Genomic DNA, 144,179 nt, shown 5'->3' on the forward strand with positions numbered 1-144,179 from the left:
ATACTATACAACAGTTTTGTAATGAAGTTCTTAATTTTAACAATTTTAATAGAGAGAAGACTGGGCTACATGTTAGAAAGCATTAACAGGCAACATAATGTGTCACATGTGTCGTTTAAATATTGAAGTTTCATTTTGTGGTGATTTTGGCTGTCGCTGTGGTAAAAGAACGGTAGCGTTTCCTAGCACCAGAGTTCCTATAGAAAGCGTAGCATTTTACTACAGCGCGGTCAAACCGTCTCCCCAGCTCAGTCCTGGTTCTGGTTCTCCCCGTGCATCCGTTCCTACCAGCGGGCCCAGCAATTACAGCCTGGTTCTCCAGCAGCCTGGTGTCGATGTTGGCTCCCAGTGGAGCAGCCAGGTTAAGCTCTACTCCATGCTGGAGGAGGAGCCCACCGGAGCTCCAACTGCAGGTCAAAGGCGGAAGCAAAGACAGAACTCGGTTGGTTCGCTGGTCGTTGCCGGAGGCCCTGCTGGAGTCTGAGCTAAAGGAGTTTCTGGTGAATCTGCTTGATTTAGTCTGACTTTGTCACAATCCGACTTTGTGGCACCGATGACAAGCAGTATTGAGAATAAATATTTAGAAATAGTCAGTCTTCTCGCTGATGGTCTCTCTACTTATATACGTTATTTAGAGGCATCAGATTTAAATTGCAGTCAAAACTTCGGTACAGTCACTTTAAGGAATACAATTTGGCCCGAGTGGATTATAATACCGCAAAATATAAATGACTACATTCACTTTGTATTTTCTCCCTACAGTACTCACATCCAAAGATAACGTTTCATTAGCAACAAGCTGGTTACAGGATCACAAGACTAACATACTCGTCACCGCAAAAAAAATAAAAGTGAAATGAAAATCCTCCTCGGCGTCTCTCTGTCCCTCTTCTCTGTCCAGATGATTGATGACTCCACACACAGTCAGTGTTTGCCTTCTTCAGACCACTCTACACTCTGGTATGGAGAAGATATTTATGGGTTTGCTGAACACTTAAAACTGAGGAGACCCTCGTCTCTTAATGGTCCAAAAGTCCCATGATTGATGCAGACTTCTTGTATTCAAAGTTTTCAAATGAATGGCATTTAAATTCAATTTGTAACTTTACTATATTTCATAATGTTTTGTACTCACCATGGTATTGGGGAATATGTGCCATCTAATTTGTTAATCAAGGTTACAAACTGATTTATTCATGTATTTTCAGAGTTGAAAATGCAACTTAGATTTGCACAAAAGTAGTTTTTTATGAGCCAATAAAAACATTGCAGCAAGATAATACGATAAGAGATGCAGATTTTCTTCTAAATAATCAAATATCAGATCAAAACGGACCCATGATTTTTTCAAAATTTTTCTCCGGCTCCCCCTTGTCCTAATCTGGGCCATGTTCACTCATGCGGCAGTAATGGTGAAAAACTAACCCGTCTCCGGGAGCACAATGGCGGGTGCCCCCCTGCCCCTCAGACTCCCCACATAGACGGCGCTGTCTGACAAGCCCGCCTGCCAAACAACTCAATTAAGCAGAAAAGGAGGCAAGAAAGAGGAGCCCAAACACAGGAGCGAGAGAAAGGAAGGGAAGAAAGAGGACAGGGAAACGGAGGAGGGAGAGGCTCTGGTGGCTGTCAGGCTTCGTCGACACACCCAGCCGACGTTTGGCGAGAGCAGCGACAGAAAACACAAAACAAGAAGAAAAGAGAACTGATCTGTGATGTGTTAACTGGAATTCCTGCTTCCAAGGCCACCGAGGGTTCAGAGGGCAAACTGAGGGCCGGGGGTTCATTACCACAGCGACACACACACATCTAAAAAGGACCATAGCCACGTTTTCACTCATTTTCAAACTGCACAAGTTGAATATATATATATATATACCTGCCTCATAGGTTATGCTCCATGTGTTCTGACACATAATTGGATAAACTTTCCAATATCATCTGCACATCAGGTTTACAGGGTCCAAGAAAATATTTGTATTCCGTTGTGGCAGCCAATAACAAAAGAAAAGAAAAGTCCTCCTGATCTATATCACTATCTGTTATACCCTGTCTTCTTGGCATTGCATGCTGGGAAATGAGTGGATAATCAGAAGAAATAACCATTACGTCACAATGCACGCATGCATTATCAATGAGCAATAATGAAGCATACATCTGAGAAAAACAAGAGCAGGCATGATCTTTATGGGGACTTTACGGGGATCTCAGCACCAAGGGCCACAGAATAAATTCATGATTTTGTTACAGTGCTAAATATTGCCTTAAACTTCTAATATCTTTGTGAGTTGGGAGAAAATGTGATAGTGTGTAGCAGAGAGCGCTGTAACAGATTCTGTGACACATTTTGGAGTTGCAACACCAAATCGAGGGATATGTGGAGAGCATTGGGTCCTCCTGTGCAATTCCACCCTGAAAGTCCCCTAAAACGTAAGTCCGACAAAGATTTCAGCCCTGAAAAGAAAAGCAATTTCTCTTTCTGTTTGCCTAAAAATCCCAATCCTTCTCCTCCATCAATGTTTTAGAACATTTTACTTTTTTTACTTTTATTTTTTTCATACTTATATATAAAAAAATGCTTGAAAGAATACATCTAATGGAGGAGAGGGAAACCACAGCTAGATTTGTATGATTTAGGTTTGAGTGGCTGCTCAGTTTTACTGATTATTTCACCACCTGCAGTATTAACACGTGAAAACCACCTCATTCAACTTAAAATCGGCCTTAAATCACCCCTTACGCCATATCTTTTGCCAAGCCTGAGGGATAATGTCAGATTTCGTAAAGACAAAGCAACTCCTGTGACCACACACCATCTCAGCGCGTCTTTTAGCCGGCCGATTGGGGTAATGAGGGGACGGTTGATGGTGGCCTGTAAAGTTGTAATGAGGACCGCGGTGTGAATAGGACAGAGGGCAGGAATGGGTGGGAGAGAACACGATGCTTAATGAGCGGGCCGGCGGGCTCAGCGGTAACCCTGTTGTATCGGCTCGGTATGAGAAAGAAGGGGTGACAGGGGGGACCGGGAATTTCAGGGTGGGACAGCACAGGAGGGCCTGATGTTATTTAGGGAGGGAATGAATAAAAGCTGGGTTAGAAAGTAAATGGGGGTCCTGACCAGCCCCTGTGCTCCGCTCATTGTGGAGATGAAATTTATGGCTCAGGACTTCCTAAGCCAAGGACTCCCCACGTTGACTGGTTAAGTGCTATGAAACAGCACGACAAAGGCCGGAGGCAAACAACACTCTGAGATGAGAGGCTGCAGGAGACGGGACAGTGGAAGACAATGTGTACGGTCCACATTAGAGACACATGTTGGAATATAAAGGGACTGCTTGGATACACACAACAACAACTGAAATCCAAAATGGATACATAGAGATGTAACAGTTCTTTTTTCAAAGTTCGTAGGATTTCAGCTGGCAAATATGTGTTAGAACAAAGCTCCACCCAGGCTGTTTCTTTACAGTTGATGATTTACAGAAATCTGTATATGAAAGGACTTACTTTGGACAGTTCAACACATAAATGGTTTGAAAAAAGTATACAATGAAGTGTTCTGATTTTCTTTTGCCGAGTCCATTCGTTTTGAATATCAGAACACTACTGTGTGTTGTGACATGCTTCTAATGACCGGACGAGAACGTTGACATTAGATGATTCTACAAATCTGTGTTACGTTCATCAACAACGTCTTTTTTCCTTCTTCGAAACACAACAATACATTATGAGTAGGTTTAAGCAACTAAACCACAGATTGTGGTTATGTTTAATAAAAAGGCAAATATTAATATCCAATATGAACATAATTCCTTGGCAACAAGTCATCCAAATTGGGCAACAGAGCACTTCTTTTGGAGTTGCCCCCTAGGAACTTATAACCATTTACACCTTTGCTGATCTGACATTCGTCAGTTTAACGACGTGACATGGCTACTGGTCAGTGTATCCTTATGTGTGATGAAAGTTACTCCTCATTTTTCATGCGTTTACTTACGAAAGTCCAGCAACACATGTCAACTTCCGCTCGTTACATGCATACAGTCTTTTAAAAATAAACTTCCATCCTCACAGGAAACTGCTGAGTTACATTTAGGCAACAAAACTACTTGGTTAGGTTTAGGAAAACATCATTGTTTGGGTTAAAATAACCACGGAAGTGCTGTTACTGAACGTTGACTTTTAAGATCGTTGCTGTCTTCCTTTCAAAGATCTCTGTTTGTTGGACCCATCTACCTCCCCTCCCGCCTGCCTTGTGTGTGTTTCTGCAGTCTTTATACTTCCTCATTCATGATTATGTGGATAACATACGAAATGATTTTGTGGGATTTTTTGTAGGTATAGCTACAAATGCTGGATGAGACGAGCCTTGTACTGGTTAAGGTTTGGTCAGGTTTAAGCACAAAAATGACTTGGTTAGCGTTAGAAAAGCATCGTGGTTTGGGTTTGGGGACCTTCATCAGCCTGGTAAACTCATAAAACCACCTGGTTGAAGTTAAGGACTTACTGCAGTCATGGTTAAGATATATATATATACACATTTTTTTAAAACGGACGTAAAAAGGAAGCAAGCAGTGATCTCCTTAGTTAAAGTCTTGCATTTGTTGCGTTTGTTGTTGACCCATTCATCCACCCTTCCATTTCCTCCCTCCGTGGCTCTATAATAACATCACCTGACAGACAAGAGTCATAATTGGTTCAACCGATGGTTTTGTCGGATGAAAGTAAATGTTATTTTTGCAAAATTTGCTGAAATGACGGATGTTTTTCCACGGAGGACAGTCTCTTACTGGGAGGCTGGGCTTTGGCCATTTACCACAGGCAGCGGCTTGTTTGTAGCCAGTTTAATCCATTGTTATGTTAAGTTTCACTAGTAGTAGCCGGCTGAATCCTAGCAGCTATTGCGTGTACAGTTGCTATGGTAACCTGTGGTCTAGTATGCCATGCCTACTGTACAGAAGGCGCACTGATTTGAAATGCTGGTTTGACTATTGAGGTGTTCGGTTATAGCCTGCTAATCAGGTTGAATGGCCATTGCATTGCAATTCAATGCAAAGTACTTTGTCTGTCCCACAAGAGGCTATTCAAGGCAAGCAAGCCGCAAACAGAATCTATTTACACACTCATTTACACACACAATTCAGGGAAGTCCTATTACACAACTGAAATTATACATTTCCAATTTACTTTTGTGTGGTACACAGGACTCCCAACATGTACAAGCAAACAAAACATTTAATTGCAAAAATATGTTTGTGTAGATATAGCTTTAAACGCACGATGAGTACAAAAACAACTATGCATAGACTCATACAAAAATAATCCCGCTCAATCGTCCCATTCAAATTTCATTCCAGTGTCTGTATCTACCCTATACTCTGCCTGCTTTTCCTATTTTGCCTATTCGGGATGTTTCTGCAAGTCAACCTCTATAAAAATGTAGCAAACAGGTGCCGGATTGTAAGCACGCATTCAAGAGGAAGCAACAAAAATGGCACAGAACTGACAAAAAAAGATAAAATATGGGGGCGAATCGTTGAGGAATGTCATGTTTACAAACCACAACTGGCAAATCTTGCAATTTAACAACTGATTCTACTTGCCAAATTTGATGTCAATGTATGGTAGTTAACGAATCATAATTTACAACATAAGTAACAATAGGTATGAGTATAAATACGTAAAAACTAAAGATATCAAGATACATGAGCTGACTATTGGTGAAATCTGGTCAATGCTTGTAATTCATCTTGTTTACTTTAGTTTTACTCAATATTACTTTACATTGGAAAATCCTACCTGTTAGTGACTCTTGATACTGTTTTGTACAATTTGACTTGCATCTGGTTGACACGTGACACATGTGTTGGACGTGCTGTACCTTTAACGAGAGTAAGAAGCATTCAGTGCTGAGTCTGCAGTGAACAGTGTGGGTGCGTTGGTGCGTGTGTGTGTGTGTGTATTGTCTCACAAGCCCTCCTCGCCCCATTGAACAACAGTGATGAAATGGAGATGAGTTAAAGTGCCAACACAAAGACTGACCAGACCCCTGCGTCGCCGCGACAATGAAACCACCAAACTCGAGAAAGTGAGAGCCTCTTGGAGTAACCGAGAGAAAAGGGCAGAGAACGAGAGGGGGGAGAAATTAAGGAGCCAAACTCAAGCAAAAAAAGAAAAAAAAGAAGCAGAACCATCCTGAGAGCAGGAGGAAGTGGATGGTTGGGCGAAAGGTGGCCGAATGGAGAGCAACCCAGAGAAAATAGCAAGGTAGCTAATCCCTCCAGAGATAAAGCAGCTATATGTAAATGAAAGACGTGAAGTTGGGCCATCTTACTTTGATCTATGAATCAGAGTACCCCTCCCTGCCTCCCCCTCCTCTCCTCCTTCACTCCCACCCTCTTCTCCTTCCTCCTTGTTCCTTGCAAGAAAATCAAGCCTTATTTAGCTTAATCTCACTTAATGGCATCCAGCTCCTCTTTTGTCCTCCCCGATGCTAATAGATTCTCATCCTTTCACGCGCCACCATTCACATATCCACCCTCCGTAATCCTCTTATTCCGGGGTAGCAATTATTTTGAGTATTTTATCAGCATTATGATTATGATTATTCTCATTATTATTATTCATGCAGGCCGCTCTAAGGGCCAGGTTGCGGCTGAGACTATCCTCCCTCCCGCCGGCGCCTCTTATTCTCGCCTAGAATGAGGCTGCCCGCTTTCTTCCACAGGGGTGGCGAGTTTGCAGGAGCGAGCCCCCATTCAGCCAGACACATTTTCTGGGCGTTTGAACATATTGTGGAGTGAGTGTAATGAGTAGCACCGAATCACCCGTCCCAGGTCCTCACAACAGAGAAACATCAAGAATTTGAGGACGGAAGGAGAGAGAGGGGACTAATAATCAAAAGGCCTCCTTTCTGCGGAGCAGTAATTACACGGGTGGGTTTTGATCTTTTGCTTGTTGGGGTGATGAATGGGGGGAAGAGATGAGGACTGTTTCACTATTTTGGGGCGGCGCGGAGGGGTGGAAGGGGCTTTTCAGCCCAGCGTCTCGTCAGCGTCAACGGTGAAGACCCAACGAACGCGACCGTGCCCCCATTTCAATAAGTGGATCACTTTTCAAGGTGCTGTGATAGCAGCAAACATAGTACTGAGCAAATAAATTGAAGGGTCAAAGTACATTTTGTTTTACTTTATACAAATGAGGGCAGAATTTGCCAGACAGTGACAACACTCTGTCTCCAAGAAATTACTTTGCAACCAATTTGCAACAAAAACAATTTTAGGAAGAGTGTAATGGCGCCTGGATTACAATTTGTTCATTATATAGTCAGGATATTAATATATATATATTATTAGCACATTTGGCAAGTCACAAAATGTTTATATTGAACACCAGTAAAATGTTCTCTGACAAAATATGCCAGGTGCATTCACAGCACATTGCTAAGGTCAAGGTGAACACATGTTGTGTTTATTAATTATATGATCAAAACCATAATTTGTCACTGACCTTAACCAAATGACTTCTGTTTGCCTAATCACATGCAGAAGTCTAGTGTCAAAGGAATCACGTACCATAAATAAATCTTCATTAGAGCTTCATTCAATCGATACAATGTTGTCTATGAGTTTTGCATTTGAACATACAAATATTGAAAAACAAATGATCTAAGCGTCATGTCTAAGAGACAGGGTTGATGAAGAAGAGCATAATTGCAGTTCCTTGGATTCCTCTCTTATATAAAAATAAATATGTATGATGTGACGTCACTTTTTGTCTTCATAATTGATTGAGATAAAATCGTAGAATGCTTAATTACACCAAGCTCGCCAAAGAGCAAGCTGGAGTATTTTCTACAGAGAAAGGAGGAGTCTGCCTGCTGAGAGGAAGGACGTCTGACTTTTTTATAACACAATCCAGTCCACTTTAGACAAAACACCAGGAATCTTTCATGTGAAATCAACAAAACTGCTGATTATGAATCCATGTAGGACCCCAGTGCTCATAGTAAGAAAGTGAGATTGGCTTTTCACTGCATTTAAATATTATATTATACTTTTTATTTCACAAAATGTTTCGATTTTGGCCCTGTCCAGTTGTGGGCCCCTGAAATTGTGACCGTCTTTCAACCAACAACCTACAACACTGCAATCAAACGCACCACACACACACACATTACAGCTCACACTTTCAACAAGAATCGTCAAAGTAGTCTCGGATTATAAAACGAGTAATACAATGTAAGTTATCTCTGACCCAAAAAAGGGATTATTATATTTGCTTCAGAAAGAAACTGGCTTACCAAATACAAAGTAGATCCATTAGGTTTAAGAAGCTCAAAGGGTAATTGTGAGTTATTGCAGTAGAATATTATAAACAAGTTAAAAATGTTAGAAAAATAACAATTCATATAAAAAAAAGATATAACAGTCATCAAGTCTTTTCTTAAACTTCAAACGTGTCACTTTGGGAATCTCGGAGCCGGGGTGGAGTGGCTGAATCTGGGCAGTCTGCAGACTCTGCAGGGGCACAGGGGCCCTCCTGAGGCCCCTGCAGAGCCCCACTGCACAGGAGCTAGCGCGGCCTCCATGGGGCTCGGAGACAGCAGGGGACATTTGGCAGCAGACGACGATGGAGCGGAGGAAGAGGAGGAGGCTGCTGTCGTGAGGAGGGACTCCTGGGTGAGGAGGAGCTGACTGGGGCCGGATATGAGGGGCCACCCTCCGGCGAGCAACAGCCGGGGGACTGGCCCCGCGTTCACCCCCATCCCGACGCTCACCTCCCCCAGCAGTCGCCGCATCTCCTGCAGGGACGAACTCAGGAGGAGGATGTAGTTCCTGGCCAGAACCAGGGTGGAGATCTTGGAGAGCCTGCGGCCCGGAGGAGTTCCGGGCTGGTGGGACTGGGGGGGGGAGGCAGATGACGGCGAGGAGGCGTAAGGCACCATGACCTCCCTCAGGGCGTCCATGGCGATGTTCAAGTCCTGCATCCGCTTCCTCTCCCTGCTGTTGATCTTCCTCCTGAGCTCCTGCTGCTCCTCGGCGCTGAGCTCCCTCTGTGGTTTGGTTGGTCTTTGGCCACCCTGCAGGCCGAGCACGGGCGTGGGGTTTAGGCGGGAGCTCAGGTTAAACCCTGGAGGGCAGTGGGGTAAGTCCTGGACTGACCCGGGGCCACAGAGAGGTAGGGGCTGCTCCTGGGCCCTGATCACCGGGTTCGACAGCACATTCATAGTCTGTTCAGAGGTGTGCTGTCTTCAGGGTTGTAGCTCAGTGTACTTCTAAACCAGAAATGTCTTCAGAAAAAGATACAAGTTTGAAAAACTACCCCAAAACAGCCAATGCAAAAATACTTGCCTTCTGCTTTTTAAAAAAATCCACAAAGTGCAAAAAATCCAAACTTCATTCCCTCCACCTGTTGATCTCTCCTCCTCGTGCAGAAGACAGCTGCCATCCAGCACAATACAAAAGTCTCCTAGCGTTTTTTACTTTTGGCTTCAGAGGTTTCTGGCTGCCCAAGTGAGTGAATGAGAGCTTTGCTAAAGTGGCAGCTCAGTTTTATCTCATTTCCACAGCTGCGTGTGGTGAGAATGACAGCTCACACGGTGGAAAAGTGAGCTAAACGCACCCCTCGCGCCCCCCCCCCCCCAACTCAACTCAACTCCTCCCAGACTCACGATGTGCTCTTTAGAAACACACATAATATTCATGTGTGACTTTTATTATGTTAGACTCAAATGATAAAGAACAGGTAGGTGGTGACAACACCAGCCGAACTCCTTTGAAAATTGGAACGATTTAAGGCAAGATATTAGAAAACCATTTTTTTTGGTGGATTATTTAGTTAACCATTAAGATTAGTGATTTGAACTCTCGTTCAATGTTCTTTTTTTTGCAATTTTGGATTATTCTACGAGGAGCTTCACCAATAAAACCAGTTTTGTCCAGCCCAGATGGAACATGAGCCAATCAAATTACAAACTGATGAATTAACTGATATTTACTGTGTTTTTTATTATGCGATCAGCAAGCGTAAAGATCCAGTTTTACAGGGTGTACTAGAACTGCTATAATGTATATTCTCTTTTTGTTGCTGCTATCTTTGCCAGGACGGTGATGTAACAAAGAGTCTTAATCTCAGTAAAGCTCTGTCTGCGTTAAAGGGAGTTATTGAATATAAAAACACACATACAGTCAAATCCAACAAACAAGCAGAATTCCAACACATCAAATACTGCAAATACAAGAAGCATTTCAATGATCCGAGCAAAATGTTCTGAAATCTTCAAATAAAATTGTAGATTAAAATTTTTGTCCGTTTTTTGTAAATTGTAGAACAGCATTTCTTAACACTTTTACTGAAGTCAGATGGAACATTTGGATTATATACAGTTAAAACAAAATCCCATTAAAAGTAAAGAAGCACAGAAGAGGATGATCGACAGGTGGGGCAAAACTTTACCTGTGACGTCCTTTTGTACAATTTTCTATGACCAAATTCCTTCAAAACTGACGTTAGTCCCATCAGCCTCAGCTGTACTTTGTGTTCAGTTATAATTAGCAGATGTTAGCATCCTAACACACTAAAATAAGATGAACATTAATCAAGTCAAAATTTAGCAACGTTAGCTAAACTAAAAAAGTATCGAGATAAAGTAGATACAAAACATTAGAAGCATTAGCATAAATACAAAAAAAAAAAAATACACAACTGTAAATTGGACAACCGTAATTTTATATTTTAGATTAAGACTAAGTGAAAAGATGTGTTTTGAGTATACTTTTGAATGACTTGTAATTTCAGTGGTGGTCTTTCCAAATTTGGTAGGAATGCGGTTTCTACCACCTATTGTAATGTTTTATGTAATTTTGAAATAGTCAGAAACTCCTAGTAGGTATCAGCTAACAACAGCAAGTCAGCATGCTGATGATAACATTTGGACTGAAGCACCACTGTGCCTATGGAGCCACCAGCGTAGCTGCAGACTCTTGTTAGCACCTGACAACATGAGCAACGCTGCTTTTACTTTTTCTTTGTGTGGAGATAATTAAAAGCGAACACAAGAAAGCACAGCACTGTGGGCTCAATGGAACGTACCTCTACAGCCATGCAACAACTTGGAAGACATTAAACTCACTAGCACGTTGTTGTGTGGCGAAGGGCAGGTATTAGCGGCATTAGCATGGGTGTTAATCGTGTCAGAGAACTGTTTTGGCAAACAGTGAATGGCTACACCATTGTGTGCTGAGAGTTAATTGATGGTTTCGAGGTGGAGGTCATTGTTTGCTGGGTTCTGAGTGGGCCACGGTAACCAAATTGGCTGGCAGAGAGCTGGGCACGGTTCCAGACAGCCAGACAACAGGCCAATTGACTCCAACCACAGGTGAAGCTGGCTTGGGGCACCGAGCAAGGCTGGAAACCTCAAATGTGCCATTCATGAGCCACAAGAAAAGACCTCAGCATCCCTTGGTCACACAGGGAGTCTGGCCGTCCTCCTCCTTTGCAACCCCCCCCCCCCCCCTCCTCCTTCTTGTAAAAGCCCATCTGAGCGGGAGAAAAGGAAGGCAGGGGGAAGAAGGGGAAGGACCGCACCGTCACAAACAGAAAGCAAGTTGTTCACGATGAAAGCAGAAGGAGACGCAGGGGAGGAAGACCCTCTATGTTCCCCCCCAGCCGCTCCTCGCTTGTCGCTCAACAAGTGAAAGATGTGTGCGGAGGCGCTTCCCCTGCCCCGCCAGCGGCGCGGTGGCGTCCGGCTGGTGCTGTGATTGAAGCTGAATGGACGGCTGCAGACGGACAGGAAAGGGAGGGCCCCATGAAAAGAGCCAGGCGGATGACCCTCGCACCTGCAGGAGAACAGAGTGCAGGCAGCCAGGATGAATGTGTGCATGTGTGTGTGTGTGCCTGTGAGCTCAATTTGATTTCTAGTGCCTGTCTGACAATGAGGGGTAATAAACTGAGCAATGAAAGAAAACAAGCTGTGGTGGGTTTGACTGTGTTTTGGGATCTGGTTTGGGTGTAAAGGGGGGAAAAAAGGACACCTGCAAGGAGCCGCACATGCAGAAGTCAGAAAAGAGGAGAAAGAAAGAAGCTGGTGTCTACCAGAAAGCGCACCTCCCCCACTTTTTTTTTTTTTATCCCCCACTTACAAGGGAAAAGAAAAGTGAGCTTGATTTGGGGCCGCAGCCCAGCATATCCGCCTCCCAGCTTCCAGGCTCCTTTTGATGAGGCTGGACCAGGGCAGGAGCACCGGTGGCTTCAGGGCAGGGGGAAGACTAGTGTCTTTATGGTGGAAGGAGTACTATCCATCTGGGCAAGGCCCTCCAATGGCGGGTCTGCACCTGGGAGCTAAATGCCTCGTCTGTGTGGAGCCATTTCCTGCGGCTGACAGACAGGAAGACACCTCGGCCAAACTCCTGGGTCAGTCTACTCCCCAATACGGGATGAAAAATACACCCAAAGTGACACCACTGAAAATAATGGTTATGAATTCTTTGCTCTTTTTTTTGGCATTCGTCAAAAGGACTCAACACACTTTTATTCATTCATTAGTTAAGTGTATTTATTTTACTTCCTGGTGTGGTTTCTAGGTGTTGTCAATATAAATAAGGCTTATATATTTTCTTGTGGTTTTTATGTAATTTTAACTGGATAATCCCAGGATTTCTTGAACGGAGAAGATAAAAAAAAAAAAAGAAACGGAAAAAGAACTTTCATTGTATTGTCACATACATACACACAGGTTCCTATATGAAATAGACCCACAGCATTTAACCCATCTTAAGCATTAAAAGCTTTGGATGGGTCCTAAACTCCCTGCTCTGAAGCTCACAGGGAGCAACTTGGGGTTCAGTGTCTCACCCAAGGACACATTGACATTATTGACACCCCAGATGAATTCAAACTGATTTTAACCAATATTTTGCCTCTACACATTTACAATAAATTATGTTTGTTGGATTAATATTTGATTCTTGGATTTGGAATTAAATGAAGATTGGGGAAAATGAAAATGGGCTTCTGATAATTCACCAGATTCATTCTAAATGAATACATAATAAAAACAAAAAGCAAAACTAAATTGTTGAAACACAGAGTTTCTGCACTACAAATGGCATTTGTAAAATATTGACACTGAATTTATTTTTATTTTTATTTTATAAATAAAAAAAAATAAAAAAGGGAATCCTGACTTTAGACTCAGACGTTTAGAACAGACGTTTCCTCGCCGAAACACACAAAACAACCTCTACTGGCTCTTTAATTGAGTACAAATTGGCATAATTATAAACCAACCTCCCTGGATATAAAGAGACAGTCAAGCCACAGGCTGGCTGCTGACTGCTTGACTTAATGGAGTCAATTTACATCAGGTGTCTGATTGAGCTCTTTTGTGTGTCACTTGATGCTGCGTCGATGTGTTCGCTGCCTCTGCGGTTCGACTTATGTTGTTAATGTCTGAAGGACGCTCGACAAATTGGGACAATTACGCAGCTATTTTCTATGCCCTTATCTGTTTGTCACTGACTGTGTCGCTTGTTGCTCAAAAGCTCGTTATTTAAACAAAAATCAATTTGTCTGATTGGCTTGCAGTTGCTTGAGAGGACAATATAGAGCCAACAAGGCCTCGTAGCTGGTTAACACAGTCTTGCAGCACCCAGGTAAGTCTTACCTGGCTCGTTCCTGTATTGACGCATTTCATGTTTTCTTTCTTAGCAACTGTTGTTATTGACTTAGGCTCCAATACTTCGATCTTTTTAGTGGCAAAATCCAACAGAAAATAACACCACAAATTTTAAATAAAAAAACCAAGTGACAAGGCTGCACCTCAGCTGATGACAGCGTTATTTAACACACAAAACAGACGACAGTGCACAAAAACAATCCTAAATCATAATTTTGTGAACTTCGAACGGATATTCTACCAATTTTCTTTCCATATGAGCATGTTTTTTTTAGATAAAAAAAGGTTGTTTACAAATTTCCCCATTTTAATTTTAAAAACTACAATCCATGCACATAAGAGCCCAATTCAAACCTTAAAGTTAAAAAGATTCAAAATTGCACCAGACCCCCTCAGAAAGAGAAGCCGCCACAAAATCCTGTTTTTCATAAAAAAAACTGTAATCTAAACTATGCTATTTCTTTCCAAGGTTTTTGACAGAACGGTTAAAATGAGGAGGTGCACCTGCCGTGGGCTTTAGATTGAAAACTCTCTTCTGTTTACAATGTGCTGAGGGAGTCTAATGAGAAATTAACAGTTGCCAGTGACTGATTCTCTCCATGTGTCCCTGTGGGCAAACAGGTGCAGCAGCAACAATGGAAATATAACAGAGCGGGACTTTTCTTCAGAGGGGAAAAGGCTGCTTGGCTTCAAAGCAGTAACGGAGGACACACTCGTCTATTGGCCCTAACTCCTGCTCTGTGAGGCCTGGCCAAAGACATGAGAAGATTACAAGCTGTTAATAAGGTGGAACCAATCGGCTGAAGGTCTGCCTTTGTCCTTCCCAGCATGCTTTGTGAGCACTGCTCTGGGATAGTCGGCATTTGTTGCTGATCATAGTGTGGCGGGGATAATGAAGGTGGAAGGGGTGTAAGGTTTCAGCCCGCGGGCCCTTTGTGAAAGAGAGCCTAAATGCTTTACTCTCAATAGCTGCACACGCTGAGTTGGTCGCGGTTGTTTAAATACAGATGGACGTTTGCCACATTCATATTTTGAGTTGCTAACTGCTCCGCTGACACTTTCCCTGTCTTGACCTTTATTGCTGATTTGTTTGCTTGGTTTGTTGCGTCTGATGTATTTCTGCAAGCTGTAGATGTGTTGTCACTTTCAAAATAAAAGCCTGAAAATTCTCTGACTGTTACAACATTTTTTTTTTTTATTGTTTTCTAAAGTTTCACACAGATTTTTTTGCAACTGTTGAACCTATAGCGCTTTAACCTTTCATTGCAGTCATTTAGAATTACACCAAACATAATCCAACCCAATGATTGTCTATTGTCATAGCAGATGTTCCTCTCTGAAACAATGTCACTGGGGATTTGCATGGTGGCTGCTAATAGGAAAGTGTTAGTTAACCCGTCCCCCACAAAGTCTCCTTCAAACCCCCGATCCTATTTAACCGTGACAATGATAGATTCACAGACACTAAACTTCCACAGGAATCCTTGTCCCAAGTCAAACACAGAGCCTCTTCTTCTTCTCACCAAGCGATCGAGGTCAGGAACTTCCCTAGTAAAATTCGTAATGTTAAGGGGGGCGGGTTGAGACGTTTCTTTTTGGCAATTTATTGGCGGTACAAGGCCAAGGGTGGGTTTTCAGAGGTTATCCCCATCTGTATGGAGGGCGGTGCAGCAAGACCCAAGTCACTGTTAAAGTGAAAGCTGATAGCAGTATGATGGATGGGGATACACGTCCCTGAAATTGGACTTCTGAAAGTGAAACAGTTTAGCGAGGCAAAAAGGGGAACTGGCTTTGAATGTGTTACCGCCAAATGAAGAGACTACAACAACAACAAAAGGCATTGGTGGAAATGTGGGGTTCATCTTCGTGATCCATTGGCAGAAATGTACTTTTTTCAATGTTTCATCAAGCATCAACATTTTGACTCCAACAGCACCCAGCACCATCTCTACAAAGTCCGACCTTTTGCATTTTAAAGGATAGATCTGGTTTATTTCAATGTGGGTTTTGTTTTCTTAGTTTTGACTTTCATGTCTATCAGTAAAAATGATTTAAAGTTGAATGCAGTGACATCGTGAAAAAGGAGTCTGATCGAAGAAACACAAGCGATCTGATGATCAAACAGGTTGGAACTAACCTCTAAGAGAAAACTAAGGTGAACGTTAAAATTATTATTAACTGTGTGCAAATACCACAAGCAGGAATTATCATTTAAGAATATGATTGCAGTAATGAGCAGCTAAGATAACATATCGTAGTTGGGTGTCTGGACTTCCAGAGCAGGATACAGTGAGGTTCAGAGATTTGTGATGGTTGTAGTGTTTTTCTGTCTTCGCAAATGCATCTACACAATGTGGCTACATTTTAAAATGCATATTTTTCTCTGGCAGTCCATCCAAACAAAAGTAGCATTTTCATAATACATTTTGAGAACACCCTTCAGAGTTTGTGCATTTGGAATTTTGCACTGTCAAATATATTGCAAAGTTGTCCTGTTTGCCAGATTTTTTTCCAGACGTGGCCTGGTTGGGATCTTCCCCGGATGCCTCCCTTTGGACACCTTTCACGCTCGGCCAGCTGGGAGGACTCCACGAGGCAGAACCAGGATACGCTGCAGGGATCACACCTCCCAGCTGACCGGGAAGCGCTGAGGGAAAGATGCTGCTGGGAAGAAACGGTATCTCTGATGCTAATTTCTCTAATTTGATACGCCGTGAATGGGTGGACGCTAATAGAATCAATGGATAAATGAAAACTTTGAACAAGGTGGAAAACTTTGAGGTTGTGTTTTTTTTTTATGGTAAACTACATATTGTTTCTATGTATCTTTAACCTCTTAAACACCCATTTTCACCATAAATGTCACCTATCTTTTAGACAACACCCTTGTTTCCGTTCAATTGTCCAATTTTGACAGAACTTTTGAAATGTTGCAAAAAAATACATGCAAATAAGGCACATTTCCAAAATTGGTTTGGATTGAATAAATTAGGATACATTGTAGTTTTGTCAGAAGTTGATGGTGTAGGCTTTACGCATGGCTGTAATCCGACAGTGAACAGATTTAACGCATCAACTTTTTTCTTCTCAAAGGCAAAAACCACCTCAAGCGAGCATAACAAACTTTTAACGAAGTTTGCCATTTTCGTACAGCTTTATAATGCGATGCTTCAAATGGTGCATACAAATAGGTGAATGGAAACATGGCTAATGACAAATATATGTTCCCCCTAGGAAACTATGTGATGCTAAATTAAAAGGCAAGATGTTTTTATTTTTTAAAGAATTACTAAACGTATTCTGTGCTTTGTTGCACAACCAGAGTTAGCACCCTTTCAGAGTTTAAGGTTAAAGTGATCTGTTGACGTTGGGAAACCTTTTCTCCCCCTTTGTTTCGTGAATGGGGAACGTTATTTTGCATTTTAAGACATTGTTCTGATTTCATAAAACCTGGCCACGCCAGGCTGGCAGATGGATGCAAGTGGATGTAAGATGATTCTTTCAGGCGTTGATGGACACATCTGTCAGCCTATACACTCTGTATCACACACACACACAAATACACACACTCACACAACTCCCCCCTTCCTCCCCTCGAGACAGCCCAGAATTTCTACACGTTGTGCCTCCTACAGCAGCTCATTCACCTCCTACTGTGCTCGTGCTCCTCACAGCACATTAAATCCCCACTAAGACCTGAGAGATCAGACTGAAGCAGCCACCACTCTCCCTTTCTATTCAGCCTCCACTCTGATTAAACTGCAGCAGGTTTGTCACAGATGTTGTCCCAACTCGTGACAGGCCTCCCACTGAGGACCGCTGACTACCGAGAGTGTGATAACAGGTGACTGGCATATTATTTTGTTATTAATGAAATGCTTAAATACAGATGTAAAAATAATTTAAAAAGATGGAACATAATTTAGATTTACTTCTGTCCAGCTTACTTGTAAATGAGATGACAGCCATGTGGACTGTGGTGCTAATTTGATTTATGAAACGGGGGACCTCGGGGGAGGCAACAACTCAGAGAGCTGACATATGTTGCACTGCAACGTGATAGCAGGCTTCACTAACTTGACAAATTGGGGTTGTCGTCATTAAAACATCTCGTGGTGGCACGGCTGCTGCCGAGGCTGAAATAATCTCACAGGACTGGCTTAAGCACCAAAGACAACAACCCAGTCTCACTGTCAACTTGTCAAATACCTACTGTTTGTCGGTGCCTTTCGGCATCTGATACCGCTTTCAACTAACACCAATGTAATTGTCATTGGATGGTCAGAGCAACTGACGTTGTATGCACTGCAAGATAGTCCGGGCCAAGTGGGGTGGATGGGTCAAACAAACACAGGACTTTTCGCTGTTCGTGTCCCATGCAAAACTAAAACAAAGTCAACATTTTTAACAGTCATTAGTAACAGGAGTCATAAGTGACGTTAATCACGTGACTCACGTGACTTATGTGAGTCGCAAGTCACATGAGTCGTTAAGTCAGTCAAGTTATTGTCAATTACGCTCCTTTACTAAACCTAAGTGGTTTTGTTGCCTAAACCTTACTTACTTGGAACTGACTTTATAAAATGTAATTTAAAAAAACAGTTACATCAAATCTTGATTTTACCTTTAGTCTTCTTCAGATATAAATACTTCTTCTGATTACGCAACGTAAGATTGGTCTCAGATTGAATTCAAACACTTTTAACACTTCTCTCGGACACCCTGTGTGTGTAAGTGTGTGTTTCACAACATCCCTTTAGTTTCCCTGAATCCTGTCAAGTTGAATTTCTTTGACCAAATGTCCCGGCTGCTAGCTGCAGCAGTCAGAGCTGGCAGGGTCACTACCAGGTGACGAGGTAACGACACAATGGTGCAAGTCTTACAAATAGTTCAAATTGTCTCTTTCTTCTTTTGCCTGTAAAGAACATGTTAACTGTTTGAAAAAAATGCAGTTCCAAAATATAATAATCAAAATCTATGTTGCTGTTGCCTGTTATCAAATTGCCATTCATCAATGCTTTGATCACCACATAGTAAAGTATAGTCGCCCCCAATGTATTGCGATGGAAAAGGAAATCGTGGAGGCTGCTTTCTCTAAATTTCTCCAAAAGTATGCAGAAGTCTTAACATTACATCCATATGTGTTGTTAAACATATGTGTTGTTGATGTGTTGTTGTTAAAAAAAATACTTAGCAGGTGATTGGATGAAGCATCTGTCAATCAAACTGTTCGCGAAGCCATTCGGGAGAATAACATCTTTTCCACTCGAGGAAAGCCATCAGTGCTGTTCTTTGCTCTAGCCCCCCCCCCCCCCCCCCCCCGTTCTGAAATAACTGATGCCACTGCAGCATCTACACTTACCATCTTCTGGAGCCAACATTGTTTGTTTTGAACAAACAGTCGTCTCTCCGTGTTGCATCACATACACCTAAGCCACGCCAGTAGCTCCTCACACGATGCTGCTTGGTCCGTGCTCTGACACAAGCGCGTTGCTTGAAGCCTGGCAACAGGGATTTCTTGCGTGATCTTGCTGACATTGCGAGAATCCAGCTGCTGTGCGAGGTGCAGCATTGTCGAACCACTTGATTATTTCTGTCATGGCATCTCTCATTCAAGCAGCTCTCCAGACTGAAGGATGACGGTAATGAGAACTTATTTTGTGACTACATCCTATGTTTCTCAGATTGGGGGGCAGGTGCACACACCACACCATATCACTCTCCTGAAAGGCCTTTAGAAGGCCCTCATCCTGGAGTCATTCAAAGTGCTGTCCACCCATCAGACAACTGGTCCCCACTGGCCCCCAGCACACCCCTCTGAGACCTCTGTGCTTCTGCATTGGCTGATTCATGTCAGCCAAGTCCTGCACTCCTCACATTCACTTTGATGTTTAATCCCATCCTGACTGTGTCCTCCTTCAGTCCGCGGAGCCGCTCGGCCAGTCATGAATATCCAAAGGTCTGCTTACTTGACAGGATTATCCCTCTTTTCAAAGCCACTGGGGACGATTCTTCAGCCACAAAAAAACACACTCAATGGATCTTCTGCTCACTCGCTTTGTTTCTTTCGCTTTCCTTTACTCTCACTCCCTTCTGTCTATGTCCCTCTGGGCTTTTTCTTAAACACATTGATCCACCCGATCAAGGAGTTCATCTGCTGCTGTTCATAGGTTATTGAACAGACACACACACACACACACACACACCCACACAAGTATTGTTAAGTTCTTAAGTATGTAGTGTTGCAGAAATATTCAGATGAATGTATAAATGGAATAAAGTAGCACCTCCTCAGAGTTTATAACCGTGATTAAGACATCACATAGTGAAGTTGGTAGGCAGCAAAACCAAAACCAATTCTTCATTGAAATAGATTCAGAATGCCAGGAGTCTCAGCTAAAGAAATTCAGCTTCTGATGCCATTGCAAACTTTGGTTGCGAGCTGCATTGCAGATCACACCGAGGCTGCAGGTTCATGGGTCCAGCTTGCAAATCCATAACTGAGCCATTATCACCAATGATCTCTAAATCAACCCAACCCGTTAATGTCAGACCAACAGTACTGACCCAGACCTATAATCAGTCAGGATCAGAGCTGGCTGCTGTATAGAAAAAAGGATCGGCCCAGTCACCTGGAAAAAATGTTGGCATTGTATGTTTCTGCAAACCAGGGATAGGTTTTGTATTCGGTCAGAACGTAGTACAAAGTGCGACTCACACAGTAAGTATCTTCTATCGAGCGACCAGTTAACGCAAGTTACAAGGTATGAAAATAAACGAGTATAACAAGAGAGACAGTCCAGGTATATGGGAGGCGTAGTGGACTGGTCGAACAACCACACAACTTTCATACCAAAAGTAAATGTTGACTTTACATGACGTTATTTAAGAAAGTCCCTTTCAGGTGGTTGTTGTTTATTTAATGTTACATTGCTACGTGATTATGATCTTTTTTCTAAGAAACACATTTGTCAAAGAATTATGTCAATTTGTGTCTCCTCAAAATCTAGTACAAACCACTTTCAGCATACGACGAGTGAACGTTTATAATTGTTAGTTGTAAACGAATAATGTGGTGTACTACTACTTAGTACTTCATTTGCTCTATCCAGTCAGGCCAACATTAGAATGTCATGTAAGATCAAATTCACTAGCTAGCAAATGTTAGCTAACTGATACCAAGCTAACTTTAAATTAATTGGTTTCTTTTGTAAAAAAGGCCTCATGTGCGGAGGAACATAACACATTAACGTTTGCCCCTTGGAGCTATAAAGAATGAAGTCACCCCAGTCTATTGTTAACATTAAATTGGTGAACCCTAATGTCAAATGATATAACCTTAACGTTACCAGTTTGTTAACAAATTTAAAGTGAAACTCATCTTATCGTTTAAGCTAGCTGACACTTTACAAGCGGCGAATAAGCGCGTGTGAGCTGAGTTATGCGTACGAGACAGCGAGTGCAGTTAAATGTGATCGAACAGTGACGTTTATCTTCGGATGCCTTCATCTTTACAATGTAGTATAACATCAAAAGTAATGTTATAATGGTGAACTCAAGAATTCATCAGCAGTCAGGTAAAAGTCATTTGAGAATCTGTAGAGAAGTCTAGTCGTGTTTTCAGCCTTGCCAGCAGTAATGTTACCGTTACGTGGAGCTAAAAGTCGCCTTTATTTAAAGTTACAACTAGGCTTGGAGGCTCCTGTAAGGTTCAATATTGGAGTCAATTAGTATAATAATAGTTAAACAACTTTTTAGGTTATGGTTGTGCTAGCTTATCCAAAATGTCACGTTGCTATGCGTCTCCTTCTGCTGATTTTGACAGAGAATCGTTGATCAATTCAAAAAATATATTCATATTCTTCTCATGTGATGCTCTGATTTAAAAACAATAGCCTTATGTTGTTGTTACAGCAGGCTCCAATGTGGAGTTACTGGATATAACAAACGTGTGCTACCAGTACAATATATCCTCACCTATGATATCTTGAGAAAAGTTACTCCTCATATTCTGTTAAATGCATACAGTCAGTTCAAAATAAACTTCTGTCACAGGAAACGTGTCAGTTAGGTTTAGGCAACAAAACGACTCAGTTAGGTTAGGAAAAGATTGTTGTTTGGGTTAAAATAACTACATAAGTGACGTTACTGAAGTACGCAGGTTACGTGACAAATAAATCAACGTTGACTTCTCTTTTCACACGGGGAACGAACAGTTGGACTCATCCACCTCTAGTTTCTCCTGCCCTGTGTGGGCATTTGCGGTGTTCACGATTACGTGCATAATATACAAAAACACTCTGTCGGATACCTACGAATTATAGAGCTATTTTGTTCGTAGGTACGTCTCTGAATCAAACATTGAGGGAACATTGGCGAAATTGTATCGTCTAGCGATTTGTGTTGAGTACAAATTGGGGGGGAAGGTGGGCTCGGCCCTTTTACAGGGGTAGATTAAGACCCCGCTAGCCCATCCCTTCCGATGTTGCCGGTGTGTCAGGGTCCATCCCAGTGCGCAATGGTGGTTTAGGATGAGCAGATGAGACTGATCCGGAGTAAACATAAGTCCCATGGGAAAGAGTGACCTCTGAGGTCTCATATTCACCTCAGAGCTCCATCTATTCCCTTGTAAGTGTTAAATCCTGCCTTTGTCTCTGACAGCTTCTCTGTTTGTTTATCTTCTCTCTTGTATTCCTCCTTTGCTGCATCATAGACTCCGTTTCTCTTTCTGTTATTCTGCCACCTTTGATGCATCCCACCGATCTCTAATCCTTTCAGCTAACACAACACGATGCGCGGAGCTCAAAGGGTGTACATCTGTGCCGTGTTTTCAAGAAGGTTTAAGTCCAGTTTGCAACAGTGTACGACTGATGCTCCCCTTCTGTTCGAAGTTATGAATATTTAAACTGTCACAGAATCAACGCGCACTCCCAGCATCAATGGGTAAGTCAGCCTGCCACCAACAGTGGATAAGGAGCTGTTTATTCAAATCCAGTCACTGGGATGTGAAGCCCAGCTGCTATTGGCCGGAGTGTTGAGGCTGAAAGAATGCAGTTTCTTTCTTTTTTTTTACTTTAACAGTGTTTATCCGGGTTTATGATAGAAAACTCTGTCATGAGAATCGTGCTCTTGCATCAACTTAATTCCCAAATGTCTCCAACGTAAGAAGACAAAATATATTAAAAATACACTGATAATAATAAATAAGAAGGTATTTGGTGAATGTTAGCAGAAACACAACAGTTGTCAGGAGTGGGGGTGGATGGTGGGTATTAACCGATTGGCAGCAGATGTATTCAAATCTGAAACTGTCAAAGGGCTTATCGTGGGCCTTTTTCTCCAGAAGACAATAGTCGTGTTTCCATTCAAATATTTGCATACATGTTTTGAAGTAACACATCAGAAACACTGTATGGAATCTGCAAAATTTCATAAAACTTCCTCAATGGCGAATAAAAAGTTATCTTGAAGTTGTTGTTTTTTACCTTTGTCGAAACAGAGTTGATGCACGAAATGGGATATTGAAATACCTTTGCCAAATACTGCAAATGCTGACATTGAGAGCATTTAACGCACATGTCGACGTTTTCTCAGATAATCTCATTACATGCAAATGCACCTGTGGACAGCATGAAACTTGCCCAATTGAAATAATTCCTGAAGACCACTTTCACGATCCAAACAATTTGATTGACGTGCGACAAATTATCATTTATTTTTTTGGTACATTTCAAAAGTTCTTTTACAATTCGCTTGACAATTGAATGAAAAAACGACTACTGTGACATGTTACAGAACAAAAAACAGACGATAAAATGAATTGCTCTATTTTCAGGGTCCTGGTTTGGTTCGTGCTGGATCACTGTCACACTGTCATGGTTTACCAGGACACGCCAATAAGAACAGAGCCACTATAAATGTTATTAGTAACACCTTTGTGCTTTTTGTGGGTTGCCAAGTTCAAATGTCTGCTGTGAAAAAGGCCTATAGACACATCAATAAAGTCTGTGCAAACTTATACGGTGCATTTCACTTTTATTTCACCTCTTTTTTGGATTGTATTCAAATGTGTTCTCATTCAAAATCTCTAATCAGTGTTGATGATTTTTTTGGAACAGTGAAAACGGTAACGTAGACGGTTTTGATCAATTTCATTTTGTTTCTATCGAGTTTGTATGAAGTTTATTTTACAAGGTAAAATTACGGCTTTTCTCAATGGAGTCTGGTTGTTTTGAGGAGTGCATATAATGTCTGTTTCTCTTCACAGGTAACTCTGTGGTTTATTTCGACCAAAGCATAGCTGGTGATTGTTGGAACAGTGGACACACTAACTGAGTTTCATATTGTTTCTGTCGAGTTTAAACAAAGTGAGTTTTTCCACGATCAGCAACGTAAAATGGCCGTTGTCTGACTCGAGTCTTGAGGCTTTTTTTAGAGGAACATATCACTTGTTTGTTTTGTATGTTAATCATTAGAATAATTGTTCAAATCCCTGTTGTTGTTGTTTTTTTAAATATATATTCTCTTTAACACGCATCACATAGCATTGCAACGGAAATGGGGCGAAAATTAGCGCCTCCACCATGTCATGTTTCCATCACTGCTGATCGGAGTTGGAGCCGATAAATATTAGTGAATACTGCAGAGTCACGTGTTCCAGTAGTGAACGCTGATTGTGACCTTTTCTCACTGAAGACAAAAGCCAGATGTTCGTGGGTGTTAGCTCTTGTTTTGTCCAGTGGGAAAGGGGCTTCACTCTCCCATAAACTTTGTGGCAATTTTAATAGTGGGACAACTGTCACCTTTACGTTTGTATTAGTACACTGAGTTATCATAGGAACCAATTACCACACTGATGTGACAAAACACTTGAAGAGGCTCTTCAGATCCACAAAAAGGATCAATTTATTGCATATATAAACTGTGAAATAAAGGAAATGTTTATTAGACCACAGGACTATTGCTGTCATTGACACAAGCACAAACCTGTTTCACTTTGCTTCAAACTGTGCAGAGGATAAAATAGAGTTAAGTGAGCATTTAAGGCTCTTTTTTAAACCAAGATAAAAACGATATACATTTTAAAATATATCTCTTATAAATATAAGCCTCTTTGACCAAAAAAAGGTAAACGTTTTTGAATGAGTGAACTAATTAGCTGATGTGAGCCTCCATCATCACAACTGTTTAAGCATTTCTCTTCTTTCAGGCCTGGAGTCTCTAACACAACTCAGCAGCATTCCTCTGCAGGATCTCAGTCACATGTAGAAGAAATGAACAAAATAGCCACATGAATTGCTCTTTTTTTGTGGTTGTTGACCTGTTTAGTGTGTCACCATGATAAGGATCCATCTGACTCTGCAGGGGAGGAAGATGTCAGAGAGGATATTGTTTTGTGTGCTGTTCAGATGAACTCAACATGTAAAAGATGAATTTGAGGAAAGGAAGTTTCCACATGCTGAGACTTTTATCCCTATTGGTCAAAAAAGCTGTTTCTTTTTGCCATATTGCACCAAATGACCTCTCCCTCTCTGAAACGTCCTACAAGACGCTGAAGGACTTTGAATAATTCAATCCCAGTAATGAGACGAATAAACAAATGCGTGCATGAATATTCAAAGATTTAGTTCATATCGTTCCATCTTCAAAAGCCTTTGGAAAACATTGCAACAGCATGCGCAATCTGCTATGCAGCTGCTGCCTTTTTCCTACAGTGCACCGGCCTCTACTCATCACTGACGTTTTTGTGCGCGTTCTTAGCGGCTGTTTACGTGCTTTTATTTTGCAAACCTGCACGATTCCAAACGCAGTTTTAGGGGTCGTGCTCTCGTCCCACAGGTTACCAAATGGGTAAGATATTAATCTTTTGGCGCATTGCAGCAGATGCGTTCTGCAGGTGGACGTATTGTGCCTATAAGTCATTGGTTTGTGTTTGAAACGAAGCTGATCAACTTTGTTGTGATCCATCCAGAAGGAGAGACGAAGCTTGATTCATGAAATATTAAGATTATGAAAAACTATTTTAAAATAACAATGTACATTTTCCAACTCAGTTCTTTTTTTGAAAATTAAATAAATATATTTTTTTATTAAATGGACTAATAAAGAGGTTATGATTAAAGTTATTGAAAAGTCAAATTATTTTGTAAAGAACCAAACCCGTGGATATATTTTTGTCTGAATTTTTGAACTATATAAACACGGTTAGAATGAGTTTTTATGAAGATAATGAAGACAACTTTATTTATAAAGCTCAAAATCACAAAATTGTCTCAATCAGCTCAGAATCCTAAAATAAAGCTGTTTGAAATTTGATTATAGCCAATGCAAAGGATATGTCATTGCTTAACTGTTAAAGGTTTCCTTTCGCCTATATATTTTTTAATAATAAGTATAACAATAGAGTAATTAAGTACTTAAAAATTATAGTAATTATGATAAAAGGTCAATTTCAACATTGTGAATTTGTTTCTCTTTTTAATAGCCTAAATTAAATCAAATGTCTGACTCAGAAAGTACAAAAAAAGAGTTGTGTGAAGTGTCTGTATACTGTAGGTGTTGAGTGTTTCAGTGATTGTTGGCCTGTTGGATGCATCAGTACCGTTGTAAAGCTCCGTTAGACCTGTTTCTCCCTCTATTGTGTAAACGACCAATTTTTTTAAACAAACAAACAAAACATCACCAAATACTTTTTTTCACTTTTCAATTAATCGTCTTTATTTTACATTTCAAAAACTCAACACGATCAGAGATTCATTTGAAATTCCCGTCCAAAATAAGTAAATAAATATCATTTTCATTTTTTTTTCATTTTTTTTTAATAAAAAAATAAACAAGTGGTCATTGTTCGCGTCGGGACAGAGAATGACAGGGAGAGAATAAAGAGAAAAGCGTTGAATAAGACGGATAGAATAAAGCAGGTGCAACACGTGAGGGGCGGGGGAGTCTTCCTGCACAGTAACAAGACTCTAATATATGAATAATCCATCTACATATTTACACTCTATATTTGTGGTTGGATTTGTGACCCCCCCCACCCCCTGCAGGCCCACAGCAAAAAAAAATCAATTTGATCTTTAAATAACTGCAGAGACACACACACACATGCCCGGGCCGTCAAAGATGTCCAGTAATAAAGGGGCTCTGAAGACACATCTGTTACAATTAAGGTTAATGACCATAAAACGCTAAGTTAGTTGCAAAACCCCAAAGTCCCAGTGAGGAAACACCGATGGATTCTTTACTGGCTCCGTCGACGCATCGGATTCAGCGACAGAGATAAATAAAAAAAGAGTAATAATGTGGGGGGGGGGAGAGAGAGTCAGTAACAACCCCCAAAAAAGTTCGTCTCCACTTTAAGTCTGAAGTCACTTGGAGTCGCTGGTCAGCCTCGGCATGGGGACGGCGCTCATGCTGGTCACATGCGGAGGCGGGACTTGGCACATGCTGCACGGGCAGGGCATCCCGGTGCCAACGCCCCAGTGGTGGAAACTGCTGCCCAGCGGGCCCGCGCCGGCTCCGGGCGCTTTGAGGAGTCCATGGTGGGCTCTGACTGAGCTGACGGCGGAGATGCCGGGCGCGGACAGGGAAGCGGTGGAGACGGCCGGCGGCAGGAGCGGGTGGTGCACCGCCGGGTGCGAGGCGTGGGAAACCACCGGGTGTCCCGGCACGGGCCCTGCGTGCGTCATAGTCCCGCAGGCCGCCGGGTGGAAGCCGCCGTGGTGCGCGCCGCTGCCGTAGATCTCGCTCACCAGCCGCTTCATCTCCTCCAGCGAGTTGCTCAGCATCAGGATGTAGTTTCTCGCCAGCAGCAGGGTGGCGATTTTGGAGAGCTTGCGCACCGACGGCCCGTGCGCGTAGGGCATGACCTCCCGGAGCCCGTCCATGGCAATGTTGAGGTCGTGCATCCTTTTCCTCTCGCGGCTGTTGATCTTGAGGCGGATGGTCTGCAGCTCGTTCTCAGTCAGCAGCTTGTGGTCCTTCTTGGCCAGCCGGAGGGCGAGGGACTCCTCGTCTTCCGCAGTGAGGGTGCGCAGGCCGTGGAGCTCTGACAGATGGTCGCACTGTGTGGAGGTCACGGCGCTAGAGTAGCTGTGCACCGATTTCTTCAGGGTGGCCAGGAAGATGTCGTCCACCTCCGGAGATGAGGGTCTGCTCGACACGCGGCTTGTATCTGAGTCCATGGTCTAGGTCCAGCACGGTGAGCTGAAGAGAGAAAAGTCTTCTAGTTAATTTACTGAACCGCAAAAATCCACATCTCATGCCAGTAGCTACACGAGATAATATTCACTTTTCACAGCGACTGTTGATTCAAACGTATTGATAAGTAGAAGTGGGACTATGAAAACAAATCAGATTGTTGTATTAATTGGCATAGCTTTAAAGCGGAAATGTATTCTGAATCCTAATATTTAAACAGACACTTTTTGACTTGACTTTTTAAAAAAATATCTTGGTATTGATATTTGATCATCACATGAGGACTAAACAAAATTAGTGAGCGTCCATCTCTTTCCCACGATGTGTCTCTACTTGCATCTGCCTTGACGTAAGCAAAGCAGAAGGAAATACACAAATATTCTCATCATAATGTCTAAAACAGCAAATAATCAAACACGTACCACGAGTGTTTTCCAAGCGCGAAGGATGAGAACACCTATCAACGTCAAATCCACTTGTTACTCCGAAATCGCATCTGACAGCCCATTTGGCACGCCTGCGTGCGACCGCCGGGTTTTATAGCCGGGGCTAGAGCTGCACAGAGGCCGGGTCACCGGGACAACGCAGTTGCTGTCCCGGCTGCCTCCCCGCGACCAATCAGCTCCGTGCAGGGAGGAGGAGTAGGGGGGGGTGGGGGGGGAGGAGGGTGACGGAGGGTCCTCCAGCCTGATGTAATTATACCAACACACAGCATTAAGTGAAATCAGACACACTCCCTCCTACATATGGCTCCTTCTTGTGCCTTGCTGGCCCGCGTGTGGAAGGATTTTTATTGAAATAACACTGATGATAAGCCAGTTTTTTTTTTTGCCTCTTAGAAGTGAATAGTAACGTGTCTGTATTATCCCGTATCCGGAAACGGTAATAAAATAACTCAGACCTCTTTTTTAAAAACGATTTACATTAATTGGATTTATTTCGTTTTGTATTGAAACTGTGACTTAAAAAATAAAACGTTTGTTGAAGAAACAAATGTTTTTTTTTCTATATTTGATATCCTACCTTTATTTTTAATCATAAATCTACACAATATTTTCGTCATTATTTTTGGTTGAAAATTCGTTCTCCAGCTCTTGTTTTGTGTTTTGTTTTTCTCCCTCCATAACGCCGCCCCTCCAAATGAACAGTAATAACGGGGTCAAAGCCTAATAAGCAGCACAATATGTTTCCTGTTTGCAGTTTTGGTGTTAATGTGCTGTTTTTCCGTTGTTACCCGCTGTCGACCAGCAGCTGCCGTTAAAGTGCATCTTTAACGTTAATTAATGAAGTGTGCAAAATTGTTTCTAACGGTTATGATCCGTAACGTTTCAATTAGTCCGCAGTGAGCGATAGCGGTGTGGCCTGCTGCTGGCGCTCAGGCGGCCTCCGGCAGACATAAGGGCCCAAACCGGTGATTTGCCCTCGGACGTAACTCAAACTGACAGCGGCATTGTCCCCAAATATGAGCTGTGCTGCGCGGTCAGACGCGATCAGCGCTAATTGCCTCGACGAGTTTATCTGTTATCTGGATGTCCTCTCTGTATTCGAATATTGATCAAAAATAAAAATGTAAAAACAAATTTGAATAACGTTAAGTTAATGGCTTCTTATCTATGTCTGTATGAATTTAAAGCCTGGGATTACATTTTGAATAATTTGAGTTTGTTTTCAGAAAACGTCCGATTTTCTCTAGTTTGAAATCACAAAGAAATATAAATGAAACCGTACAAAAATATATATATTAACTCCAGCTTATGTTTTTTTTTTTATTAGTTTTATTATTTTACACATAGGCCTATTGCATTTTTTGTATTTTATTTTTTAAAGTTATACTATTCTATCTGTGTGTCGGTCTGTGGTCTGTGGTCAGTTTTAGTTGCTGGTAGTTTCCTGAATTGAGACTTTGTGCCGTTGCGTGATCGTGTGCACTCATTTAGAACAGTTGACCGGAACTAATGTTTGAGTTGGGGCTCTCATTAGATTTCAACGGTCACCTGCCAGCCAATCACAAACGAATATATTTCCGTAACCGTGAGTCAGGTGTCACATCGGTCCACCAATGATCTCACAAAATCAAGGTCGTTAACACACACACACACACACACACACACACACACACACACACACACCCCTCCTCCCCCTTTTTTTCTCACAGTTATATCTGCTTGTTTCCCCAGTCCGTTGCGTTCACGTGTTTACTCCCGTGAAATAAGATTATGGTAATGAAGGCGGTGTAAGTGGCGTTTTAAATCAGGAGGTTTGTATCTGTGCCACCTCTTGCTTCATTAGACATTCCCACACTCTCACTGTTGCACCGGATCCACAATGAGACACACAGACTAGCAGGCTCGCTCTCCGCCACAGTTGGGTTTATAAACCAATGTTTTATAAATCTAGTTAGTATGTTAAATGATTGACATCTATCAGGAATTATGGAGGCCTTGTGTTAGTCTGAACCCTCACAGTGTGTTTCAGAAATATCTATTCATCTACTAATCATAAACTAGACTTTGTCAACCTTTAATGGCACAAATGGCCTTTAAAGCCTGAAAAGAACTCCAACCATTAAATATTATTCATCTTAATTCTTCTGTAAACCTGTCAAATTTATATAAGTATGCTATCAGCTTTATAAATGTCCTGTAAGCCCACATTAGGGTCCCAAACCAAGGTTGAGAAACTACTTTTACCCATTACTGTAACACAAACGGACATTTTAAGGGAAATTTCCTTACATTTCCAGAAAACGGTGATATTTTAATTCCAAAATTGAACGATGAATGCCTCTTACTGATGTGGATCAGACATTTTTTTCTGTATGGGTCAAACGCTAAAGAAAGTGCATCACATCCCTCCATCAAGCATTATAAAACACGTCCGGTCTCCTAGATTGCTCGACAACAGCTCTGCTCTGGACATAAACAATTAAATAAATAAATATAATACAATAAGGGGAATAATAAAAAAGCCTTCAGTAATATATCGTACTAAATCAGTGTGTAATTTCCAGCCTAAAAGTAATTTCTATAATGTTATTTTAACAGTTACACCCATGGTTATAATGAGTAAATGACACAAGGAGCGTTATTCTGCTGCTTTAAGAGTTTTTATTCTCCTGGTTTCAGGCTTTCCTCCACATTCTGAAATCATGGCTGCAGGGATTTGCTCCCATTCAGCCACAAGAGACCACTGGTGTTGGTGATTGGGTCTGGCTCTCGGTGCAGACCAGTCAAGTTCCTCCACACCAAACTGGGAGAACCGTTTCTTACCGGACCTGGCTCGGCATTGTCGTGCTGAAACAGAAAAGAGCCAGACAAAGATTGTTTGAAGCAGTGTTTGTTCAAATATTGTTTGCTGTAATATTAGAGTTTAATAATTGGAACTAACCAAAATGTGCAAAAAAACAACAACGGAGTAAGGTTTGTGGAGAGGTTGTTTTGTAACATTTCCTGTTCCCCTCCAACTTTGACTCTTACCAACTACACTCTTCACCACCATCATCTCCCTCTCTCCCTCTCTCCCTCTCTCCCTCTCTCTCTGTCCATCAGTCTGGGTGGCGGTAGGCCCGGTGCCGTGGTGAATACCAATAGTGAGGAGGAGCATATGTGAGCCATACTTAATCCTGCTAATCTGCCTCCAAAATGAAAAAAAGAAAGGAAACAAAAAAAAGAAGAAGCAGAAAAGAGAAGAGGGTGGAAAAAACACGAGAGAAGGTTTCTCTTTCTGTCTGAGGAGCTGACCGGCTGAGGCCAAATTAACTGAAAGACATGAATAATGTCCTGGCTCTGCCCCTCCATCCCTTTCTCTGCCAAATCTTGGAACGAAATGAAGCAAAATTCTCGCTTTTGTTGAAATCTGTGGTGAGGAACGTGAGATGCCGCCTGCCACCACCGCTGCTGTTACTGTGTGTGTAACGCTGTCTCCCGGTTTAGACTCACATGCGGCTCTCCTGCACAAGTGATTCACTGTACATTAAATGGCGAAGTTAAGTGCCAGCACAGGAAGTGTTGCTCCTTTGAAGAAGAAAAAAGGCATTATGTTTTCCACAAAACATATTTTGAAAATGCAAACTAGTCGAACGAGCATATCATTTGTGGGAGAAACAGTTTGAGTGTTGCTACGTCACAATGTATGCATGCTTTTTTTTAAGTCCACAAATTCAAATAACTCAGACGCCTCAGATTTCAAGTTGAAATACAAGACACAGAGAACCTCCACAATATGAGGAGAAAAGGTTCTCAAGAGAAGATCCGTAAAAGTGCAAAAAATGAAAAAGCGCATAAACAGAAAAGAAATTCAGTTCTGTTCTGTTTATTTGGGGTCTCTGTCCCTCTGTCTGGTCTTCATATAGTGAACAACACGACCAACTGGATTGAGGTCATTTGACGGACTTGGCCGATCCAGAACTGGTTTGGCCCTAAAAAGTTATTACATTTTGATCTGATGATGGCACTAGATGGAATGTTAAGGGATCACCACAGTTATTACAATCTATCATGAGGGGACCATGAATGTCTCAAAATGTTCTGGTAATCCGTTTACATTTCACCCAAAACCGCAAACATGAACCTCATGGTGGCGCTAGAGGAAGAGTCTTAGGTTCCCCAAAGTAAGTAGGTTTTTATCATGGGCCATCAATGTCTGTACGACATTTAACAAGCATCCATCCAATAACTGTTGAGATAATTCCGTCTGGACCAAAATTGTTCACTGACCAACAGAAAGCATGGTGGTTAAAATAATTCTCACAAAATCCTTGAGATATATAAGTTAGTTACAGCTCTATCAAACCAGATATCATCAGGGATGTTCGTCCAAAGTCTCAGACAGCAACAGTCTGATCAACCTGGTGTCTGATCTGCTACCTCTGCAGATCTGTACAGGTGCATGTGGAGTGAAGAGGTCCTAATGTAGGCAGGCCGCTTGCCACCTGACACATGATGTGGATCCTCCCGTCAACGGATCGAGGGAGTCTTCAGGCCTCTGTGTCTAAAGGGGCTGGACAGTGTTAGGTTATGCTGGCCTGGGGCTTTATCTCTACAACAGCTATTAGGAGGTAATTAAGTCCTAACACTGCAGAGCCTCCCATGGTTACTATAACATAACTGCAAATGGGAAGCTTACAAGCTCCTTTAGACGGCATGACAAATTGAATGGAACTCATTGGGCTTCGGCTATTATTCCAGCGGCCCCATCTGGCTGGGAAAAGATAAAGGGGATTTGCTGGAGGTTGTGAGGGGTTGAGCCTCCATGCTCGATGTGTGTGTGAGGGATAAGGAACGAGAGGGGCGGGGGGGGGGGAGGGGGGTCCCGGTCCAGAGTAGGGAGTGTTTTGAGGGTTCCTGGGGGATTTTTTTTTTCTTCTCCTCTTTGGTCTCAGCTTCAATTCAACAGGCAGTCTGAGATTTGCTTTGGCCAAATGTTACAAATGTTTCGACAACCTGGTCTCTGATCCTCTGGGGTCACCCAGGAGGGCACGGGGGGTACAACGGCTTTACGCCCAGAGACTTAACAAAGCAGCATGGGGATGAATATATTCACACTTGTATTCACTCCCCGGGCCTCCAGATGCTTGTTTTAGGGAGACGGAAGACTAGACTGAGCAGCACGTTACCCAAAGCAGGCCAGCTGGCAGTTTGTGTCTTTAGTACGTCCGTGACCGAACTTGTGTAGATAAAAAAAGTGTCACGTTCTCTGGAGTGATGCTGTCGATTGTCAACGGTGGTAATGATGGTGAAATTATTTTAAGGCTGTCAAAAGTGTTTTAAGGATATTTAGAAATCAGTTTAAGACCTCATAGATGAAAGTGATATGACATGTGTGAGGAGCCACATTTGATTAGCATTGTGGTCTACTGACAGGTGTTTCGAGTATTTTGTCCACCCCATTTATATCAATTTGAGTAGGCTAAATTAAACACATCTCTTTATCCTGCAATACACTTCAACAGCAGCACAAACTGTATCCACCAAAATTAAGTTGATTAACACCTCTCTAAAACAGTTCTGACAACAACAAAAATCTTTATGACATCCTGACTGTTGCATTAGTTTTAGCTAGTTGTACCTAATAAACAAAGTATGTATCTTTGTCTTAATAAAATCCAATCATGTGTGGGATGAGGTTCCATCCAAACCGGCATTTTGAGGTTGCGTTAAAAGCTTGCGGTCCACACTGAAGCTATATGAAAATGGCAAAATCGTCTTCTTCCTCCCATTTTGCTTAGCACACAATGAAATAGCTTTAGCGCCACCATCTGGTGTGCAGTGGGGTTGAATGGACACAGTGATTTCAGGTTAAAACTCTGCTCCGTCACCTCCAACTGTCTCTGAGCCCTGGCGGCAAAATATACAATTTTGTTGACATTTCTCAAGAATTTGTAACATTGTTGAATTGGAAAACGGCTTTGAAGGTAGAGTATACAACGAGTCTTTTTAAAAAATGACTGTAATGACCAAAGACAAGAGTCTAACTCATGTTTTAATAACACTGGCAGCCCATGAGGGTTGGGTTGTGTGGAAAGAACTGTATGTAAGCGGCTAGAAATCTCTAATTTCGAGTCTATGAGAGGCACTTTCAAATGTATCCACAATAGAGAGCTTCTCCATAAAGTTCTCCAAAGGTTGAGCATGCTGTCTTTGTGTGGATGGACGACCTAAACCAGGGGTCGGCAACCTTTACCATCCAAAGAGCCATTTTGTCCTATTTTTCACCAAATAAAATGTGTCTGGAGCCGCAGAAGCTATTTGATACCACAGCTTATAAAGTTTTGTATATAGTTATATTATATATACAAAAACTATAGTTTGTTGTATTTGTGAAATTATAGAACAAGAATAAAGACAATTCTTGACATTTTATTGCTACCTGTTTTGGATTTATCCATTGATAGTGTAGCCGAGGGTTAATGTTGCACAAATACTTTATGATAATAATAAAATAATAAACACGGGGCGCCGTAATCTGCGCCAAGATGGCAGCAACTTTATTCACTTCTCCCACACTTCACCTGAACCTCGTTTTCTCTTTCCGTCTCATCCTCCACAATAAAAGCCCCAAACACATAGCTTACAATAGTTTACAGAGGGCGGAGGTCTGCAAACCGTATATGATCAGCCACCTGCAGGGAAAGGCGCTTGACAGCGATGTAATAGGATGTGGCGCACACTTTAGTTGACAAACTATTAAAACATTTTTTATTTTTGGCGGCGTGTCCAGCGACGTTATCAGGGAGCTTCAACAGAGGGGCTGAAGAACCGCATGCGGCTCCGGAGCCGCGGGTTGCTGACCCCTGACCTAAGCAAAAATAAATTGTGTCCGCGTTATTGTGGACGAGGGCCTCGGCCCTGCCGAAAGTCACTGATACCCTACAGTATACTCAGCGCTGCATCACAATGGGTGTAAAGGGGTCTAATGATGGGGATCCGCCTGGCTTAACAGGCTCTCATTCAAATGGCCATTGTCAGAAGGCTGGAGACAATAGGCCGAGGAATAACAATGGTGTACACAAGCAGCCCAGGCCATCCCCGCTCTGCTGCAATTAGCGTCATATGGAGGGACCGAGAGGCTGGGTTGCATTCCTTTACTCTCACTACCAGCCTCCTGATCCCATCACACACAAGCTCATCAGCCTTAACAAAAGGTCTCGACTACTTTATTACCACCCCCATGCTAACCAGCTGTCACCCCCCACCCTCCACCCCCAAAAACACTCAAACGTATACCCCTAAAGTGATGTTTCCACACCTTTTTGGGTTGTAGGTGTTTTTGTCTGGAGTGGTTATGGTGAGGTCAGCTTGTGTTTCCAATCCCTGATCTGAAAATTGATTTTTTTTTTGGTAACTCTAGATTAAAACAAATGTCAAAAGGTCAGTCAACAATCATGGTCAGAGATTTCTGTGAAGCAACAATGTTGACTCTGTTGCCCTCTCTGTTGCCCTCTATGCTGTAACTCATTTTACGAAAACATATCACTCATCAAAGTATTTGTTGAGAGATGATCACTTGGTTGTGAACCAACTTTTTTCCAAGCCTCCTTCGTGGGATTGCATTATACTGTTTGTCATACACTGTCATGATAAAAGCTGTGAACACACAACAATAGAAACAGTAGGTCAAAAGCCGAACCAATGAGTAGCTCTCCGGATCTAAAATGAACACGTTGGGTAATAACTTTAAACTTACCTTTCAGGTTTACTTCCAAATGAGTGCATTTCAATTGTGGCAACCATCCCAATGTGTGCTGTAATGGGCTCCAGACCGGATGGATGGATGGAAGGAAAAACGGACAAACTGATTGATAGATACTGTAAACTGAATTCACGTTTGATTTTCAAACCACTTCTGTGCCAGAGATCACATCAAGACAAATGTTTTTATAATAACCAAAACTATGGAAAAATGACCTATATTGTAAAAGAAATTGGTCTTAACATCTGCTCACAGAAAAAAATGATAGCATTGGCTCTTTGTTTAAAAGCTTGGAATTACCTTTGTTGACATTTTCCAGGCAGGTGACCTATTGCAGCTATGCCAACAATGAAGTCATACGGTAATGTTGCTCGTATTGACACAAAAACTCGTTGGGGTGGATGGTTGGCATGCTTGGTGCCCTCAATATCACAGACTTCATTTCTATGTCCCGTCTCCTGACAGAAAGGATTGAAGTCCCTGTCATTGTGAGCACCGATTGGAGAGACAATGTTTCGGCCATCATCAGGCATCCCAGGTGTCCCTCTCCAACCAATTGGCAGTTTATTTTTAAACTTGAATTGACTAAGTAGTTTAGTTTTAAACCTAACCAGAGCTCAACCGTAGAGGTGGCAGGTCAAAGGCACTAACAAACCTTTTGGGTATGTGGACTTGTTGCACAGGCAGGGAAGTCCTGTTTGAATGGCAAGGACAGAGCAGACTCGAAAGACTTCGGGGCCGAGAGAACAGACAGGTCTCGAGGGCAGTGCCACAGGGGCCCATGGAGCCGGAGAAAGGAGAGGGAGCTGGACTTTTAGGCCCACTGGGTAACTCGACACACTAGCTCTCCTTCAATTCTTCAGCAATTATGCTGTCATCAAGCCATATATATTTTTTTCCTTTTCGAGAACGAAGAGAGGAACACAAATAAGGGCCACACTGGTTGAATTAAACCAACACCAATTCATTTTCCAGCAAGATGCTTGAGGCGTGATTAGGAGAAGAAGGACCGAAAGGGTCTGCTCCTGTGCGTGTCGGTGCGCGTTTGTGTCGTGTATGCATGTATGCCCATTATGTCTCTGAGAAATTTTGAGTGTGTGGGTCCGTGTGTGTGTGTGTGTGTGTGTGTGCGTGTACGTGTGTGGGCATGTGTGTCCCCTCATTTTCAGTCCATTGAGCGGCGGTGCTGTTGCCTGCTCTCCGCCCTGGTTTTGGTCCAACAGAACAGAATGCGTGGAGGGAAGGAGGGAGGTGATGGGAGAAAGCAGAAAAGAGGAGGAGGTGGGGGTCCGCTCGGAGGGGGCTGTTTGTCACTGGGAATCGGCTCAGGGTGGTTCACATCATATGGCCATTGATGGCCGCCCCTCCCCTGTTGTAAAACAAGCTCCTGTGGGCCTGCCTGAACACTGGGGGCATTGTGTCCCACCCTCGCAGGAAACATACCACCCAAAGTGCTGCTACCCCCACCGCCACAGCATCCCCAGCACGTCTCCCTCTGTCCATCCCCGTATTTTCCCTCCTTTGCCCCAGGTGAGTCCGATGCTATCCTCGAGTTGGCAGTAAATTGGCCGAAAAGAAACGGAGGGCGAGGGAAAAGGCCATTTTGAGAGCGCCAGGTGACTGCTAACAAGGCCGGGCTGAAGGATGGAGGGAAAGAGGGAGTCGGCGCTGAGATGGAGGAGGCTGAGGGAGGTGCAGAAAGGAAGACAGATTTGAAGGGCCGGTGTAAAGGGGGCGTTCCCCGCGGCTTCCGTAATATGGAGGGCTAATGGGAAGATTGATGGATTGAGACAGCGAAACAAAACAAGGGGTGGTGATAAAATGTAGAGTGGGGGATAGAGTAAGCAGGGATCGGGCTGAATGGCGTCTTGAAGCCCCCAATTCGGAGGATGTGTGAGTGTGCGTGTCACAGGGGCTGGGAGAAGGAGGAAAATTTACCGCGTTTAGGGGCAGGGATCGGGCGTGACTCGTTCCCTAATTACCAGGGAGGTCTCGGGATCTCCGGGTACAAGACAAGTGTGAAGGGTGGGAGAATGAGAGAGGATACAAGGGGTTAGTGCAGGTCAATGCTGACCACCTAGGATGCCCCTTGCAAAAGACGCACACCCCCACTCCCTTCCAACCCTCCCCGAGTGCCCGGGCTGAATGCTATAAATAAATATCGTGTCCTCTCCTCCGAAAGTTGATAATTTACTGCCCAGCCATTCCGTTCTGCCCATCTCTTCTCCATTTCTCAGCGCCGTTGCCAGGAGGTGAATGGAGCTCGTCCTTTGAGATTGGAGGGCCAGGCCTGTGTTTTCTGGAGGGGCTGTCCTCAAAGTTTGGAGCACCCTGGAGTGGACACACACACACACCCGTACGCACACACACGCACACACACACACACACACACACATGCTTATATGTTGAATGCCACACATGCTCCTTTATCAGCCACTTCTCCTACGCTAACCACATGGCAAGAATTTGAGGGATTCTTATAGGAGAAACCTGTTGTTCGACGCAGGCAACGAGAGCCAACTCCTTTCTTTCCTAATTAAACTAACAGGCTAACTGGACAAACAGGTGCTTCAGGTCGATCATTCTTAACTCTAGATCGGAGTCCACGGCAGACAAGTTCATGTGTTGGCTTCAATTCTCCTGCGTTGATTTGTTCAATCAACCGCGTATGCTGAACATATAACATACTTTAATGCTGGATGTTTTTGAAGTCATGATTTATGATTTGAATTAGTTGTTTCTCTGTATGTTTTAATTTTTATATAAAATTTAGTAGATATATTTTGTGACACTTTCATAACACCAAGGAGTTTTTTGGTCATATTTTTATCAAAATAAGCCTTAAAAGTATGAATGGCATGTACGCATGCAGGGAGCCACCATTCAGAATGCGTTGTTTATTTAATGGGACATGTAAAATGAATGTAAAATGATCATTTGTATATGAATCACTTACCATGTTGTAACTTAGCTTAGACAAACCGTAGCTGTCTGTCGTGCCTTCCCAGTGAACGAAGAATAAAAAAAACAGCAAATCCCTGAAGAATTGAAGTAAACGGTTTCGAGGTTTAACAGCAGCAAAGCTATATCAAAACATCCGTTTACAAACTCGCACACAACTTGTGCAGTATAATCCAAGTCACATTATCCAGTCGTATGCTCACTACTTCCCAAACACATGTATTCTCTCCAAAATCTTATTCAGAATCAGAATCAGAACCGTTTAATGCCAAGTTATACGTAAGGAATTTGACTTGGTGAATGGTGCTTTAAATGAATATACTTCCACTACCACACTTGCTGCTGCGACTGTAAAAGTATGAGAATTTAAGGACAGTAACATGTGGTGAGTATTTGAAGTAAGGTTTACTTTTTGATCGTCTTGGTGCAGTTCAATTCTGACCCTCTCTCCTCATGTTTCCAGGCTGTATCGGCAAAACTGTCAAAGTGAGGAGGTCAGAGTAGAATGATGGCCATCAAAAGCGTCTCCTCCTGAGAGCCAACGTTGTTTTTTTAAATGAATACCAGATTTTTTCTCTAAACCTAAAGGATCATTCCAGAGTACTACAACTTGGATCTTGTCATTGTAGGCCTCAGGAGATCAAGGAACTTGTCGTTGTTAAAAATAAGCCAGATGGGTCAAGAAACTCCAAGTTAGACAAACTTATTTAGAGACAATGAAGGACAAATGGTCTAATTGTTGGCCATTACAGTTTATAGGCCGAGTACCTGCTCCAAAATACCGTTCCATACGTATAGTTTTGTGCACACTGTTTTCCTGTGCACTTATTATTCCCGACTTTTCAGGTCTACTCAATCTTACCAGTAAGTACAGACGTTTGGATCATCTGGATAAACTGTCTGATCATCAGACTCTCTTGACCCGTTGGACTTTGTTGCGATGACGTTGCGTTTCCAGATTTCAGTATTTTCCAGTAATTAGTTTGGTGAGTACAAGGTCTTCATATCTGATAGAAACAACAGCCAAACCTATGAGATTAAGACCCACGTTGTAATAAACCCTAAATATCTGTTAAACTAATATTTTTGGCATGAAAACCTAACTGGACTTTAACCATAGAGGCAGCAGAAGGGAAAATATTCATATGAGTCATCTGAGGACTTGTTGCTCTGGTCCTTACCGTGCTTAGTATTCTCCGCAGGGTCCCTCCACATTGTTTTAGTCTTTCTTTCTCTGCATTGAAGCCATCTGCCTCCCTGGCACCCTTGCCTGCATTGCATTCACCTGGAGGAACAGAACAAAAAGAACAAAAAGAAATCACACAGAAAGCGTGCAACTGAGACAGATACAAGTCTCTAACTGCCAGTGCTGCCATGGTGCCGTTACACTCAACGGCTGTAGCTTTACAAGGGGATTGGGAGTGAAAGATTTAAAGAATCAAAGAGAAGGAGAGTGCGCTGGCAGCTCCACTCTGCGTCTGCTGCCATGGCCGAGTCAAACAGGCTCAGCTAAGAAATTATAACCCTAACAGGGGGCACGGGGAGGGCAGAGAGGGATGGGAGTCATGGAAGGGAGAGGGGGAGAAAATAGTGTCTGTGTCCCCAGTAAATCAGTGTTGTTGAGACGCCCGGGCCTCGGCAGTGGCAGCTGCACTCAGTTCAGTGCCTGCTGACAGAGAGGAGGCTTTTGTCTGCGGTACAGGCGGCACAGTGAACAGCGGAGGGTGGCATGGTCTGGAATGTGACGTTATTGTTTTTTTTTTTTTCTTTAATAGAGAGAGGCTCAAAATGGGGGCACACTGAGGGAGCAACTAAGAGAGAACATTTTGTTTGTGTTTACGTTTGTGCGGCCTCATAAGGCGCGTATGGCGGTTGTAGCCGTTGCTGACCTACAGCCGGAGGAGCACGGTTTAGCAAAATGTAGGTTACAGTGTAAGTGTAAAGTAAACACTAACTTGTAACTGGCTAGTTTCACACTTTACACTCTACCTCTTTCAGTTTCACCACTTTTTACTTGCACTGTAACTAAATCAAAACGTGTGCATCTTTCATATAATATGAGAGAAAAGGTTGTTACTAAGCAGACTGTTCTCACACACTGTTAGTAGCTTAATAAGAAAAGTAATGAGGGGTGATTGGTATGTAATCATTGTATTGTGAAACAGGAAGAATGAAAAGCGACAAACTCTGCGTAGAGAGGAAGTTGGACCAGACTTTCACGAAGAAGGGCACAGTTTGTGTCCTGTGTGAAACCAGAAGCCGAGAAGTCAATTTATTTGTCACCTAACTTCTGTATATTCTCCCGTGAAGAAGGAAAGCTAGCTAGCGGAAATTGACACATACTGCTGGACATTCGAAGCGACACAAAAAATGACAAACAACTTTTTGGAAGATATCATTCTTAAAAAAGTTATGCATGCAATCCCATGTAGACGAGCTAACATATGATACATAGCGTATGCTTATCTGTTAAACATCTGTTTATCCAAATTAATAATTTAACAATCGTTTACAAGCTACTTTTGTTTGAATTATTGGCATGAATAATACATACACAAAAAGTCCATCTTGGCCTGTAGACACAGTACGTCTGAAACTTTAAAACGTTTCAGTTTCAAGCAACAAGTAGATTTGAAATTTAAGCGAATGCATGAAGAATTGGTCTAAATGCAGAGTTCAAATAATGCAGCAAACAGTGATAAACAATGTCTGTTGATCACTTTGGACTAATGCCACATGATGCAATGAACATGCTTACACACGCACACACACACACACACACACACACACACTTTAGCACTGTCAAACACTTAACAAGTCAACACCTGACTTCAATCTGGCAGCACCTGCAGTGTGCTCACAAGTGTGTGTTTACTTGTTTGTGAGTGTGTGTGTGTGTGTGTGTGTGTGTGTGTGTGTGTGTGTGTGTCCCTGCGTGGATGCATGTGTGTGAGTTTAACAGGCAGGTGGTAATGAGGCAGACTGTGCTGTGCTGGCTCCTATAATGAGGTGGCAGGCAGTGAGGGGTAGGGCCAGTGCCACTAATGGGCCCCTATATAGCCTCTAATAAGCAGTAATTATAGTGTGTGTTTACCAAGTGGCTCCAACACAGTTGAAAAGGTTACCTTCACACACAGCTACTCCACTGTTGGCCCTCCCACCTGGGGACACTAAGTGAACACACAGGAAGGTGCTTCGTGTGTGCTGTATGTGTGGTGGAATTAGCAGGTATACCGTTTTGTGGTTGGAGGAATTATTCTTGTTGGTGTTTCTGGTGTTGTACAGCCAGGTTTTTTCATTGTCATGTATTTTAGTTTCATGTGCAAAGCGTAAGTGAGTCAATGTATTTTTCATCATTCTTTGTGACAAGCTGAAATATGATTCTGCAATTTTCAATCCATTCCAAATAATATGCTGTATAGGATTTTTACCACATAAAGATACACTAATTATTATTTTATAAGCATTCTATATTTACCCCCCCCCCCCCCCCCCCCTCCCTTAAACTGAAAACAAAAGTTTTCAAACTGATTAAGCAAATTCTATAGGTGGTGTAATTGCATTAGAAGTCAAAGAGGCGAGTGCATAGAAGCTGTAGAAAATATTTTTAGAAAAGAGTTCAAAAGTGAAAAATTGGCACATCCTTAAGCTTTTTGACTCCACTTCATAAGTGCACGAAGACAATGAGAAAGAAGAGGAGAACAACTGTTGGATAGTGCACCAATTCAATGTTAATAGCCAACTGAATGGCCGTTATCAGCGATTATCACTACCATTCTAATGCTTCAGACGGGCAAACCTGCACCTACCACGTAGTGAAAGGGAAACTCGACGACGTTAATTCAAGCACAACAACGATCGTGGTTTAAGTACAAATGAGTACTACGTAGATTAGGTAACAAAACTACAGTAAAATAAGTTATTTACTTTTGTTGTCACGAACGACCTCCTGAACCTACTAGCACATGTGACAGGCCCCTTCTGACCCACATCTATGCTAATGGCGCCCATTCAATCGGCTAATAACTTTCGAATCGGGTGGGAAATCACAAAAGCAGTCGAAGGTCCTGGTCAATATGAAGATCAGATCAAAACAGTCTGTGCTCTGGCTCTTTGTGGTGAAACGATAAAAACACAGGCTGCTAAAACACTCCAGCATTCCAATCTGTGTGAATAAGGATCATGACTGTGCCATGGCCTCAGCTGCCATTGATGTCGCATTTTGGTCCAAGACGTAACCTCAACAAAATTCTGACACAACAGAAGTTTAGATGTACAGTACGATCTCATGAGAAGCACCGTGCCAGCTACTTTGATGTCACAACAGTCGAATAATGTTTTGATTATCAGCTGATACGGACAGCGACAGCACACGCTGTCAGTCAGGAACCAGGAATCAGTGGAGGACGGAATTTTCTGAGAATTCATTTTCTGACATTTGTTGTGCCGTTCTCAGTCTCCACGTCTCCCCTTTCGTTGCACTCTGACCTCTACCCAGCCTCTGACTGACCCTCAGAAGGCACTCTGCATTTTGGGGGAGCCCTCTCTGTGACCTCATCAATCAGAACACCAGCAGCCAGGCAGCAGGTTCACCCTCTTTCTCAACTTGCCGCTGCATTGTCTTCTTTCTGTGTCCATCTCTTCATCGATACGCCGCTCTCATTCTCTTGCTCCGCTCTCATCGCGCCCTCAAAGCTCACTGTGATCTTGATGAGTGCACGGCTGCCAAGTCTGACGAATTACGCAGTGTCCTTTCGTGTTGCTGCTCAACAGATTGATATCTGCTCCTTTATCACTGCCTTGCTTTCACTTGCTCAACCCCTCGCCTTCCCACAACTCCTTCCACATTGTCTTCTTCAGAGGTCTCCATGTTCTCTTCTCATCTTCTCTCTCTCCTCAATTCTTGTACACACAGAAATCGGTCGACTTATGTTGCTTGTTTTTAGAACAGTTGATACAATACATGTGGTGCTATCACTGACATACTCCATCTTTATATGTGTTCTGCTCAGGCGGCAAACCTCCAGTTTAGAAAAGTGAAGCAAATGCGGGAGTGCCTTAAACATGCATTACTTCTAATGGTCAGCAGGAGGCGACTCCTCCGGTTGCAAAAAGAAGTGTGATTGTATGGAAGTCTATGAGAACTTGATTTATTACTTCAGTAAACATTGTAAAGATTCAAGGCTTCTTCAATGCAGCATTAGTAAATGATGGTCCATTTAGAGTAAAATAGACCATAAAGCAGGGACGGGTCGGGTCTGGTCTGGGAGTTGTCCGTGTTTTTGTCTTTAACCCTTTCACTGTTTTCAGATCGCCCAAAAATGTCTCATACAGAGTTCGGTTGTATTTAGTTTACCATCTTGTGTCAATTCAGGTCGCAAAAAAACCTGATCATACTTTTGGTCTAGTGCCTTTTTGGGGTGTTGGCACCTTCGTCATAATTTGGAGAAATCTTAATACTACAATGATATATTCGATAATAATATGCTTCCAACTTTGGCTTCACAGTTTGTGTTTGTCCCTTTCCTGTTTTAAAGCCAGGTCCATAAAGTGTTATCTATCACCAAATTAGAAGTCTTTGAATTCTCTCTTCTACATTATCTGTATGTATGGTAACACTGTCGGGTTACGTTTAGGGAAAGATTAGTAAAAAGGTGAATTGCACAACGCTGGGCTACACAAAGTCCTATCTCCTGCATGAAAGTAAAAACATGTCAGAAGTGGAGTGCAATATGACCGTAATTCATAAAATACTGGTCTGTACAGATGCTTGACCTCAACCTCATTCAGCATGTTTGAGAGGAACTGGAACGCTGACTGGGAGCCAGACCTCATCAACCAACATCAGTGTTGGACCTCACTAATGCTCTTGTAGCTGAATGGGATTCAAATCCTTGCAGGCAGGCTCCAAAATCTGGTTGAAAGCCTGAAGCCAGAAGAGTGGAGGCTGCTATAGCATCAGATTAAGGCTCAAAGCTTTTGAATGACATGCCCGTCATAATATGGGTGTAATACTTGCTCACATACATACATTTTGTTTTCCACAATGTTAAAACAAAACAAAAAAGTGATCGGTGGCGGTTGATGGGGGACACAACAGAAGGGTTAACGAGTACAAAGAAATGGATTTAATGTTATATTCTCATGTCTTTTTCTTCCTTGTCTGAAGCGGATAAGCTGAAATTCTTCACCTTGACAGTAGGAGGAAGACATAATGCAAGCCAGTTAAACAAAGTCTTGGTTTACGCAAGATTTAAGTAAGAGAAAAGAGAACTTACCCTGACCAGATATCAACAGTCACTCATAAACACTATACAAGCTACTTTCTGCTTTTGGATCTCTGAACATTAGTAGATCAGGGTCTTTGCTTTCTTTCAGGGTGGTATTCCTCCGGCTGTTGTGCATATCTTTGATGTGGAGATGAATGTTAGGATAATGTTGGTCCACCATCTCACTGGCCATTCACATGTCATGAGAACAGCAAACCAGCAAAAAAGCAGGGTCCCTAATCTGGTGCCCATGCTGGGACAGGGCCACGAGTTCGCCCACAACACAGTGGTGATGCTGTGTGCGTGTGTGTGTGTGGTGTTTGTCAGGGATGGAAGACGAATTCAGATCCTTTACTCAAGTAAAATTAGCAACAACAAGCAGTGACACCATTTATCTTACAAGTTAAATCCCTGCACTGTAAACTTTACTTTTGTACCAAAGTATTAGACAATAAAACATTCTTTAGTATTAAAAGTAAAAGTATTCATCATGCAGAATAGCCACTTCCAGAGTTATATATTTTATTACTGGATCAGTGTTTCTTAGGAAACATATGTAATCTAATGTTAATGTTGTAGTTCATCATGGTGGACCTTTTATACACTAGTTCAATATGTTATATTGCATGACATTTTTTTGAGCTGTTGAGCTGTTTAACATTAATTTGCAAAGTATTTAATAAGCGCAGTTGTCAAAGGAGTTGTCTAACGTGGTTCCAGACGACTTGAATTGACAGCCACATTGTTTTCACCAGTTATTCCAATAAACCAGGTGTTCAGCTTGTTTATAGTTGGTTCTACAGGTGGAAATACAACTAAGATAATCAGATTTTTGTAGATATGACGCCTGCTTCCTGCACCAGAGCCAGAAAAATGTCTAAAGAAAAAATGTGACATGAATGGCGACAAGCATGGATGAGAACTTAGTTCATGTGGTGCTATAACTCTAATTAGCAAAACAAAGGCAAAGTGTTATGTTACATTATGTTGTTATAATTATGTTGTTACTTTTGCTGAAACATACAATGCCAGCACGTTTTCTGGCTGAAAACTTTAGTTTCGAAGAGCAGGAAATCCTCACGTTTTAGAGGCTGGAAACAGCACATTTCTAGCATATTTTGCCCATTAAAGATTAGATTTATCAGCAAAACATACAGTATATATATTTTTGTAACTGTTTATGTTGTATCCTAAATATTTCTTCTTTTTTTTTGCTACTGCAGCTTTTTGTGTCCATCACAACACCGTCTCAGTAAACAGACATGAACAGGATCAGTGTGGAGTAACTAAGTGAAATAAAATTCTCAATTCCAAAGTATAATATTTCTCTCTCTACCAACAAGTAGCAGTGTAAAGTAGTATCAAAAATACGTTAACTCAAGTATTGTACTCGTGTTCAAGCCCCTTGAGTGAATGTATTTAGTTTCCCTTCAGGACGAGGGTCTGTGCACATGTCCACGTCCTGCCCACATTTGTGAGAAAAGAAAAAATAAGCTACATGTGAGTAGCTGAGTTATCACTTGGCCCATCGCTGTTTTTCCATGACAATGAAAACAAATCCAGCTTACACTCATTTCTGTTTTCTCTCAGACTCTGTATGTGTGAGAGAAAGCCTCCCTCTGTCCTCACTCTATAAAGGCTTGATCTCTGCCTCTGTTGAATATGTTAATCCATCTGGTGGTCCCCCCCCCCCCCCCTGCTCTTTCTCTCGGCCCACAAGACCCCCACTGCCCCACTCTCCCTTCCCAAGTAGGCAAAAGGGGATCTGGGATACTTCAGCGGAGGATTGGTGGGCCAGGACTTCATCCCCTGGTTGATTATGTGCAGTGGAGAGAAGAGGGAGAAGGAGAGGTGCACGACGTAATCCCATTGACCATCCCTGTCCCATATGGCGAACGCACTGGCCTCTCCAGTGGTACAGTCAGTGGAGTGGCAGGGCCAGCTTGCCTCTCCAATCAGGGCACATTTTCTTTAAAGCTCAACGTCTCCTGCTCTCATGTGGGATCACCGGTGTAGAAAAGACGAGGATTGTTCACTGCAATCTGATTACAATACGGGTAGAATCCGTCACGATCAACATTTGTAACGGTTATAATTGAAATATTGACACCACCTGTTGTATACTTTTGATTTTATCACAATACTGAGTGTGCAGTAATAATACTGAATCCAGGGAATTTTAGAGAATGCAATTTTAATGTAAAGCATTTATTCTAAATGTCAGTGTGATTGATCCATATTTATCTTTTACCGGTCAGTTTGCCGCTTGGATGAATATCTTTTCACGTGTTCTATTGAATAAACTCTCTCTCTTTTGAGAGGTTGCAATCAGATTGCCTGTAAAAGATGTGTTAATAAATGATCAGTTATAACAGCAGTTTTGACACTTGTGTCATTTGTGACCCATCCTCCCAACATCATATCAAAAACCGAAACGTAAGGGGCTAGTGGGGAAACAATATTGTGTGTGTGTGTCTGTGTGTGTATCAGTGTGGGTGGGGGGGATCTGGCCTTGTGTCAGCGGCAGCCTGAACGTCTGTTCAGTTCTGGTGGAGGTGTGGGAGCCCGCGGGGGGCCTTTTTGTCCGAGGACCACTGTTACAATCCACGTTGGGCCATTCAGACCCAGCCATGTCAATTGGCATATGGTTGATCCACCCCCAATGGGTTCATGTAACCAGAAAATGCTGCCTTTCAGGGACCTGCATTCTCCATCAAGCGGGCGAGATTAAGATTTAATGTCGCTCTCTCCCTCCACAACAGGGGGGTCAGTGGAAGTGACGGGTAGAGGGGGACGATTAGGACACATGAGCCTACAGAAAATGCCCTCGGGGCAAACGAGAGCGAGGCCAGAGGGGATGTTTGGCACGATGGTGTTGGTGCTGTTTCTCACAACACAAAGAATGATAATTATACAATTATGTCACTTATTTTCTATAGCTGTTGAAATGTTAACCTTTCCCATGTTAAAATATATTTTAATATTACATATTACACCGTTTTCTTTTAGTGTGAATGTTTAATTTTGACTTTGGAAATAGCAGTTGACAAAATAATCTCATATCAAGATCCATTTAGTAGCTGCTCTGGTGCTTTCAACTTTCAACCATATCACATGATCTTCTTCAGCAGATGAAGTTTGCTCGTTCAAGTTGCCATTTTCTCTGAGAACTTCTCATTCAAGTTGACCTAAAATTATTCTATTTTTGGTATTTTCTTGGCCGTAGACAGCTGGAAATTCAAGAACAAATGTTGAACCAAACATGAACTAAACTGTTTAAAAGTTGTTGTTTTTTTACATTCACACCAACTGTCCCCTGGGAAAAGCCTACCCACCAAAAGCTCTCGGAGAACCTGCAGTAATAATAATGTCACCTTTTAAGTTGTTATTTTGATGTTGTGATCACCGTTATTTTCACATCCAACGGTTATGGAGCAACATTATCATTCATTTTGTGGTTCAAACGACCTGATGAATCAAACATTCTCTCTCTTTTGGCTCTGTTTTTAACTCTACCATTTCCTGAGGGAATATTTCCTCATTCTGTCTGACGTTTGCCGCTGAGCAGCTGTGCTGAGGGTTTTAAGAGCTTGTTCTCTGAAAACAGCAGGAGACACTACAAATCATGGAATACACTTCACCACAAGACCCATTGAAGCTGGCAGTTGTTTATTTGTTTGTCCTGTTCAAAGCTTCATATGCGGTGCGTTGGAACACAATGCCAATGTTTTAAGGGAATAATTCTGCGATTTATCCTGACTTTCATAAAGCTAAGGAGCCTTACAAGAGACAGATTCAAATAAAAATGTTCAAAATGACCCAGTGAGGTCGACAGTACCCATACTTTTAGTCCCATGGTATGATCCAAACGTAACAAAAAACTCTGGGTCCTACACTTCCCATAGTGCAACTGAGAGGCATCATTCATCACACAGGTAGTCTCTAATATTTACATCTGAGGCTCAAACTGAGTTCTAGAATTCAACAGCAATGATATGATTGGCTAAAGCAGGTCATGACACAATCTGGTTGGTTGAACCCATAGCTGATAGAGTGGCAGCAGGAGAGCTTTGTGAGTGATGAGAGTCTTCCCTACGGAACTGCCACTGAGCTCCATCACTATCACATCATCAGGGTTATTTCTTTCCAAACCTTAGAGAGCTTCATCCAGAGCCAACTGTCATACAACTGTAGTATTACTCCTCACGACAAGTAAATACCCCAATGTGATAGAGTGAGTTCTTTCTTTTATTTTGGAAAAAAAGAAAAGTCTTCTGGGGACTTACCTAATTTGTACTGACATACCGAAATGACAGCTCGGTTACTCCTTCTTAGGTGAAGTTAAAATCCCAGCTACTCCCCAAACTATTTCCATCTCTACTTTACTTTTTGGGTTCCCACATTCATTTCCTGTTTCCCACCAACAGAGCCGGTATTATGAGAGCAGCTTGCCAGGAAGCCTTATACCCAAACCTGGTAACTCCATTGTCCGACTCGTACACAACACCTTCTTACCAGAGCCCCTTTTGGACGGACATGCCCCAAACAGACACACACACACTCAAACACACACACACACATGGACACAAAACTTGTCACTCCCCTGTCAACCTAATTTGCCTCGAACATGGAGGATGGACACGCCCTTCGCTAATTAGAACAAATCTCTCCCTTTCTCCCTCTGTCTCTCACTTTCCTTTTCCTGCCTTTATTCTATCCATCTCCTCGCCCCCCCACAGTCCCTCCAACCCTTCGCTTCCTGCCTTTTGATATGGTAGCCATCTCACTCATGCCACCAATTAGTGACATAATAGACCAGCGGGCCGCTGCCTGCTGACTGCTTGGACCTCAGTGATCCACGTGTTGCAGAAGGCAAGCGACAGAGGTGTTTTGAAGTGGCAGGAGTAGAGGAAAGGAAAGGGTGTGGTCAGATAGTCCCAAAAAAAATGTCCTTGCTCTGTTTTCAACCAATTTTCCTTTGATTTGGAAAACATCATGAAGCAGGGAGAATTTTGACGGAGATTTCCGAAGTCAACACTAAACCACACACCAAGGCATGACAAAAGTTTCAGTATAAAGCAGCAGAGCATGTCATTCGGGCTGTCCACTTCCTCTATGCAATGGCCAGAACCTAATTAGAACCTTTAAGGCCCGATCACACCGAGACGCATTGCTAGAAAAAAACAGTGTTTTCCGATGGTACCGCGCTCCTCTCTTGCGCCGCGGATGTACCTTATTTTTTACCGAGACATTTTCTTTCTTATGCACATAAATCAGGGAGCTCCGCTTGTCGAGAGGATAAAAGAAGCAGAATAATGTATTTGATGATATGTTTTTTCTCCTCCTGCACCCAGTATCTAGGTGCATTTGCATGTCCCTAGCAAGTACGCTATTACACTCTCACACAAAGTATAAGGCTTTCTGTGTTATTGTTGAGTTTGATCTAGTTTTAAAAACCGGCCTGCATCCATCCAGTTTGGTTCACATCATCTATGAGCTGAGGAGATCTGTGTTATGTAGGTTAATTCCCAATGCAGTGAAACAGCTCATTCAGACACAATACACCTCTGGCTGTGTGTCTGGCTGCAGGCCTGTCAATCACAGTCAGTCAGTCTGTCGAAGTGATAACTGTAATTATGTTTGTTAAACTCAGGGAAGTCTCCAATCAAGAATTCTCCTTTTTTTCCAATCCTTCTTTTCTATTTGGTTTTCATACGCCGGTTTACATTTCCTTCTTCTTTTCTATTGAAAGCTGCACCCCGCCGGGTCATCGGAAAATATTTGCCAGCTAACTAACTGCCAAAAGGTTTGGATGAATATTGTTATTACTTTCACACGCACACAAACATTAGTCTCCGTCTCCAACGGCAGTGTGTCATTAAAGGAGGCCATTGTTGCTGATTAATTAATGAGCATTTTTTTGTCCATGGTAAACTGGGATTAGCATATTCATAAGGGCAGACATCTTTCAGACAGCTTTGAGCGAATCTGGCGGGCCTGTTTTCTCACTGTGTTCTTGTTTGTGCCCATACATAACCCCGTTTGTTGACCGGAGTCCTACCCCATTAACTCCCATGATCCTCCATGTCACAGACGCAGCGATCGAAACACAAGAGAGAGAGAGAGAGAGAGAGAGAGAGAGAGAGAAGCAAGACGCATATGGCCACATTTTCACACTTGAGAGAGCACGCCCCCCGGATTACAGACTAAATTGGTTCGGGTTACAAACTGATTACCATGTCGTGTTACATCTTTATTCTCATACATAATAAACAGTGAGCGACTATTAAAACATGTTGCACTCAATGCCCCCCGGCCTCCATCCCAACCAGACCAATCGGATCAAAATGAAAACTGAATAAAAAAAACTGCAATCACATACTGTGAAAAGGTAATGAATTTTCAAACAGTGAATGCAGCAACAAGTGTAATATTTTCATTATATGATATTTATTTACTTCATAGGGACCCTTAAATGGGTCAAATTTCCTTTGTGGCCTGTTAATGGAGGTAGGCGGGAAACAAATGTTTCTATCTAATTTTACTGCCGCTTACTTTAAACTTGTTGAAATAATTGCTTATGAAAAGTTTCATTTGGCATTGATGTATCAATAATGATAATATTCGCTAAGCGACCATATTTATAATGTCTATTCATCGGCATCATTTTAGCCTTTTACAGCAATTTGACATCAACTTGACACCGGGCAATCTCATACAGATAGTATACAATACATGTTGTCATCCACAATCGATAAAATGTAGAATTTTGAAAATATATACTACAATATAGAGCGAGGGACATTGTTTCGAGTCCACTCAAGGTAGTACTGGGACAAAGCAGAAAATAAACCTGCAGAATATGTTAATATATTACCAGGACTCAGATTAACAGGAAGGAAGAGATCAGCTTGATGAGGGGGAATAATTACAGTGATAACTCTTTCAACATGCGTCCAGTATTGCATGTTAGTGTAGTCTTAGGAAAGACTACAAATAACATGAACCTATGCTTTACTTTAGAGTAAGAATCAATCATAACCACTTGAAATGTAAGAAATGCAAAAACACTGATCTTTAATTTTCCTTTAAACGCCTTTGACCACCTTTACTTTTTTTTCTGGACTTTTTATTTGTGCTAGCAGGTCACATAGACCATTAGCCAGGAAAAATGATTGGCATGGTACATTTCTGCAAACCACACATAAAGTCTGGACGCTTTGTTTTGTTGTTTTTTTTCAATGAGAACAAATGTTAACGCAGTACAACGAGCGACACGCAGAGCAAGTGACGAGGGTGGACAAACACAGGGCTTTCCCCAAAGAGAGCTAGTCACGTTGTTACTTAATTCTACACAAACTATGATTGTTTTTCGAACCTTAACTGTGTTGCCTAATCCTAACAGAACGTTGTTACCTTATTATTTTAACCATGATTTTTTTTCCTAACCTTAACCAATTGGTTTTGTTGCCCAAACGTTTCACGTCATTGTGGGTTTCTGCAAAGTCATCTTCGAGTCTGCTTTATGGCATTATTTCATTTACAGCATTTTGTTGCATTTATCATTCATTAAATCTAGGTGAGAAAGCACAGTGTTGCAGTCAGGTTTTTTTATTTATAGTTTTACAAGAGAACTAAAACATTCCTTGACTCATGATATATAACCTTGCTGTGATAGTAACGTACGTGAACCACATCGAGGTCGACCTACAGGGCGAACCCTTAAGTACATGCTAAAGCCTTTTGTAATGCGTTATTGGTGTAACGACATGGTTAGACCTTCTCGTAGCCGCTTTAGTTGGGCTCAAGTTGGACTATTTAAACACACTTAGCTGGGATGTGGAGAATATTTCAATAATGTGCAGTAAACTTGTGACTTTGTGTGTTTTGGGCTGTTTTTTATATATCGCAATTAGAGCATTACAATGTTCTTGTCCAGTTAATGATGCAGAGAGCTTGGCCGCTGGCAGCCTGATGGGACGGCGAAAGGCCAGATTTGAGTGACTTGGTTTCTGTCTCCGCCCCATCTCCTCCCACGTCTCTCATCTCATCTGATAACTGAGCCGCATTTCTGCCTTATTAGCAACGTCCATCTAGCTCTCTCTGACCTGGTATTTCAATCTCTGGCCACACGCAGACAAGGGGAAACACACACACACACACTCTTGCACACACGCAGGCTGACACACTCCCCTACTCACCAGCAATTTGTTGCCGGTGACATCACATTGTGTGTTAAAGCCGCACTGGCACCGGGCTGCAGCTTCGTTAACTTCCCTCTTTAATGAGCAGTTTAATTGAGCTGTCTAGCGGGCCACCTGTCGGCCCGCAGCCTCATTACCATACTAATGGACTGGGATTGTTGCTCTGACAGCTCGGGCTGCACGGCCCTAACAGGCGGGGAGGAAAGAGAGAGAGAGAGAGAGAGAGAGAGAGAGAGAGAGAGAGAGAGAGAGAGAGAGAGAGAGAGAGAGGCCACACTGGAAGATAGGGAACAAGAGAGGGGTAAGAGTGAAAAGTGCAAAGAGGAGAATGGACTTTGGTTTTGGACCACTTTAATGGATGAGGCTGGCAATATTCTTAGTTTTTCTTATTTTCAACCAATGCCATAAAAAAAGACCAAAACCAAGAATAATCTGGTCCTACTAACGAGAATTTATATGTGTATCCAAATTCTGATGTATCGTATTCCTGTGAGATTTGTTGTTGCCTAAAAACTATTAAAACACATCAATGAGCCACACTGTTGCATGAACACTGTTTATTGTAATGTAGTTCCACATACGTCTAACCTGAGCCGCCAGATGGTTCTGAGAAGCCGTCATTGGAAACTGTTTGGAAAAGGGGCAGGCACTTGGATAAAAATACGTGGCAAGTGATTGGATGAACCATCTGTCAATCAAACTCTAACCGAATCCAGTCAGTAGAAGAGCAAAAAAACACATTTTACATCGGAGAAAAGCCTCCAGTGTTGATCTTTGCTCTTCCTTCAATGAAGATGTACTCTCCAGTTCTGATAAAACCTATACTACTGCAGCATTTACCAACCTCTTTGGGAGCCTCGCCTCTTTGTATCGTGCAAGGTGAACATAAGTTGTCCTACTGGCATAAACAGTCACTTGAGCACCAAATTTAGTTGGATATAGTCCAAAATCATGACACCCGGGTGGACACGCTAATGTTCTAACCCTTTTTCTGTGCGTTGCTGTGTGAAGCGTGTTTAGTTAAGTAAAATCAGCAGGTACTCGGAAAATTATTGTAAATTGTTAATGTAGAAAACATACAATTGATGTGCTCATTTTACCTCAATTATCATGGAAGCACACTTCATTCAAAGATCCCCCATTGCCCGAGACGATCACGCACATGTATACATGTACACGAGCGACGCGAAAATCACAACTCTTGTTGATTCAGCACTCTTGAAACACATTGTATTCGGTCTTAATTGAGGATTACCTGCTAAATAATCACGCAGCACCAACAAAACTCCCAAATGGATCCGCACTGACTAGAAAGCGTGACAACACCAGAGGACAAACTTCCTTTCTATGGGTGGCGTGTTGCTCGGTGTCTTGATGTGCGCTAATGTGACAGCGGAAAGCTGGCATGAGGTGATCTCAGCACAATGGAGGAAAAAGGCACCACACTGGGCCGGCTACTTTGCTCTTTTCCAGGCGCATATAGCGGAGACAACCAGCAGAGTGAAAGTCAGCTCCGACAGAAGATGTGTCAGGTTCTTCAGAAGACTGATCCGAGGCAAAACTATTTTTGAATGTGTCGCCGGAACTGCCACAATTTTTTGGTCAGTCACTCTCTAAACGCAGAATCAAATTTATATTTTGGTTCTAATACAGGAAGATAATCCGTAAACTTGTATTGGTGTTTAAATTTCCAACCAGTGTCTGACGCTTCATTTGTTCCTACGTCTAATTATCCAGATTAATTTGTTTTGATTTCGGGATTCCAGGGACGGCATAAAACGATGAAGGGCGACAGAGAAGCCGTAGAAAGTGAATGAAAAGGAGGCTAAATAGGGTGATTAGGCCCACAAGTGAAAGGTGGCCGTGGGGATGATGGACAGACTGAGTAGAAGAGAGGTGTGTGTGTGGGGGGGGGGGGGCCGTGGTAGTGAAGCAACATGCATTCAAGGATCCAGTGAATGCGCTCCAAACTGCACACAGCCACATGCTAATGACGGCCACCATTTAATGTGTCAAATTCACAATCCCCCCCCCCTTCGTTCTTCCCTCTTTCTTTCTCTCTCCTCCACGGGGCTAATTGCTCTGTCCCCTCCTTTTTGACACATAGGCTGTTGGTCGGAATTAAAGGCCATATTGTGGCGTCCGTGCCCAACATGCAACTCCTAAATGCGGGAGCACACGTAGAACAATCAGCGCACAGCGCTAAACTAGCACAGGCCCACCTTCCACGTCTTTGGCTACGTGCACATTAGTTGACGTAAACTTGAAAATGGCTGGTTCTGTCCAAGTTCGGCTTCCTCACATAACTTCCTGAAAGCTTTCTGGCCACACTGGAATGCAAAAAAACCTCATCTTGTTTCTCTTGTTTGGGTTGTTTTGAGTAACACAAGTGAAAATGTGGTAATGCCGAGATACTAGTCTCAGCAGGTTAAACCTGTCTGACAGCTTTAGTGGGTTGATTGTAGCTCAGGAATGCATGTCAGCTCACAGTTATTCTTGAGCTCCTATATCGAGACCTTTCATTAACTAAGACATGATTTTAGCCTCACATATATATATTTTAGCCTTTGAACTTTAACCCTTTCAGTGCAGTGCGTTTTCAGTTCATAAGAAGTTAATGGTAACGTTTTTGGTCGCCTAAAGATGTCAGCGTTCGGTTGTGCTGTGACTATTTCTCATTTACAGTCTATGGTCGTCACACCACAACAACAAAGATAGCTGCTGCTTCTAACAAACACAAAAGCAGTAATCAACAGTTTAGTTAAGTAAAAAAATATCACGTAAAAATGACACAGTTGATCGTCCTGTCGCCTTTGTAACGCTATAAACTACAAATGTTCCGGTTATGGAAAGCCCCATATAGCATGTTATAAAGTTATTACTGTTATTAAGGACTGATAGTCATCATTTGAAACCGGAAATATGTCATACCGGAAACTAAGTCATGTTTTGGCTAACAGCATTGTCCTCATCAGAGTCATATTAGAGCAATCACAGAGAAAGTTAAAGGTGATCCAAAGTTGGCCTTTGGAAATGCCGGCGTAATGCATAAGGAACAAATGAAGTTGAGAATAAAAAGAAGAGATTTTAATATGTGTCTACATTTCTGTGGAAGTGGGTTTACCTCCGTGGACGGGAGTACGCAGATTTCAACAGCACAGACTCGGTTTCATGTCTTATTGTCCTGCTTCTTCCCTTTTTACTCACATAGAAGCCCCCCCGTGACCAGCACTAGAACAGCCAGCAGCCCCGTGCTGAGTTTAACAAGGTTTCCAATGAGTGTGTGAGTGTGTGTGTGTGTGTGTGAGTGCGTTTCAGGGGTGAGGATAATCAGAGAAAGGGTCACTGCTGTGGTATACTCAGGAAGAGGCCACACTTTCTTGGCTTCATGTTAAGGAAGAACAGTCTGAGCTGTGCTGACCACCTGCCTCCTGATCGCCGGGCAGAACCAAAAACACACAAAACACAAGAGGCCTGAATGGGCTGCGATTTGTGGGAGGGGGCATTTCTAATGACCCTGTTAAAAATTTGAGGACATTTCGGAAAGGGAGGACATTCTGAAAAGCGAGATTTCGGATAGTCATTTTGTCAAAGTGTGCAAAATGTACTTGTACGGACGTATTTAAGTTTCAGCCTGAGAGTGAGGACATTTTAAGATGGTCAGAACTTTTTTAAGAGGTGAGGACATTGCGAGGAAATGTCAATAAAGTAGGGGCATTTTGGAAATTCTGCAAATTTAGATTTGAACCTGAGTAACAATTGCTTTGGAAAGTGGGAGCATTTTTAGAAAGTTTGAATTCATTTTATTTTTATTTATTTAGAACATTTAGAAAAAGTCAGGACACTCTGGAATGTGAGGATTTCTTTTTTTTAAAAGCGAGGACATTTCTAGAAAGGGAAGACATTTTGAGGAAGTGAGAACATTCCTAGAAAGTGAGGACACTTATAAGGTCGCAACTTTTTTGGAAAGTGGGGACATAGTGAGGATATATTTATTTTTTTAAAGTGAGGATATTTTTAGAACGGGAGAGAATTGTGAAAACATTTTCAGAAAGCCAGGGCATATTAACTAATGAAGACAATTCATTTTGTGTCGTGATGTACTTGTTAGATCATTAGACTGAACCGTAGAATGTACGATTAGCTGCCAACATACACACGCACACATGACCCAACGAAGGATCATTTTGGGGCACTGTAACATTGTTAAAAAAACGTCATGACAGCATTCTGGAGGAGTTGGATGGTCTGTTGGCGCTACAGAGTTCTGGAGCAGTTAAACCTGGACTAACAACCTTAATGCTTGCTTCGGTTTTCATCTTTCCACCTGAATTGTGTTTCTGCCACTCTAGCAGAGGGTGCTAATGTCATAATGAGACCGTTATGTACTGGGAGGGAACTGTTTGGAATCCAGCCATACAACGATGTTGATCAGGGACAAATGGTTGGAACAAAACATCGCACTGTGTGAGTGCAGGCTAAAAATGGTTGCTGCCATTTTGAAAGAGTGAAAGGAACCATTTACAATCATTCTAACACTGCAACCAGGTGGTACTTACAGTGGTAATTATTGCAGGTATTTTTTCAAAATCAGTATATTTAATTTTACTTAAGTCCATTCATACTGAGAAATATGAAAAAAATAAGAAAACCTTAAAACCTAGAGCTTCCTCATCCTCGTACGCTTCTCATTATGTTTGTACAACTCTACCGAATCAGATTCACCAAACCCTCCTGAGTGTGTAAATGTCTCTCGTTTCAACCTGTTGAATGCCACCCGTTCAGTTCATGACTAGGTGCGATTAGTAAGAAACGACCATGAGCATAAATAGTGCCCTCAAATTACCAAAGGCTCCAGTTTTAATCCCCCCAAAAAGGTCACACGTGCAGAAAAAGAAACACTTTCTATAGTATATGTCAGACATCAGCTGACAAATTAAACACAACTAAGTTAGCAGTGTCCCTAATAGTGTTGAGATACCCCAAATATTAAGAAATAGTACTACACTTGGAGAGTAATTGCAGTGTCATACCCTAAAAGAAGGAAAAAAGGGAAGGTTTTATTCGATGCCAAAAAACAAAAGCTAAAGCAAAGCGGTCCATGAATTAGATTTGCAGTGTTCAAGGGAATGTGACACTCACAGAGATGGATGACATGGATTAAAATACACAATGTTTCACTGTCGAGTGCAATGAAGGACAGAGCAACAAGTTGCCATGCCAAAATACTCATGTCATTCAAATATAATAAACAGTACCATATTTGAGCTCTATATTCGTTCAGATTAAGGCTTGATGATTCTTCAGTCAAGGGACAACGGGAGACGGGAGAAAAGCAGATCCAAGCTAAGAGAAGACGGTTGGTATACACTACCGTTCAAAAGTTTGGGGTCACCCAGACAATTTCGAGTCAATTTTCAGTTTCTTCGCAATTTCTCGCATGGAATAGCTTCATTTCTAAGAACAAGAATAGACTGGCGAGTTTCACATGAAAGTTCTCTTTTTCTGGCCATGTTGAGAGTATAATCGAACCCACAAATGTGATGCTCCAGATACTCAACTAGCTCAAAGGAAGGCCAGTTTTATAGCTTCTCTCACCAGCATAACTGTTTTCAGCTGTGCTAACATATTTGCACAAGGGTTTTCTAATCATCAATTAGTCTTCTAAGGCGATTAGAACACTGGAGTGATAGTTGCTGGAAATGGGCCTCTATACACCTATGTAGATATTTCATTAAAAACCAGACGTTTCCACCTAGAATAGTCATTAACCACATTAACAATGTATAGAGTGTATTTCTGATTAATTTAATGTTATCTTCATTGAAAGAAACAGTGATTTTCTTTGAGAAATAAGGACATTTCTAAGTAACCCCAAACTTTTGAACGGTAGTGTATGTTCTTAAACATTACTCATATTCGTCACTAATGGACTAGTCCTTTCATATGAGGGGATCTTGCTTGAGGCCCATTTTACATTTCATTGAAAAGACAACAATCGGATCACACAAGGATCTTTCACAGGTCATAAGAATAAAAGGAACATTCACAAAAAGTCCTGTCCCTAACCCTATTTTGCTGTTCATTTATAAATTCTAGTTACTTTTAGTGTCAGTTTGTGATGGACGCTGGGTTTTAGTTGTATTCTATGAAATTACTGTTGTATTTTTAATGACTGCTGAAAATGAAGTTTCCCTTGATGGAGCAATGGGGGAAGATGAGAAGAGATCAAATATGTTGCATATTTTCTTCCCCCATTAACTCGCATGAATAAATGAAAAGTATATTTGAATTATTCTTTGATATTTTTCAATTATTTTTCCCCCTGAGCAAACATTGAGTGGCGGCACTGTGGTACCCTCTACTGACAAGCTACAACTGGTGCAGGGGAGTGTGTGGTCCTCGCGACACTCGTCCGCTTTCCCCTCCTTGCGTGGGTGCGTGTGAAATCCGGCATGCACCTCATCTTGCCCGCATGCCTTTCCCCTTTCTCCAGCGTGCTCTTGACTCGACGCCGTCTCCGGGGGCCTAATCCTCTGATCGGCATGCCGAGGGGTGCACCGAGGGGCCCGACTGAACTGATGGATGACAGGGGCCCGGGGTGACGCCTGGCTCCAGCTACTTTCTCAGATTGTCTCAGCCACATGTACCGTAGCTTATTGTTGACCAGGGGGTGTAGGCATAAGAGGACCATACCCCCCCCCCCCACCCATCTGCTCTCCAGCCGTCCTCCCGGCTGAGAGCATGGGACAGAAACAACCACTGAGGGTGACGAAAGTGTACATTGAGAAAAAAGAAAATTAGACATGTTATTATCTTGTATGCCTGGACAATGAGGGGGGGTGGGGGGGCAACTGAATTCCACTTTCCCTGGTCCGATGTGTCAGGTTCAAGTTACTTCCCAGACAAAGGCACGGGGTGAATAGAGTGACTTGAGAGACCAGGGGATTGAGGGGAGTTGCTTGGCACACAAACAATTAGCACTCGTCCCCGCATAGCTTTGCCGTGGCCCCAAATCCCCACATTTGTCCAGACAAATTGACTGGACCCCGGGTCTTGTTTGTCTAGCTCTGCTGGCCTGCTGGAGAGGGCTTGAGGGCAGCAGGGGGAATGCCCCCTCCAAGGAGCGCGACTCATGGGAACAGAACAAATAATCTGTTCTGGTCAGAAAATGAGCCACCCTCTCTCCACCCTATGTGTTGTTAGAGGGCCCCCTAACTCCATAGGCCCCAGTGCAACAGCACTGCCTGCACTGTCTACATTTACACCCCTGTTCAGGCGGCAAAACATGTAGCCTTTATGGTAGGCACAAAAAAAGATGATGGTCAATGGCTGCTTAAGGGAGATGGATGTCTTTGATTCACTCTGGTAGTAAAGAAATACATTTAACATATTGGCTGCTTTACTTATTCTAATTTAAATATTAGTCTGTTGCCTTTTATGCTGAGAAACAGAAACATTGTCTCTGCACCTGACTTTTCTTGATTAATTGAATTAATTTGATCCTGCTCAAGACAAAATAGCCCCTTTAAGTAATCAAATCGCTTTGTTTTATTAACACATTAATTGAGAGAATACCAATTTGGTAGCCTATTATTTTAAGGCTGTGAATCACTTAGTGATGACAAGTAAAAACCTAAAAAAGTTAAAAAGTTAAAAAAAAAGGGGTTTACTACTTTCCATTCACATACTCATGTCTTCTTCTGCTGTGGCACCTACTTAGGAAAATACCTAAAAGTAGTAGATTAGATAGGCTGAGACAAATCTTAAGAGGATTAACGTGATGCTGATGAAGTGGAGCTTGGAGCCTTCTTCTTTGCCTTTGCCATAAGAAAAGGTGCAGGACTTGACACATTAGACTCTGTGAGAAGAGGGTGCAGATGTAATGAGTTTTGGATCACAACATTGTCAATGGGGTGCACTTTTTCCTCACCTCACTGATGCATTTTTTTTAGACAACTCAATTAAATCTAAGTAAAAAAATTATTCACAATTGCTTTAGACAATTTTACCTTCATTATTGTTGCTTTTAAATTTTCCCAGTTCATTTATATCAGCAATTAGCCAATAAGCCAACACCACCACATTTCTTTTTATTAAAAATATCTGGCAAACAATGGGTACATTTCAAATAATGAACATATTTATGGAAGTATTTATTTGTACAATAGTAAATTGATCTTGAAATGGAATATTGTTTAAATGTTTGCATTACTCAAGTACTCTCCAATGCCTCTAGTGCATTCACACTGCATTATATCCTTGGATGACTAAACGGTGCTTATATTAGACTGCCATCTAGTGCTTACTTTGGGGGAAAAAAACTATTTAAATACAGTATTTTAAGGCTGCAAAGACATGCTAATTACCAAGAGAGACTACAGTTATGCAAAGCAACTGGTTGGTGAACTGGTTTTATTGGGGGGGGGCTTGGGAGCATCAGGAGCTGTCCTGTGTGCCGATCATTTGCATCTGAGAGATACTGCCACTATACACACCGGGTTCATTTGGTTATACTAGAAGGACTGCCCAACGTCCAGTAGAGTTAGTGTGTTTTGTTTAAAACAGGCCCGTGCCACCACATGTTATAATATCCTGGTGTCAATAAGGATATAGACTTCCTGTTGCCTGTGAAAAAACAAAACAAACAAAAAAATACCTTTATGTGGGTACCTATCTTCTTTAATGAAAAAAAAAGTTTAAATGTAATTTCATTTGATGCTATTTGGAGTTTTTCCATTATTTTTAATTTCACCCGTCATGTCATTTATCCAGGTCATGTGCTGCCGCATCGGTGAGGTTTGGGCTTTTTAATATTTCCTTCCTCGTTGTCACTTGAACTTTTATTTTGGAGTGCCTGGATATCCTTCCTGTCTATAACAGCCTCACTGCTCACAGTCCTCTCTCTTCTCCCTGTCTCAGAGCTGTATTAAGTTGTGTTAATGTTAACGTCACGTCCTACTGTCACACATGAGAAGGATTCAGCTGCAGTGGTGTAAGGTACTTATGACGGGCTCAGCGCACACTAGTTAGTAGTTATGAAGCATACACCCACACACACACATCATTGTATTGTCTCGTCAAATGATCACATAGAGACTTGACTTTGCATGAACCCTGCATGAAATCAGATCGGGCTGTAATCATTTTTTTATTAAAATAATGCAAGTCTGTTGGACTGCATTGTAAACAGAGCAGTTGATCTTCCGCTGTAGTAGTAGCTGCTCAATGAGTGTTTCCTCTAATATTATTAAACCACACTTGAAAAAGTAACAAACCATGATCACCATGGTGCTCTTTAATTAACAAAACATATTAAATGCTCTCATAACAAAACACATTTGAATCATACTTTGTAACATGCATTACAGATAAACAAACCAATGGGTACACTGCCTTAACATTTTGGAATCACTTGTGTTATTGTTATTTTCTTATTTCCTTCAATAATTGCTCAAATTAATTGATAAAAACAGATCAGTTCAGACATTAAATGTATTATTTGCATTTGTTTTGGCCCCAAAAGAAGAAGAATTAAATAGTTAAAACTTCCAACTTAATCAATGAGCCCACAGTGTTGACAGGGCAGAATACCCCCAAATACCCTTTGTCTTTAAATTTGTACTTCAGTCCAGAAAGGTGTAATTGACTCATTATTAAACCACAATGGTGCAATTGGGCTTTTAATATCTATTTATTTATTTTTGTCTTTCTTTTGGTCGTCTACTCAATCGAGCAGGTTTGAACTTAGATTTGTATGTTCAAGTGCGGCTGATATTCCAATAGTGCTAAACCTAGACCTTCTATTTCTGTTGTGAAGATAGAAGAAGAGCAACGTGTCTGTTGATTCTAGCTTGTTCTATAGGAAGCATTATTGTGAAACAAGAAGCTGTTCCTATTTCAATCTGCGCACATTTTGATGCTAAGCTAACAATTTATTTCACTAATGACGAATGATGAATGCTGTTCTTAGTGAACTGTTGCTCTCTTTCTACCATTTTATCTGTTATTCTGACTGAGCCATTGTTCAGTGTTTTGTTATCCATGCACAAACCATCATTTTTAGATTGTTTTACAAACCCTTCATAAAAAATAGCCTCTATTTGTAGGGAGGACTTTCTACAACCTACAAATATGAAAGAGCATTCTGAAAAAGTCCTCTCAGCCATCTGACTGGACCCAATTCAGGATGATCCCCAGTCAAGCAAAGAATAACAAGCAACAACAAATGTGGATATTAGTGTGTTTAGTGAGTTGTCAGATGTCTGAAAAATGTTTACATCGATTTAGCTACTACTGTTAAGGGTATTGTTGCTGTTATTCAGGGTCAAGTCACCGTCCTCGTTCTCATCAGGCCCCCGGGTGTCTTTAGTGTCTTTATATCTGATCCCAAAAACACCGCAGATATTTTTCAGCATCACGTCGACAATCTCTTCTTCGTCTGAGGGCTGGGTAAGAGAGGATAGATGACAAAATCATGTGAGAGTGATAAGACATATTAGAGAGATGCTCTCGACGCTACTCACTGCTGAAGACATATCATGTGCTTTTGACCCATGATCTCAATTTGTTCCTTCATCTTTTTGTCTTTTCTGTTGAGGCGATGTGAAAAACTCAAAATGGGAGTGCAATTCAGCTGTGGCACAGTTACTGGGGAACACAAAAGCCCGACCTAGAATAGCAATGAAACGAAAGCGTTTCCTTTATCACAGTGACAACTTGCAGGCGTACCATTGTTTGTGTAAAGATGTTTGAGAGTGAAGAGAGGCAGTTACTATGCAACTGCAGTGGGGAAGTGGTGTTATTGATCCCAGAGCCACCAGCGAATCACTATTAGATTATCAAAAGCCCTGAAACCCTCACAGTTTTCTTGAGTTGATCTGTCTGATTACGAAAGGCTCAACAACTGCCAGCTAGCTTCTGTCGGTGTTGAGCTAAACAAAAGGCTTTTTGTGACTTTGCACTCTGTTTATTTGCAGCAGCAGCAATGTGGTTGATTCAGAACTACTTTGGCATTGTTGTTGCTCTGGTAGTCTGATAAGGTCTGTGGTATTGGCTTGTTTGAATTTTGTTTACATCTTTGCTTTTGAGCTGCACTGTATATGAACTATTAACAATTAATAACGATAGCTTCTGGCCACTTGGTAGCAGTAAACAAAGCTTTATACTTGACACTGATATATCGTCACCTTTTAAAGACGCTAATAGTTGCCTCCTTACACACCCAGTATGGAGCAACGCTTCAATGCTGAAAAGGTTTTTTTTGCTAGAAATGATTTGATCAACTCTGATATTCATCTTGCAGACATGGTTCTTTGGAAACCCCTCACTGGCATATTACCCGAAACAATATGCTGTATCTGTATCAAAACAATTTCAATTAGACTTAAAATTTGTTCTATAACCCTGGATTAGTTGCTCAAAATGACTCGTGATGGATGTTACCTTGTGATGTATTTGCTCCTGTTTGAATGCCTCCAGGATCACTGAGAGGAAGAGATTGAGCACCACGAATGTCATAAAGACAATGCAGGAACCAAATAGTAATCCACCAAGCACGGGGTTGTAGTCCATGACCTGGCAAACAAGTGCATCAGTGAGACATCAATATCAGTTTGAGCTGATGAGGAACCTTCTTCATGCACATGGATATTTGTTAGAGATTCTGCATTATTACTCCATAAAGTACTTTACATATAATATGTGAGTTGGGGAAGAGCTCACTTACTTCGTTATAGTTGAAGATGCCTATCTGCAAACTGATGACGGTCACGAGAGCATCCGTTAAAGTTCTGTATGAGGACATCTTCCAGCCATAAATCACATTGCACTAGAAAGAGATCAATCATTATATCAGAGGAACCACGAACATATTTTCTCTCGATAAAGCCTTCAGCTTTACAGTAACTAAATAGATCATTTTGGAGATAGTGGATTGAGATTAGGTAATTCATTTTTCATTCACTAATCATATATTTTAACTACAGACAACAAATACTGTAAATTACAACATTAAAATGTGTGGATATATTAAATACATCCTAACTGAGGTACCACCACATCACTACACAATAACCCCAATATACACACACACACACACACACACACACACACACACACACACACACACACACCACACACATATTTTTAAATATCTGAATCCCTATACACCCTCTACCAGGGTGGGACGTTAAACTTATTTTACTGTACCTGTTAATCTATTCTCTTTTTGAAAAAATAAATCTCAAAATACTCAAGCCCCAATGACCTAGATCTTTGAAAAAGGGGAAGGTCTTGGTAAAGGTACAAGTCACTCACGGCAACGGAATACGCCACGAACATGATCACAATGACCACAAGAAAGCTGGATATATCGTTCCAGGCCCGCTGCAGTGCTGCAGTGATCAGGTTCATCTTGGGGTTCAGTCTGAGCAGGTGCCACAGTTTAAAGGTGGCGAGAAGGACCACGAAGGCGATCAGATACTGGAGCACTGAGTCTGCTGTGGCTGTCTCGTAAAAACTGACAAATCTACGCACACAGGAAATCACAAACAGGAGAAATAGAGCACTGTCAAAGACCACTGTAGTTTACAGTAGGAGAGCGATAGCAATAGATTACACAAACAGACTTTAGAGTGAACAAAGAGTCTACAGCTATACTAGCAGCTCTCCTAGACTATACCCTGCTTAGGCACATCAGTGCTTCGAGCTAAACGATAACATTAGCATGCTAACATACTCACAATGAAATGCTAAAATGCTGTTGCGTAGACAATGTTTACCAAGAAAACCATGATCACGATCTAGGCATGTTAGCATATTTGCTAATTATCACTATCTATCTATCTACCTATCTGTGAGTTGTTGGTTTATCTGGATTAATCCTCTGGGGACCATGAATGTCTGTACAAAATTGCATGGCCATAGCTACTAGCATGGCTAAAAGCAATTAGATGGCAAACACCTAACCACAATATAAAGCCCACTGCACATCTTCTACACTTGTGAAGGTGTTGCCTTGACACTTGTTTTTGCATGCCCTTCAAATCAAAGCTAAGTTATAGCACAGTGTATGTTGGTCTCACTGGTCCTTGTGGTTCTGGTAGTAGGTCATATCGCGGTCCCCGAGCAGGGTCCTCTTGATGAAGACAGCCACGGCACTCCAGCTCAGTGAGATGATAGTCAGCTCGAGAAGGTTCCACTTGCTCCTGAAGTAAGCCCAGCGCTGCTGCTTCATTAATTTGCCCTGACAGGAACAGAGAATAGAGAGGATTGTCAAATGTAATGGAGCCAGTTTGTGTGCGTGACCATTGTTTTGTTCCATTAGTTCCATAAGGGAGAAAAAACTGTAGTAAAACAAACAGAAGAAGATCTCTTCAAACATCTTCAATCCAAAAAGGGAGACAGGGTTTTAGTGAACAGAATAATGAGCCCTGTCTGCATATGTTCTAATAGCTATGTTAGTGTGTACCTGCAGGAACATGTAATAGAGGATGAAAAGCAAGTATATGATCTCAGCAGCCATAACGAAGATGTGAAGACCCCCAGTTGATTGGTAAAGACGAACACTCTGCAGCTCACTGTGCAACTGAAATGCTCCTATAAAATCAACAGGAACAACATTGTTTAAACACATGCAGACTAGCATGATTTCATTTACATAGGGTACTGTATATCAATGTGAATGCGGGAAAATACAGTTAAATTGTGAGAAGCAACTAGATCTGGTCAGATTGGTATGAGACGCACAGATTGGTGTTACAGTGATGTTACACATCCTCCTGCACATCCTCTTTAAAGCTGCAATGTGTAAGATCTGGCAAGAATTTCAGTTTAAAGGGCCAGTTCACCCCATATTCAAAAGTACATGTTGAATGAGCAGTTTCATGTAGGATCATGTAGGAACATGAAGCTGCTCACAACAAGGTCTGTGGATTATCTTGAGTTGCCGTGTCATGATTTCTGGAAAGTGAGTTTTTTTAAATGTATTCTTTCGGCAATTTGAGCACCACACACTAAGTTGCCTATCGTCCCATTCACACCAAAACAATCTAGATTGATACAAATCACCACAGGTGAGAAAAAAAATATGTATTTTTGATCTTGCGGTGAACTGTTACTTTAAAATGTACCGTATGTTCTTGTGTTGCAGGAACATGAATCTGCTGATTCATGATCTGCTGAAATGAGCATGCTAACAAGCTAGCTTTTTGTTTCCTCCTACCCGCCACTCCAGGAGACAGACGGACCTCCAGTTAGCAGTTAGCCTGCATTTGGTGGGTCAAATGCCGCCGCTGTTCGTTTGGAGCACGTGGTCAGATCTTACTCATTGCACCTTCGATAAATCTGCACCACATCTGCCGTGATTGTGTAATTTTGCACTTTTCAAAGGAAACACTCAACCTTACCCACAGCTGTAGTCTCCAGCAAGAGTGTGACGATGCAGAAGAGGTTCACATTAGCATTATAAACGGTGAACTCTACAAAGACGGCCCTCGTGTAAACGTCCAGCCATGTATTCCTGAACAGGTACTCAAGGGTGCTGCAGAAGAAGTACACAAGGTATTTTTACTGTTTTCTATATTTATGTGTTGCACTTGTCTTATAATAGTATTTTAGTCAAGCTTTTTAAATCTCTATCTTTTCAATGTAAATATATTGATTGACAAATAGGTCACCTTACCTTAGCCCGTTGAGGACACTTTAAACTCACATTTCAATATGAAAAAGGAAAGATGCATTCCATTTTGCTAATGTGCATACCTGCTGGCATTTTGTGAATCCGGGCCGAGCTCCGCTACGTAGCCACCTCCCCTGTAGAGCACCATTTTTCCCCAGATGGGATAAGCCCTGAGCTGAGACTGTGTCTGGTAGGTCCACGGGCTGGACGCGCTCGTAGAGATATTATCCCTCACAGAGTGATTCCAGCCAGTGCCATAGGAGCCCATGTCCTCCACCTCCCAGGAATATGGAGCATTACAGTCTGGTGCCAACTGGAGCATAGGGCCTGCAATCTCACAGGAGTTCCTCTGCACTCTCAATTGACGAAGACGAGCATTACCCACTAGCTTGGAGTTTCCATCCGTGATGTATCCTGGAAAAAAAGCATTTTATTTGTTTGTGTTTTTCTCAGGCATTTTATGTCGGGTCTCTGTACGTTTAACGCTTTGGCCAGTTAGCTAGGTCTGAGCGAAAGATCATTTAAGGGGTGTTTCAACTGGAAAATTCTTCGGAGCAAGGGTCTGTTTGCATTTGTGTGCAACATATTCACAACTCTAGAGACTATTTGTCGATTGTGATTGTAATGTGGACAGCATGATCTCACAATAATACTTGGAATGACCACCATCTGTTAACAGCTCATTAGGTAGTGATGCACAAAAAGTTTTAAAATTACATGTCAAACTCTGAAATGATGCAAATCCTTTGTCATGGTGGACACACAGGATAAGAGGTTGTGGTCATTTCTGTGAGAATGTAGATGATTTCAGTTCAGAACACAGAAAAACACCACTGAGTCAGTTTGGGTCATTATAGCTCTGTGCTAACATTACCCAGTACCAATGGATTGACCAACGTTTTAAACCAGTGTTTTTCATATTACTGTTGGCTTATTTAGTCAAGCTAAAATATGGTTATTTTCTAACAAGCTCATGTTTAAGCATAAAACATGTCACATCATTATTATTAGTAAAAATAGAAACATACTACTTCACTAATTATCAAACAAGCTCACTACAGACACAACAGCCATGAGGGAAATTTGAACGCGGAAGTGCTCAAATTCTAAGAAATATAGTGCAACCGATGCAATGTATGTACAACAGGACTTCTAGCTGTAGCAAATTTGCAGACCTTTTGCAGACTTTTCAAAACTATAAAGGATGCACATACTGTTAACAATCAGTAACAAATCATGAGGTGTAAGTTTAAAAAGAGCAGAGTAGATTGTTACCATTCACAAACATACCATAACCCAACAATAATCAAAACGATAACACTCAAAACAACTCATTGAGTTGGGTGGCTTCCTATCCATTTGGTACTGGGTAAAAGTAACAGTGATTTCTTTGTATGCAAATTAATTATGTGTGGGCTGAAATTGTTAAATGCTCTCTCTGGAGTTACCCTACCAAAGGACTTTACACAATCCAACGATCTAATATAGCCCTGACCCTGAAACAGTACTTACTACTGAAAAGATACATACAATAAAAAAAACGAGACACTAAAATCATACTGCAACAGAAACAACAAGACAAACTTGGTCTTAAAAAAAATAAAAAATAAAGCTGCTTTGGCACAAGGCAGTGTAAATTGTTGAATCACTGCTTTTGTAATATAATAATTCAGAAGAACTCTGCTAAAACCACACATCTTTCTTTGCAGCTCTGACACAGAGTCATTTGGTTACTGAGATTGCAACAACAGGGTTTCTCCTCTGCATGAGGGATACATTCTCACCTGGATAAACTCCAAAAAGGTTACTTAATAGTGACGTGTTGGCCCAAGTGAACACATCTCCAAGACTCATGCTGTCTGAGATCTTGCGGCTGAAGCTATCCCGGATGTGACGGTTCAGGAAAAAAGCATTGGGATCTCTCTGGCCGTACGCCGCCAGCAGCAACATCCACATAAACCCCATGTAGGCTGCAACAAAAGGGTGCATCAGAGTTCATCAACGCAGATGCTGTGATATTCACCGCTACAGAACAGTGCATATTGAGCATGCACTAGAAATAGTGAAACTATGTTCAAGACAATGACTCCAAATTAAGTCAAAGTAAATATTGTGTTGTATACTTTTGACTATAACTTTGAAATAAAGATAATAAAAATACTGTAGTTGGTTTAGTATTTGGGGTTCGAGAACAATGAATACCATGACCCCAAATATGAAGAATTTGCTTGATGACCTTGAACTGGACTCAGCTAAATGGAAATCATTCATCATTAAGCATTATTTGATATAATATTTGAATCTGTCTGAACCGAACTTTGAGCTAGCTCTTGTGTAGTGTGAATTTGCACACTGATGGAAAAGTTAATATAGTGTGGATTCTATGTTTGCTTCATATACTGTAGCCTATGAATGACTACGAAAGATTCATTGGATTGCATTAATACAATAAATGATGCATATACTTTGATTTATGGCCATAGCACAGTGTTTTATATTTACTAAAGATCTCTATGAGGAGGGCAAAGGCTTTCTGTTCCACAATCTGTTTCCTTCTCATCTTCTCAATGTCTGCAGCAGGAGGAGGCTCATAGAGACTGCGATCCCGTCTGACCAGTTGTTGGTCCTTACAATCACCTGTGGGTGAAGAGGTATGTGTTTGTTCTGATAATGAATGAGTCAACATTGGAGGCCAATGAAGTGTATTTTGGGAGTGTTTTTTACCTAGATTTCCTTCAAACTCCACATTTTGGAAATCTTCCTCATCAACTTTCTTTATTACAAGTGCAAAGAAGACTGCAAGAGACAGCACCTGTGGTAAAAGGCATGAATCACAGTGAATGGTTTGTTTTAGTTTTATATCTGGCATGTGCTCATAAAGAATGATCTCTGTAGGAGAGTTTAAAATATGAAAATATGATGAAATTAAGCTTTCTAAAACATAAATAATTACTTATATTGGAAATACTGAGCTACGAGTGAGGTATGAAGAGAGAAAGCCAACTTCTTCTCACCTTCAATGGCTGAATGACGAGGACACTCTGAAAAAAGGAGATAATCATGGACACCAACCAGCTCACAGAGCGTTCCTTCCCGAATTTCAACCCATAAAGCATCGTGTAATATCCCGATACAAAACTGCTTGCGATCACTAGCAGCCAGCCCACGAACAGAAACCACCAGGGTAGCCCTCCATGACAGCACACCCTTTTCTTCTGACTACCATCGCCATCAGAGCTGTCTGCAGGGCTCAACCTGCAAATGAAAGATTACCATTCACTCTAAAAACAGCTTTCTTTTGAAGTGCAAGTACTGCATTTTACATGAGTAACTGACAGAATGAAATACTTCTCAAAACGATTATACCATACCACATTATGGTTTTCTAAGTTTCAGCCCGTTATCTACGTGTATTCCTTAATGAATACTTCGACTTTGGGAAATAGGCTTAATCACTTTCTTGATGCTACTGAGATCAGTCTCTCATGTTTGTATACTCAGTATGAAGCTGTAGCTGGTTAGCTTAGCTTAGCATGAAGACTTGAAACAGGTGGAAACAGCTTGTATAACAAAATCCACCTTCAACTTTTTTTCAAAAACAAATATAAAGTTGTGGTTAACTTGGTTAACAGCGTTGGTGGGCAAAAACTTTTGACATAGCCAGGCAAGTTGTTTTTCCCGATGCCAAGCTAAGCTAACCATCTCCTAACTCTAGCTTAAAGACTTTGAAGTGGTATTGATACTCTCATCAAACTCTTGGCAAGAAAGTGAATAAGCCCATTTCCCAAAATGTTGACCTTTTCCTTTAAAACTTACTGCCAGTCATTTTCCAAACTCACTGCTCGATCTGCAATTGGATTCCTTTCATTTAGACTCAAAGAAAATCAATTTGCAGTGACTTGAACAATGTGTGATACAAGCCACAATTTAAGACTTTTGAAAATGTTCTATTAATCTCAAATGATGTCACAGCTGTTGGCAGGGACCATTGCATTCATTATCTGTAAATACAATACTTATCAGCAGCAACTGCATTGAAATAACATGAAATAAACAAAAAGACGAGCAATTCTTCACTTGAAAAAAAATCAAATAAATATACAGCTTGTAGATAACGGGCTAACACATGCAAATCCATCCGTGTGGTTTTTTTAATTAGTGTCTTCTGTACTTCTTCTCGGTGAGTTCATCTGGGTTGACACAGCTGACTGTGAAGAGCTGATCTTCAAGAAAGCCCTTGATGCCCTGGACCTGCTGCAGAGCCCGGCTGTAGCTGTTTGGGTTGGGGAAGCCGGAGGGTCCCAGCAGACTAAGCTCTTTGTCAATGTGACACAGCTGCCGGTACAGATACTGCGTTTTGTTGCTCTTCTTTTGAATCCCCTCCACTGTTGACCCAGGACTGCCCTCTGAAAATGTGCAGAATTTTGTTAAACTGTGTAAAACTTTTTATTGGCGTCAGTTTTTTTATAGTTTTTTTTATAGATTATATACACAGTCAACGTAGTAACTGCATGTTAGCTCTATGCTAACTAGCAAGAGATGCTCCGACCCTATATGTATGGGAGTGTGCCTGTGTTTTTGTGATGAGCTAAACCTATGACCGAAGTTTCTGAACTCACCAAAAACGTTGGTTCCTTTTGTTACTTCCCTCCAATCTCTCTCCTTTTTTCTCTCAACACTGTATCTCAATGAAGTGCACTGTACCAAATAAAGTCTATACGATGTCACAGTATCTACCATCCACAGCAGGTACACACCTGGTAGCTGAGGCTGAACGAGGTTGCCAAAGCTCTGCGTTTTGGGCTGGGCGGCGTCAAGGTTTTTGTTATTGGGTTTGATGAAGTCCTCCACCACGGAGAGAACAGCATTGATATCAACTTGTTGTCCAGGCCCAAACTCAGACTCTGTGCTCGGTATGTTGCTTTTAACAGTCTTCGACAGATAATTGGCAATTCTTGTGATATCCTGAGAAAGAAAATGTTCAAATGCCAAGGTTTTTCTTTTTTTTATATGTATGATTACATACAGTACATATGCAAATATAAAAATTTTAAGTTACTTATCCATTACCTTTTTGGAACATGCACAAGGGGTGTCATAAAAGATAATTTTTTTCATTTGTGTGCTTAAATATTCAGGGCAAACACTTTAAATAGCGACCTACCACATGAAAAACATGAATCACCTACCTTGATGACGGTGTCTAAAGTGACATTGACATTTGTGTTGGTGGTGGTAGTCTGTGAGAAAGAATTCTGTTCAAGGGCATCTGGGTTTTTGGTTTTTCGCTTGCAACAAGACGTCTCCCGAGGACGAGTGTTTCTGAAGATGCTAACAATAAGGATATTTATGGGAAACATGATGAGGGAACTCTGAACTCCGATCATGAACTGTTGCCAGCTAAACTCAAACTGACCTGAAAAAAACACAGAGCGAGAGACAGAGATGAAAGACACTGTTTTTGTCATCCACAAATTCATGAATATGTATTTTGTCTTAAAATCAGGGCTTTTCCCAATGCCAATTATTTTAACATTTAAAGTTTCTTTTGAAGTTTTTGAATGAAACTTGAAAGTGTATAATGTGAATTATCAATTAATCATCCGAAAAAAAATGTGTCTTTTACAAAATGTTAAATTTGAATTAAGTGTTTCATTGAATTAAATGAGTATATTGTTTTAATTTAGGAAAAAATGCTTTAATGAATATAAGTTTAATCAACATAAACAGTGCCTCATGGATCATTTTTCAACAAATGTCCTCGTTATGGATATGTGTTGTACCCAGGTCCATGGTCTGCTCCGAGGGATCTGTTGGGATGCCATAAAACATGATGCTGGTCAGCATGGTGCAGAACAGCAGTGTAAAACAGCAGGAAACTCTCTGAACACAAGTGAAGTTGCTGCTCGGAGGTCGATTGACCACAGAGTACCAGAGGTGTCCATCACTGAAATCCTTTGTTGTCTTCATGAAGAACAAGTTACTGAAAAACAAAAGCAGCGAGGGGGAACAAAAACACGTCAAACCTTCATGAGCAGCCAATTACTTCACTGCGGTAGCCTTCAATGGCTCATTTACAGTTCATTTTGTACTTAGCAATAACTGTAATAAAAAAAGATGTAATTACTGGACAACCTGGGTTACGGTTGCTTTTTAAAAATATTGCTGTACTTTACTTGTCTCTATTTAATCATCATCTCTGATTAATAACATCTCTGTTTGGGTATCATATTCAGATTTCAATGGTGTGTTTGTGAGTACAATTTTGCTCCCTCTTTTACCTTACCTGAACCTCTTCAAATCCATCTCGGTTGAAACAGGTACAACTTTATCGAGGGAACAATCACCTATGTCTATGGCCAGCCAGGAGTTGCATGCAAAATGCCATTTCTGCTCTGTCTGTATATCATGAACCATGACATTGCCAACATACCTGAGAAAAAAAAAAAGAATTGTGAAAATGCAAGGGCTGTTTTTAAATGACATATAAGGTAGCCTTGAGATAGTACTCTAAATGACAACATTGTTTCCTAAACAGAAATATGAGAAAATCACAACTGAAAAGAAGAGCCAGTAATCATCTGCAACATCAGGGTAATAGTAAAACAAGCCATACTGTATGTATTGTATTGTATGTTCACACTAGAAGTGTTCTAAGTCATAACAACTACACTAGAGGAAATGCCATGGCGCATATTTAATAGCCTTTAATGAGATAAAAGATACATACATTTTGAGGATGATTATTTAGGGTTACATTTCTGTAATTGCTTACCAGGCAGGATGGCTTCCTGAGTTGTTGTGCCACAGTCTGATGCCCTGCAGGTCTCCCAGGGAGAAGGGTGTAGTTAGCAGGAAGACATCCACCGCACCTCTCTCAAACACACATTTCTTTGCATCAGCCAGGTGATGCGGTTCACTGTTTGCCTCAGCTCCCAGCAGAGTGATTGTCACCTGAAACAGTTTAGTACTCTGTATTTCAAAACTGGCAATTCCAAAAGGATATATAACCACTTTGCCGACATGTATGTACGGTAATGGAGGGGTGGGGCTAGTGTTGCAATCAGCAAGATGTCCACTTTAACTAATAAAGAACAAGAAGCTTTAACAAATATTGAAACACAATCATTTAGTGCAATTCAATTAAAAATCAAGGAAATGACAAATAAGGATATTGTTTCATTAAGTGGCATGAAATGTCATCAGCAAAGTTTAGGAGAATTTGTGTGGTATACACACAAATGAAAATGATATCTTGCCTTCAATAGGCCATTAAGAGTAAAGTGTTGTTAATTTGATGAAAATGAGTGATGCAACATGCAATGTTACAAAATCATTTTCTCAAAATGAATGGATGACATTCAAGATATTCTTTCAGATTGATTATAAGAGAACCAAACCAAAACCAAAGCAAAATAGAAAGTTAAAAGGCTTCAAGGATCTGCTGATGAAAACAATTAATAAAACAGTTAAAACTGGAATGTATTATTAAACTATTATTAAGCTGTTTTTTGACCAAGCTGAAAACACAACACAAGAGATAATATCAACGGCATTGTTATGGCTAACATGTTAGCAACATTAACATATATTTGTTTACATTTCCTTTCACCATTTTACAAAAATTCCAATATTTACTATTATTTAGCTCTCTGAATTTGCCCCTGATGGAAATATCTAGCTCATTAGCTGTTACATTTGAGATTACAAATGAAAAATGCTCTTTTAACCCTTTTAGATCACACCCCCAGTCACCTATTTAACAATTTCATACAAACAAAAAAATCAATAGTTTTGAATTTTATATAAATACTTTTCTTACTACTATACAAAATTGGACATATGCTTATGTAAGCCAGTACCAACCAATTACAATCAATAATCTAACATCCATCCATCAATCATTTTGTGTATTTTACAACATTCTAATCCCACATGCTTTTTAGCGTTTTTAGCGTTAAAAAAAGGATTTACTCTTGTAACTGTACACCATTCAAATATGCCGTTTCACTGGAGGATACTCCAGTACAGAGGCTCAAGATGCTCCAACTTCTGTTTCACTGGGAAATGCTCCAGTATGTTCACCCAGTTGGTGGCCTTCCATTTGTGTAACAAAAGCTCAGAAGTAGTACTGGTTGTGGAGTCCCTCAAAGAGCAGTGTCGTTTCTGCCAAAACTAACCGTTCAACTATTTGCTATGAACTGATAATACATTAACCTGGGAGGAAGTGGAGGCTCCTCTCCGATGCCCAGTGTGGACACTCAACAGGTAGCGGTACTCGTCTGTGCGGTCGTTATCCTCCAGCACAGTTACCTTCACCTGCCAACCAGCCAACAACATAAGGCATTGTTCTTTTTAAGATGCTTTTTTGTAAGTGGGATTACATTTTGGATAAATGAATTATACTCTGGTGCTGGACATATACAGTACCTTGGCAGTGTCTTGTATGTCTTTTCGTCGTGCCCACACAACCACCAAGAGATAGGCCACAACGAGTGACCCCACAAAGCAGACGACCACAGGATTTTCAGCAAAAGTCCCAAACAGCTCAGCAGTTCGTGACGCGTCGACAAGGTTGGGAGTGACGAAGAAAGAGCCCCCAAAGAAGGAGAGGTGGTTGCAGAGGCACTGGGTGACTGAATGTGTGGTCTGAACACCAACCTTGTTCAGGTGGAGACAATATTAACTGTCATTATTGTCTGGGAAACATGTTACACATGACAGGCCGATTGAATTGCTGTACTTACCCTGCATCCAAAAGGGCTCCACTCCAATATTGATTCATCCCAAAATTTACATGCGGCAGTGAAGGAGGTAATGGACAAACTGGCATTGATGGATTTTATTCCCGGACCTACAATGGGCCTCACTACAAGATAGTGCACTCCATTTTTTCCCTTTAAATCCTTAGGGTCTAGAAGCCAAGTGTATCTCTCCTCTGTATAAGTCAAACACACAAGTACTCAAGTAATGTTTCAACAATTTAAAAGGCATTCAAGTTTAAAACTATCTCCATCACTAAGCAAAAACATATATTACCTGGTGTTGCTCCCTGGTGAGGCATCTCTGTCATCGCTACATTATTAGTTTCAGTGGGGTAGTCCATATGACCAAGAAACAGTTTGAAGGGTAATGGATCACTTGAAGGCACCATCTTTAAACATAATAGCAACATAGTTGCAGTAAAATTCTCTTTGCCAAAGTTGGATCATCCAGAAAGAAAATACAGCAATCATAATTTGAAACAAAGTAGAACAGCAATTATATTCTGGATTTATTTACAGTATTTCGAAAATGTTCTGATATTTAGCATCATGATATTAAGATAAGTAACAAATCTTAAGAAAAAATTGCATAATTAACAGAAGTATAATTATAAATGGTAGAATAATTTATGGCATTAGCAATTGTGATGTCTGTACTAAGACTGTCTTGCTAGTAAAACAGCCAATTTGATAAAACTATTCATAGTGTCAAAGTAGACCAAAGGGGATATGAAATGTTTTTCTAAAGTGCTCATTATACATCTCAGAAGTGAAAATTAAAACATCTTACTGGACCTTTAACACCAGCGTAGTGTCGGCTGAAGGAACGTTTATGACCGTTGTGCTGTAGTTCCCCAGGTCCAGAAAAGAGGTGTTCACCTGCTCTCCTACAGGCCTTGGTATGAGAATCTGTGGACCAAGCAAAAGGCCAGAAGGTATATCCCAATAACATCTATAGTTGTTGCCATGGTACCAGGTACAGTTAGCATTTAAGCTGCAGGCAGCAATGAAAAGACCTTCGCACATTCCTGCACATAAGGGGGGGGGGACTGGCTGGACATTGGTCATGGTGCATTTCCATGACCACAGGGCATTGCGTGCACAAGTTTGATGTTATTTTGATTTTTGGGGTGCGTGGAACTGGAAATATTCCATTGCAAATGTTTTACCACTTCCTGTGTCCATTATATGGAACACAGAATTCCACAGCTTGTGGAATTTAATGCAGAGTGGACAATGTAAAGACAAAAGCTTGACGATTTGGCATTGTGAGGGTCTTGAGATTCTGCTGACCAAATTTGAGATGGATCTGTTGAATCCTCTAGGAGGAGTTTAAAAAAAGTTGTGCCTAAATTGGCGTATTGTAATATGACCTATGACATCATTGTTCGTCTATTGATTGCAATGTAACATCAAATTAGTCGGAGGATTATTGGTGAAAAGAGGCGCTTGCGAAGAACTCAAAGAATATTAAAAGACAATTGCCACTGCCGCCACAGCTTGTTCACTCTGCTGCCATCTGGCAAGTGATACAGAAATATTAGCTGCCGTACCACCAGACTTTAGAGCAACTCATTTCCTCACACTGTGATATTCCTTAGTTCAGGGGTGCCCAATACGTCGATCGCGATCGACCGGTCGATCGGAGGCAGTGCCGGTAGATCGCATGCCATTCTTTTCTAACACACGGGTCACCACGTATGCACAGTGAACCGCGCGAGCTACTGCAAAACTCCGCAAGCTAATTAGTTAGCCTGAAGCAGCAGTCGCTCTCCCGCAAGCACCCCCCCTCCCCCCCGCCGACAAAGGTCCGGCAACAGCCGCTCCTCTTGCGATCAGCAGCACCCCCCGCCCCCCTCCCCCGCTGACAACCGGCAACTATGATGCTGATATGTATATATATATATATATACACATCAGCATCATAGTTGCCGGTATATATTTAAATATATATATATTTAGCATTTTAAATGTAGGTAGATCATTTTGACTTGGTCATTTTAAAAGTAGCTTGCAAACCGAAAAAGTGTGGGCACCCCTGCCTTAGTTCATCCTTCATCCTCCACCATATTGTATAATACAGCTTTGCTTTTATATTTTTTTCTTATGTAATTTATGGAACTACAAAATGCATTTTGTTGCCCAACCCTGTGTTGTACAATAACAATAAACTAACCTTGTAACCTGCACTGACCTTAATATCCTCGCTCAGGTTTTCCACAGGGATACTGGCGCCATCTTTTCTTGTGAGGGAGAGCGCACCTATTTGGCCACTGATGTTCCCTCTCTCATTCCAGGAAAAAGGGTTTTTGTCAAAACTCAGCATCTATAAATGTATTCAAGGACCAAAGCTCAAACACCATAAGCATGTCAGACACTTTGAAAAATTCAGAAAAACATGGGATCTAATAAGCTTCAATTGCTCAATTGTGACCAGGTACTGGCATTTGAACATCATAGATGACCCATGTTTGAATGACAAAGGCCATAATAAAAGATTGATCTTAAATGTAAAACATTTGAGTAATGTTGGCTACAGTTAAGTAGCTCTGTGGTTGAACTGAATTCATGCTGACTGGGCAGACAGTGGATAACATATTTCATTTATCCGTCGGTAGGGTGCATTGACAACAAGAAAATCCATCAGTAATAAAATTGAGTGTTTATAAACACAAACAAATATAGATTAAAAAAAGCATGAACCAATAAAGCCCCTTAAGGCAAATTGATATATAAAAAGAACAAATTAAAACAAATTAATATACTAATTTACCAAAGACGACGAGTGAGTCATTGCATCACTTTGAAGTATAAACACTGAAAATCCTGATTTGGGGACAGCCGTAGCACACACAATACACACACATAAACACAAGGGCACTCTTGACTTACTCGTACATCCACTGGTTCATCTGAAGGGGATATATTGGAGGGCAATGTTGGGAGCGAAAATGATGGGCTGGAACTGTTGGGAATTTTTATATCCTCTGTCTGTAATCTTCCCAGTGTCACTCTGAGGGAGAAGATATAAAGAGACTCATATAAGTTAGTTTGTTATTTAGTTAGTTATTAGTCAGTTGTGCTTTTTGTTTTAAGGGTTAGGGTTCAGGTTTGTTTGTGTTCTTCCCTAGTATCCCTGGTGTTTTTCAATCAATCTTTGGCCCTACATGTTTTGAGCCCAGACCCAAATGATTTCAATTGTTGATGTTCAGGCCCCAATCACGCAGAGACACTAGAAACACGTCGCCAGCTTTTTTAAAATACATTTTTGGGGGGTAAAAGCAACTAACCAACTGAGAGACTACATTGAAATCCCTGCATAATATGTTTTTTTTTTTTTTTTTTTTTTCCCAGGGAAGTACATTTAGGCAGCGGTTACAAACGGTTAGCTTAGCTTAGCATAAAGAAAGGAAACTAGAGAAAACAGGTAGCATGGCTCTTTCCAAAAGTAAAAAAATCTGCCTGCCAGCACCTTCAAAGCTCATTAATTAACAGGCTATTTGTAACAACAACAAGTTTTAATGTCTGACTTTTTTTGGCTGGGTGAAGTAACCATTAGTCTTGTCATCACTGTTAGCAACCAGCAGAGATTTTAGGGAGTTACTGCTACAGGCAAAAAAATAGGTTGGCACATAAACCCCCTTTATTAGATAATAAACTGTTAGTCAGTGCTTTAGAGGTGCTGGTAGGCAGCCGTTGCTACTTTCATGTAGAGCCAGGCTAAGCTACGATAACCTGCTGCTGGCTGTAGTCTTATATTTACGACTTAGACATTAAAGGGATATCTAGTCATTTAACTCTGCACCAGAAAGCAATTCAAAGCATGTTTTAATTAAAATGTTGAACTATAGCTTTACATCTATCTCTGTCACAGCTAGTGGCTGAAGAAGAACTTACCTATTGACTAACACACCAACATGAGCTTTTTGGATGATAGTTGGCGCTTTGTTGACATCTTTGAATGCTAACAGTGCACTCATTACATTGCTCAGAGAAAGGAGAAGGGCATCAGAGACGTTTTTCTGCAAAGGATAACACAAAGCATTTATGACAATGGAGAGGTTGTTTCAATTCCTTTCAGTCTTCTGCTAATTAAGACTGCCATTGAGACGAGATGGATATTCCAGGACTGGCCATCCTCCTGGTCTCTAAACTCAACGTTCCTGATGAAATTTTTGCCCAAGTTGTTGGTAATAGACATCATATTTCACAGGAATGTGTTCTATTTTTACTATTAGAGGCTACAGATTAATCAGTGAACTCCAGCCCCGTTTTTTGCACTACATGCTGTAAGTGCTCTTAAAAGGGTGGAGAAGTAAATCCCATCAACATGGGCTCTATGGTTAAACACTCACATTGGAAGAATAGTCCAGGATATTGCTTGCTCCCTCTACAATGGTGCTGGCTGCGGCGTAAATTTCATTCAGGTTGTCTTCACTTGTGTTCACATCCATGTGGAGGAGATATGAGCTTAAGTTTGCAAGCAGTGATGAAGCCTCTTCCTGCAGATAGGAATCAATTCTTGCAATCACACACATATGTTTGGGACATGTATGACAGACGTAACCATTAGATATCTCACCTCTAATATCCTGCCTCAAATACACATTCAAAGTACAAGGCTGATCTAAAGCAGCCTTGTCCTTCGAATTCATTAACAAAAAGCAGTAGTGAAAGCAGCACTTGACGTTTTTTTCCCTATGGTGTCATTTGTTTACTCAGTGTGGGGATCACTGGACAGTACCTGAGCAGAGGAGCTGAGCTCAGTGCCTTTCTGGACGACAGCAGCGAGTCCTCTGGCTATCACCTGAACTTCTTCTGGAGTGTTGGTCGGAGCTTCTTTTACTGTGTCAATCATTATGTCCAGCATCTTCTCACGAAGCTTCAACAGACAAAAGCATTAAAACATGTATGATTTATAATAATAATAGTGATAGTACTACTACTACTAACAATAGTTTTATTCATAGAGGACTTTTCACACATAGTTCAAAGTTCTTTACAAAAAAGTTGAAAATAAAAAGTGTAAAAGGAATTAAAAATACATGTACCCATAAGGTTAACTACAATGAGAGAATCAGTAAAAAATATATAAATAATAATAACAATAAGTATATTTCTAATAATAGTAATAATGATAAGAATGACATTAGTTGAAAGCAAATTAAATAAATAGGTTTTGAGCCAAAGTGTTGAGCTGTACATTGAGCCTGAAGCCACTCAGGAGTCTACTGAAATCTCCAGCCTCCCGAGACAACATTGGGATGCGGACTGAAATAAAAACATTCTCTCCACTTACTTTCAAAAGTTCAAAAAACTCCAGTGGACAACATGGACAACAACCTACTTAATAGAGGGATGTTCTCTAAGCAGCTAGGGGTCACACTAGGTTTGAGTCTTTAGCACCTGGGTAGCAGATGGTTATAGCCAACTTTGACTTCCCAAATTATCAATTTTTTAAAATATATTTCAAACATGCCGATTCAGAATGGGCTGAATGCTTGGCCTGTGGTATCCCTAAACTGTTGCTGTCTGCCTGTTTGTAGAGTTAAGTTTGAGTTCTCACTTGCATCTACCTGGAGAACTAGGGCTGGCTTTAGGAGTAACTCTGCGCTAAATCCTTTATGGGTACAATTCTCTTCAACCTCTGCAGTCAGACACTGTCTAACCATTTTTTAAAATCTGTATCCACAGTCGATTTCACATTTACCTTTTGCCTGTCAGCTTTGTTTGATTCATCAGATTGACTGTTCAGTTCATTGGACACAGAATTGATGAGTTGTCCCACAGTTTCTGCTGACAGTAGACCTTCTTTCTTCAGCTGAGCCACAGCGTTCTCCACAGACGCCTGAACATCTTCTAGTGAAGAGCTTGAGGACGCTGTGGAATCCATCACCTGAGGAAAAAAAAAATGTTTTTCTTACTACAGCGTAAAGGAAAGTTTTCATAGATCTTGTTCTGTTACTTTTTTTAATCATCGTATTTTTTGACAAACCTTTGCAGTTATAGTGGTGCTAAATACAAAGCTGCCACTTTTTGCAGTTGCTGTAATAATCATGTTGTAGTTGGAACTGCTGTCTCCAAGAGGAAGGAAGACAGACTTCACTTCATTGCTATTACTGCAACGCAGATGGATACCTGGCAATTTTAAAAAAAACAATAAGTTGCATTTATAGATTTCTGGGAGAGGTTATTATGTGATAATTGAATACATCTGTTCTCTTTTCACAGATGTGGTTGCTAATCTGGATTACTTACCCTTATCAGTCTTAAAGCAATACCGACAGTTAGAGCAAGGAATTTCAGTATTGCACGTTATAGTGAAAACATCAAGGATTGTTCCACTCTCCGGTGATATGCTACACTTAAGGCTGTCAAAGTTGTTGGTGGTTGCTGGTGGAGACGCATCAATGGTGGTAGGCGTGGTAGTGGTATCACTGTTGGCAGGTGATGTTGAGGCGGGACCAGCAGTGGTAGGGGTGGTAGGTGTGGTAGTGGTGTCACTAGTGGCAGTTGTTATGGAGTCAGGACCAGCAGTGGTGGGGGTGGTAGGTGTGGTAGTGGTGTCACTAGTGGCAGTTGTTATGGAGTCAGGACCAGCAGTGGTAGGGGTGGTAGGTGTGGTAGTGGTGTCACTAGTGGCAGTTGTTATGGAGTCAGGACCAGCAGTGGTGGGGTTGGTAGGTGTGGTAGTGGTGTCACTAGTGGCAGGTGATGTCGAGGCAGGACCAGTGGTGGTTGCTGTGTTTTCTCCTCCACTTTCAGATGATGATGATGTATATATGGTGTATCTTTTGTAATGAGGTTCGACTTCGACATCCGCTTTGGTATAAAAAGAAAAGGACAATGTGTAGTGCATTGCATCCAAGAAATAAAGGGGCTCTATTGCAAAAACAGGTTCGCCAGAGTTGATTAAATAGTCAAAAACAGTTTAAGACCAACGTTATTTAAATCCTTTATAATCCAAATATTACTGTTAGTTCTTCCATGATGTGGAATTAATATTATTGCATGAATTAAACTTCATCCCTCAGGTCACCTTGGATATACATCAGAAAGCAGAAATCATTTACCTTTGTGTTATAAACGCAAAAATGGTTCACAGACCAATGCAAGACAATTCACTGAGCAGCGTTGACATTATTTCACTGATTTATGTATACCTACCAGACGTTAATACCACAATGACATTGCGGCCCTTAGATTTGGCAGTTGCGAGAGTGTTATAATCCACAGTGTATTGATCTCCACCATCCTGTTTCTGTACAAGAGGCCTTGTACCTTCCTCTTTATAGCAGTCTTTCAGCTTATCGTCCTGTAACTAAATTGACATGCAAATTCACAAAGTCAATTCAAATTTTTACCATTTACTATTAGTCGATCTTTCAGTCCTAAACTATTTACAATTCATTCATCAGACCTACTTGCCAGTCCTTGTCATCCCTTGGGTCCTCAATGTTCCACACCATTTTTGGACACTGGCTTGTACAACTCATTTTCATTTTTGCAGCCGTGTTCTCCTTTATTGGACTACAGCCTTCAGTACAAGTGATCCTATGATATAACAAATACATAGATAAGTTGGTGAACACATAACTAGAATGTTTACATCTAAAAACAAAAGCTGTCTGGTGAAACATAGGTGAATAATGCCAAACAACCTAATTAAACTCCATATTTAATAATTTACAGAAGGGTGTGTTCCCAATGTTAGAAAAAGAAAATCTCAAACAGTATAGAGAATGACAGCAGATCAGTTTCTATTACCGAAGCCCATCCAAATTCTTCTCAGGGTTAACGGTGATGCATATAGATTCACTTTTCTCCTCTTTTTTTTTCTGTTTATTTCTCTCATTAAAATAATATTTATCAAAATGGAATAGATCTGGTAGGCAGGTTTCCTTGATGGTGTAAGTCAGTCCCTCGAATTGTTCTTGGCATTTACATGGATTCTCTGTAAATCAAAAAGGAAAGTCATTCTTCTACTGCAATAACAATTGACATGCTGATATAAAAGATTAAAGACTAATTCTGATAGTTATATGTGTGTATATATACTGTATACATTTATTGTGATTCATGACTTGCATCAGATTTGGAACATATATGAAAATATGAACCGTATTGCTTCGCCTGAGGCAATATACACTTCCTTCGTTATTCAACCCGGTCTCAATCCCAACTCGTCGAATACAGACGCTTGGTAAATGCCCCTTGGCGTCTGATACAGACACACTGCGCTTTCAACTAACTCCAATGCAAACCCACAGCCATCAATTCCAGATGCTCTCAGAGCAACTGGTGTAGTGTAAAGAGAGAGAGTCCACACAAGGAGGGTGGACGTTGAGGTATATGGGTCAAACAAACACGTGACTTTAGTCAAGGAGACTGGTGTTTGTGTCCCGGGTAAAACTAAAAACTACATTTTGTCAGTTAGTGTCCGTTTTGGACAGGCTGGGCGTGAGAATGTGTTGCGTCTTTTGGCATAATGTGTCACATGAGAATGTGTCACAGTTGACCATTTAGCCAGCAGCCTGTGTGCACATTGACAAATACTGTGTCACAATCTTCAAATAAAGTACGTCTTGGTAGATTATGAGAGACAAAATATAATTTTTTGTCTGCTGAGACGCAGCATGGTGTTGAAATGTGCGATCGGTAGGTGTGCTAAGCGCTGAAACAATTGTCGCCCATCCTGGTGGTACAAGCATCCCGGTTTGGAGATTACATTAGATGTATGCTTATCATACTTGCTACTCGGACTGAACAATAAATACATCGATTATACAATACTTAATACTAATATAACACTAAAATGCATAAACAAAGCAGTTTATTTCCACGTAATCTACATCAATATGGTGAGGACGGTGACTTTTTGCCTGGGACATGCAGCTTTAGCCCCAGTTTTAGCACACAATCGTGCTTTTGGCCATCAAGAATTTTTACAAGATTCTTGTTTTAATATGCGTCTCTGATAACAAGTCAGCCTGAACCAGTTGTTCACTAACTCATATAGAAAAGTTAGCTCAACTAACTACAGTTGGCTGTCTAAAAATGGGAAGCTGCTTTAGTTTACGTTCGTCTGCAATCAAAGACCCATCGTTTAAAAAGTTTAAATTTGCCATCAAAGCATGGCATATGTAGCAACACTGACAAGGGTAGTGGGGTTTAGCAAACTCATTTACATATAATGTTGGGGCTTAATCTGTGGCTCAGACAATCAACACATGAACAACACATCAAAATACGTTACTCTATGAAACTTATCATGAATACTTATGAAATTTACAAAACATTTAATACTTAATCTATGAGTTGAAAAAGAGTATAAAAAGCACAATTCTTACTGCATTCCCACTCGTATTGTTTGTTCTTGTTGGGTTTGAATGAATCACTCATTGAAAGCGTGATAGGTATATTTTTGGAAGCTACTGATCTTGAAGGTGTTGCAATGATGTGTTGTTTTGGAGATCTGACCACTCTAATTTGTTTCTTTCTCTGAAAAAGAAAATTACCAAAAGGGTTTATAAATTATACAGTATAAGAAAGGCATCAACTTGATTATGAGCACAATTTTGAGAGTTGGAGCAGTAAGTATTACTTTCCCCTTATATATAAAATAATTTGAATATAAAAAGAAAAAGGAAAATGACCGGTCTCAAGTAGTCATGGATATTTTGTTTAGCGTCTGAATCTTTGCCACAGAAAGCAAACATATCCACATCCACTTCCAAAGAGGAGAAGATGTTCCATGCTCTGAGTTTCACATGTAGAGGTCCTGTAGAAAAGCATACATTCAAATAATCAGCTCATATCAAATACCCACAATGGTGTTTTTTCAGATTGTGTTTCACAAATCATATGTGGTCCCCAGTTTTGATTTGCCTTCCATACCTTGAATCGGATGCGCAATACGAAAAATGTCCTTGATTGGATTCATTTCTCGGACCTCAGAGTATGAGCTGTTGTCTCCAGTCAGAGAGAAGAGGAGCAGCACAGGCACTCCCCGTTCCAGAGAAACACCAACAGTAATATCTGGAGAGTATAGATAATCATCCCCCTCCGTCAACACAGAGGCCTGAAGCCCGGCTGCTTTCTCCAACACGCACATCTGCAATACATGAAGAATTACAAAACGGAGAAACACATTAACTCTCCATTCACAGCACTTGTGCGTCAAGCACTGACTGCTGCCAAAAAGCGGGTGATCTACAACTTAAATCGACCAATCATAGGCTTCGAAAACTGCCAATGCGATGAAAAAAAAATCACATAAAACACATAAATCAGGCCCCTGAGAGGTCAAAAATGGTTCAAAATGATGCCAAACTGCTGTATTAGATAGATTGAACCTTATTAGTGATAAAACAAGTGAAATATATAGTTATATAGTATATAAAATATACAGTGGCCTCAAAATAGGCGTAGGGGTTAAAAGGTTCAACTCCTTAATCAAATAATCAAACTGTCAACTTCAACTCTCATACTTCATACCCCACTATTCAAATCAGAGCATAAACATAAAGGGTTGTTGCATCATGTTACTTATTGCTTTATTGATAGAAAATGACACGTCTACTTGATTGACGCTAATTCACCTGCAGGTCTGTGGACACTTCAGGGTACGTGACCATGTTAGATGCATAAAGGGTCAGCTGGTGGCAGCCAGGCCCAAGCTGCCTCATCATTTCTGGAGTCACTGTGATGTTCTGGGGAACGTTTCCTCTAAATACTGATAAACCCAGCACCAAAGATTCATCACTCTGGATTCTGTAGGTCACATTTGTACCTTCAGAAAGAAAAGAGAGAAAAAGGAATACATTGACAGGGATAATTCACGCCTGAATCAAAAACACATACATATGTTTTCCTCTTACCGGTAGAGCTATTCATTAATCTGGATTGTTTTGGTGTGAGTTGCCTAGTTTTGTAGATGTCGGTCGCAGAGATGTTCTCTCCAATATAATGGGACTACATGGCACTCGGCTTGTGGTGCTCAAAGCGCCAAAAAAATACAATTGAAAAACTAGGAACTATTTCCACTATTGTCCTTACACAAAACTGCTCACAGCAAAGTCTGTGTATTCTCTTGAGCAACCTGTTCATGATTTCTGGAAAACCACATTGCATTTGAGTTTTCCTGGTGTTTGAGCACCACAAGCCATATAGATCCATTATATTGAAGAGAGGGCAGGCATCTCTCCAACCAACATCTCCAAAACTATGTAAGTCGCCCCAAAACAATTAAGATCGATAAATAACACTACAGGTAAGAGGAAAAATATGTATTTCTGATATGGCTCTAAACTGTCCTTTTAAAAATGTACATAAACAAAAAAAACAAAAGAAAATGAAATACAAACACCAAAACTTGATGCAGGGATATCAAATTGGACAGGATAAATGATGGTATATTCAGGTCAAGTTGGCACCTACCTGCTTTTACCACCATTTGAATTTGAAGTGGCTCTCTGTAAAGGGCTTTACAGTTGTTTGCATTAAAAGACAGTTTCCCAGCAAAGCACCTGATGACACCAAACACTGTGATGGGTTCTTGAATGGTTATTGTGCTCTGAGCTGTAATGTGAATGTCCCTGCTGGTGCATTCAACTGCCACAACAAATGTGCTTGGATGAGTATATTTGTGCACCTCGCTGCTCTCAAACCTGAGAAAAAGCATACATAGTAACAGTTAGCAGTGATCGCAGTATGTTCCTCTTGCTTCCTGGAAAAAAAAAGAAGTAATACTAGGTTACATAGGTCACTCACAAACCTGTTTAATTAGTGATTTTCTTATGGTAAGTGGAGATATATCCACATTAATACTTAAAGACTTGGTCTAATTTCATAGAAGTATGGGTTGACAATATGAGCTAATTAAAGATAAAACGCTGGTTCTCGCTTACTGATATAATTAAATAGAAGTATATTTGTAGGGAGATCTCAGCTGACATTGGGCGAAGGCAGGATACACACTGGACAAGTAGCCACATTATTACAGATATGAAACAGATATTTTGATATTTTCCCCTTGTTGCAGCCCCTATTTAATTCATTTCAGCAAGACTTTTCTACGTTCGTTGTGGAGACTAAACCAAAGTTTTCTTCAAGAATCCCTTATACACAGTGTAAGCATTTCATATACAAATGGTCCTTCTGTGGGTGAAGTATTCCTTTAATGAAAGCTGAGGAGATGTGTTAGATTGTTCAGCAGAAGTGCATGAAAAAACAAAACCAATGTGCAATCTGGTAACACTATGACCAAGTGCTGAAAATACAAAAAATGTAAACTGACTTAGAGCACATCTGTTAGGCTTTAGTACTTTACAGTTTGCTTGGCATATTCAGACTTTTGTATGTAATTAATAGGCACAAACGCATGTGTGAATTTGCAGTTCATAAGACCTCTGGCTGTAAGGATATGATGGACTTATACAGTAAGTATTGTGGAGAAGATTGACGAAACTTGTAATATAACGTAAAGCTTTGAGGCAATATTTGAGAAGGGTTAAGTTTCCTTTTCTTTTCAAGTTCTTTATGGACTGTTTGTGTAAATATGTCCATCCCCTAAAGCATCCATGTGGGGCTAGACATTATAAAACTGTTTTCACAGGCTGAGTCTTCGTCGTAGTCTCAGTCACTCAATAGATGTTACTACTCACCCCTCTGGACTATGCAGGTAAATAACACGGCCGTCTCCTGTACTCATCTTGCAGCTAGGGTTTCCCTGTGGATCACGTAAGAGCCACTTCACGCTGATGGTGACATCGTCGAAAACAGCAGCCACAGTGCTCAGTGACAGTGTGAGCCCTGGAAGGAGATAATGTCCAGAAATGTATAGCAAAGTCCCTGTAACCAACCCTTTTTACAAATATGTAAAATCTATACAGCAGCAACAAGGCAACATCAGAGACCATCACAGTTTCTAAATGTTTTTCTCCGTCTCTGTCATGTTGCTGCTTCATAAGTTTGTTCCCTCTTGCCTGTTTTTTTTAGGCAAAATCAGCCTTTTTCACCGCAAACATTCTGACTAGCACAGGGGTTACTCATTACATTAACAATGGCTCTGTGCTATTAAAGTTTCCCAATAAGACAAGACAGTGTGACAGTGAACCAGCATACACAATACCAGGACCCTGAAACTGAAATGGAATTCAGCCAGCATTCATTAACTTATTTACACCTGTGATTTTTCCTCTGGGTCTGTGGGAGTGACGCAAGGTAGCTGCCCCCATGGCTGAGCGTGGTGAGCCAGACTCCAGTCAAACAAATAAGCAAGATCCAAAACGTATATATTTAGCCTTAATATCTTTAAACTCAACCATGTGTTAGCTCTCATGGCTAGACATCATGGTCTGATGATGTCTTTTGGTATGTTTTTAGAGAGGTTGCCACATATTGTAAAGATCTCTATGAAGCCACAGGTGGTTTTTGGAATATATAGTTATATAGTGCACCTCATGTTGGTTCATTTATTGATTTCAGCTTTTGTCTACTTGGAAAAAAGTGAATTAAGGGTGAGATGGGGAAACAATCAGATCTGTTTCTAATAGATATGGAATGTGTGATTCCCCTTTGGAACATTTATAATTGCTTAAAATGACTGTCACTTACCATCTTTGCAGTGGTGGTCCACAGACAGGTAGCTCCCCAGCTGAGGACAGGGCTCACCAAAGGAGCCCACAACTTCAGCAATCTGGCAGACCTGACGGCCGTGGCAGTGGGCTGGGTAAAAAACAGAGAGCAATATCAGCTACTGTTAACACACGGCAATGATGATAGCATCATGGAAAGTCTTACAAATAACTACTTGATATTGAGCAGTTTTAGTGGTGCTGTGAGAACTCTAACAACAATATGTGTTCCTCAACTAACGATCTCTGTCCGTAGTGCTGATCAAAGGCTGGTCCTCAGCAATTGTCTGGAGTGGTTGTGCGTGCCTGCATTTAAAGGAGCAGTGTGTAGGATTTAGTGACCTCTAGTGGTGAGGTTGCAGATTGCATCCAACTGAAATCCCCTGCTAGAAAGTACTTAACTTTGCACGCGCTCTTTTCCTAAATGCAAATAAGTGGTTTTGTTGCCTACCTAACTTCCTGTGAAGAAGGACCTTTATTTTGAAAGGGACACTATGCATGTAAGGAGCAGGAAACACGCCGTCGCCACACATTGGAAACTAATGCTAGAAGGCTACCTAGTGTGTCGATGCCAAGGGGCACTGACCAATCGGCAGTATTTGATGAGTTTGGAGTAAGAATGCGTTTCTTTTTTATCTTTTTATGTTATCTTCCTCTTCTTCTTCTTGGCAAATCAACTGGACTGGAGTGTGAAACCTTACTGAGAGCAAAAGTAAAACTGAAGTAAGTTGTGTTAGCGCCAGACAATGCTATGAACAGAGTTGCTGACTATTGTCATAAAAATGTTTCGCACATGACCATTGTAATTAAATGTGCAATGTGCAAGTCTGGACTTGGTTCCCACTCGTTCAAGTACAGGAAAATCAATTCAAAATTAAAATAGAGCTCTGACTTGTACAGCATGTACACTCCTTCTGACCCGATGCATGTTTGGAAAGGCTCCCGTGCCCCAAGAACCTGAACAGAATGAGCTAGTTTGGACAATGAAAGGATGGAAAGACTGCTTCTGCCGCCAGTTAAATGCATGAGTCAATATTTACTGGATGGATATCATTGATGTATCTTTATGGCTTTTAAGCTATTGTGTGGTTTTTTTCTTCTTCCATATTTCCTAATGGGCAATCATTCTTGGCAAATAAAGGTCTGTACAATGCGACAATATGTACTTTGTGACATCTGGCAATCACTTCCCTCAGACGTGAATTGAGTTTCATCACAGTTTTCATCCAAGCAGAACCTTTTCATGAGGCATGAGTGTTTGTTTTCCTATTCAGATTGTTTTTTCCTATTGAGCTCAGCAGACTATTATAAAGCTGATAGTGGTTATTGTGTAGATCAGATGCTTTAACATGTCTGGAATAGCTAATTGTACAGCACATAATTGTGCACTAAATTTGATGTTTTACCTGTTAATGATTCTACAGCATCCACCCAGCCGCACTGATGTCCTGTGGGTGTTGTTGGTGGGGGGAGCGTGGATCGACAGTAATGAATGTTCTTACGACCGTATAAGCCGCCATCTATCATTAAGACTTGACCAGAACCGCACTGCAGAGAGCTGTTTCGACCTAAACACACAATGGATCTCCCAGACTCTAGGAGAGGTATAAAAGCAATGCCAAGTGGTAATTCATCAAGTTTTTTCAGTACGCTGTTGTTGTTGTTTTTTAGTTTTTTTAAAGTGTGAGTCAAAATACATACCAAACTGACAGATAAAGTGCAGTTTTTTGTTGCAGTCTCTTGTGGCTTCCCATTGGAAGCTCGAGTCTCTTAGTGTGTGTCCACAAGCTGCTCCTGGCTGTGGGCTGCTCACCCAGTTTGAATAGGTGATATGTGAACCATCCAGCCAAGAGAGAGCATCTGAGGATTGAACAAACCACTGCTGAATATATACAGTATATATAAATGCACAGGTCATGTTAAGTTAGCATGACTTGGGTTTAGTTGTGTTTATTTGACCACTTTTTATGGGTCCATGACTTTGCTTAATTTTTGGATGACAACATATGCGCAGAGCGAACACCTCTGTTGTGAATAGAAACATAAAGATCAAAATGGTATGTAAAAAGCTTTTCTTTGGTGGAAATAATTATTTTTCACCAAAAATATCTGTGTTCATGTTTATATCCCGCTAAGAGGAAAGAAACTAAGTTGAAAAGAAATGATGTTAAAATGATGTAACTATTGTAGAGGAAAGTGAGAATGTCATCTCAATAGAGACTTAGTTTGTTATCAGACACAGTCCAAACAGAGAAGAGGTTGGACACAATTTACCATAATTTACAAGATTTTTGCCATAAATTACCAAAAAAAAACAACTTAAAATCGATTAGACTCTGCCAGTAACTTGCTCATGACCGTTTTGTTACAAGCGGAACTAAACTCATCCGTCAAAGGTAACTATGGGCATTTGCATGAGAGCAGATTTTCACATTTTATAATTTAGCACAGCAACATTGCACATTTTGGCCATTATTGGCTTTCTTACCTTCAAGGGTCGCCGAATATTGCAGGTTTGGAGTGGCAGAGGGTGCCAGTCCAAGCCACACGTCCTTCTCGGGGTCCGAGAGTCTCTGAAGGAAATATTGAGTTTCTTCATCTGGGATAAAGGCAAGGTGTCCACCGCGCTGCTCACACCAAGCCTGTGCACCAAAAAAACTGTGCTGGAGATCCACAAACTCGTAGCAGGAGCCTCCAAAGGCTCTCTGGTAGTCTGGGCAGGAAACTGGAACCTTCGTCTTAACCTCAGCGCAAGACAGACAGCCGAGTGTCGTCAGGATCAGCAGGTGGACAAATGTCCAGCACATCTTCTCTGTTTTCACTTCAAACACCAAATGACATAATCTAGCATCACACTATTCAACTTCTGCTCGTGCAGTGGAGAGAGTAATACAGTTTCACCCCTTCATCTAATGCTCTCATAAACAAACACACCCCTGGTCACATCCTGCTTTTGAACCAATTCAGTGGAGCAATGTTTACCCAGCAGCCATCTCTCTCTCACAGACTAATGAATGCATTACCTCTGTCGCATACAGAGCTGAAACAAGAGAAGGGCAGCTTCTGCCAGATGGCACGGTAGCTTGAGCTTACAGGGTTTAGCCAAAACCTACACCACTGATGAAAAACATTCATAGATGTATAGTGTAAAGATAGATATCTACAATAATAGAATGACTAATTAAAGATGTTTTTGTTGCGAAAAATCGAAGTGCTGGTTTACACTTAGTTTTAGAGATATTATCATCCTTTAATCCATTTTTTATTAAAGTTGCGTGCTGTTTAAAAACAATTAAAACATTTTAATACAAATTAAATGCAATAAATCCCTCAAAAATACTCTCAATAATCTGAGAAAGGATAGAAAGTATCTATTTTACACCCTCTTCAGTGTGCGGCGTAGAAGCACCAGGCCCCAATGAGTAGAGGGTAACTAGGGTTGCAATATCAAAACCTTTGTTCCAACTCACAGGCTCCATGCTCTACTTGACTCTAAGGGTACAGTGGATGGCACCCGACCAACCACACTGATCCTGACCAGCTATTGGTTAGTCGCCACATCCAACCTCTTTATAACCTAGGCCACACAGAGAGGTATGGGGCCCCAGCCTACCCAGGTAACTGGGGGTGAAGGGCCGGGGAACACGGCTCTCACCATTGGGACAGTCCTCCATTCCTGCGCCGTTGAGCCGCTCCAAGCAGCAGCCTTCTGTCTCTGCGCTCCGTTGCAACCATTCACCTTGGCCGTGTAAATGGCGATGCTGTAGTGCTTCTGACTGAGGTGTTCTTGCTCTGTGAATCAGATTATTCATTTGGCAGATGTTACGGTCCAATATTCTGAGCGGGGCTTTAGGCTGGGAAGATGCAAGCAAAATGAACTGTTTGCGTCCAATCTTGGGCAGTGCTGGGCTGAACTTCGCTCTCTGCGTGGTCTGCGCTGAGGCACTGGAAGCAGGTGTTGTGACAACCCGTCCCGGCACTGAGGTCAGTGGGTAAAATCGCCGTTCGCTGAACAGTCGGCTACACTTATGCGTAGGCAATTTCCAATGGGTAAATAAGACAATGAAATATCCCTTTAATAATGACAGTCATACCACATAAAGCTTTTCTAAGTGAAGCTGTACACACGATGTGCATTTCCCAGATGTCTCACAGAACATTGGTGTTTATATCATTTGTATAAATTTCTGTGGCAATGGTCACTTTATATGCATGGGAAAAATGCACAGTCTGACATCTTGGACAATCTAGGGAGATACAACATGTTGTAACATTTTCTTCATTCACGTTGGTCTGTCGTTTCTTTCGAGCAATCAGATTGTAAATACTGTGTATGCAGTGGTTAAATTGGGGGTATATATAAAACAGTATTTTAAATATTTGATAGGTAAAAGACAGATTGTCTTCTGTGAAATATTAGTAGAGGAGATGCCTTGGTTAGCTGCCGAAGTAGCGGCCCTATTCTAAAAAGAGTGCCCAGAGTGTAGCTGAGGTGAGAAGTTGAGTCTAGTGAGGATAACATCCAACTGCTACCACGTTTTGGATAAAGGAATGTTACATGGGGTAAGAATAGTGGAGCAACTAATAGGTCTTACCCGGAGGAACTTAAGCATGGATTTGAAAGGGCAAAACCCAGTCTATCTAAGCCACAACTACTGTGCAGCACCTCCGCATTTGGAGTGTTTAAGCCATGAGTTACCAGCCAAGTCACGTACCAATTAGACCACAATGGTGTGAGTCCAACAGACTTGAGAGCCAAGGTCTTATACCGTGATGCGAAGATCCACTGGAATAGAATGCGAGAGGTAGCTTTAGAGATAATAAAAAGAACATTTTGCATGAATGAGATAATGCTATTGGGCAAATTAAATGACATGCAAAAATGCCGGAAACAAAGTCAACATGACACCACCACCAGTTATATGCATCACTCACCGTACACATTTTTAAGGCTTTAATGAGCTTGAGTTACCCTTTGTGTCTAGTAAACCACAGGCCTTGACAGAACCCCCCAAAACCCGCGGATGGCCTGCATCCGTGTCGACGTTTTAGTAAATCAGCGAAAATCACCAGCTTGTTTTTAGAATGTTACACCATTCCAGTCACTGCACAGCGATCTGACACGCAGGACAGCGCAGCACCTGTCATAAAGGTAGATTGTGCATCTTAGGAAAAGGAAGATGCCATGTCCAACGAGCAGGAGAGGAAAAGCACATCCCTAGGGGAAGAGCTTGAATTGAGGCAATTAGACTTGATGTATAAATGTCCAAGTATGTTTTGCCACTAATCCGACCCCGTAAGGAGTCACAAGAATGCGGTTGTGGCAGATTACTGGATCCACAGCACCTGGTCCTGGAGCTCTGAGGAATAACAGCCCTACTCCAGTGTTGACCTTCTGCGCACATCAACTCATCTCTGCCAGTGCTGCCCGTTTAACCTTAGACTTGGTGTTTTACTTCTGCTGACCATGCCCCACACCTCATCACGCACGCATTCTCATTACCGACACACTTCACCATCGGTAGCTGTTCTTCACAACTGGCAGTCTCCAAAACACAGAATGTGGACATTTTAACCAGTCTTAACCAATATGGACAGACTCTTACATGTTCATTCCTCCCCTGCAGTTTAACCCAGTGTGTTTCATATGTCCAGAGACCATTACGATTATACAAAGCAGCCAGGTGAAGCGCCACTAAGCAGCATCTTTTGAGCAAACGCACCCACTCCAAAATAATAGAGGTACTGATATGAGCTACGAGCCCAATAATTGGAATCCTATCGCATGATTTCACTGCCCAACTATGATGTAAAAAGAGGAATAGAGCTGAACCAAGTGGTTTAAACCACAAATAACGTTGCTGCACACAATCCTCTTTAAGATACGCTGTAATGTCATACTTACCTTTACATCGCATCACCATGATTGCACTGAATTCTAACGCTGCGTAGCGATACAGTTCCATTAAATTAGGTACTTTATCTTTTAAGATGCAAGTTCTTAAAAAGCTTCTGTTATGTCATTTAATCTATAAAAGCAACCCATACTTACCTGACATATTCCTTCGACTTCTTGATTTAATAATCAGCTGCTGGCTACATACAAACGTTGCTACAACTGTTGGGCTACGTCCATTATATGGGACTAAATCATCATGCACTTTGATGTTCCGGACCTTTGCATGAGGAACTCTCAAATTGGACTTTGTAGCACTCTATTTCAATACCCAGCTCTATGTGTTATTATTCTCTAACACACCAGAGGCGTACAAACCACATGGCTGTGAAGAATAAAAGATGTGTTACTCATAGATATACCCATAGAATGTTGGTATAGCTAACACAAGCCATGAACCAACCTCCACAATGCCGAGGAGGGATTGTAGCCAGCTGTAGCCTCATATTCATGAACTACTTATCGCTTTAGCCAAGCCCAGAGATTGAAGATCAGCATCGACGGAGTGGATGAAGCTACCCAGTGGCAATTACGGTGTTGTCTGCAATGGAGGCCAGGAGTTGCTGGTGGAGAAAGAGTACGGGACGCGACACCGCCCGCGGAGCTCGGGATGAGCCTGATTCTTCCGGTGCGCCCACCGGCGATGGATCGACTGATCGCGAGTAACTGTTAGCCTTACTCGGATACCACCGCGAACTTCTAGCTGAGCCAAGAGGGCCTCTTGCTTGTCTGTGGGGAGCTGCTGCGCCGCGCTGGGCGAGTGATCCTGCGCCGGTGTTACGTGCCTACTGGTTTTTGAACCTACTGGTTTCCCTTCCGTGCGTGTGTTGTGTTCGCTTCAAAGCAGCAGCTGTTTTCTGCCTCTGTCGCCTGATTCGTCACACATTCACAAACATATTGCTGGAGATCTATAAACCACATCTCATATCAATTGCAGGGATTACGATTGTATAAGTGAGCACTACATCACAGCCACGTATGAAGAAATACATTGAAGAAAATATATTTATGGAAAGATCGCAACAACCTGGTTTCGAACCCTGTCCAGCAAAATAATAAAACTCCCTTAGGCGGTCGCGCTATGCACTCCGCCACCTCCACTTGATTGTTTAAAAGATATTCATTTATTTATTCATTAAGTCACACCTTGTCAATACCAAGGAAACGTTTTGGTTTAAGGTGACCTGAGACAACTGGTTACCTGGGGGCGTATCTTCGAACACTTCCAAACCTTTTTATCAAAGCTTTTTCGCGAGGCTTTGCCCAGACACCACCCACGCATTTTGACAAAAACAAATGTACTTTTGTGACGATTATAGTGACGGTACCGTGAAAATACTCATTTGCGAACACTAAGCTATACAGGAAGAATGAAATATCAGTAATGTTCCATCCACAAAACAAATAACCAATTAACCCCGGTAACCAGTTGTTTCAGTTCACCTTAAACCAAAATGTTTCCTGGGTATTGACATGGTGTAACTTAATGAATAAATAAATGAATATCTTTGAAACAATCAAGTGGAGGTGGCGGAGTGCATAGCGCGGCGGCCTAAGGGAGTTTTATTATTTTGCTGGACAGGGTTCGAAACCAGGTTGTTGCGATCTTTCCATAAATGTATTTTCTTCAATGTATTTCTTCATAGGTGGCTGTGATGTAGTGCTCACTTATACAATCGTAATCCCTGCAATTGATATAAGATGTGGTATATAGATCTCCAGCAATATGTTTCTGAATGTGTGACGAATCAGGCGACAGAGACAGAAAACAGCTGCTGCTTTTAAGCGAACACAACACACGCACGGAAAAGAAACCAGTAGGTTCAAAAACCAGTAGGCACGTAACACCGGCTCCGGCTAAACATCGATGTTGAGACCCGACTCTTCCAGAAACGATCAAAGTCGGGATCCGTCATTGTCTCAGTTACCCACAACTAGATGTTTAAAAGGGTAAGAGGAATTGTATCGCCTCGCGTCTGCTTAGCTGAAATGACAACTGACAGCAGCAGAGAGAACACTTTTAAAGTTGACCGCGCAGATATGATTGGCTTAAGGAAACTGTGCCGCATCTGGTTGGATAGTTAAAAGTGCACGCCCCCAATCAGCTGATAGCGTAATTACAAGGAGAGGAGAGACAGAGATTACCCGTTAGTGTCTTCCTGACTGAACTTGCGCTTGAGCTCCATTTACAGGTTTTGTATGTTTTTTTTACATGAGGCAGGACACATTTTATGATGGATGTATTGTGAAGGACATCCAAGCTCCCTCCCAAAAAATGGGGTGAAATATTCTTTCTCAAGAGCAGTTTTTGTTTGAAAAAAATATAACATAAAAAAATAATGCTGAAAGCTCATTGTTCTGAATCCCCATTTATAACGTTATAATATGTTTAATATAATCCACAAAATAGGGTGACACAAGTAGTTTTTTCCTCAGATACTGTGTCAGTAGTAATTTGTATTTTCATGAAAACTGACCACTCTCAAACACTCATGCCATTGTCATCATCATCATTATCAAAACTACAGTGACAAACATTCAGCATGCATTTATGCAAACAAACTGGTTTTGTTGGTTGATTCAAGCGGAAGCATAAAGAGCTGTCCATTTCTTTGCAGGTTATTTGCATCTGAGAGATACTGCCGGTGCACAGTCTGTTCATTTGGTTGTACTGAGCGGATTGCCCAACGGTCCAAAGGTAAGTGTTAAAGAAGTTTATACTTACTGTGGATATTTGAGCTGGTTGATGAAAAACAATGTAATGATAAGATGTGTGTTACAATGATTAAGGATAGACGCTAAGGAAAATCACCCAGAATCCCAAAATATCTTATGTCCTAATTTATAGGACATATCCTGTTGCTAAATTATTCCTTGTCACTCTGTCTCTGTCTGACACGTAAGACACATTCCTTCACTCATGTCTCATCGCGGAACAGGAGCACTCTAAACATTAAAAACGGGTAACTTACTGGCAGCAGGGACGCCAGTAATTTACTGTTGTTTTACGGTGAAGCTACCTTAATTTACTTTTACGGTATCTTACCTACTGTTGTTCAGAGGTATGTACCGATCCCAAGAGTGGTATGCTGCTGTTGTTAGGCGGTAGGTAGGCAGGTTCCACTTGAAAGTGGTAGTCCACTGTCAGACAGGCAGACCAGTGCCGTCTCTTGATGCATATATGCATATGTAAGGGGTCAGAAGGGTCAAGTTTAGACCATTTCTTTCTTTGAAAATGTGAGACAAAGTATCTCTTACTCCTCCCAACATGTTTCACCCCATTTCACACACACACACACATACACACACACACACACACACACACACACACACACACACACACACGTGCGGTCTCACTACCGCACTTGTGCGAGAAAGATACTATTTTGGCGAGAACCTTTTTTTTTCTCGTGGGAAAACTCCGCCCACACTTAGCAGGAGAGGGGAGAAACATACGAAAGGGTTGCTTGGGAGTCCTACCAACATTACACTCTGCAGATACATGCAACACAGTAGCTTACTTTAGGACAACATGAGCAACAGAAACAAAAGGATGACAGGCCTTGAGGCTCTGGAGCACATCCTTGATCACAACAGTGAAATAGAGGATGTGTCTGAACATGAAGACCATCTTGAGGTCAATTCAGATTACAATGTTACTGATTATGAACCATCAGATGAGGAAACTGATATATCTGTTCCTCCAAGCGAGACATTTGTGTCAAAAAATTGTGAAATACAGTGTTCATCCTCACCCAACACACGTATACCGAAAATATTATAAAGACAGTGGCAACATGTATCAGCACAAAGCACACCGTGACGACATGTCACTCGTGTGCTGTGTAGACACACACACACACTCACAAACACACACACACACACACACAGACACACATACACCTCGTTCATTGTGTTCATATCTTGTTAATTTTTGTAAATGTCTGTTCCATAACACTATAAGTAAACATGAGTACAGTTTAATTTCAATACAAATCCTCATGACTCATTTGGCTTGATTTTGAGTGAGCGGGTCAATATGACCCTGAACAGCAGAGGTGTCTCATCTCCATTTATCTACATCACCCCATGAAAAAAATAATGTTTCAAAATGTAAAAATAATTTAGAGAAAAATACATGTTATGGTAGACTAATGCAATTTACATCTAGGTTTTTCCAATGTACCTAAAAAAATGTTTTAACATGTATTTTTCATTAAAACGAGTGAGTTACCCTCATTGAACTATGATCTATGGAGGGGTGAATAACTTCATTCCACTAAATACTGATTGAATTGTTAGTAAGGGTGTTGGTGATGAGGTACAAACTATATTTATTAGGATTTTTTGGTTTCTGACAACTTTTGGATGATTAAACATGCACCGGGTCATATTGACCAGCGAACATCATGGCTGTACCTAAGAAACGAACATAACAGAAGGGTTAAGTAAAGGAATGTTCCGTATCTATTTTATCTCGTCCATTTTCTTGTTCGGATATATGAAAGGCTTTTTAAATGACAATAAAGTGATTTAGTATTTACTGATGTGCCCTAAAACTGATATAATGGCGTATGTATGTATACATATATATTATGATTATTTAACATAGAATGATGTAATTTTTTTTACAACAAGGCCCATGCCATCCATCAGGCTGAGCACATTTGCACCATGAGAAAAGCAACAGCCACCCTGAGGAGGATTCTGTGGATGCTCCTGGGCATTGGTTTCATCTGGTGTCTGACTTTGTCATATTTCATCCTGGTCTGTATCTTCATTCATTCAATAATTAATTGAACCAATAACACAACGGTTTGCCTTATACACACATTTTCTTCTATTCACAATGGTCAAAAATGCCTTTTGTTGTGTAACGTGCGTCTTGTTTGTCTGAACTGGTTCTAGAGCAACGCTGACCAGCAGGACGTCGGAATGACCGATCACAACAGACGGAGCCAGCATGGCAAAGTGGAGACACACAGGCCTGAAGGTACAGGGAGCACAGAGAAAATGGGAATAAAAAGAGAGAAAGAAAACACACATCACAGCCTCTGCTCCTTCTCTCTATTAATTCTCCCCGTCTTTCCTGCTCAGCCCTGTCTGTCTTCTCTCTCCTTTTTTCTCCCCCACCCTTTATTCTCCTAGTAATAATGAAGAGTATTATAAAGGTTGTGGATGACCTCCTGAACATCGTGGAATCCTCTGATAACAGTGAGCAAACTTTCCAGACAAGAGTTTTTTTGCCACGGCAATACACGCCTATGTCACAGCTCTAAACAGTGGTGGGCCATCAGGGCCAGCTAAGCCTTCTCTGCTGGCCTAAACAGAATCACAAAGTTATAGCTATTTTATAATTTAATAGTTTTTCACAAATACACTACATGTATTATAATTTTTTTGCCCATTAGCTTATTTTCTCATTGCACAGCTCCCGTCTTCCTCTGTTGATCTGCTTCCAGTCTGCAGCGCTGCTTCCAACACAGCTTGTTTTAAGGAGACCTTTTATCCAATCAGATTCAACCCCTATGTCTCTATGTAAGGAGAGAGGCCCAAGGTCCTCTAGGTAGACTATGCAGATTAAAGTATATGGGGACGATATTGTTGATTGTCATACTCTTCAACCAATCAAATCTTTAGTTCGACATGTTGGGCGTATTCTTTGACGTGCCACTGGCACCGAGGTAGCCTCCTAAGTACGTCTGCATTAACCTGCGCCATGATTGGTCAGTGGGCCAGCGTGACATTTGTCAAACAGAAAGCTAGCTAGCAGATCTTAGTATTTAGTAAGAGTTCAGGTTGAAACATATATAAGAGAAGTTATGACATTTTTAGCGTTTTGCTTGGTGTAGATTCTTTTTCTTTTACCTAGCTGTGATTTTTTAACACTCAATGGCTGAAGGAGGAAAAATGGATTTCTGGGGAAGGACATTTCCAGAAAAACTGGACATCGTATCAAAGGGTCGGTCAACCCCACAGCTAGCAGCCCTGACCCAGCATGGAAAAGGATTTGTACAAACGGTATTTCTGGCTGACAGCGGCGGAGAAGCGTTGCACATTTTATGGCTAAGAATGCGTTTCATTTGCAATTGAGCTCTTTGTGTTTGGAGTTGTTTGGAGCTACGCTATGCTAACCAAGGCAGCTACATGACAGGACATGCACAAGCTACGTGTTTTTGAAAACTTTTGGAGAGACCTGAGTGGATTTACAACTCAGCGAACACGTTCGCAGGAGGACTCTGGCTGGAACTGACCCGCACCGATGTTCTGTACAACCGCGTCATTAAACTCTTCATTAACAAAGAAAGGAGGATGGACTTTGTCTTTAAGTGAACAGCAGCTTTGGTAAGTGAACTGTTTTTGCGATTTTACATCTGCAGTAGCGTTTCTACTGTGTTCATTTGTCTATCATGTCGTTTTTATGAATAATATGAATGGCTCGTGCTCTAGCGCTGCAGTGTTGCTGGATTGATTTGTTGCTTTGTTGTTATTTCAATCAGGAGAGACTTGTTTTATAGTTTAACAATGATTTATTACACATGCAAATATGAAAAGTGCAAAGTCTTTGGCGATTGGACTCCATCATGAAGTACTATCACCGAGGGTAGGGATACTGCGGTCCAATAGGCCTAATCCCCCCTGGAGTCCAGACACTGGTGGTGGTGGTGGTGAAGGGAGTTGCTCCAATCTGATGATGAATCAGGAGCATGATTGTGATGCTGACTGGAGGTGACTGGGGTGGAGGAGGGTCACGTCTGCTTAGCTGAAATGACAACTGACAGCAGCAGAGAGAACACTTTTAAAGTTGACCGTACAGATATGATTGGCTTAAGGAAACTGTGCCGAATCTGGTTGGATAGTTAAAAGTGCACGCCCCCAATCAGCTGATAGAGTAATTACAAGGAGAGGAGCGACAGAGATTACCCGTTAGTGTCTTCCTGACTGAACTTGTGCTTGAGCTCCATATAAATATATGTGACTGGTTCTTGTGAGTTTGTTCTTGTTCTTGTGTTAAGTACATTGATTTGGACTATATGCATTGTCCGTTAATGACAAAGCATCCCGTCATGCGCGGGGTTATTTTCCAGACAAGTTCGGGCTGTTATTTCCCCGCTAAGCTAGTTTAGCTTAGCCTCCCTGAAGACACATGCGGTGCCGCAGCCTCAGCTGTTTTTAGTTATTGTTCCGGGTTCAGAGGTCACAAAGCCCGCAGTCCACCGAAGACATTTGTTTTTGGTGTGGCATCTCTTCCTGTTTCCTTCACCTACATTCCCTTGGGTCCGAAGTCTTCTTCTTCTTCTGTGGTGTTTAATGGCAGCTTGCATCCTTTTTGTTGCATTACTGCCATCTTCAGGTTTCAGTCAGTTCCTATGTTCCCAACTACTAAACTTTCCCCATCAGTCCCGTTGCTCGCAAAAAGTAGATCCCCACTCTATTATATTATTCAACTCTCTTCTTCTCATCCCTAGTCTTTGCATTTCTCCCAGCATGCCCCTCCTTTCTGAGCTGTGTCTATGTATAGTTTCTGGTGCCCTACAGTGCTCACAGAGTGGGCCCTAAGTCCCTCCACGTACAGCTTCTTATCACCCTCTATGTAAAGTACATTTATAACAGATACCACACATATTACGGTACTCAGCATTGCATTATGTGTCTGACCAAAATACCAAAAAAAAGCAAAAAAGAAATGATTCATTTAAATTATTATTTTAGAGTTTTTAAAGTGTTTTTGTTTGGAATATGTATAATAAGCATATCATTTAGTTATCGCTACTGAGAATTTAACAAACATACAAAACATGACGTCGATAGGTTTGCAGTTTTCAAGAAGTATATTTCAAATTGCATCTATTACACATGAAGATAAAGTTCTGAACACCGCCTGCATATCTATTATAAGATTAGATTAAAACACTTTATTAATCCCCAGTGGGGAAACTCATTTGTCACCCAAGACTCATACAGACTTATCAGAATCATTATAACTGTATTTTAACTGCTACTGTGTAAAGGGAATACTGCTGTTAAAAAGCACCTTATTTGTGTTTGCAAACCAAATGTTATTGCACTTTTGTTCATATAGCAGTACTTTTAAAATAAAAGTGCACAATACATTGCATGTCGATGTGTCCAAGACACTTAACCTCAAAATTGCTCCTGTAGCTGTGCTGTGTGTATGATAGCAGCTGAATTGTAAGTAAATTACTGTAATGTAATGATTCCTCAGAACAACAAAAAAACTCTCTCTCCTTAGTCTCGCTCCTGCCTCCCTTGAGGAACTACAAAGAAGAGTTACAGTCACTCCAGATTAAAGTGGAGGCAGAAAGAGAGAAAGGACAACTGAGGGATGAGATGATTAAGGACCTGCGTTCTGATAAACTCCAACTGCAGCAACAAGTGGCTCACGTGGAGAAACTCCTGAAGGAAGAGAAGAAAGTCAAAATTGGTAAAATTACTCTTCATCAAATGAAGAACGCTAACTTTCTTCCCACAGCAGAAAACCAGACCATGACAATACAGTAGTAGAACAAGTGATGAATTCAGATGTGTTGATGTTAACAATTTATAGAACAAAAACATTGGCTATAAGAACCTTATTGGCTAGAAATGATAAGAAATAATAGTATTAATATTATTGTTTTTCTCATTGTCAACAAGTCCAATGACAATTCCAAAGAATGTTGCTACTGAAGATTTACATCTTAACAAATGTGTCAAAAATGTATAACTACATTTATCAAAATAAGCTGAGTGGTTTCTCAAAGCTGCTTGCCACTGTAGATTTTGGCAAATGTCCCCCAAAAATTAGTAAGTGGTGCTGTTGTTAGGGGACTATTTTAAGGGATGGATTTAGACACATTTGGTGCTCTAGCGAGTTTACAACAGCAAGACAGTGTAAATGGGATTGAGTCAAAATAAACTGCAATGGCCGGGTTCATCATAATGCAGCTCACTGTTGTTTTTAATATTTTCTTGACAACAAAGGAGGTCTAAGCAGAGGAATAATCTACAAACACAATACTTGTTAATAGATAAATCGTGCATTTTGGTTATTGCATGGGATTATTTTCTGCTCTGCAATTCCAAACCTATGACAGAGTTCTCAGTTAATATTTTATAATTATTGTAACTAAAATGTATTTTCAGTAAAGTAACACAAATAGAAATTTCTTGGTAATATTTACTAACTTTATCACTAATAATTGTATAGTTTGGCTAATTAACGCTGCGACTCTCTCTCTAAGTCTCTCCCCCGCCTCCCTTGAAGGACTACAAAGAAGAATTTCAGTCTCTCCAGATTAAAATGGAGGCAGAAAAAGAGAAAGAAAAACTAAAGGATGAGATAATTGAGGACCTGCGTTCTGATAAACTCCAACTGCAGAAACTCCTGATGCTGCAGGAAGAGAAGAAAGTCAAAACTGGTAAAATGACTCTTCATCAAATTAAGATCATTAACTGTTTTCCCACAGTGGACGGTTCTAATAAGTGACAATACAGTAGATAGTCTAAAGCAATTACAGTTATATCAGCACAGAAGTGATGAATTTGTATGTGTTCATATGAAACTGTTATAAATGAATATTGGCTAGAAGTATCTCATTGACTAAGAATAAGGAATAAGGCGAATGTCACTATTTTTCTCATTAACAAATCCAATGACAAGTCCAAAGTATGTTGATTTCTCTATCCCTTCCCTACTGAATTATTATATTATATTCACAAATATGTTAAAAATGCAAAATTTGAATTTTCAAAAGAGGCTAAGTAGCTCCTCAACACAGCTGGACACTGTAGTTTATATGAAATGATTTCCCACATGAGTAAATGATGCTGTTGTTTGGGACTATTTTCAGCCGGGGGATGAAACACATTTGGTGCTCTAGCGAGTTTACAACAGGACAACGCAAGTGACTTACAGTAAACTAAAGTGTCCAGGTTCATCACAATGAAGGAACATAACGCTGAACATGGTGTGGCTCACAGGAGGATTACACACACAGTCCAAATGCTTTCATTTCTAATACAATACAGTCTGACTGTGCTTGCTCTAAGAACTATTGAGTAGGAACGGATCATTTGTAGAGCAGCCATCTCACCTTCAATGTTCACTATTTTATTGATTTATTCTACAAAAGCTTTAACATTTAACACACATTTACATTAAGTAATGCTGCCGCCTGCATGACCTGGGGGATTTTACAAAATGGTTAAGAGCACAACCTTTACCCCACAAGGTGGCTGAATCTTTGGCAATTACCCAACGAGAACTAGATGAGACAAATTCTGTTGGTGAATAAAGTAAACTCCTGTAGCCCTTTTTCTAATGATATCTCTAATTGGACTAACTAATCAAAATAAACACATTTCAATTAGTAGAGCATCTCTGAACTAGAAAACATTCTGTTGTTGGTGTGTTTCGTAGTTGATCAAATCAAAGCGGATGAAAATTGCCCACTGCCCCCCTTGGATGGATACCCAGACTGTAAAGGCAAAGTGAAGGTAACATATAATCCTTTTAAAAAATCACATATTGTCAGAATACTTTGAACCAAGTATTTTGATGTATTGCAAAGAGGTAAAACTATGAACGATACAGCAAGAATCCTGCTCTTAGATCACTTATTTTAATGTTGTGTTTAACTTGGACAGTATAAAGCATTGTGTTGATCATGATTATATACTTGTTTTTTTAATATGGCCCACTGTTCTTTTTCCAGTGGATGAAAGACATGTGGAGGACTATGCCTTGCTACAGCAGTTATGGGGTGAATGGGTCTCTGTGCTCCATCCTTATCTACCTGAGTGAGGTACCTAAGTGGTTTCAAGCTCTCATATCACAGTAACCCTGACCGGTGAAGACCTCGCCACATTTGTGTTCAATTTCTCTCTTTCTTTCTGTGTTGTTATAAGATAGAGTCCTGGTGTCCAGTGCTTCCAGGCCGCGTGATTCCTGTAGCTGTAGTAGAAAACTTAGAGGTAAAGTAAAGGCAAAGGAATGTGTGTTACTTGTGTGTTTTTGTGGCAAGTCAAATATATGTATCTAACCTGTGCAGAACTGCTTTAAGTTGTTTTTCTTTCAGTTTATAGCTGTGGAACACGCGCTGATACTGCACCACTGACTTATAATTCTCTCTATAATTCACTGAGGCTCACAAAAGGCACATTTACACACTAAATACTAACCTGTGTTTGCTGTATTTTTGTAGGTGAAGACTGAACCTGCAGTGGTAAGGGAAAATCTAACAGATCTGTATCAATCTCTGCAAAAGAGAGTCCAGTTCCGTTGGATTCACCAAAGAATTCGCAGTATGGAAGAGATTTGGGTCAAGGCTGGACGCTCTCTTTCAGCCAAATACAACATCACAGGGAGGAAAGCTAAACAGGTAATGTATACCTCCCCGTTGCTTTTATTGGAATACTAGTTGACAGTTTGCCCCATTAGATACTAGCACATGTGGAGATTATATTGATGATGGGGAGGAGAATTGCCATTTGAAATTCATTTTATGGCCATTTACCGCTATGGCTCACTATAGCATTGACTTAACGTACGTAGAGACAATGTGTTCATTACACATAACTGTATCAGAGTTGATTATTTATTTCAATGTGTCTTGTACAGTCTGATAATGATGCACATGGATTGGATGCATTTTAATTTCTTGTTAGAGGATGCTTTTAGAGCTGGCTGCCTCGCTTTTATTAGGTCCTCATTCCAGTGATAGTAAATCTAAAGAACTAGACGTGCCTTCCATTACAGGGTACTTAATGCCATCAGATTAAACCCCTCTATTCTTAGGTGTCCAAAAGTGTTTTCATATGACACAATATTACTTTGAAATCTTAAAAAGATTTGGCTTTGGATCCAAGCTTAACAGGTGCTCTCAGTTCACTCGATTAAATAACAGTATTGGAACAGTATTAGAATTTGAAGAATTATATTAGTTGAATTATGGTGAAGAATTATCATGAGACAAAATGTTGTTGCATCTTGTCCATGGAATTTAACTACTTCCCAGATTCTGGTGTATCCTGGAGCACTGACAGATGAATCAGGTTTTCGAATCGCAGAGGCGGCCTTTAGTGGGGGCCCCCTTGGGGAACTAGTCCAGTGGAGTGACCTCATCTCCACACTATACATCCTGGGTCACCATCTTCACCTCACTGTCTCCATACCTGACCTCAAGCAGTGAGTATGCACACAAAAAGAGCCTGTTGTCACAGGCTGCTTTCTGTCATGGTGACTGGTGTCATTGCATCATCATACATTTTCACTTATTCTATTATTTTCCCATAATTGTTATAATAACTACATTTATATATATCCATTCTTGTGTTTATCTCCCTTTCTATATATAGTTTTTTAGGGACTGAGAAAGGTGGCTGCCCAGCTCGTCATTCAAAAGTGGAAGCAAACCTGATCTACACAGACATTGTCGGTCTTCAACAGATTAAGAAAGTACTACAGGCATCTTGGATCAAATACAGGTGGGTCCTGACATTATTATATTGAAAGTATTTGAGTTATATGAGAGTGAGACGTGCACATATGTGTGTGCAACCCGGTCGCAATAAAAAATGTGCATCTTGGCACTCCACACGGGGTGTAATATTTAGGTGTTTTCAGGTGTTTTTCGGGTGTCCACATATTGTGCATTTTGCCGTCACAATTTTACGTATTCATGTTTTGGCGGGTGGAACTGTGTACCTGTTGTTTCTGTTGATCAGCTGTAGGTTTCGTATCTTGGACAGTTTCGGCACAGAGCCAGACTTCAATCATGTAACCTGGTCCCAAAAACACAACCTTCAGGGTGCATTTTCCAGCCTCAACCTGATCCCAATGCAGTTCTACACCATGTTCCGTATGTTCTCACTTCTTTTTTTCTTTTCCAACAGCCAGTCGTGGGATATTCATAATGTTGCTTGATCTGAGACGAACAAAAATGGCAAAAATATGTTGTCCTTAATTAATGCGTATTCTCTCACTGTGAGCAGCTCATACACCGGACAACACATTCTTGGGCTTTGTGGTGCAGCACCATCTGAGCGCTGAAGAAACTCAGCAGTTAAACTCAACCAGAAGGCAAAACCAGGCCCTTGTGTATGGCAAGAGAGCCACGTTTTGGGAGGTAACAATGGACTGAGATGTTTTTTCTCTGAAGTATGCTATAAGATCACACACACTTCACACAACAGTATTTATTTGTGATGGTATAAAGGAAATATCCAGGTTCTAGGAAAAGAATGTATCATCTTTACAACAGACATTTGTGCGATTGCCAAATGTAAAACCTGGCAGTCAAGTTTTGAAATGGAGAAGAAATGATAAAGGCACTGTTTTTTTGTATTTTTCCACATTTTGGGAGGAGAGTTTTATCATTATATGCCTTAAAAATACCTGTTACCTCATTTTACCTTTTGGTTGTTATTTTTTGGATATAGTCTGTGGAGGTCTTTACTCTGTTGGATCCCTCTTTTTCATTCAGATATCCCCATGAAATACACACTTGTCAATGGACAGATGTAATTTGTGCCTTTTTACATTGACATCCATTGACTTTTCAGCAAGTCACCATTTGCTTTCCTCTGCTGTTACACTGCAGGGTAAAGGAGCATATCTGGACGTTATCCACAAACACTTGGAGATCCATGGGACCGTGGATTATCGCAGCCCTTCGATCCCAAACTACGTGATAAACCACGGCATTGTCAAAGGCACTGAGGTCCAGGTCCTGTTGAGACAGAGCAAGGTGAGTGTGTCTCCCCTTACATTGTACACTTGTTGACTTTGGCTTTATTTCTTCATTTTAAAGCCCACTGCTGTATGTATGAAAAATAGTAATTGTACTCTGATATTTTCTTCTTTTCATGTGACCTTTTTAAAATCCCAATATGTAGTATTAAGTTCAAAATAACCTTTATCTCATTTGATGGCGGTGACAAAAAAATGCAAACATTGCATATATCTGCAATCCAAATGTGTTACCCATTTCTATATTCAAGAATATTCAGCAGATTGCACAATGTTTGAATTTGAAACAGCCCTCAAATCCAAATCTGACTTTTAAATCTGCAGAAGTTTCTGACAGTTCAGGTTTCAGCTGCTTTATCCTTCTTCATGGGAGAAAATAAGATTTCAGAAATGTCTCATTCCTTCCGACAACGACCTGTTCATGGAAGATCAGCTAACTCCTGAAGTCCCGGCAATCACACCTTCTCCCTTTGCCGCCATCAACCTCGGCTACTATCAGCCCTCCACGTTCCTCGCGGCTCCCAACATCTATCCTCAGACAACTCCGAAGTCGTTGGTCCCTCGCCTTCCAACAGCCCCAGGGTGAGATCTCGACTCCGGCTTCTGAGGGACATCGTCCCATCCCGACGCCGCTCTCCCACCCACTTGAGATCCAGCCGCCCGAACGATGGCTGAAACTACTTCGACCATTCTACACCATGCCGACACTCAGACAGTCCCAAAACATCCCACATTTCTGAGTGGACAGTCTCCCGACTGAAGAAGGCACTCACCCAGCGCAATATCCCCTTCCATCAATCCATCAGAAAAGCAGTACTCTACAAACTGTTCACTGACTCTCTGCACAACACCCCTCTTGTTTTCAGGCACCATCTTCAACTGACCCCACAACTGGAACACCTAATCTCTGCCTCCCAAGATGCCACCCTCAATAGAATTGCCCCTCAAAAACTCTCATCAAACCTCACCAGATTGAATAGCTTCAAAGCTTTCTACGCCTCCCTCAGCCTTCCGTTCCCATCACTCGTCATCCTTATCCTCACAAACTTCATTACATTTGCCCATTTCCTCCTTAAGATCAAGTCTTCCACAATACAGGTCTACATAAGCGGAGTTAACTTCTTTGCAAAACTGTCCTGACTGACCTAAGTCCATATTAACCTAGATCAGCCAGTCAAACTTCTCCACAAGACCCCCTGTTTGTCACAGAGACGTGCAAAGGGGCTAAACGGTCCTGGTTTCACCACCACTTCCGCTATATCTTATTCAGATCCGGAATACTCCCTGAGTTTTACTTGGGCCATTCATTCCGCATCGGAATTAAGTCCACCGCTTTAAGTCAAGGAATCCCCGACCACATCATTAAGATACTTGGCCATTGGTCTTCACCCGCATACCTCTCTTACATCCGCTCCAACGTGAACAACATCATAAATGTCCTCCGGCACCTATCTTCATGAAGCTGTCTCTTGGGGACTCTGCACCAATAGAGCTTCTGAAGAGACGGCCCCCACTTAAGAGTCTCCACTCCCCCATTCCCACCAGCCACTGGATGATAGTGGTCCCTCATTGCTCCTCTCCAACCTTCTTTCCACGACCCCTTCTACCCTCATTTCTTCTTCCCTAGGCAAGGCAAGGCAAGTTTATCTGTAGATCACATTTCAACAACAAGGTAATTCAAAGTGCTTCACATAAAACCATTAAAAGCATCAAAACATAAGGCAAAGGAAATTTAAAAACAATTAAGAACATTCATTGAAACATTAAAAACACTTTTTTTTAAAACACTAAAAAGCAGTGTAAGAAAATAAAATGCAGAAATCCCCACACCTTTTCATCCCTTATCCTTCATCCCTCGACCCCCATCTCTTCCTCCCTCCCTCAACCCTTTTCCGCTTTTTAAATCTAACCCTCTCATTCCATCATGCAATAAACCATTTGAAACCTATATTGTTAGTGAATCACGGATAAATCTGCTGTATTCAACCTTCAACTGAGACCCTATATATACATATTGTATAATTTTCTGCAGAAGACTTCTGAAACATATCTGTAACATGTTTATAATCGATTCTCATAACATTTGCGAGAATCATGAAGTCTGTGGAGAATTTAAGAATTAGAAGCATTATTTAGTAGAATTTATAACACCCCTAGTGGTGAATGAAATTGTCACAATGATGAGAATGTAAATTATGTTAAGAGTCACAATATATTTACTTATGGAATGTAATATAGGTTTACAGGATGTTTACTTATAGAAGATATTATATGTTTGCAATAAGTTTACTTGTAGGAGTCTTTTAACATAATCATTGGAAGTGTTGAACCAAAGTACAGTCACATAGGTTAGGGGGTTCTGAGCCATGAGGCAGAGACATCAAAGAGGACACAGAGGTGCTGGACAAATGGCCAAGGAAGGAGGAGGAGAACCGGAGACAACTGATGAGGAGCAGACGGTCATAAAACAACAGAGAGGACTCCTGGGTAACACCATGCGGCCGCAGGACAGAGGGCAGGTCAGAGGTGATGTCAGAGGTGATGTCACAAGGAGGCCAGCCATTGAGATGAGCAGTGGATCGATGAAGGAGGCGTCAGAGCGATTGGAAGCCAATCACTGACCCCAGAAGACGGCCTTTGTGTTTTACGACAGATTTCGGACACTTTCCGACCATCAAAGGACATAAAAGGACTGTTTGCGAGGACGTGCGCCAGGCCATGGTAGTTCGCTTTGCAGGATCCGACTTGGTCGGGCCTGTGAGTGGAGTTGCACGTGGTCTCTGCTCTCGAGATGCATACTATCGATAGTGTATTATAGATTGTAATTGTCATCATCAGTTTACAGTCGTCATTGTTTAATTAAATACTGTTTTGAATTTGGACCGGAACGAGTTACTTTTAGATGCGCCTGCGCAGTATGAAGTAAACACAGCAGCGGCCTTGCGATTCCTCCACTAGCTTCAGCCTCAACAAGTCTGAAGGTGAAAACACTTTTTTTTCAAGTTTTGTTTTTGTTGGTCCACAACATTTAAATGTCTCTGCGCATGCTGTATGAACACTGACTGCAGGAGCTACATTCTTCATTTAATGTCCTGGTGTTGACTGAAACCTGTTGTGACAGGAAAAGCAGTGTACATGGTTACGTTGTACTTCTTCATTGCCTATTTTGTTATTTTTTTTAAAATCTGTTGTAGGTTTTTGTCGGATTGTCTTTCCCATATGAAGGCCCCGCCCCGTTGGAGGCCATAGCCAATGGCTGTGCTTTCCTGAATCCCAGGCTACACCCTCCGCAGAGCAGCCTGAACACACAGTTCTTCAAGGGGAAGCCCAACATCAGAGAGGTCAGGAATTATATTCAAAACTGAGGCACTTACTGTGATGTGATGATAAATTCAACAAATTTATGTGTAGAACCTCACAAACAAACACTGTACAGAAATCGGTTTCAACCTCAAACAAATGAACAAGAAGGAATGAAATCATCTAGTTGATCCAACAGGCAATGTAGTCTACTGTTGGTGTATTTGTGTTGCAGATAACATCCCAGCATCCTTATGCCGAGGCCATAGGAGAGCCCTACGTATGAATGGTAGACATGCAGAACTCCACAGATGTGGAGAGAGCTCTCACTGCTATCCTCAATCAGATTGCAAGTATCTTTTAAAATATGGTGACAAATCTACCGTTTCCCCCAAAGAAAACACCGCGACAATACAGATGATGCTCAACTTGATGAACACAGAGCTGCAATGTTTTTAATTCTATAAATGCAGTTTTTGCACATACATTTCAGATTGAGCCGCACCTTCCCTATGAGTTCTCCTGTGAAGGGATGCTCCAGAGGGTCAACATCCTGATTGAGAAACAGGTTGGAGGATTGTTGGTTTGGGGGATGGAAAAAGGGTTGGATTCTTTTGGAATTAAAGAGAGAGAGACTCTTTTCTTCTCATCTCGTTCACATCTTTATCTCAGGACTTCTGTAACAACACGGGGAGCTGGCCACCACTGAGCGCGCTCCAGGTTGTGAAGGCAGAGGCAGACACTTCCTGTAAACAGGCGTGCCAGCAGGCAGGGCTGATCTGTGAACCTGCATTCTTCCCCAATCTTAACACCGCCAAGAATCTTGCCATGTAAGTACTCACATTAATTTGCATAAACATGAATCCTAATCTCATCTAATGTTTTTTTCTGTGTGGTTTAAATTGTTTGAAATGTGCTGTATACAGGTAAAGTGAATGCTCTCACAAAACACACTTGTCATGTAGTTCTGACATTAGAATGTCAGCATGGCCGCAATCCAAGATGGTGACAGCAAAATCGCCAAACTCAAGGCTTCACAACTGCAGTCCACAATGACTGCGTCCACTTCATATATATACAGTCTATGTTTGAATCCTGATGGGCAGGTTGGCTCCTTGCATTGTAGCCTGTATGTGTGTGTGAATAGGGTAACTTGTGGACTTGCCCAATATATAATTACATGTCCATTTACCATGACAATGTTATGCAGCAACCGTTAAGTCAACGTACTTGTATCACTGTTTAATTCATCACCCGGGATACACACAGTGTCGGCCACATCATTGACAGGGAGTTACCGCAGCATTGTCGTCGAAGATGGCGATGTCGAACTAGAGGCTTTAAAACCGTAGTCCACAAACCAATGAGTGACGTCACGGTTACTGCATCCACTTCTTATATATAGTCTTTGGTTCTGAGCGAGAGTCAGTGAATTCAAATCCGCCTCTTGATATATAGTTGAAATTCTCCAACGTCTTTTTTTTTTCAGCCACAGCATTGATTGTCAAACATCGGAGCTCTCTGACAGCCAGTTGGTGTTTCCGGCCTGCAACAGCAGCAGTAAACACTGTGTGTTCCAGTCCGACCCCTTGCTCTTCAGCTGCGTGAGATCCGACCGGTCCTTGATCCGCATCTGCCCCTGTAGAGACTACATTAAGGAACAGATAGCATTATGCAAAGCATGTATCTAAGTCCCGGATAAATAACAAACCCTATGTACATAAAGGTAAATAAACAGTATTTATGTGTGTTTTATACGATATGTCCTGACTTATCACTCACACTTTCTCAAAGACTTTGGCTGAGGTCTCTGGCATCCTTACGATGGCACAAACACAAAGGTGTAATGACTTCACATGTTGCCTTGATAGGGCAACAACACTGATTAATACAAAAGAGCCAGTTGGACTACATACCGTTTACAAAAGAGCCAGTTGGACTACATACTGTTTCAGATTGTGATCAAAATAGTAAAAGGAAGTAAATTACACTGGTACACTTCCTCCTACCTTTCCTCACCATTTCTCTGATGCAGCATTAATTAAAAGATATATTTTAGTCCTCATGTAGTCAGTAAACCCTTGAGGCACTCACTCACTTCTTCTAAGCACTTCATTTGCCAACTAATAGGGTTGAGAAATAGTCTGCGAAGCCATGATGCAAACACAAGAATTCAGCCGCTGCCTGTCTGATAATAACACCCCGGGATGTTTCACAGTCGCCTGTGAACAAGATAAAAATGGCATGAATGCCCATGTTCCAGCCATCTACTTGAGGTGTTCTTAAAATGTGTGTACAGGACGCTCGTACCATTACCACTATTGATTATGTAAATATGTTGTTTAATTCTAAGGTGTAACTCGTTACCTGTCTCCCCCACATACAGTTTGTGGCAGGCCCCGCACCTGACAGCGTAGACGTTTGTAGCCGTAGGCTGCAGAGTCTGCCCCAGATTAAAACCAATCCTCGCATGAGGGTTAAAAACATGGGGGAGACGAATGAAACTGATCTCCGAACCTCGAAGCGCCTCCTTCCTGGTCCTCTCTTTATTGAGATCTGTGTGGACCAGGATATCTTAAGTTTTTATTCCTACGGAAGGCGGAGATCATCCGGCACCCACCCAGGGCGGCACAGTCCTCCCTCGTCTCCTGAAAACTGTTTTTCAGTGTCTTTAAAGTTGCGTGCTGTTTAAAAACAATTAAAACATTTTAATACAAATTAAATGCAATAAATCCCTCAAAAATACTCTCAATAATCTGAGAAAGGATAGAAAGTATCTATTTTACACCCTCTTCAGTGTGCGGCGTAGAAGCACCAGGCCCCAATGAGTAGAGGGTAACTAGGGTTGCAATATCAAAACCTTTGTTCCAACTCACAGGCTCCATGCTCTACTTGACTCTAAGGGTACAGTGGATGGCACCCGACCAACCACACTGATCCTGACCAGCTATTGGTTAGTCGCCACATCCAACCTCTTTATAACCTAGGCCACACAGAGAGGTATGGGGCCCCAGCCTACCCAGGTAACTGGGGGTGAAGGGCCGGGGAACACGGCTCTCACCATTGGGACAGTCCTCCATTCCTGCGCCGTTGAGCCGCTCCAAGCAGCAGCCTTCTGTCTCTGCGCTCCGTTGCAACCATTCACCTTGGCCGTGTAAATGGCGATGCTGTAGTGCTTCTGACTGAGGTGTTCTTGCTCTGTGAATCAGATTATTCATTTGGCAGATGTTACGGTCCAATATTCTGAGCGGGGCGTTAGGCTGGGAAGATGCAAGCAAAATGAACTGTTTGCGTCCAATCTTGGGCAGTGCTGGGCTGAACTTCGCTCTCTGCGTGGTCTGCGCTGAGGCACTGGAAGCAGGTGTTGTGACAACCCGTCCCGGCACTGAGGTCAGTGGGTAAAATCGCCGTTCGCTGAACAGTCGGCTACACTTATGCGTAGGCAATTTCCAATGGGTAAATAAGACAATGAAATATCCCTTTAATAATGACAGTCATACCACATAAAGCTTTTCTAAGTGAAGCTGTACACACGATGTGCATTTCCCAGATGTCTCACAGAACATTGGTGTTTATATCATTTGTATAAATTTCTGTGGCAATGGTCACTTTATATGCATGGAAAAATGCACAGTCTGACATCTTGGACAATCTAGGGAGATACAACATGTTGTAACATTTTCTTCATTCACGTTGGTCTGTCGTTTCTTTCGAGCAATCAGATTGTAAATACTGTGTATGCAGTGGTTAAATTGGGGGTATATATAAAACAGTATTTTAAATATTTGATAGGTAAAAGACAGATTGTCTTCTGTGAAATATTAGTAGAGGAGATGCCTTGGTTAGCTGCCGAAGTAGCGGCCCTATTCTAAAAAGAGTGCCCAGAGTGTAGCTGAGGTGAGAAGTTGAGTCTAGTGAGGATAACATCCAACTGCTACCACGTTTTGGATAAAGGAATGTTACATGGGGTAAGAATAGTGGAGCAACTAATAGGTCTTACCCGGAGGAACTTAAGCATGGATTTGAAAGGGCAAAACCCAGTCTATCTAAGCCACAACTACTGTGCAGCACCTCCGCATTTGGAGTGTTTAAGCCATGAGTTACCAGCCAAGTCACGTACCAATTAGACCACAATGGTGTGAGTCCAACAGACTTGAGAGCCAAGGTCTTATACCGTGATGCGAAGATCCACTGGAATAGAATGCGAGAGGTAGCTTTAGAGATAATAAAAAGAACATTTTGCATGAATGAGATAATGCTATTGGGCAAATTAAATGACATGCAAAAATGCCGGAAACAAAGTCAACATGACACCACCACCAGTTATATGCATCACTCACCGTACACATTTTTAAGGCTTTAATGAGCTTGAGTTACCCTTTGTGTCTAGTAAACCACAGGCCTTGACAGAACCCCCCAAAACCCGCGGATGGCCTGCATCCGTGTCGACGTTTTAGTAAATCAGCGAAAATCACCAGCTTGTTTTTAGAATGTTACACCATTCCAGTCACTGCACAGCGATCTGACACGCAGGACAGCGCAGCACCTGTCATAAAGGTAGATTGTGCATCTTAGGAAAAGGAAGATGCCATGTCCAACGAGCAGGAGAGGAAAAGCACATCCCTAGGGGAAGAGCTTGAATTGAGGCAATTAGACTTGATGTATAAATGTCCAAGTATGTTTTGCCACTAATCCGACCCCGTAAGGAGTCACAAGAATGCGGTTGTGGCAGATTACTGGATCCACAGCACCTGGTCCTGGAGCTCTGAGGAATAACAGCCCTACTCCAGTGTTGACCTTCTGCGCACATCAACTCATCTCTGCCAGTGCTGCCCGTTTAACCTTAGACTTGGTGTTTTACTTCTGCTGACCATGCCCCACACCTCATCACGCACGCATTCTCATTACCGACACACTTCACCATCGGTAGCTGTTCTTCACAACTGGCAGTCTCCAAAACACAGAATGTGGACATTTTAACCAGTCTTAACCAATATGGACAGACTCTTACATGTTCATTCCTCCCCTGCAGTTTAACCCAGTGTGTTTCATATGTCCAGAGACCATTACGATTATACAAAGCAGCCAGGTGAAGCGCCACTAAGCAACATCTTTTGAGCAAACGCACCCACTCCAAAATAATAGAGGTACTGATATGAGCTACGAGCCCAATAATTGGAATCCTATCGCATGATTTCACTGCCCAACTATGATGTAAAAAGAGGAATAGAGCTGAACCAAGTGGTTTAAACCACAAATAACGTTGCTGCACACAATCCTCTTTAAGATACGCTGTAATGTCATACTTACCTTTACATCGCATCACCATGATTGCACTGAATTCTAACGCTGCGTAGCGATACAGTTCCATTAAATTAGGTACTTTATCTTTTAAGATGACAGTTCTTAAAAAGCTTCTGTTATGTCATTTAATCTATAAAAGCAACCCTTACTTACCTGACATATTCCTTCGACTTCTTGATTTAATAATCAGCTGCTGGCTACATACAAACGTTGCTACAACTGTTGGGCTACGTCAATTATATGGGACTAAATCATCATGCACTTTGATGTTCCGGACCTTTGCATGAGGAACTCTCAAATTGGACTTTGTAGCACTCTATTTCAATACCCAGCTCTATGTGTTATTATTCTCTAACACACCAGAGGCGTACAAACCACATGGCTGTGAAGAATAAAAGATGTGTTACTCATAGATATACCCATAGAATGTTGGTATAGCTAACACAAGCCATGAACCAACCTCCACAATGCCGAGGAGGGATTGTAGCCAGCTGTAGCCTCATATTCATGAACTACTTATCGCTTTAGCCAAGCCCAGAGATTGAAGACCAGCATCGACGGAGTGGATGAAGCTACCCAGTGGCAATTACGGTGTTGTCTGCAATGGAGGCCAGGAGTTGCTGGTGGAGAAAGAGTACGGGACGCGACACCGCCCGCGGAGCTCGGGATGAGCCTGATTCTTCCGGTGCGCCCACCGGCGATGGATCGACTGATCGCGAGTAACTGTTAGCCTTACTCGGATACCACCGCGAACTTCTAGCTGAGCCAAGAGGGCCTCTTGCTTGTCTGTGGGGAGCTGCTGCGCCGCGCTGGGCGAGTGATCCTGCGCCGGCCACCTGGCGGGCTGAATGCCGGCTCCGGCTAAACATCGATGTTGAGACCCGACTCTTCCAGAAACGATCAAAGTCGGGATCCGTCATTGTCTCAGTTACCCACAACTAGATGTTTAAAAGGGTAAGGGGAATTGTATCACCTCGCGTCTGCTTAGCTGAAATGACAACTGACAGCAGCAGAGAGAACACTTTTAAAGTTGACCGCACAGATATGATTGGCTTAAGGAAACTGTGCCGCATCTGGTTGGATAGTTAAAAGTGCACGCCCCCCAATCAGCTGATAGCGTAATTGCAAGGAGAGGAGAGACAGAGATTACCCGTTAGTGTCTTCCTGACTGAACTTGCGCTTGAGCTCCATTTACAGGTTTTGTATGTTTGTTTTACATGAGGCAGGACACATTTTATGATGGATGTATTGTGAAGGACATCCAAGCTCCCTCCCAAAAAATGGGGTGAAATATTCTTTCTCAAGAGCAGTTTTTGTTTGAAAAAAATATAACAAAAAAATAATGCTGAAAGCTCATTGTTCTGAATCCTCATTTATAACGTTATAGTATGTTTAATATAATCCACAAAATAGGGTGACACAAGTAGTTTTTTCCTCAGATACTGTGTCAGTAGTAATTTGTATTTCCATGAAAACTGACCACTCTCAAACACTCTCATGCCATTGTCATCATCATCATTATCAAAACTACAGTGACAAACATTCAGCATGCATTTATGCAAACAAACTGGTTTGCAAACTGGTTTTGTTGGTTGATTCAAGCGGAAGCATAAGGAGCTGTCAATTTCTTTGCAGGTTATTTGCATCTGAGAGATACTGCCGGTGCACAGTCTGTTCATTTGGTTGTACTGAGCGGATTGCCCAATGGTCCAAAGGTAAGTGTTAAAGAAGTTTATACTTACTGTGGATATTTGAGCTGGTTGATGAAAAACAATGTAATGATAAGATGTGTGTTACAATGATTAAGGATAGACGCTAAGGAAAATCACCCAGAATCCCAAAATATCCTGTTGCTAAATTATTCCTTGTCACTCTGTCTCTGTCTGACACGTAAGGCACATTCCTTCACTCATGTCTCATCGCGGAACAGGCACACTCTAAACATTAAAAACGGGTAACTTACTGGCAGCAGGGACGCCAGTAATTTACTGTTGTTTTACGGTGAAGCTACCTTAATTTACTTTTACGGTATCTTACCTACTGTTGTTCAGAGGTATGTACCGATCCCAAGAGTGGTATGCTACTGTTGTTCAGAGGTATGTACCGATCCCAAGAGTGGTATGCAGCTGTTGTTAGGCAGGTTCCACTTGAAAGTGGTAGTCCACTGTCAGACAGGCAGACCAGTGCCGTCTCTTGATGCATATATGCATATTTAATGTAAATTGGTTTGATTCACGAACAGTGATGCCGTAAATGTATTTTTTTGACTTTATTGACAAAGTAGCGCAACACAGTGTTTTAAGTAAAGGAATATTCCGTATCTATTTTATCTCGTCCATTTTCTTGTTCGGATATATGAAAGGCTTTTTAAATGACAATAAAGTGATTTAGTATTTGCTGATGTGCCCTAAAACTGATATAATGGCGTATGTATGTATACATATATATTAGTGGTGTAACGGATCACGGATCGATCCGAGATCGGTTCGGATCACACCTCCCGGTTCGGATCACTTGTGAACCCCGGATCAATTGAGTATTTGTTTTTATTTGTTTTTTACAGTGTAATCATAGTGTGTAATAAAGTTGTACTGCTGCTGTTCCTTTTGAAGTAACGAATCCCAAAATATCAATGCAGAGTGTCAGTGAACAGATATAAAGCAGTAGTGTGTTCACGTGAACAGAGCGTGTTAGAAGCATTTAACGGTGAAAGTCATGGCGAGCAGAGGAACTTGAGAAGCCCCCGGCGTCATTGAAGTCACAAGTTTGGGAGCATTTTGTCTTCCCTGTAACTTAGAATGACGGATAAGGGTGGTGGACAAAACCGTTAGCATTGTTTAAAGAGAAAAACATACGACAACGGCAATACATTGGACATGTCCACACATATGAAGAGCCACCATCCTGGTCTTTCAGCGACGGGGGTCAAGCCACGACAACAACGTATCATCGCGGCATTTAAGAAACCGTTTGTGGCAGAATCAGACCGGGCTAAAGCTATTACAGCATCTATTGAGGTCTTTATTGCTGCAGACATGAGGACATTCTCTGTTGTGGAAAACAAAGGATTTCTAAATCTGGTTAAAGTGCTCCAGGGCAACGAAGAGCTACGTGACTGTGACCACTCACTTCATCACGGCGGAGATACATATTCCGGTGCTGTAGACACGCCCCCTCTGTGAGAGTCACACAGACACACACCTGGCACAGGTGCTGACAGAAGCAGCAGAGTGGAAGCTAGACAGGCCCAATAGCAATATCCCAGTCACCACAGAAAGGTCTACCCTCTCCCTAGACAATGTCGATATTCTCATCTTTTTGAAAAAAAATGTAAAGTTGTAGACCATTTCACAGCAATGGTAAACATTATTGTGTATTTGAATGACTTTACCTAACAGGAAGTAAACATTGACCCAAGTTGTTGCCGAGCAGTTCAGTTCAGTTGAAACAGTGTAATCTAGCTTCAGTCTGCCCTGAAGAGGGTATCAACATACCTCATGTTGGACTTAAATTTAACAGAAATTTGTATTCTTGAATGTTTTATATTTATTTGTTTCATTTTGTTTTAAATTGGACATTTTCAATATTTTTGTTTTTGTGTAAGACTATAGCCCGAAGTTCTTTGCTTTAAGTGTTCTTGAAGTTCTTTAATTAAGAAATGGAAAGCAAAGTTATATTTGTCTCCTCCCCTTTTCTTTGCTGATCCGAAAAATGATCCGAACCATGACTCAAGAACCGTGATCCGAACCGAACCGTGAGGTTTGTGATCCGTTGCACCCCTAATATATATATATGTACACAGTATATACATAGCACTGATGTGAATGGCATACCACTCTGATTCAACGGCATACACCACTAATATGAACTTTCAAGCGGCACCGGCCTTTAGGAAACGGTGTGCCGTTGGAAAAGTACTGGCATACCACCCCAGGGATCGGTACCTCCCGCTGAACAACAGCAGCATACCACTCCAGGTATCGGTACCATCGACCACTTTTTGATCTCGGCATCACTCCCTCAGACACGGCATTAAAATAGCATTAAGAGTGAAACGCTGAATTAAAATAGTATCAAGAACAGTGTAATATAACTGCATCGCAGTCTAGCTTGTGAAGAAGTCTTATACACATTTATAATTAATTTGAACTGCATGAACTCACTCTTGAATGAAAACAATAAAGAGAGAGAACACCTTGAAAGAAGACTTGACTGCAGCGTCTGGCTGGTATCCTCAATCTCTGAAGACAAGTGACTGTAAAACAAATTAAATAAAAACTTTAGAAACACAATGTTCTGAACTTCTGGAAAGTTCTGACATCCAGGATAAACACTTGCATGTGCCTACAACGATACCATACAGTTTAAATCAACAGACGTGCCTATGTGATGAGCTGATTATGTTAGGTGAAGAAATGGAGCTAAGACAATGGACCATGTTCAACACTAAAATGAGTTTGATCTGGTTTTAATGTTGCTCCTGGGATAACATACAGGTAACGTTACCTCAACTGTTCATCGTCTTGAACACATGTTGGTGAATTCTGGTCTGCTCTCAATTTTGATAATCATCCTGTTTGCGGTCCTATAGTCAACAAGTAAACACAAGTTAGGTTACTCACGTTAACCTGAATCTTAACACTGTAATTGGTGATTAACTTTATTTATGTTAACTTAACTTACTATGCTGTTAGCTAGCTAACCTTTCTAAGGCTAATTGAGCTCGACATTAGCAACCTAATGTAACATTACATTACAGTCAAAGCGACTTACAATTCAGATTCTATCCATACACCATAGGCACAGCTACGGGAGCCATTTTGGGGTTAGTGTCTTGCTCAAGGACACCTCGACATGCGACTAGCGGAGTCGGAGATAGGGATTGAACCGCCGACCTTCTGATTGAAGGACCGCCCTGCTCTCCACAGTCTAGTGCGAGGGATGACTATTTAACTGTATGTATGAAATACTGTAAGATACCATTGAAAATCCACCGTGAATTTACAACAATTCATTAGAGTGCAGAATTATAACGTATGTGTTAAGGAAACGCTCCATTTAACATAGAATAATGTAATTTCTTTTACAACAAGGCCCATGCCATCCATCAGGCTGAGCACATTTGCACCATGAGAAAAGCAACAGCCACCCTGAGGAGGATTCTGTGGATGCTCCTGGGCATTGGTTTCATCTGGTGTCTGACTTTGTCATATTTCATCCTGGTCTGTATCTTCATTCATTCAATAATTAATTGAACCAATAACACAACGGTTTGCCTTATACACACATTTTCTTCTATTCACAATGGTCAAAAATGCCTTTTGTTGTGTAACGTGCATCTTGTTTGTCTAAACTGGTTCTAGAGCAACGCTGACCAGCAGGACGTCGGAATGACCGATCACAACAGACGGAGCCAGCATGGCAAAGTGGAGACACACAGGCCTGAAGGTACAGGGAGCACAGAGAAAATGGGAATAAAAAGAGAGAAAGAAAACACACATCACAGCCTCTGCTCCTTCTCTCTATTAATTCTCCCCGTCTTTCCTGCTCAGCCCTGTCTGTCTTCTCTCTCCTTTTTTCTCCCCCACCCTTTATTCTCCTAGTAATAATGAAGAGTATTATAAAGGTTGTGGATGACCTCCTGAACATCGTGGAATCCTCTGATAACAGTGAGCAAACTTTCCAGACAAGAGTTTTTTTGCCACGGCAATACACGCCTATGTCACAGCTCTTGTGGTGGGCCATCAGGGCCAGCTAAGCCTTCTCTGCTGGTCTAAACAGAATCACAAAGTTATAGCTATTTTATAATTTAATAGTTTTTCACAAATACACTACATGTATTATAATTTTTTTGCCCATTAGCTTATTTTCTCATTGCACAGCTCCCGTCTTCCTCTGTTGATCTGCTTCCAGTCTGCAGCGCTGCTTCCAACACAGCTTGTTTTAAGGAGACCTTTTATCCAATCAGATTCAAACCCTATGTCTCTATGTAAGGAGAGAGGCCCAAGGTCCTCTAGGTAGACTATGCAGATTAAAGTATATGGGGACGATATTGTTGATTGTCATACTCTTCAACCAATCAAATCTTTAGTTCGACATGTTGGGGGTATTCTTTGACGTGCCACTGGCACCGAGGTAGCCTCCTAAGTACGTCTGCATTAACGTGCGCCGTGATTGGTCAGTGGGCCAGCGTGACATTTGTCAAACAGAAAGCTAGCTAGCAGATCTTAGTATTTAGTAAGAGTTCAGGTTGAAACATATATAAGAGAAGTTATGACATTTTTAGCGTTTTGCTTGGTGTAGATTCTTTTTCTTTTACCTAGCTGTGTTTTTTTAACACTCAATGGCTGAAGGAGGAAAAACGGAAACATTTCTGGGGAAGGACATTTCCAGAAAAACTGGACATCGTATCAAAGGGTCGGTCAACCCCACAGCTAGCAGCCCTGACCCAGCATGGAAAAGGATTTGTACAAACGGTATTTCTGGCTGACAGCGGCGGAGAAGCGTTGCACATTTTATGGCTAAGAATGCGTTTCATTTGCAATTGAGCTCTTTGTGTTTGGAGTTGTTTGGAGCTACGCTATGCTAACCAAGGCAGCTACATGACAGGACATGCACAAGCTACGTGTTTTTGAAAACTTTTGGAGAGACCTGAGTGGATTTACAACTCAGCGAACACGTTCGCAGGAGGACTCTGGCTGGAACTGACCCGCATTGATGTTCAAATCAATATTTGAACATCGCACCCGCACCGATGTTCTGTACAACCGCGTCATTAAACTCTTCATTAACAAAGAAAGGAGGATGGACTTTGTCTTTAAGTGAACAGCAGCTTTGGTAAGTGAAGTTCTTTTGCGATTTTACATCTGCAGTAGCGTTTCTACTGTGTTCATTTGTCTATCGTGTCGTTTTTATGAATAATATGAATAGCTCGTGCTCTAGCGCTGCAGTGTTGCTGGATTGATTTGTTGCTTTGTTGTTATATAAATATATGTGACTGGTTCTTGTGAGTTTGTTCTTGTTCTTGTGTTAAGTACATTGATTTGGACTATATGCATTGTCCGTTAATGACAAAGCATCCCGTCATGCGCGGGGTTATTTTCCAGACAAGTTCGGGCTGTTATTTCCCCGCTAAGCTAGTTTAGCTTAGCCTCCCTGAAGACACATGCGGTGCCGCAGCCTCAGCTGTTTTTAGTTATTGTTCCGGGTTCAGAGGTCACAAAGCCCGCAGTCCACCGAAGACATTTGTGACTTTTTTTTTGGTGTGGCATCTCTTCCTGTTTCCTTCACCTACATTCCCTTGGGTCCGAAGTCTTCTTCTTCTTCTGTGGTGTTTAACGGCAGCTTGCATCCTTTTTGTTGCATTACTGCCATCTTCAGGTTTAAAACACTTTATTAATCCCCAGTGGGGAAACTCATTTGTCACCCAAGACTCATACAGACTTATCAGAATCATTATAACTGTATTTTAACTGCTACTGTGTAAAGGGAATACTGCTGTTAAAAAGCACCTTATTTGTGTTTGCAAACCAAATGTTATTGCACTTTTGTTCATATAGCAGTACTTTTAAAATAAAAGTGCACAATACATTGCATGTCGATGTGTCCAAGACACTTAACCCCAAAATTGCTCCTGTAGCTGTGCTGTGTGTATGATAGCAGCTGAATTGTAAGTAAATTACTGTAATGTAATGATTCCTCAGAACAACAAAAAAACTCTCTCTCCTTAGTCTCGCTCCTGCCTCCCTTGAGGAACTACAAAGAAGAGTTACAGTCACTCCAGATTAAAGTGGAGGCAGAAAGAGAGAAAGGACAACTGAGGGATGAGATGATTAAGGACCTGCGTTCTGATAAACTCCAACTGCAGCAACAAGTGGCTCACGTGGAGAAACTCCTGAAGGAAGAGAAGAAAGTCAAAATTGGTAAAATTACTCTTCATCAAATGAAGAACGCTAACTTTCTTCCCACAGCAGAAAACCAGACCATGACAATACAGTAGTAGAAAAAGTGATGAATTCAGATGTGTTGATGTTAACAATTTATAGAACAAAAACATTGGCTATAAGAACCTTATTGGCTAGAAATGATAAGAAATAATAGTATTAATATTATTGTTTTTCTCATTGTCAACAAGTCCAATGACAAGTCCAAAGAATGTTGCTACTGAAGATTTACATCTTAACAAATGTGTCAAAAATGTATAACTAGATTTTTCAAGATAAACTGAGTGGTTTCTCAAAGCTGCTTGCCACTGTAGATTTTGGCAAATGTCCCCCAAAAATTAGTAAGTGGTGCTGTTGTTAGGGGACTATTTTAAGGGATGGATTTAGACACATTTGGTGCTCTAGCGAGTTTACAACAGCAAGACAGTGTAAATGGGATTGAGTCAAAATAAACTGCAATGGCCGGGTTCATCATAATGCAGCTCACTGTTGTTTTTAATATTTTCTTGACAACAAAGGAGGTCTAAGCAGAGGAATAATCTACAAACACAATACTTGTTAATAGATAAATGGTGCATTTTGGTTATTGCATGGGATTATTTTCTGCTCTGCAATTCCACACCTATGACAGAGTTCTCAGTTAATATTTTACAATTATTGTAACTAAAATGTATTTTCAGTAAAGTAACACAAATAGAAATTTCCTGGTAATATTTACTAACTTTATCACTAATAATTGTATAGTTTGGCTAATTAACGCTGTGACTCTCTCTCTAAGTCTCTCCCCCGCCTCCCTTGAAGGACTACAAAGAAGAATTTCAGTCTCTCCAGATTAAAATGGAGGCAGAAAAAGAGAAAGAAAAACTAAAGGATGAGATAATTGAGGACCTGCGTTCTGATAAACTCCAACTGCAGAAACTCCTGATGCTGCAGGAAGAGAAGAAAGTCAAAACTGGTAAAATGACTCTTCATCAAATTAAGATCATTAACTGTTTTCCCACAGTGGACGGTTCTAATAAGTGACAATACAGTAGATAGTCTAAAGCAATTACAGTTATATCAGCACAGAAGTGATGAATTTGGATGTGTTCATATGAAAATGTTATAAATGAATATTGGCTAGAAGTATCTCATTGACTAAGAATAAGGAATAAGGCGAATGTCACTATTTTTCTCATTAACAAATCCAATGACAAGTCCAAAGTATGTTGATTTCTCTATCCCTTCCCTACTGAATTATTATATTATATTCACAAATATGTTAAAAATGCAAAATTTGAATTTTCAAAAGAGGCTAAGTAGCTCCTCAACACAGCTGGACACTGTAGTTTATATGAAATGATTTCCCACATGAGTAAATGATGCTGTTATTTGGGACTATTTTCAGCCGGGGGTTGAGACACATTTGGTGCTCTAGCGAGTTTACAACAGGACAACGCAAGTGACTTACAGTAAACTAAAGTGTCCAGGTTCATCACAATGAAGGAACATAACGCTGAACATGGTGTGGCTCACAGGAGGATTACACACACAGTCCAAATGCTTTCATTTCTAATACAATACAGTCCGACTGTGCTTGCTCTAAGAACTATTGAGTAGGAACGGATCATTTGTAGAGCAGCCATCTCACCTTCAATGTTCACTATTTTATTGATTTATTCTACAAAAGCTTTAACATTTAACACACATTTACATTAAGTAATGCTGCCGCCTGCATGACCTGGGGGATTTTACAAAATGGTTAAGAGCACAACCTTTACCCCACAAGGTGGCTGAATCTTTGGCAATTACCCAACGAGAACTAGATGAGACAAATTCTGTTGGTGAATAAAGTAAACTCCTGTAGCCCTTTTTCTAATGATATCTCTAATTGGACTAACTAATCAAAATAAACACATTTCAATTAGTAGAGCATCTCTGAACTAGAAAACATTCTGTTGTTGGTGTGTTTCGTAGTTGATCAAATCAAAGCGGATGAAAATTGCCCACTGCCCCCCTTGGATGGATACCCAGACTGTAAAGGCAAAGTGAAGGTAACATATAATCCTTTTAAAAAATCACATATTGTCAGAATACTTTGAACCAAGTATTTTGATGTATTGCAAAGAGGTAAAACTATGAACGATACAGCAAGAATCCTGCTCTTAGATCACTTATTTTAATGTTGTGTTTAACTTGGACAGTATAAAGCATTGTGTTGATCATGATTATATACTTGTTTTTTTAATATGGCCCACTGTTCTTTTTCCAGTGGATGAAAGACATGTGGAGGACTATGCCTTGCTACAGCAGTTATGGGGTGAATGGGTCTCTGTGCTCCATCCTTATCTACCTGAGTGAGGTACCTAAGTGGTTTCAAGCTCTCATATCACAGTAACCCTGACCGGTGAAGACCTCGCCACATTTGTGTTCAATTTCTCTCTTTCTTTCTGTGTTGTTATAAGATAGAGTCCTGGTGTCCAGTGCTTCCAGGCCGCGTGATTCCTGTAGCTGTAGTAGAAAACTTAGAGGTAAAGTAAAGGCAAAGGAATGTGTGTTACTTGTGTGTTTTTGTGGCAAGTCAAATATATGTATCTAACCTATGCAGAACTGCTTTAAGTTGTGTTTCTTTCAGTTTATAGCTGTGGAACACGCGCTGATACTGCACCATTGACTTATAATTCTCTCTATAATTCACTGAGGCTCACAAAAGGCACATTTACACACTAAATACTAACCTGTGTTTGCTTTATTTTTGTAGGTGAAGACTGAACCTGCAGTGGTAAGGGAAAATCTAACAGATCTGTATCAATCTCTGCAAAAGAGAGTCCAGTTCCGTTGGATTCACCAAAGAATTCGCAGTATGGAAGAGATTTGGGTCAAGGCTGGACGCTCTCTTTCAGCCAAATACAACATCACAGGGAGGAAAGCTAAACAGGTAATGTATACCTCCCCGTTGCTTTTATTGGAATACTAGTTGACAGTTTGCCCCATTAGATACTAGCACATGTGGAGATTATATTGATGATGGGGAGGAGAATTGCCATTTGAAATTCATTTTATGGCCATTTACCGCTATGGCTCACTATAGCATTGACTTAACGTACGTAGAGACAATGTGTTCATTACACATAACTGTATCAGAGTTGATTATTTCTTTCAGTGTGTCTTGTACAGTCTGATAATGATGCACATGGATTGGATGCATTTTAATTTCTTGTTAGAGGATGCTTTTAGAGCTGGCTGCCTCGCTTTTATTAGGTCCTCATTCCAGTGATAGTAAATCTAAAGAACTAGACGTGCCTTCCATTACAGGGTACTTAATGCCATCAGATTAAACCCCTCTATTCTTAGGTGTCCAAAAGTGTTTTCATATGACACAATATTACTTTGAAATCTTAAAAAGATTTGGCTTTGGATCCAAGCTTAACAGGTGCTCTCAGTTCACTCGATTAAATAACAGTATTGGAACAGTATTAGAATTTGAAGAATTATATTAGTTGAATTATGGTGAAGAATTATCATGAGACAAAATGTTGTTGCATCTTGTCCATGGAATTTAACTACTTCCCAGATTCTGGTGTATCCTGGAGCACTGACACATGAATCAGGTTTTAGAATCGCAGAGATGGCCTTTAGTGGGGGCCCCCTTGGGGAACTAGTCCAGTGGAGTGACCTCATCTCCACACTATACATCCTGGGTCACCATCTTCACCTCACTGTCTCCATACCCGACCTCAAGCAGTGAGTATGCACACAAAAAGAGCCTGTTGTCACAGGCTGCTTTCTGTCATGGTGACTGGTGTCATTGCATCATCATACATTTTCACTTATTCTATTATTTTCCCATAATTGTTATAATAACTAAATTTATATATATCCATTCTTGTGTTTATCTCCCTTTCTATATATAGTTTTTTAGGGACTGAGAAAGGTGGCTGCCCAGCTCGTCATTCAAAAGTGGAAGCAAACCTGATCTACACAGACATTGTCGGTCTTAAACAGATTAAGAAAGTACTAAAGGCATCTTGGATCAAATACAGGTGGGTCCTGACATTATTATATTGAAAGTATTTGAGTTATATGAGAGCGAGACGTGCACATATGTGTGTGCAACCCGGTCGCAATAAAAAATGTGCATCTTGGCACTCCACACGGGGTGTAATATTTAGGTGTTTTCAGGTGTTTTTCGGGTGTCCAGTGTCTACATATTGTGCATTTTGCCGTCAAAATTTTACGTATTCATGTTTTGGCGGGTGGAACTGTGTACCTGTTGTTTCTGTTGATCAGCTGTAGGTTTCGTATCTTGGACAGTTTCGGCACAGAGCCAGACTTCAATCATGTAACCTGGTCCCAAAAACACAAGCGTCAGAGTGCATTTGCCAGCCTCAACCTGATCCCAATGCAGTTCTACACCATGTTCCGTATGTTCTCACTTCTTTTTTTCTTTTCCAACAGCCAGTCGTGGGATATACATAATGTTGCTTGATCTGAGACGAACAAAAATGGCAAAAAATGTTGTCCTTAATTAATGCGTATTCTCTCATTGTGAGCAGCTCATACACCGGACAACACATTCTTGGGCTTTGTGGTGCAGCACCATCTGAGCGCTGAAGAAACTCAGCAGTTAAACTCAACCAGAAGGCAAAACCAGGCCCTTGTGTATGGCAAGAGAGCCACATTTTGGGAGGTAACAATGGACTGAGATGTTTTTTCTCTGAAGTATGCTATAAGATCACACACACTTCACACACCAGTATTTATTTGTGATGGTATAAAGGAAATATCCAGGTTCTAGGAAAAGAATGTATCATCTTTACAACAGACATTTGTGCGATTGCCAAATGTAAAGCCTGGCAGTCAAGTTTTGAAATGGAGAAGAAATGATAAAGGCACTGTTTTTTTGTATTTTTCCACATTTTGGGAGGAGAGTTTTATCATTATATGCCTTAAAAATACCTGTTACCTCATTTTACCTTTTGGTTGTTATTTTTTGGATATTGTCTGTGGAGGTCTTTACTCTGTTGGATCCCTCTTTTTCATTCAGATATCCCCATGAAACACACACTTGTCAATGGACAGATGTAATTTGTGCCTTTTTACATTGACATCCATTGACTTTTCAGCAAGTCACCATTTGCTTTCCTCTGCTGTTACACTGCAGGGTAAAGGAGCATATCTGGACGTTATCCACAAACACTTGGAGATCCATGGGACCGTGGATTATCGCAGCCCTTCGATCCCAAACTACGTGATAAACCACGGCATTGTCAAAGGCACTGAGGTCCAGGTCCTGTTGAGACAGAGCAAGGTGAGTGTGTCTCCCCTTACATTGTACACTTGTTGACTTTGGCTTTATTTCTTCATTTTAAAGCCCACTGCTGTATGTATGAAAAATAGTAATTGTACTCTGATATTTTTTCTTTTCATGTGACCTTTTTGAAATCCCAATATGTAGTATTAAGTTCAAAATAACCTTTATCTCATTTGATGGCGGTGACAAAAAAATGCAAACATTGCATATATCTGCAATCCAAATGTGTTACCCATTTCTATATTCAAGAATATTCAGCAGATTGCACAATGTTTGAATTTGAAACAGCTCTCAAATCCAAATCTGACTTTTAAATCTGCAGAAGTTTCTGACAGTTCAGGTTTCAGCTGCTTTATCCTTCTTCATGGGAGAAAATAAGATTTCAGAAATGTCTCATTCCTTCCGACAACGACCTGTTCATGGAAGATCAGCTAACTCCTGAAGTCCCGGCGAGCCCACCTTCTCCCTTTGCCGCCATCAACCTCGGCTACTATCAGCCCTCCACGTTCCTCGCGGCTCCCAACATCTATCCTCAGACAACTCCTTCCAACAGCCCCAGGGTGAGATCTCGACTCCGGCTTCTGAGGGACATCGTCCCATCCCGACGCCGCTCTCCCACCCACTTGAGATCCAGCCGCCCGAACGATGGCTGAAACTACTTTGACCATTCTACACCATGCCGACACTCCGACAGTCCCAAAACATCCCACATTTCTGAGTGGACAGTCTCCCGACTGAAGAAGGCACTCACCCAGCGCAATATCCCCTTCCATCAATCCATCAGAAAAGCAGTACTCTACAAACTGTTCACTGACTATCTGCACAACACCCCTCTTGTTTTCAGGCACCATCTTCAACTGACCCCACAACTGGAACACCTAATCTCTGCCTCCCAAGATGCCACCCTCAATAGAATTGCCCCTCAAAAACTCTCATCAAACCTCACCAGATTGAATAGCTTCAAAGCTTTCTACGCCTCCCTCAGCCTTCCGTTCCCATCACTCGTCATCCTTATCCTCACAAACTTCATTACATTTGCCCATTCCCTCCTTAAGCTCAAGTCTTCCACAATACAGGTCTACATAAGCGGAGTTAACTTCTTTGCAAAACTGTCCTGACTGACCTAAGTCCATATTAACCTAGATCAGCCAGTCAAACTTCTCCACAAGACCCCCTGTTTGTCACAGAGACGTGCAAAGGGGCTAAACGGTCCTGGTTTCACCACCACTTCCGCTACATCTTCTTCAGATCCGGAATACTCCCTGAGTTTTACTTGGGCCATTCATTCCGCATCGGAGCCGCCTCCACCGCTTTAAGTCAAGGAATCCCCGACCACATCATTAAGATACTTGGCCATTGGTCTTCACCCGCATACCTCTCTTACATCCGCTCCAACGTGAACAACATCATAAATGCCCTCCGGCACCTATCTTCATGAAGCTGTCTCTTGGGGACTCTGCACCAATAGAGCTTCTGAAGAGACGGCCCCCACTTAAGAGTCTCCACTCCTCTCCAACCGTCTTTCCATGACCCCTTCTACCCTCATTTCTTCTTCCCTAGGCAAGGCAAGGCAAGTTTATCTGTAGATCCCATTTCAACAACAAGGTAATTCAAAGTGCTTCACATAAAACCATTAAAAGCATCAAAACATAAGGCAAAGGAAATTTAAAAACAATTAAGAACATTCATTGAAAAATTAAAAACAGTCATTAAAACACTAAAAAGCAGTGTAAGAAAATAAAATACAGTAATAAAATGCAGAAATCCCTACACCTTTTCATCCTGTTTGGCACCATCACAATACACAAAGGTCTGAGAAACATTACTTGCTGTGTGCAAAGCTGTTGCTGAAGGCACGTTCCATCTTTTAGGTTTGTTTCCATAAACAGGGTCTGGCTTACCAAATGGTCTGTTATTTGGTGGAAAGTCTCTTCGTGTGTTACCTGGTCTGGTGAGATGAAGAGCTCTCTCTCTGCTTTGGACTTCATTTTGCAGGAACTGGACAAGCTCAAGCACTTTCCATTCACCACTGGAGTCTGACTTGCGGGTGTAGTCTAGTGCAATATCTTCTGGTATGAGCTGTAGCAGTACTGGGCATAGCAGGCAGCCATATGTGTCGCTGTGAACCCCTAAGGATTCTAGACTTCGGATCTGTATTTCACATTCATCGTACAGGTGCCTGAGAGCTACAACATCTGATGATCTTTTCACAGGAGCCAAGTTTAGCAGTCTGGACATATGTGCGCTTATTATAATGTCCTTTCTTCCAAAATGGCTCTGCAGCAGTTGCACTGCTGCATCATAATTATCATCAGTCATAGTTAGTCCTGCCACAGATCTTGCAGCAGCTCCAGTCAGATAGGATCTCAGGTAATTGAACTTTTCCCTTTTACACAGTGTGTCGTTGTCGTGGATAGCTGTTTCATATTGTGACCAGAATTCATGCCACTGGCTTATTTCTCCGCTGTATTTTTCTATCACCAATTTAGGCAGTTTATCCGCTTATTTAGCGATCCGACTGTACTTGAATTTGCATCGCTCACCTGCACACTGACAGCTTCCTCTGCCCTCTGAATGGATCTTTTGGCGCGGGTTTTCAGTGTGAGGATGCGGTCCTGGTATTCCTGAGTGGTTGCAATCTCTGACTCAAGCACATCCGTCTCCGTTCCGTCTTCAATGCCTTTGTCTAAGTCGAATAAACTTTCTTCTCTTGTCGACAATAGTGAAAACAGCTCACGGAGTCTCTCACAGTCTGGCACATCTTCGCTCACCTCTTCTTCAATGTGAGTTAACAGCTTCGTTGTCGAGGTGCGTATTGTTTTACGCTTCTTTTTCATCCGTTCAAATTGTGTCGCCATCTCTCCAGCTAGCGGCAGCGTTAGCGTTAGCCAGCGTTAGCTTCCAACTCCGTCGAAGTTTAAAGTCTCACAGTTTTGACTTCCCGGGTTTCGGCACCAAAATGTAGTAAAGTGGAGCTTCTAAAGAGGACTCTGACACATCTGGGATTTGTACGGAACACTTTACTTCTCTCTGCAGAATAACAACTGTTGAAGTGAACAGAACTCGACATATCCACGTTTTTACACTATCATTCTCGTCATTAGCATCAAGAAGCTCGTATCAAGCAACTTCCTGGCTTCAAAGTAAAATCACTTCCGGTTTCAATATAAAAGCACTTCCTGTTTCAGTACAATCACAGTCAAAGTAAATCACATCCATTAAACAATTTACAACACATCCCTTATCCTTCATCCCTCGACCCCCATCCCTTGCCCTACATCCCTTCCTCCCTCCCTCAACCCTTTTCCGCTTTTTAAATCTAACCATCATGCAGTAAACCATTTGAAACCTATATTGTTAGTGAATCACGGATAGATCTGCTGTATTCAACCTTCAACTGAGACCCTATATATACATATTGTATAATTTTCTGCAGAAGACTTCTGAAACATATCTGTAACATGTTTATAATCGATTCTCATAACATTTGCAAGAATCATGAAGTCTGAAGTTCTTCATTTATTGTCCTGGTGTTGACTGAAACCTGTTGTGACAGGAAATGCAGTGTACATGGTTACGTTGTACTTCTTCATTGCCTATTTTGTTATTTTTTTTAAATCTGTGGTCTGTTGTAGGTTTTTGTCGGATTGTCTTTCCCATATGAAGGCCCCGCCCCGTTGGAGGCCATAGCCAATGGCTGTGCTTTCCTGAATCCCAGGCTACACCCTCCGCAGAGTAGCCTGAACACACAGTTCTTCAAGGGGAAGCCCAACATCAGAGAGGTCAGGAATTATATTCAAAACTGAGGTACTTACTGTGATGTGACGATAAATTCAACAAATTTATGTGTAGAACCTCACAAACAAACACTGTACAGAAATCGGTTTCAACCTCAAACAAATGAACAAGAAGGAATGAAATGATCTAGTTGATCCAACAGGCAATGTAGTCTACTGTTGGTGTATTTGTGTTGCAGATGACATCCCAGCATCCTTATGCCGAGGCCATAGGAGAGCCCTACGTATGGATGGTAGACATGCAGAACTCCACAGATGTGGAGAGAGCTCTCACTGCTATCCTCAATCAGACTGCAAGTATCTTTTAAAATATGGTGACAAATCTACCGTTTCCCCCAAAGAAAACACCGCGACAATACAGATGATGCTCAACTTGATGAACACAGAGCTGCAATTTTTTAAAATCTATAAATGCAGTTTTTGCACATACATTTCAGATTGAGCCGCACCTTCCCTATGAGTTCTCCTGTGAAGGGATGCTCCAGAGGGTCAACATCCTGATTGAGAAACAGGTTGGAGGATTGTTGGTTTGGGGGATGGAAAAAGGGTTGGATTTTTTTGTAATTAAAGAGAGAGAGACTCTTTTCTTCTCATCTCGTTCACATCTTTATCTCAGGACTTCTGTAACAACACGGGGAGCTGGCCACCACTGAGCGCGCTCCAGGTTGTGAAGGCAGAGGCAGACACTTCCTGTAAACAGGCGTGCCAGCAGGCAGGGCTGATCTGTGAACCGGCATTCTTCCCCAATCTTAACACCGCCAAGAATCTTGCCATGTAAGTACTCACATTAATTTGCATGAACATGAATCCTAATCTCACCTAATGTTTTTTTCTGTGTGGTTTAAATTGTTTGAAATGTGCTGTATACAGGTAAAGTGAATGCTCTCACAAAACACACTTGTCATGTAGTTCTGACATTAGAATGTCAGCATGGCCGCAATCCAAGATGGTGACAGCAAAATCGCCAAACTCAAGGCTTCACAACTGCAGTCCACAATGACTGCGTCCACTTCATATATATACAGTCTATGTTTGAATCCTGATGGGCAGGTTGGCTCCTTGCATTGTAGCCTGTATGTGTGTGTGAATAGGGTAACTTGTGGACTTGCCCAATATATAATTACATGTCCATTTACCATGACAATGTTATGCAGCAACCGTTAAGTCAATGTACTTTTATCACTGTTTAATTCATCACCCGGGATACAGACAGTGTCGGCCACATCATTGACAGGGAGTTACCGCAGCATTGTCGTCGAAGATGGCGATGTCGAACTAGAGGCTTTAAAACCGTAGTCCACAAACCAATGAGTGACGTCACGGTTACTGCATCCACTTCTTATATATAGTCTTTGGTTCTGAGCGAGAGTCAGTGAATTCAAATCCGCCTCTTGATATATAGTTGAAATTCTCCAACGTCTTTTTTTTTTTCAGCCACAGCATTGATTGTCAAACATCGGAGCTCTCTGACAGCCAGTTGGTGTTTCCGGCCTACAACAGCAGCAGTAAACACTGTGTGTTCCAGTCCGACCCCTTGCTCTTCAGCTGCGTGAGATCCGACCGGTCCTTGATCCGCATCTGCCCCTGTAGAGACTACATTAAGGAACAGATAGCATTATGCAAAGCATGTATCTAAGTCCCGGATAAATAACAAACCCTATGTACATAAAGGTAAATAAACAGTATTTATGTGTGTTTTATATGTCCTGACTTATCACTCACACTTTCTAAAAGACTTTGGCTGAGGTCTCTGGCATCCTTACGATGGCACAAACACAAAGGTGTAATGACTTCACATGTTGCCTTGATAGGGCAACAACCAGAGATGGGCAAAAATACATCAAAATGTATTTTGATACAAAATACAAAATACCCCCAAATAAATGTATTACAACAAAATACAAAATACTGGTGCCAGAAAATGTAACAAAATACATGTATTTTGTATTTAAAATATAGGAAATTCTTTTTTCTGGATTTTCTGTTTTCTCACAATTTGGTATAGCAGAGCATTCAGGTTTGGGCTATAATGTACACAAAGCTCTGGTGAACCCCACAAAAAGGAAGAACAGTCACGGAATGTCAGTGTAACTAAGCAAAGCTATTACAAGACAACAACTTGATTGATTATGTATATATATATTTGTATTAATGGGACTTAACAGCCCATAAACTTTGGCGTTGTATCAACAAGAAAATATTCATCACATATGACATACAAGCTCCCAATCTCCCTCTTCTTAAATGATTCTGGCAGTCCCTTCAAAATCATTGCTACTAACAGCCCGTCACTCAATGCCTCACCTGCGTTTCTCAATGCTGTGATGGCGGTCTCTGCGCGTATAACATACTCCGTCACACTCTCACTGCTCGACTTTTTAAGCAAAGTCAGTTCTGTATACACACTAATTACGTGTGGCTTCCCTTTGCCAGCATAATAGTCTCTCAGAATCGTCAGTACTTTCCGCCCATCGTCTGCCGCTTCTCTCATTACTAGCGACAAACTTTTATCATCCAGAAACTGGATTAGCTCCGCGTATGCTTTGGCATTTTTCATCTCGTAGGCTGCCGGTTCTTCATCCTCGGTGGGCTCATTTAAAATAGTATCCTTTAGCCCTTGCAATCGAAGATGGCCCAAAAATTTCGTCTCCCACAGTTCATAATTTCGCCTACTCATGGTGCTAGCATAGTATGCGAACTCTCACTGGACACGCGATACGTTGCGACTTTTCTCTCGGTGGTACTTCGCTGGATAATTTTCTCTGGGTGACCCTGGGTAGCTCTGGATAACTCTGGGCCCATAACCTGTTAGCAGATGTAGATTGTACAGCGATGCTGGCGTGTATACCCAGTGCTAACCCGAATGTAATTACGGAGGAATAAAACAACGTGGGGCATCACTTCTGTTCAGTGGAACTCTTTTTTCAAAGTAAAACTTTATTGACACATGTCACCTTCAGCACCTCTTATTGGCTGTTCTCTTTGTCCATCACACAGTATCTGAATTAACTCTATAAAGCCTGCATATGACAATACAAATAGATAACATATAATTGAGAACACATTTCTACGTGCAATGCCTACCCTGTGAACATTGGTTCCAGTGGCGGCTGGTCAATAGGGGGCCATGGGGCCTGACCCCACCTTGAGCCCCAAAAAAAAAGAAGAAAAGAAAATCCTGTGCTTTTATTTTGAAGGGGATTTTGTATGCAGCCTGTCTGCTCATCATCTCCGCTTGTGTGCACATCTCAAAACGCGCAGCTAGTGGGGCTGGCCCCACCGAGGCGGGTCTATGAAGCAGTTTAGCCAATTGCTGATTAAAGATAGAAATGAGTGACATACAATTTAGCCAATCAGCGTCCTCAAATAGATTCAGAGTGGGGCCAAAATGATTTGGCCCCAAGCTGCGCGTTCTCGTCAGGAGAAGTCTCCACAGGCGAGCGCGAGCGCTACTCCCCCAAGACCCGTTTGAGAGGAGAAGTTTTAGGAGAAACTACAGGCCAAAGAGCTGACCCCAGATAAGCCTGACCTCACAATCAGACAGCAGACTAGCGGGAAAAGGAAGCAGTACATGAAGCTTCTCTACTAGCTGTACCAGACAGGTTTGGCTAGCTGGATGCAGTCATGCTAATAACTTAAAACAACGGGAACAGATCCAGCACGGACAGTTACGGGAGTGCGGGATGAGGAGGTAAGGAAACATGAAAAAAACAGGTTTGGGAGTGAGGGATGAGGAGGTAAGGAAACATGAGAACACCAGGGCACACATGAGAACTCTGTCAAGCTACATATTAGGCAAAGTGAACATCTTTTCTTCTACATAGTTGTCCTCAGTCTCATCTGCTTAACTTGGTCATGGAGGCATCAATATTTAATTGAGATGGTAAATTAACAGTGAAAACTCATCATAGCTTATATCTATATATGCATTTTATATTAATATATATATATTGAATTGCCTGTGAGGGTGACAAAAATAAGATGCTATTTACTGCTTTTTTTCGTGTTGGAATAAATGTTAAATATTTAACTGCAAAGTAGTAATGCGTGTTTGATACCTTAATTTGTTTGCATTAAACCATACTGGGATTTTCCACCAGCCGCCACCGATGTCACAGTTCCGTTGTTCTCTACTGCACACTCACTAAGATAGCAAGCCTGCAGTTTAAGTACTTCAGAGATCCTACAGCATCGTCCTCCTTTACTGGGACCCCAAAAAGAGGAATTTTTGGAAGCTTTCAATTATAAATGAATATTTATACTAAGATGAGAGTCCACAATACCTTTTACATTTTAAATATTAAGCAGAGCATCCTTTGTCGCAAAATAATATGGACCAAGTCAAAGAAAAGTCATATTACAGTATGTCTAAAAAGTTTAAGTATTGTATATTGAAAAAAGTCATATAAAGTATGTCCAAAACGTTTTTGCCAAATCCATGCAGCATAGCTAAATTGCAGCTAGCTGGCTAACCTTAGCTTGCTTGCTCGCTAACATTGTAGCTAGAAAAATATGAATTACTTCACAAGCTAAAAAAGTCATAGTTTAGCTTTAGCATGTCGAATAAAGTAATAAATAAGTCACAGTATAGCATATTGAATAAAGTCATAGTAGGCCTATATTATGTCAAAAAAAGTCATAGTAGTAAAATGTAAATTGGGTAATAGAAAGACTTATTATTATTATTTGTCTTAATAACTATTAACCACCAAATACTTCAGTTCAAAACAGTTTTAAGGTCTTAAATCCATCAACTGACTAATTCCCAAACTCAGGAGCAGGTGAGATTGGATGTTGCTATAGTTACCATCAAGTACACGGGATGCAATATATTAGCATTTGAATATGAATTTGCAAACATAGACAGCTTAACAATGTTAAAAGGAGAATTTGTTGAGTTACTTGCAACAGCTTAAACTTTTGTTCTGACTTGTGACTCTGCAAAGCAATAGACACATTTTATTTGTAATATACAGTGTTATTTCATTACTGCTAACTGGTCATAATGTGTGGAGTTTTGTGAAAACTGTGCCATGGAAAACATAGTGAACGCTGGACTAGCAAATAGTGAATTCATAAAAGAAGACATGATCTGCCCTTGAGAATAGAATAGAATGCTGGATGGAACACGCACTGTTCTCTGACTCGAATAAATTAGAATGTTGACGTGTCATCTTATGTATGAAGCCAGGTTAATATGCAAATTAAACTCAGTATCTTCCAAAACTTTACAGAGGACAGCCGGACAACTCTGAGGCTCTGAGGCTCTGAGGTAGGCCGTGGGAAAACAACTGCTCATAATTTATAGTACAGTTTTATTTTATTTGACTGTGGTCAGACTTCCTGGGGGGCTCCCTGTTGACGTGAAGGTCTATCATCCGGCTCGTTGGCTGAGGCTTTTCAACCTATTACAGTCGGGTGTTGCCCTTTCATGTAAGCAGATTCATGCTCACTGTGTTGAGCTGTTTGGAGAGTGTCCTGCAGTATATGTTAACAACTACATTCTGGTTAGTAGCCCATGGCTTCTCGGAACCAAAGGTGACGGTGAGCGTTCGAACTGTGGGGAAGACTCTGTAGCGCTCTGCCAACTGCAGTTGTAGAAATGTTGTATAGTATGGAAAAAAAAAAACTCCACAGAGGACAGCTGGATAGCTCTGAGGTAGGCTGCAGCATATTTTCAGAACTGCCCCCAGGTAGTAGCTGGCTTCTCGGAGCCAATGCTGACGGTGAGTGTTTGAACTGGGGGGAAGACTCAGTCGCGCTCTTGAGTCCTGCCAATGATAGGTCACTGTGTGGCTTACTTCGCTGGGTGGGGCAAGCCGCAGGCTGCCGTCAGCAGAGTGTAAAGATGGTCGGCCAGTTTTCAGTGCTACCTGGGGGCAGGAAGTCTTTGTGCCAGTCTGCCTCAGAGCTCACTTCAAGCTTCCCGTGGGTCTGATGTAGGATGCTGTGGTAAGATACTTGCACCAAACTCCTGTCGTGTAAACCAGTAGCATATCTGACCTGTAACTTTGGATTCAGAATAGACTTTGACTGCTACCACTTTTTGTTATTTGGCTCAGGATGTTTGTTGCCACCAGACTGATTTTAGGATTACCAAATCCCTCCTTGAATATCAAATTGTTCACATTGATTATTAACTTAGTAGAATAAAAAAGAGCTTAGCTTACAGGAGAGAAAGGGAAATGTAGACATCTTTATTTAAAAAATATAGTGAAATTAAATGTATTATAGTCGTCATTATATACATATGAAATTCAAGCTCTGCATTTAACCAATCCCTAGCATATTGGGAGCAGTGGGCTGGGTTTAGTGTCTTGCTCAGGTATACTTCGGCACAGGACATGTAGCAGCCAAGGATGAAACCGCCGCCCTTGCGGTTACCGGACGACCCTCTCTACCCAATGAGCCACGGTATTTATAATCACACAGTTGTAGAAATGTTGTATAGTATGGAAAAAAAACAACTCCACAGAGGACAGCTGGATAGCTCTGTGGTAGGCCGCAGCATATTTTCAGAACCGCCCCCAGGTAGTAGCTGGCTTCTCGGAGCCAATGCTGACGGTGAGTGTTTGAACTGGGGGGAAGACTCAGTCGCGCTCTTGAGTCCTGCCAATGATAGGTCACTGTGTGGCTTACTTCGCTGGGTGGGGCAAGCCGCAGGCTGCCGTCAGCAGAGTGTAAAGATGGTCGGCCAGTTTTCAGTGCTACCTGGGGGCAGGAAGTCTTTGTGCCAGTCTGCCTCAGAGCTCACTTAAAGCTTCCCGTGGGTCTGATGTAGGATGCTGTGGTAAGATACTTGCACCAAACTCCTGTCGTGTAAACCAGTAGCATATCTGACCTGTAACTTTGGATTCAGAATAGACTTTGACTGCTACCACTTTTTGTTATTTGGCTCAGGATGTTTGGTGCCACCAGACTGATTTTAGGATTACCAAATCCCTCCTTGAATATCAAATTGTTCACATTGATTATTTACTTAGTAGAATAAAAAAGAGCTTAGCTTACAGGAGAGAAAGGGAAATGTAGACATCTTTATTTAAAAAATATAGTGAAATTAAATGTATTATAGTCGTCATTATATACATATGAAATTCAAGCTCTGCATTTAACCAATCCCTAGCATATTGAGAGCAGTGGGCTGGGTTTAGTGTCTTGCTCAGGTATACTTCGGCACAGGACATGTAGCAGCCAAGGATGAAACCGCCGCCCTCGCGGTTACCGGACGACCCCCTCTACCCAATGAGCCACGGTATTTATAATCACACAGTTGTAGAAATGTTGTATAGTATGGAAAAAAACAACTCCACAGAGGACAGCTGGATAGCTCTGAGGTAGGCCGCAGCATATTTTCAGAACTGCCCCCAGGTAGTAGCTGGCTTCTCGGAGCCAATGCTGACGGTGAGTGTTTGAACTGGGGGGAAGACTCAGTCGCACTCTTGAGTCCTGCCAATGATAGGTCACTGTGTGGCTTACTTCGCTGGGTGGGGCAAGCCGCAGGCTGCCGTCAGCAGAGTGTAAAGATGGTCGGCCAGTTTTCAGTGCTACCTGGGGGCAGGAAGTCTTTGTGCCAGTCTGCCTCAGAGCTCACTTCAAGCTTCCCGTGGGTCTGATGTGGGATGCTGTGGTAAGATACTTGCACCAAACTCCTGTCGTGTAAACCAGTAGCATATCTGACCTGTAACTTCGGATTCAGAATAGACTTTGACTGCTACCACTTTTTGTTATTTGGCTCAGGATGTTTGGTGCCACCAGACTGATTTTAGGATTACCAAATCCCTCCTTGAATATCAAATTGTTCACATTGATTATTTACTTAGTAGAATAAAAAAGAGCTTAGCTTACAGGAGAGAAAGGGAAATGTAGACATCTTTATTTAAAAAATATAATGAAATTAAATGTATTATAGTCGTCATTATTATTATTATTATTATTATATATATATATATATTGAATTGCCTGTGAGGGTGACAAAAATAAGATGTTATTTACTGCTTTTTCTCGTGATGGAATAATGTTAAATATTTAACTGCAAGGTAGTAATGCGTGTTTGATACCTTAATTTGTTTGCATTAAATCATACTGGGAAGTTTGCTGAAATTGATTGGATGGCCCTACCTAGAACAGACGGCGGAGCGGAGCCTTGAGCCTTGACTGCGAAGCCTTGTGCCTTGACGCTGGAGCCTGAGTGTAGACGGCGAAGCCTTGAGCCTAGACGGCGGCCGCTTGAGCCTTGACGCCGGGAGCTTT

General features: G+C 41.4%; 5 protein-coding genes across 5 annotated transcripts; 2 read left to right on the forward strand and 3 right to left on the reverse strand.

The window, feature by feature from the left end:
- Positions 1–8,458: 8,458 nt before the first annotated feature.
- olig1 (oligodendrocyte transcription factor 1) lies at positions 8,459–9,226 on the reverse strand (the record flags this gene model as incomplete). Its single annotated transcript, XM_079170040.1, has 1 exon — positions 8,459–9,226. The coding sequence occupies one exon, from the start codon at positions 9,224–9,226 to the stop codon at positions 8,459–8,461; it is 768 nt and encodes a 255-aa protein (XP_079026166.1).
- A 17,819-nt stretch (positions 9,227–27,045) lies between these two features.
- olig2 (oligodendrocyte lineage transcription factor 2) lies at positions 27,046–27,861 on the reverse strand (the record flags this gene model as incomplete). Its single annotated transcript, XM_079170777.1, has 1 exon — positions 27,046–27,861. The coding sequence occupies one exon, from the start codon at positions 27,859–27,861 to the stop codon at positions 27,046–27,048; it is 816 nt and encodes a 271-aa protein (XP_079026903.1).
- Positions 27,862–38,257: 10,396 nt separating this feature from the next.
- LOC306704007 (polycystin-1-like protein 2) lies at positions 38,258–94,257 on the reverse strand (the record flags this gene model as incomplete). The annotated part of the gene is made up of 42 exons (XM_079170218.1): positions 38,258–38,398; positions 40,210–40,313; positions 63,838–63,949; positions 64,947–65,078; positions 65,230–65,331; positions 65,820–66,030; positions 66,587–66,747; positions 66,973–67,100; positions 67,910–68,043; positions 68,265–68,595; positions 69,966–70,151; positions 70,684–70,818; positions 70,906–70,993; positions 71,196–71,436; positions 72,353–72,587; positions 72,939–73,146; positions 73,371–73,597; positions 73,965–74,164; positions 74,468–74,614; positions 74,957–75,135; positions 76,399–76,500; positions 76,612–76,842; positions 76,929–77,119; positions 77,221–77,335; positions 77,742–77,855; positions 79,141–79,272; positions 79,839–79,959; positions 80,844–80,968; positions 81,302–81,448; positions 81,691–81,828; positions 82,657–82,842; positions 82,942–83,084; positions 83,205–83,768; positions 86,844–87,060; positions 87,548–87,738; positions 88,386–88,615; positions 89,612–89,759; positions 90,564–90,674; positions 91,990–92,178; positions 92,285–92,443; positions 93,072–93,404; positions 94,197–94,257. 42 exons carry the CDS (start codon positions 94,255–94,257, stop codon positions 38,258–38,260), a joined length of 7,350 nt encoding a protein of 2,449 aa, XP_079026344.1.
- A 4,962-nt stretch (positions 94,258–99,219) lies between these two features.
- Positions 99,220–115,287, forward strand: LOC306703597 (alpha-1,6-mannosylglycoprotein 6-beta-N-acetylglucosaminyltransferase A-like). The gene is given in 20 exon segments (XM_079169602.1): positions 99,220–99,237; positions 101,178–101,306; positions 101,448–101,532; positions 104,794–104,985; positions 105,785–105,961; positions 106,963–107,039; positions 107,258–107,347; positions 107,451–107,516; positions 107,747–107,923; positions 108,560–108,729; positions 108,900–109,028; positions 109,269–109,402; positions 109,536–109,669; positions 110,144–110,290; positions 113,487–113,633; positions 113,828–113,875; positions 113,879–113,945; positions 114,066–114,160; positions 114,265–114,422; positions 115,082–115,287. Coding segments are annotated over 19 exon segments (2,388 nt in total). The 5' UTR covers positions 99,220–99,237; positions 101,178–101,213; the 3' UTR covers positions 115,284–115,287.
- Positions 115,288–120,554: 5,267 nt separating this feature from the next.
- Positions 120,555–137,772, forward strand: LOC306703784 (alpha-1,6-mannosylglycoprotein 6-beta-N-acetylglucosaminyltransferase A-like). Its single transcript, XM_079169853.1, has 19 exons — positions 120,555–120,611; positions 123,990–124,118; positions 124,260–124,344; positions 126,627–126,818; positions 127,618–127,794; positions 128,796–128,872; positions 129,091–129,180; positions 129,284–129,349; positions 129,580–129,756; positions 130,393–130,562; positions 130,733–130,861; positions 131,109–131,242; positions 131,375–131,508; positions 131,983–132,129; positions 135,768–135,914; positions 136,109–136,222; positions 136,367–136,441; positions 136,546–136,703; positions 137,364–137,772. Exons 2-19 carry the CDS (start codon positions 124,026–124,028, stop codon positions 137,563–137,565), a joined length of 2,367 nt encoding a protein of 788 aa, XP_079025979.1. The 5' UTR covers positions 120,555–120,611; positions 123,990–124,025; the 3' UTR covers positions 137,566–137,772.
- The last annotated feature ends 6,407 nt before the right edge of the window (positions 137,773–144,179 follow it).

This window comes from Pholis gunnellus (genome assembly GCF_910591455.1).
Source record: "Pholis gunnellus genome assembly, chromosome: 12".
Taxonomy (NCBI): Eukaryota; Metazoa; Chordata; class Actinopteri; order Perciformes; family Pholidae; genus Pholis; species Pholis gunnellus.

Coding starts and splice junctions, on each gene's coding strand:
- LOC306703784 (XM_079169853.1), top strand. CDS start 124,026: ATGAGAAAAGCAACAGCCACCCTGAGGAGGATTCTGTGGATGCTCCTG. Junction 131,509..131,982: donor AGAGAGCCACATTTTGGGAG/GTAACAATGGAC, acceptor GTTACACTGCAG/GGTAAAGGAGCATATCTGGA. Junction 136,442..136,545: donor ACATCCTGATTGAGAAACAG/GTTGGAGGATTG, acceptor TCTTTATCTCAG/GACTTCTGTAACAACACGGG.